Consider the following 144,179-nt stretch of genomic DNA (forward strand, 5'->3'; position numbering starts at 1 on the left):
GTGTTATTAGCAGCTACTGTACGGGTTCAGTATGTGTGACCGACATCCCATTGTTTAAAATCCTGACTGGGGTGAGGTAAGTATGCTATCTCCTAACCCTCCTTTCCCACAGCCTGACCCTAACCTCCCCTCTTAATGCCTTTCCCTTGCCTCCCCCAGTGGTGCCTAAACCTAAGCCCCCCTCCCTGAAGCCTAACCCTCCCCCCTTAGTGCTTAAAAGTAACTTCCTCCCGGTGGTGCCTAACCCCCCTCCCCGCAGCATAACCTTAAACTCCTCCCTCCCACGCAGCCTAACTCTAACCCCTCAGGTGGCATCTAAACCTACCCCCCCTCCACGGCCCTACCCCTAAACCGTTCTCTATACTTGCGGTTAGGATTCCGATGTTGATCTCCTAATCCTGTCGGGATCCCAACAGCTGGTATCTTAACCGCTTTCCCATTACACAGTGATAGCTCTGTTATAGTGGTCCTGACATTCAGTTCCCCAGCCATGAGATGTGACCACAGCACAGAAGCAGAGTTGTCATTGTTACTAATCATTTCATAATAATAATAATAATAATAATAATAATAATAGCAGCAGCATAGTGCAGCAGTGCTTTAATAAAAGTCAATAAAAATTTTGTTCTATGCATTTGCAATGCACTGAACTAGCACCCACCCCCAAACATCACTGCTACTGCCGCTGACAGTTCCCCCCCCTTCCCAGTCATCACAGCCGCCAATAGCAGACCCCTTCCCCCTCCCACACATGTGCCACTGGTAGGGGCCCCTGTGCATTGTTTTGCCTGGGGGCCTACTCTGCTCTTGGAGATCACCCGTGTAAGTACTACACTTCCCCCTCTTTCCTCTCCCTTCCTGTGGACATAAGTGTAAGGGAAACTACTACTGTGGGCATTATGTGTGGCACTTTTACTGTGGGTGTTATGTGAGGCACTACTGTGTGGCACTACTACTGTGGGAGTTATGTGTATAAAGGGCACTATTGTGTGTGGTAACGTGAATAAGGTACACTACTATGTGGTACAATATGAATCATGGCCACTACGTGCAGTGTAATGTGAATAAGATTGTGTTACTGTGTGGTGTAATTTGAATTGAACTATTGTGTGGTCACAACCCTTCCTGGTGAGGCCACACCCCTTTTTGTGATGCACGTCTATCCCTTTATTACGTATGGGAGGGCGCAAATTTATCATTTACAGGGGGAGGCCGAATACCCTAGCACTGGTCCTAGCATACTGCCATTTCTGCATAGACTAAGTCCAGCAACTATTCTGGAACTATAACTCCCACAATCCCCCCAGCCTGGTTGGGAGCATTCTGGAAGGATTTTTTTGGGGTCTGCTATTAAGCAGTGGAAAAAATCTTAATAGGTGACCCAAAAATATCCCAGAAAGAAGGAGTGTTCCTTTTAGAAAATATTAAATTTAAACTTGAACATAACTATTTTGATTCTGAGGAGGGAGTTCTATCTCCAAAAACAAGAAACATTGATGGGGATGAAGTTTGCCCCATCGTATGCAAACATTGTATGGAAAACTGGGAGGAGAAATTTGTGGTTGGTACATAGTCATTTAATGAAAACATAATTTTTTTTTACCCAAGATATCTACATGATCTCATCCGTATTTAAGATGGTGAGTCCACCAGCATAGAACAAATTACCGGGGATATACATTTGAACACCAATAATTTGAAATGTACTTTTAAATACCATTGTGAACATATTGGCTATTTAGATATCTTTTTAAAAGCAAATCCTATAAAAGATGTAAAAACAAGAACTTATTTTAAGAGATGAGCGGGTTCGGTTCCTCGGGATCCGAACCCCCCTGAACTTCACCTATTTTACATGGGTCCGAGGCAGCCTCGGATCCTCCCGCCTTGCTCGGTTAACCTGAACGCGGCCGAACTTCATCATCCCGCTGTTGGATTCTCGCAAGATTCGTATTCTATATAAGGAGCCGCGTGTCACCGCCATTTTCACTCGTGCTTTGGAGATTGAACGGAGAGGACGTGGCTGCGTTCTCTCCCTGAAAAGCTCCGTAATCTGTGCTCAGTGTGCTGCAAATAATCTGTGCTCAGTGTGCTGAAAATATCTACGTTCTCTGCCTGAAAACGCTCCATATCTGTGCTCAGTGTGCTTCAAATATCTAATCAGTGTGCTGCATTGTGGGGACTGGGGACCACCAGTATATAATAATTATAGTAGTACAGTACAGTAGGCCATTGCTGTATCTTGCAGCTCTGTGTCACTGCAAGTATCCATTCCATATCTGTGCTGCATTTTTGTGAGCAGTATATATAGTATTACAGTGCAGCATTTTGGTGACCCAACAGTATATAGTTGTGTACAGTAGGCCATTGCTGTATCTTGCAGCTCTGTGTCACTGCACGTATCCATTCCATATCTGTGCGGCATTTTTGTGAGCAGTATATATAGTATTACAGTGCAGAATTTTGGTGACCCAACAGTATATAGTTGTGTACAGTAGGCCATTGCTGTATCTTCAAGCTCTGTGTCACTGCACGTATCCATTCAATATCTGTGCGGCATTTTTGTGAGCAGTATATATAGTATTACAGTGCAGCATTTTGGTGACCAACAGTATATAGTTGTGTACAGTAGGCCATTTGCTGTATCTTGCAGCTCTGTGTCACTGTACGTATCCATTCCATATCTGTGCGGCATTTTTGTGAGCAGTATATATAGTATTACAGTGCAGCATTTTGGTGACCCAACAGTATATAGTTGTGTACAGTAGGCCATTGCTGTATCTTGCAGCTCTGTGTCACTGCATGTATCCATTCCATATCTGTGCGCCATTTTTGTGAGCAGTATATATAGTATTACAGTGCAGCATTTTGGTGACCCAACAGTATATAGTTGTGTACAGTAGGCCATTGCTGTATCTTGCAGCTCTGTGTCACTCACGTATCCATTCCATATCTGTGCGGCATTTTTGTGAGCAGTATATATAGTATTACAGTGCAGCATTTTGGTGACCCAACAGTATATAGTTGTGTACAGAAGGCCATTGCTGTATCTTGCAGCTCTGTGTCACTGCACGTATCCATTCCATATCTGTGCTGCATTTTTGTGAGCAGTATATATAGTATTACAGTGCAGCATTTTGGTGACCAACAGTATACATATATAGTACAGTATAGTAGGCCATTGCTATTGATATATTACTGGCATATAATTCCACACATTAAAAAATGGAGAACAAAAATGTGGAGGGTAAAATAGGGAAAGATCAAGATCCACTTCCACCTCGTGCTGAAGCTGCTGCCACTAGTCATGGCCGAGAAGATGAAATGCCATCAACGTCGTCTGCGAAGGCCGATGCCCAATGTCATAGTAGAGAGCATGTAAAATACAAAAAACAAAAGTTCAGTAAAATGACCCAAAAATCTAAATTAAAAGCATCTGAGGAGAAGCGTAAACTTGCCAATATGCCATTTACGACACGGAGTGGCAAGGAACAGCTGAGGCCCTGGCCTATGTTCATTGCTAGTGGTTCAGCTTCACATGAGGATGGAAGCACTCATCCTCCCGCTAGAAAAATGAAAAGACTTAGGCTGGCAAAAGCACAGCAAAGAACTGTACATTCTTCTAAATCACAAATCCACAAGGAGAGTCCAATTGTGTCCGTTGCGATGCCTAACCTTCCCAACACTGGACGGGAAGATGTGGCGCCTTCCACCATTTGCACGCCCCCTGTAAGTGCTGGAAGGAGCACCCACAGTCCAGTTCCTGATAGTAAAATTGAAGATGTCACTGTTGAAGTACACCAGGATGAGGATATGGGTGTTGCTGGCGCTGAGGAGGAAATTGACAAGGAGGATTCTGATGGTGAGGTGGTTTGTTTAAGTCAGGCACCCGGGGAGACACCTGTTGTCCGTGGGACGAATATGGCCATTGACATGCCTGGTCAAATTACAAAAATAATCACCTCTTCGGTGTGGGATTATTTTAACAGAAATGCGGACAACAGGTGTCAAGCCGTGTGTTGCCTTTGTCAAGCTGTAATAAGTAGGGGTAAGGACGTTAACCACCTAGGAACATCCTCCCTTATACGTCACATGGAGCGCATTCATCAGAAGTCGTTGACAAGTTCAAAAACTTTGGGTGACAGCGGAAGCAGTCCACTGACAACTAAATCCCTTCCTCTTGTAACCAAGCTCCTGCAAACCACACCACCAACCCCCGCAGTGTCAATTTCCTCATTAGTCAGGAAAACCAATAGTCCTGCAGGCCATGTCACTGGCAAGTCTGACGAGTCCTCTCCTGCCTGGGATTCCTCCGATGCATCCTTGAGTGTAACGCCTACTGCTGCTGGCGCTGCTGTTGCTGCTGCTGGGAGTCGATCGTCATCCCAGAGGGGAAGTCGGAAGACCACTTGTACTACTTCCAGTAAGCAATTGTCTGTCCAACAGTCCATTGCGAGGAAGATGAAATATCACAGCAGTCATCTTGCTGCAAAGCGGATAACTCAGGTCTTGGCAGCTGCGTTGGTGTTAAACGTGTGTCCGGTATCCACCGTTAATTCACAGGGAATTAGAGAATTGCTTGAGGTACTGTGTCCCCGGTACCAAATACCATCTAGGTTCTACGTCAGAAAAAGAGTCACCAGTGTCCTAAAAAATGCAGTTGTACCCAATGTCCACTTAACCATGGACATGTGGACAAGTGGAGCAGGGCAGACTCAGGACTATATGACTGTGACAGCCCACTGGGTAGATGTATTGCCTCCCGCAGCAAGAACAGCAGCGGCGGCACCAGTAGCAGCATTTCGCAAACGCCAACTCGTTCCTAGGCAGGCTACGCTTTGTATCACCGCTTTCCAGAAGAGGCACACAGCTGACAACCTCTTACGGAAACTGAGGAACATCATCGCAGAATGGCTTTCCCCAATTGGACTCTCCTTGGGATTTGTGACATCGGACAATGCCACCAATATTGTGCGTGCATTACATCTGGGCAAATTCCAGCACGTCCCATGTTTTGCACATACATTGAATTTGGTGGTACAGAATTTTTTAAAAAACGACAGGGGCGTGCAAGAGATACTGTCGGTGGCCCAAAGAATTGCGGGCCACTTTCGGCATTCAGCCACCGCATGCCGAAGACTGGAGCACCAGCAAACACTCCTGAACCTGCCCCGCTATCAGCTGAAGCAAGAGGTGGTAACGAGGTGGAATTCAACCCTCTATATGCTTCAGAGGATGGAAGAGCAGCAAAAGGCCATTCAAGCCTATAGCTCTACCTACAATATAAACAAAGGAGGGGGAATGCACCTGACTCAAGCGCAGTGGAGGATGATTTCAACGTTGTGCAAGGTTCTGCAACCCTTTGAACTTGCCACACGTGAAGTCAGTTCAGACACTGCCAGCCTGAGTCAGGTCATTCCCCTCATCAGGCTTTTGCAGAAGAAGCTGGAGAGATTGAAGGAGGAGCTAAAACGGAGCGATTCCGCAAGGCATGTGGGACTTGTGGATGGAGCCCTTAATTCGCTTAACCAGGATTCACGGGTGGTCAATCTGTTGAAATCAGAGCACTACATTTTGGCCACCGTGCTCGATCCTAGGTTTAAAGCCTACATTGTATCTCTCTTTCCGGCAGACACAAGTCTGCAGATGTTCAAAGACCTGCTGGTGAGACACTTGTCAAGTCAAGCGGAACGTGACCTGTCAACAGCTCCTCCTTCACATTCTCCCGCAACTGGGGCTGCGAGGAAAAGGCTAAGAATTCCGAGCCCACCCACTGGCAGTGATGCAGGGCAGTTTGGAGCGAGTGCTGACATCTGGTCCGGACTGAAGGACCTGCCAACGATTACTGACATGTCGTCTACTGTCACTGCATATGATTCTGTCACCATTGAAAGAATGGTGGAGGATTATATGAGTGACCGCATCCAAGTAGGCACGTCAGACAGTCCGTACGTATATTGGCAGGAAAAAGAGGCAATTTGGAGGCCCTTGCACAAACTGGCTTTATTTTACCTAAGTTGCCCACCCTCCAGTGTGTACTCTGAAAGAGTGTTTAGTGCAGCCGGTCACCTTGTCAGCAATCGGCGTACGAGGTTACTTCCAGAAAATGTGGAGAAGATGATGTTCATCAAAATGAATTATAATCAATTCCTTCGTGGAGACATTCACCATCAATTGCCTCAAGAAAGTACACAGGGACCTGAGATGGTGGATTCCAGTGGGGACAAATTAATAATCTGTGAGGAGGGGGATGTACACAGTGAAAGGGGTGAGGAATCGGACGATGAGGAGGAGGTGGACATCTTGCCTCTGTAGAGCCAGTTTGTGCAAGGAGAGATTGATTGCTTCTTTTTTGGTGGGGGCCCAAACCAACCAGTCATTTCAGCCACAGTCGTGTGGCAGACCCTGTCACTGAAATGATGGGTTTGTTAAAGTGTGCATGTCCTGTTTATACAACATAAGGGTTGGTGGGAGGGCCCAAGGACAATTCCATCTTGCACCTCTTTTTTCTTTAATTTTTCTTTGCATCATGTGATGTTTGGGGCCAATTTTTTTAAGTGCCATCCTGTCTGACTCTGCAGTGCCACTCCTAGATGGGTGAGGTGTTTGTGCCGGCCACTTGGGTTTCTTAACTTAGTCATCCAGCGACCTCTGTGCAAATTTTAGGACTAAAAATAATATTATGAGGTGTTCAGAATAGACTGGAAATGAGTGGAAATTATGGTTATTGAGGTTAATAATACTATGGGATCAAAATGACCCCCAAATTCTATGATTTAAGCTGTTTTTGAGGGGTTTTCAAAAACAAAACACCCAAATCCAAAACACACCCGAATCCGACATAAAATTTTCAGTGAGGTTTTGCCAAAACGCGTCCGAATTCAAAACACGGCTGCGGAACCGAATCCAAAACCAAAACACAAAACCCGAAAAATGTCCGGTGCACATCTCTACTTATTTTAAGGATACAGATGCCAACAGTTTTATCCCTTCTAACAGCTGCCATGTACCAGCATGGAAGAATATTGTTCCATATGCTCAATTCTTTAGGTTAAAGAAAAATTAAAGTGATGACAATATTTATTGGCATTAGTCTGGAAAGAGGTTATGACAATGCAATGATAGAAAATGAAAGATTACGGCCCTTATTATTGAACAGAGAGGAGTAATTAAAAGTAAAACAACATGAGCAAGAAAAGGACAATGAATATGAGAGACCTTTTAGTAAAAAATGTAATTCAGAAAATGGCATGATAGGGAAAATCCTGGAGCCTCATTGCTATCTGTTACTTAAAGACCCATTATTGAGACCTAATCTCCCCAAGAAACTAGTATAGTGTTCAAACGGGCAAATAACATGAAGAGTATATTAGCCCCTAGTAAATGAAAACCCCAAAAATAAGGTAATTCTGAAATTTGGACGAATAATGTAAAAATTTTGTTAAGTAGAAGGTCTGGTTGTTACCCATGTAATAAATGTATCTGTTGTAAGTACATGGAGAAAAAAGTTTCACTTGGGAAGATAATGCATACGACGAAAATTGTCACCTGCAACACTGATTCTTTATACATTTTATACATCTGAACATATGTTCTTATATTCTTTATAAAAAAGCATTATTTGGTATATTCAATTGTCTTTATATCATACTTCATCAGAGGGCACTATGATGAAATGCGTTAGTGCATTAGTGCGTGGCCTGGTGATGCATGTACCTTCCCAGACTCTTGCATCTCATACCTGGTTACCACGGCCCCAACATGCTGTGGTCTCTGGTAGCTGCCAGCAGCATGGGTTGTGGACCGGACGTCTAACCAGTAACAGTGATGACTTGCCGGTGGAGTATGTTAAACAAACTATGTGGTAATCAGCCCACACTGCCTATCACTAGGGGGTCATTCAGACCCGTTCGCACGCTGCCTTTTTTAGCAGCCGTGCGATCGGGTCTGAACAGCGCATGCACCGCAATGCGCAGGCGTGTCGGCCACCAGTGACGGAGATCGCCGGCCAGCGACAGAACTTACGAAGAAAGCAATCGCACCGGCGATCGCAAAAATATTGATAGGAAGAAGGAGTTCGTGGGTGGTAACTCACCATTTTCAGGGAGTGTCCGGAAAAACGCAGGCATGCCCAGCCGTTCAGGAGGAGGATTCCTGAAGTCAGCATCGGCCCGGATCGTTGCAGCGGCTGAGTAAGTCCTGAGCTGTGCAGAAACTGCACAAACTTTTGTTTGTGCAGCTCACTGCACAGCCGATCGCACCCCTGCACTGCGATTACCCCCTCTCCTGTAGGCGGCGATTACCTGGTCGCAGCAGTGCAAAAAAACGCCAGCGTGCGACTAGATCTGAATGACCCCCAAGGTACGATTTAGCTTAGTCATACAGCAACCTCGGTGCAACCTTTTGGCCTAAAAACAATATTGTGAGGTGTTCAGAATAGACTGGAAATGATTGGAAATTAAAGTTATTGAGTTTAATAATACCGTAGGATCAAAATTATTCCCAAATTCTGTGATTTTAGCCATTTTTATGTTTTTTTCAAAAATCATCCAGATCCAGAACCCGAAAGGGTGGTTTTGGCAAAACCAAGCCAAAACCAAAACACAAAAGTGGAATTAGAACCAAAACCAAAACACAAAACACGAAAAGTGCCAGCCACACATCTCTAGTTATTTCCAAAAAAGCGCCATCAAACATCATCATCAACACTAGTGTTAGCTCCTGTTACCTGATCCATCTACAGTGCACATGTTTGTACGGTTTAGGACATTTATCTACTGACATGATGATGACAGAGTCATGTGCTTGCTTCTACAAATAGGAAAGTTATAGGAAACAACTGTGGTTTTGTAGCGAATTTGAACGCCTTACATCGCATTCAGATGTGTATTCGACTGTGGTGTGTATCAATAATGGACGATCCAACGGGGTGTTTACACATAAAAAATAGGATGGTTATCACTGGTGCTATGCAGTAGACACTTAAATATGATAGTATTTTCTGTATAGTTAAGCACCAGTAATGTCCAGTGGTTTGTAATGAAAGGCAGACATGAATCTTAGTAATCTTACCCCCTTGACTGTATAAAGGAGAAAAGTACAGTATTAATATTGCTTTAAGTCCCGATCCCACATTACAGGTGGAATTGTTGTGGTATATGAGGGTTTCTGTACTTGTATTAGCTACAGTATATCAGAGGTTCACAAACTCCGCCATTACAGTCCAGGTTTTAAGGATATCCATGCTTGAGCAAAGGTGGTTAAATCAAATTGACCAAGGTACTAATTAAGTCACCTATGCTCAAGCATGGATATTCTTAGAATCTGGACTGCAATGATGGAGTTTGGGAACCTCTGAGCTATATTTTTGCATCCTGGCTATACTGAGGTATTTGAGGCTATAAGCAGGCATTTTATGGGACAGTTGTCTATCATGGGAATTGTATGTGCTTTACAGGGGAGTTTCTACAGAGGAGGGGGCCCATGTGCACCTCCGGGTGGGCCCCCTCCTCTGAACGGCGCTGTAGACTCCGGCAATGTGCGGGAGTCTATTGCGCAATGCGCATGCGCAGGTCTCCGGAAACATGGTGCCCGCCATGATCCGGAGACTAATTTGGCTACCCCGCATGCACGGTGGCCATTTTGGCGGCGATTTCCACCTCGGACGCTGCGCCCCACACTGGACTCCGGTTAGGTAAGTATTTAAATGGGTGCAATGTGTGCAGTGTGGGCCCCCCCTGGACCCAGGGGCCCATGTGCACCGCACACATTGCACCTATTATAGAAACGCCAATGGTGCATTATATCAAATCATGGGAATTGTATGTGATTTTGCATGCAGTGAGCGATTATCGTCAGACTGTGCATGCGCTGTGAATGCATGAAGGGTAAAATGCGATCGCACTGCGTATGCAGCCTAATGGTAAAGAGAACGCATTTTGATTGACAGGAAGTGACCGTCTGTGGGTGGCAACATGGGGTTTGTGGGGAGTGGTTGGGAAAACGTTGGCGTGTCATGGACATTTTTAGGGCGTGTATCTCATGTCATCTGCGAATGCTGCATTCAAAACATGGCGCCCCGGTGCGACTGCATTCTCACTGATTTGAATATGCTGGGACAGATTTGTGAAAATTGCTATCTCAGCCTCAACTGCGATCAATAGTGAATTAGGCCCAAAGTCACTTATAGTGAACCGGGCATGTGGCATTAGTATTGTTGAGACGGTAGCCGGTTAATTAGGTTGACAGTCAATAGATCGACCACTAATGGTCGACATGCATTAGGTCATGGACAATAGGTCAATATGGTAATTAGGCATGCGATGGGACATGGTACACTAATTGGGGTTTCATGTGCTGTGACGGTGAAAACGACCCCAAAAAAACAAAATATTGTGTTGACCTTTTTGTGTCGATCATTTGTCATCTCGACCTTTTCCAGTGTTGACATTTTGTCCCTTTCACAATTTTATGTTTCACCATTTTATGTTGACCGTTGCCATGTCAACCAATAGTGGTTGGCCTAATGACTGTTGACCTAATTAGGGTTGACCCTGTAATTCATACCCTTTTGTGACAATGAAGTTGGTATAAAAAAGCAGATTAGGTAGAACACTATGTGATGCAATGCATGGCGGAGCTCAGACTTTTGCTTTTTCCCCAGGTTAGCTTACGATTTGCATATCACTGCTGCATTCATTGCCATCCCCAGTGTGCGGGCACATGTGTATTGTATGGTTGTCAGACTAGAGGTGTGACTGAGACAAACATTCGGTACAAAACTGCATGGCGCGAAGTATGACTCGGCTTAGTCACATTATCTGAAGCATACATTAATTAATATCATTATTATCAATTAATAGCATAGATTAGAAAACAGGCTGCACTTGTTTTGCCTCTTACTGTCTTAAGGTTTATTCCAGACATTCTTGATGTAAAAACAAAAACAAAAAAAGTCAGCAGCTGAAGGACAAACACGGACATGTGAAATACATGCTTAAGGCCTGATTCCGAGTCGCATGCAAAAATGCCTACTGGCAGTCGCCCGTCTATGACTATATGCAAAAGCTGCTACAAACTCTTTCCCTTCTGTACAACCGCCCAGCTAAATGTGCAAGGACTGAGACACCAACTTTCAGCATCCGTATACACTATAAATATGATTGGTGCGTCCTTATACACCACCATCGCCCGCACAATCACAAATCTGTACCTACCACTGCACCAGCCCTATGGCAGGTGCGGTTTCTCCCTCTGACCATCGCCTCCTATGCTTGCGTCTGAGAATGCAGCCGCTCGCTTGCATTGACATGCCAGTGTCACTCCCATAACACGCCCACTGAACAGACTGTTTTTGCGTGCACTACTAGCCACCGCCCAGTCACCATCCAGGAGTGCCCTTCACTTTGCTGCAACATTCCTGACACTGTTGACCCGATCACAACAGCACCTTTGTGTGTAAAGCATGGGTCGTAGGGGTTTTCAGAACTTTTCAGTTGAAAATATTGCTCAACTACATAAACATAGTGTGTGACTCTCAACCAGGCCCTTGGGTGGTATACAGAGTCCCTGTATATTTCCAAAATCACTTGTTAATCATATTTATGCTGCTGAAATAATTTAGTTTATACAAATAATACAGCCAAATAAGGGTCTGTATGTCTATAACAACATCTGGATTGCATGGAATTATGGGGGTCATTCTGACCCGATCGCACGCTGCAGTTTATCGCAGCGGTGCGATCGGGTCAGATCTGCGCATGCGCCGGCGCCCGAAGGCCATTGGGCCGCTACGATCGCCTCTGCCTGATTGACAGCCAGAGGTGGTTGCTGGGTGGGGGGGAAGGAGGGGGGGGCTACAGCGGCTGCGTGACGTCACACGCAGCTGCTGCGGGCCGGGGAGCGACGAGTAGCTCCCGGCCAGCACGCTAAAGCTGCGCTGGTCGGGAGCTACTCTTGAAGTGCAAAGGCATCGCCGCTGTGTGATGCCCTAGCACTTCTGCGGTGAGGGGGGGCCAGCACTGACATGCGGGGCGGGATAGCCCTGTGCTGGTCGTCCCCTCGCATGTCAGTGTGAATGATCGTAGCTGTGCTAAATTTAGCACAGCTACGATCAACTCGGAATGACCCACTATATACGTGTTTCAGTTATTATCAAACTCCGACTTCCACGGTTCCCAGCCAGAAAGGGTTCTGAGAGCACCTGGCAGATGATCACATTTAGTGCAATAGCAGCTGAAATCCACAGGCTGACGACTCTTGACCTAGACACACTCTGAACTAAAACAATGAAACTCAGCAACATCTGCAGGTGTAGTGAACAAGGGCGGCGGGTGGCCCTAGTGAATTACATTTTTTTAAAAAGAGGGGAGAGTAAAACATAATAAAATATTGTACTAACAAGAAAGAACATTTTCCTTTACATTATTAGCAAAAGATTCTGGCTGCAGTTAAATAGCCTTATTGGTATAAATTATTAGTAGGTGGTCCATTCTCCCTTAACAGTGAGCTGATTTTGGAACATATAATATACTGTAGGTTAATTGCTGGAGGCTTGTTTTTACACTGATAGGGTCCAATCATGGCAGCCATTCTGCTGCAAGAACTACTTTTGTGTTAGCATTGGAAAAAAAAACACCACATGCTGCAAACTTGCAAAGACATTCAAACACATTGAGGAACAGAAGCAAGAAAAAGAAAATGATCACAATTAGAAATATGGTTTATAATAATATTCCCTGTCAGAAAAGCCTGGATGTGTCATTTCTGGACAGTCTTATGTATCTGTACATTTATAGGACTATGATTGGAAGACGGATTAACAACAGGATGGCAAGGGGCAGTCACCCAGGGGCTCCCTGCAAAGTTGACGACTTTATGGCTGCCCCGCAGGTCGACACAGTGGTGGATGATGTGGGCGGCGTGCCTTGGTATAGAGCGTGGGTCTGCAACCTGTGGCTCTCCAGCTGCTGTGGAACTACACATCCCAGCATGCCATGCCACAGTTTTGCTTTTAAGGAATGCTAAAACTAAGGCAGGGCATGCTGGGATGTGTAGTTTCACAGCAGCTGGAGAGCCGCAGGTTGCAGACCCATGGTATAGAGGATGGGGAGCGAGTGTGATTTGGCGCAAGAAGCTATTCAATGCTGAGATTACAGATTTAGCGCAAATCACGTCATCGGCCACCCGGCCTGCCCACTTTGCCCACTCTCCCATTTCGGCAGAATAGAAGAGTAGGCAAGCATGCCCAGGGCTGGTGCTGCCTTTAGGCAGTTGCCTATGAGTGCCGGCTACTGGAGCGCGCCGCTAAGTCCACCCAAAAAAAGAAAAAGGAGGATGTCTTTTTTAGTAGCGGCAAGCCTTAGGATGTCCCCCTGGCCCTACAAAGCGGTCACACCAGCAGGGGCAGATTTAAGGGTAAGGGCGCCCCTAGGCACGACTTTAATGCCCCCCCTTCTCCCCGCCCCAATTTTATTATTTTCATTGAAGCCTTCATTTGATGATAGACAATTTAATAGAATAATAAAAAAGCCACTATGACATTTTTTTTATTTTTAATTACTATATGTATACATATTTACTATGCAGGACAGCTTACAGGGGCAGTATGTGCATGTCCTATTCAGTTACACGCCATTCAAGATTGCATATGGTACAGTACAGCGGAAATATTTAGCTATTAGTGTTACATTTCGGGCTGACAGTACCAACACAAGCATCAGGCTGGCAGGATATGTGGGTGTGGGTTAATGAGTGCTGGCAATGTGTGTGTGGGGCAATGTAAAGCATAATTCACACTATGTGGCATACAATAAATGTATACATTTGGGGCTTGACTTTTTCGCATATTATGTATTGGGGACACAAATGTGTGGCATATAATGAATTGGAGGGTGCAGGGGTGGTGGGTTAAATGTTTCCTAGGGTGCCCAGAAACCTTGCACCGGCCCTGAGTATACCCCTGCATATGAATAGGCCCATCACACATAGCTACATCACCAGTGCAGGGGGCATTGGCATACTGTATGTGACCTGGGGTTTCTGTGTGACATAATGTGAACCGGGATGCTAATAATATTTACACATTATACTTTTTAATAACATTACCAAATATCATATTGACAATTTTATTGGGGCCCCCCCACAAGTTATTTGCCCTGAGGCCAAATAAACTTTTTATCCAACCCTGGTTGAAAGCAGTCAATCCTGCAGAGGCAAACTGACCTTAATATCAGTCACATAATCATACCCCATTACACAGACTCTTTAGTGGACCTGCTTAGGTTCATTGGTGCACTAGGGCTGTGTGGACCGAACCGGGTGACCAAGGCTGTTTCTAGACAATTTGGTTACCAATGCGAGCATTAAAAAAATGTACCCCCCCCCCCCCCCCCCAATGATATTCAAAACAGCCCTATCCACCAACATAAAAAAAATGTGCGCACGACTTGGGCCTCGATAAATGGGCGTGGCCTCACTAAAATAGGAGTGGCCTCACAGGAAAAGACTACCTTACACCCCAGTTTTTGACCCTGCAACAACAGACCTCGGCCATCACAGTTTGTGATATAGGGGCACTACAGTGTGGCATAAAGTGAAGTGTGGGCACTACAAAGTGGCATAATGTGAAGCAGGGGCTCTACAGTGTGACATAATGTAATGTGGGAGTCAGGGACATTACAATAGAGGAAACAGTTTGCTGTATTTCAATAGGTAAAATATCCTATACAGATTTTACTGAGAGCAGCACAGTACAGCAGCACTGTGAAATGGATAAGCAATAATTTCCTGTCATTCCAGACTATTTTCTGTGACTAGATACAAGAATGTTCCTTGAAAAATCTGCTTTTTAAACTATTGGCAAAGGGGTGTAATCCATAAAACAGATAATATGCATGACGTCCCAGACAGCACTGCTGTTCACCCCTATAAATTTGAGTATTCCATACTTCCTTGGTTCTTTGCCCTACTAATTAGTTCAAGAACGTTGAAGCCCAGCCATATTTATTATTATCAGTTTATTTTCCGAACAGCTGGAAAACATACTGAGTTAGGAAAAAGGGGAGGGACATGCACACAAAAAAATACATATTTGTGTACATGTTTGTTCGTATTCATTCATTAATTAACTTTCACAATACATACACAATATACAGTAGTGTAGTATAGTATATAAGATAAACGAATTTGGGATAACATCAAATGCTAATGATAAAAATACGCAGCACATCTAAATTGATACTGATGCTGCATTTTTTGAATAAAAGACAGATAAAATTGATTGCTTACAGGTTACAGCACTTCTATGCAATGTATTATATATGTCCTGTTATCTTCAGTGAGATATTAGATCACACAGTGATCACAACACTCTCATGGCATTTCCATTCAGCTTAAGAGTAGTTTAACATATGACTAGTTCAGCCAGAGAGAGACACGGGGCCCGTTTCAGAACTGATCGCTGCTCTGCGTTTTCGCACAGTGGGTTATTATTGAACTACTGCGCATGTGTATGCACTGTAATGCGCAGGCGTGTCGCCAAACAGCAACAGGATGATGCAAACATTTCGATCACATGGTCGTTCGCAAGGTGAGGAGCAGGAAGAGGACATTTGTGGGTGGTAACTGGTCGTTTCCTGGGAGGGTCTGGCCCCGATCAGCCTGATTCCTCCGCACAGGAGGAGTAAATATTGAGCTACGCACAGACTGCACAGGATGGGAAAAACATTCGATTGTGAGTGTGATGCGAATGGTTTTGCAGCTGTCCACTGACTGGGGGGAATTTTCGCACAGCGTACACATGCAATCGCACACTTGCACTGGGCAAATTTTCACCATCCCTGGGCGGCGACTATCTGACCGCAGGACAGTGTCATTTGTAGCACAGCGATCAGGTCTGAATCGAGCCCACTGCCGGAGTGAGTGCACTGTGCATTGTGGGGAAGATATATCAAAGCTTGGAGAGGGATACAGTGGAGAGAGATAAAGTACTAGCCAATCAGCTCCTAACTGTCATGTTACAGGCTATGGCCCAGATTTATCAAGCCTTGAAGAGTGATAAATAGCACGACGCTAAAGTGACAACCAAGGTGGGAGTTTTTCTTTAGAACTGGTGATGTTGCTCATAGCAACCAATCAGATTCTTCTTAACATTTATCTAACTGCTTCTAGAAGATTATAGAATCTGATTGGTTGCTATGGGCAACACCACCAGTTCTAAAAAAAACTCCCTCCTTAATTAAATTTACCCCACTAAGCCTGTGCAGGGCCTGGGATATACACAGCGCAGCCATGATGTGATTTATTCCACTGTGATGGAACTGAACGTCCAAATGGTACACCGCATGGTCAGAGTAGCAGAGCTAGAGCTGCTGGGAAAATGGTAATGTTTACATTGTGTTTGTCCTGATTTAAGATTCTCGGTGCATGGATCATTGAGACAAATCAAACGATCACATGATCATACTATAACACACTGTCTGCTTGACAGGCTACAATGTAACATATTTCCCCTATTCTTCCATAGAGTTTAATAAATCGCAGTGGCAATTTTTGTAGATTATTGGGTAAATTTACTAAACTCCCATGTTTCAGCCGAATCCAACTGAGATCAATTTAGGCTGACATCGGACGTTTTCATGTCTATTTTTCAGCAAACATACCCAGTAATTTACTAAGCTCCCGTGTTTCTATCATTCGTGTTTTCCAATATTGATGTCATTCGTAATCCAGAGCAGTGTTTTACCGGGGAGTTTTTTAAAACATATTTCCCCTATTCTATGGAAGAATAGGGGAGTTACATTGTAGCCTGTCAAGCAGATAATGTGTTATAGTATGATCATGTGATCAGTTAGTGATTGGCACCCTGCCGCAAGCTGGTTAGTCATACCTCCCAACATTGAGAGACAGGGAAGCGGGACTACCTGACCACAAGGGGTATGGCCTATAGAAAATTGGGTGTGGCTTTGTGGGAATGTCGCGATCAGAACCATCACTATGGGGGCATGGCCAGCACTCTGTAAGATGCTGACATGCTCCCAGCCCCTCTGTCTCCTTTGAATAGACTCCGTGGCATGTGCACAACATCTATTCACCGCTGCTCTGCTGGGAAGAGCAGCTAGTGACAGGAGCCTCCCAACTGCCCCTCCTCCGCAGGACACTGCGGCTTGTGGGTGGAACAGCGGGACAGTCCCAAAAAAACTAGACTGTCCCACGAAAATCAGGACAGTTGGGAGGTATGGGTTAGTCACTGTTCTTCCTGAATCAATTTAACAAAAAAATAAAAAAGTCTGCACTGGGTTGCTTGATTTGCCAGCGCGACCCCCCAACCCCCAAGCTGTTGGGCCCCATAGCAAGCGCACCTCTTGCGCCATCTATACTTACACCAGTGGCTGCAGGGTAATGTCACATTGCACTGTCACTGAGAAGGAGCTGGCATCTTGATGTCACCGCCTAAAAGGTTAACACCCGGGATTGGCATGCACCCCCCTTGTGATGCCCCTGGTTACACCTATATGCCTTTGTAACACACCCTTAGTACACTGCCTATGTGTGAGTGCCAACTGCCCCCTTCAGGCACATACAGAGTTTTACCTGAGTTGCGTATGACTAAAAACCACAAAATCTGCAGATGTACTGTATAACTCTGAATTAGTCCCAATATGTACTTACCTTACCGTATAATTAGTTTTGCATGCAAAATGTTCTGTCTAGAAGAGCACAACCCCGTAACACTTCTGTAGTTTCTTAAAATGGTATACTAGCGAGACAGAACCGTGATGTTTAGATGACATTATCATCTGGCTCTCCCAATGCAGATTATGGTGACTGATAGACTGCTTAGAAGGAACAGGAGACCATTTTCCTATTACTTTGCTTACATTCATAATTAAAGAAAAACACCGGATAATGGGATATTGTTTCCCAAGCAAGTTTAGATGCTCTGTTTAAATACAGATGTGGGAAGATGAGACAGGAAAACAAGTCTTTATTTTGTATATATTTGTTTTTTCCAGCAGATATCCCAGACTTACTTTGCTGTACTTTTCTGCTAATATAAACTGACCGTCCCAGGCACTCTAAATGTTTAAGTTATCTCAGCTTAAGGAGCAGTTTGCTTGATGAGATAGATAGGGGACTGTCAGCTGTTTATAAATTGAAGAGTGTAACGTAAAACATAAGTTGTTCATATATATACAAGACTCTTATTATGAAACCCCTACATTCACAGGTAAAGAAATACAGTAAATATTACTTGTAGCTTTTTACACAATGAACAAAGTCCTACTGACTTCAAGAACAATTTTCTCAATATGTTTGTGGTATTTTACCTCTAGCTTACATTCTTTATAATCAATAATTAGTTAGGCAGAGACTACAATGTGGCTATATGGTATGATTTAGAGATGGACGCAGAACACACAGCTGCTGCTTCTTTAACACAGGTGTACAGAAATATGCTATTGCTGCAGGAGAGGTCTGAAGGCAAAAGATGCCCACCGCTGGCATTGCTGATCTGAGTACTGTGTCCGAAGTTGCAGCAACAGATCACCATTGCGGCCATCAGTCACAGCATCGTTCATCTGAGTAACCCTACATTTACTGGGGGTCATTCCGACTGATTCGCAGCGCAGCGATCGGGTTGGAACTGCGCATGTGCCAGCGCCGCAGTGCGCCGGCGCATGCCAGACGTCCGAAGGCCGTCGTTACCTAGCGATCGCCTCTGCCTAATTAACAGGCAGAGGCGTTCGCTGAGCGGCACGGCGAGGTTAAGCCACTGTTTTCGAGGCACGGTCCGGCCAAGGCAGGCATGGTCGGACCGCGCAGGGGGCAGGCCACAGCAGCTGCGTGACGTCACACACAGCCGCTGTGACCCGGGGCAGCGACGAGTAACTCCCGGCCAGCCGCAGAAGCTGCGCTGGCCAGGAGTTACTCTTCAAGTACAAAAGCATCGCCGCTGTGTGATGCTTTTGTACTTATGCCGGGGGGAGGGCCGGACTGACATGCGGGGCGAACTAGCCCTGTGCTGGGCGTCCCCCCGTATGTCTGGGAAGATGATCATAGCTGTGCTAAATTTACCACAGCTACGATCAACTCGGAATGACCCCCACTGCCTCAACTCTGCTGTGTAAATCTGCGTTGGAAGACTCAGACACTGCACTCCGCACTACCACAAAATGGAGGCATCAGTTGCACATGCTCAGATCTCAGTCAGAGACGTATGTAAACCATTGGGTTTGGCTACATCTCAGAATTAGGCCCACGGTGTTGACCAGTGATCTCCATAGCAGTGCGCAGTGCCAAGTTGGTTTGTTTTATACATATCATTTGATGTAGCTATAAGTAACTTTTTCACGGTTTCTCCACTCTCCTGATGTAAAGTCCAGAGTTACTGTTTTGACAGTGATAAAGACAAATGAGACATGAAATTCTACAATCTTATCATGGGTCCCTTATTTGTGAAATGCCACACACCTATTACTAATAACAGCAGTGCTAAGACTTTACAGGTTAATGATTAATGTGATAAATAAGTATTCAGGGTATTTTTATTTTTATCAGACTTTGGGATGTAATTAGGAGTTTAATGTACATAAATGTAATTATTTTATTATTTCCCAAAATGATTAATTGCCTCTAGCTTCACCCCTGCCTAGCATGTGGTTGGTGCAAGTGGCAATACTAATGATGTGGTTGGTGTAAAAACAGTGGGCTTCTAGGCTTTCCGTTTGCAGAAGCTCAATCCTCACATTAACTTTATGGAATCTCGCATTATCTTAAATTAGTAAATCTGGCTTCCATGGCTACCTGCTAATACAGACACTTTGCATCCGGTATACTGTACTCAGCCCAAGACACCGCAAATAGTAAATGCTTGTTATAATAAACATTGCGAGTGCTGATATAAAATGAGTGGACAAATGGACACTTCAAGCATTTTTAGGTAAAATCATGTATGTACTACTAATCAATATGAAAACAAGCTCAAATGTCAAGTTCTAGATGTGAAAGTAAATAGTTTAACTGAACATGTAGTATATACAATTGATGAGTTGAGAAGCACTTAACAAGTGTACAGACATATGACGTCAAGTGAATTAAATTAAATTAGAGATGGAAAAAAACAAAAACTAAACAATAATTGAGATTGGGGAAAGGAAGGAAATAAGATAATTGTTTATCCTCTTTCGTGAGGATTATGGATGAGATGGTTTCAATAGTGATAGCGGGCGGGATGTATTAAAATACATCGCCGCCCCTCGCTGCGATCCTAATCGCATATGTACTAACATATGCGATTGACATCGCAATGCGATGACAGAGGCCCCCCGCGCTACCTGTTAGATATTGTGCGGGTGGGGTCCGTCACCTCCCAGCCCCGGGAGGTGACGTGTACAGGGAGTCCGCGGGCTCCTCCTCCTCCCCCCTGCAGCAGAAATGGCTGTGCTGCGGCGGAGAAGGAGCTGGGGGATCGTGCAGCGGCACCTAGACACAGGTAAGCAGGGGGTCGGCAGGTGCGGCGCTGGTCAGCGGGTGCAGAACTGGTTGGCGGGTGCGGTGCTCGGCAGCGGCAGTTGCGAAAGAAGCCCATAGGCTTCTATAGGGTATCGCCATAAAAAGATGGCAATACCCTTGGTGGTGAAAATGCGGTGGCTGGGACTTAGTACATATGAAAATGCGGTAAAACCACAGAAAACGGAGGTTTTACAGCATTTTCCCTTTAGTACATCCCGCCCTTGGTAAGAAAGCTATATCTATCTGTGGCATACTGGAATGTTAACAGATATTGGAAAGTTCCAAAAGCCATTTAATTCTTATCAGTGAGTGGGGGAGTTTTATGGCCCCAAAACCAGTTCTGGCAGACCCTGCCACATCTAGGGGGTTAGGACAGGAAGTGCAGGGGGATTTTAGCAAAAGGAACAAAGCACAGGACAGTGCAGTGTGAGCTGAGGACTGAGATGGAGGGCACAGGCTAGTGTCCAGGAGAAACGCAGTCTGGGGACTGTGGAACAAGCATCTATAACTCCACAGTCCCTGGCATTATGGAACAGCATGTAGGTGCTGCTAGGAAGAGCAAGAGATATCCAGATTTGCAGTGTGAGAGCAGCTACAGCATGAGCAATCAGTGGAAGAAATAAAGGGGATCCTCACCTTCAGGGGTACCCAAGAAGCAGGACGGGAGGTGTGAGTCTGCGGGAGAGGACAAGCTGGGTGAGTGATAGGAAATCACGTTTGGTGGAAGGCCCCCAGTAACGTGTCCATGAGAGATCCCGTTTAGATAGAGCCCCTAGAGAATGGGGGCGAGCACACTGAAATGAATCTCAGTTTGCGGAAGCCGCACTACTGATTCCCAGAGACTGCGCTGGTATGTACTGTACTGTAATGCTGTCACCTCACTGTTAATGCTGTTATTGCCAGTGAAGCAAATGAAAGGAGATGTAACCTGATGGAACCCATATGAATATTATGCTGGAGAAAAGAAAAAGAAGTTAAATGTTACTGTCGTGATTACCCTGTCTGAACTGTGAATAAACTGCTTGCTTATGTGATGAGAAGGCCTGGCGTGTCAATGCTTTTTAAAATCACTGATGGCCCGGCCGCTGCCCGGCTATCACATATCATGTTCTATCACATATCATGTTCCGGTGCTTAAGTTCTCACACTCCCACCTGCCTGGGCAAAGTCTAGAGTTTTATAGAGTGCTTGCTGTTTGTAGTCAGGACCATTTGCATAGTGCTGTTAACATGTTTAAAATTTTAACAGCAGCAAAAACTGAGTGATTGACAAAAATAAAGTTATATTTTCTGATTAGGAGTAGGACTAGTGTCTCATACAGTACCTCCAAATAGTCTAGGTTTGGCCTATTAAAAGGGTCTGGGCCTATTGGAAAATGGGCTGGGTTCAGTTAAGTGTTGGTGTGGTGGGTGGATCATGGAGCCTATTTTGTTCAGATTATTAATTGTGATGGCATGGTGTGGCTCTATTCTACAGAAATAGAAAATAAAGTAGTAATAATAATAATTTTACTTGTCTATCGCTTTTCTCCCATAGGACTCAAAGTCGCTTTACAGACATCAGAAACATGGTACATTGTACAAGTATTTGGTGATTACAGAAAATAGAACACCACACATGAATAATTAAAAACAACAGAAACTTAGATGGCATAATAAGCATATTGCAGGGTTGGTGCAGACATTTTGGGTAATAACTTCTACGGTCATGTACTCCACCCACAAAAGGTACCAGATGGGCGCACTATGGGGGTCATTCTGAGTTGTTCGCTCGTTGACAATTTTCGCAACGGATCGATTAAGGCAAAAATGCGCATGCGCATGGTACGCAGTGCGCATGTGCTAAGTAATTTAGCACAAAACTTAGTAGATTTACTCACGTCCGAACGAAGAATTTTCATCGTTGAAGTGATCGGAGTGTGATTGACAGGTAGTGGGTGTTTCTGGGCGGAAACTGACCGTTTTCTGGGAGTGTGCGGAAAAACGCAGGCGTGCCAGGATAAAACGCAGGAGTGGCTGGAGAAACGGGGGAGTGGCTGGCCGACCGCAAGGCGTGTTTGTGACGTCAAACCAGGAACGAAACGGGCTGAGCTGATCGCAGTGTAGGAGTAAGTCTCGAGCTACTCAGAAACTGCTAAGAATTATTTATTCGCAATTCTGCTACTCTTTCGTTGGAAATTCTGCTAAGCGAAGATACACTCCCAGAGGGCGGCGGCCTAGCGTGTGCAATGCTGCTAAAATCAGCTAGCGAGCGAACTACTCGGAATGAGGGCCTATGTAGGATTATCCTGAGTGGAATAGGACACACCTAGAAGAAATGACACAAATTGGGGTGGTTGCAGCGTCCTGACGCCAGGAGCAGGGTCCCACACACAACCGTCAGGCCCATGTATTTTTCATCCCACCCACAAGTGTATTAGGTGAGGCAGCCATGTTAGGCGCACTGCAAAGGTTACACTGTGGGACATAGGCCATATAAGGACCCATGACATATTTAGGAAAACTGACCTGTGTGTTTAAGTATTGTATACCCTGTATGAATACATCCTCCCAGTAGAGGTATAGCAAACAGGAATAAATACAGTGGGGTGCAAGTGTAGGGTGAAACAAAACAGTAGCTAGGGCAAGAGCTAATGGTAGGCAGAGTGATAGTGGTAGGTAGACAAAAGAAATGCAGTGAGCAAGGCATTGAATGATGTACAGTGATAAGAAGTGGTCAGTAAGTTCATCAAACTGATGCAGTCCAGACACGGATATAGCTTCCCCCTCTCCTCCTTGCTCACTTGGAGGAGTCTTAAGTTGGCATAGCTCGAAGGTATCCATGGGGGCTAGACCTGCAGAGACGGGCGATGCAAGGCCACTGGTACTGGGCAGCTACCTCAGCTAGCAGACAAGCTAGGTGTGTGGAAGCAGGGAGCTGTAGAGGGACATCTGTAGCAATGTAGTTAGCAAGAAGCAGTGTTGGCAGGCAGGCAGTCTAGGCAGTGGAGGTCAGGAGCCAAATGGGAGCATCTCCAGTAATGCAGCATGCAGCAGGATCGGTTGTGGCATGAAACACGGAGCCCTTGGAGCTATGGACAGCTGGGAAGGTGACCCACCCAGCCCGCAGGAGGATGTTACAAGCAGTTACCATGGCAAGAAAACCTGCCAAGATAGCGGGTCTGTCAGTGGTAACAGTCTGGCCCTGCTCGGATCACACAGGAGTTGCACACAAAGCAGGCAGCTGAACGTATGGGACAGCCAGAGGCGTAACTAGGGTTTTCGGAGCCCAGGGCAAGATGGAAAATGGCGTCTCCCCCCCCCAAAAAAAACACCACCAGAAGCGGGTCTGTCAGTGGTAACAGTCTGGCCCTGCTCGGATCACACAGGAGTTGCACACAAAGCAGGCAGCTGAACGTATGGGACAGCCAGAGGCGTAACTAGGGTTTTCGGAGCCCAGGGCAAGATGGAAAATGGCGTCTCCCCCCCAAAAAAAAACCCCACCAGAAGGGGTGTGGCTACGCAACAGAGGGGGTGTGGCCACTGAAAATGGCCCACAGTGTCAGTTACATTGCCCCACAGTGCAAGTTACATGCCCCACAGTGCCAGATACAATGCCCCACAGTGCCAGATACATGCCCCACAGTGCCAGATACATGCCCCACAGTGCCAGATACAATGCCCCACAGTGCCAGATACAATGCCCCACAGTGCCAGATACTGTACATGCCCCACAGTGCCAGATACATGCCCCACAGTGCCAGTTACAATGCCCCACAGTGCCGGATACATGCCCCACAGTGCCAGCTACATTGCCCCACAGTGCCAGTTACATTGTCCCACAGTGCCGGATACATGCCCCGCAGTGCCAGTTACATTGCCCCACAGTGCCAGTTACATTGCCCCACAGTGCCAGATACATGCCCCACAGTGCCAGTTACATGCCCCACAGTGCCAGATACATGCCCCACAGTGCCAGTTACAAGACTCTCCTCCCCCCCCCGTCAGTCACTCACCGCTGCGGCGCTTCCCTCAGCTATATGAGGGGAGAAGAGCGCAGCGCCTCTCCGGCCCCTCACCGCTCCAGGTCTCCAGCAGCGGCTATGTGGCGCTGGTTCTCTAGCCAATCAGAGCTCGCGGACCGGCAGCCAATCAGGAGCCGGTCCGCAAGCTCTGATTGGCTAATGCCGCCAGAGACCAGACACACGCAGCGCGGCTGGCAGCGCTGCTAGTGCTGGCAGCGGCGGTGAGGGGAGGGAGAGACGCTGCGCTCTCCTCCCCTCACATTTCGGCGTGATGGGGGTGAGTGGGGCATGATGCCCAGGCCGCCGGCGGCGCTCCCTCTCCTGGGCCTGCCAAGGTGCCCAGCGCACGTGCCCCACTCGCCCTACCCTAGTTACGCCTCTGTGGACAGCCACAAGTTACTGCGGCAGCTGGAGCCGGTTCCCGATTCAATGCCGGTGGAAACCTCTGACGACGTGGCAGACGGCCCAAAGATCCAGCCTGCCTCCCCAACCACGGAAGCAGGCTGTGACAAAGATCCATAACCAGCAGCTCCTGGAATGGCTAAGCAGGGTCCCCAGGAGCAGGTAAGGTACGGGGGGCACATGGAGAGCTGCCAGCAGGTAGAAGGTATCCAGACGTAGCCCGATGCAAGGCACTTGCAGTGCAATCATTGAGACGGGGATGGGAGCTCTGTAAAAAGTACTTGCCTTAAGACCGTCATCCAATCGCTGGTCATCTCCAGATTGGACTACTATAACCTCCCCCCAATCTGGCCACCCTGACAGCTACCTCTCTTCACCCAATCTGTCCTCCATGCTGCTGACCTGCTAATCTTCCTCTCCAAACACACTATGTCTGCCGCAACTCTTTTACAAGTGCTACATTGGCTCCCCTTTCGAACCCAATTCAAGCTTTTCACAGTCACAAAGCCCTCACCCATTCCTGTTCAATTTACTTCTCTGATCTTATCTTCCTTCACTCTCCTGCCAACCCCCTTTGCTCCACAAATAGATGCTGCCTCTCCTGCCATCTGATTACTTCCTCCCATTCCTGCCTCCAAGATTTTGCCTGTGCTGCTCCCTATCGCTGATATTCTCCCCCACTCCCTGAGACTCTCCTCCCCTCTACAAAACGTCAAATGGGTGCTCAAGACTCACTTCTTCATTAAATCTCACCCTAACACTCTGTTACATGCTCAGTATCTAACCCATCTGTGTCACCTCTGTCTGCCCCCCCACCACCACTATAGAATGTAAGCTCTTAAGAGCGGGGCTCTCTTTCCTCATGTGCTTTTGCTGCCCCTACTTATACTATCATTTACTCCAGTGGTTCTCAAACTCGGTATTCAGGACCCCACACAGTTCATGTTTTTCAGGTCACCTGCGGATTTTTAAAATGTGACAGTTTGTGATACACAATGCACCTGCCGGTTGACCTGGACATTAGTGCTCCTTGAAAGTTTGGGAGACACTGATCTACTCCATACTCCCTTTAATGGCACCTAGCCATTGGTTTTGCCATATTGATAATTATTTGAGGTCGATGGGCCTTATTCAGGTTTGTTAGCAAACAAAAAACAGCACACTAAATGGGCAAAACCATTTTGAACTGCAGGTGAGGCAGAAGTAACATGTGCAGAGAGATTTAGATTTGGGTGGGGTGTGTTCAAACTGAAATCTAAATTGCACTGTATAAATAAAGCAGCCAGTATTTACCCTGCTCAGACACAATATAACCATACTTGCCTACCTTTTAAGTCTCCGACGCAGCAGGCAACTGAGGGGGCAGGGCCGAACTGTGATGTCATTAGGCCCAGCCCCAAGAGGAGTAAATGGCCGCGATTCGCTGGTCCTCGAGTCAGATGGCTGCCAATATTGTATTAATTTTATCATTATCCTGCCTGCTTCACTAGGAATCTGGTGGGATGATGCAGGAGAGTCACCTACCATTTCGGGGCTGCGGGATCTACCCGAAAAATCGTGAGCCTCCTGCAGCTTCTGGGAGGGTAGGCAAGTATGCCTATAACCCACCAAATCTAAATCTCTCTGCACATGTTACACATACCGCACCTGGAGTGCAACATGGTTTTGCCCATTAGTATGCTTTTTTTGTCTGCTAACAAACCTGAATAACCCCCTATGACCACTGATGGTGCAATGTTTACAAACCGTGTACTTGTTTTGCACTTCATTTTAATATATCATTGTATTCTTGTGCGCTCATTTGTTTATGTACTTTTGTGAGGCACTGTTGGACACTTGTGGCCAGGGGTGGATTGGGATGGAAAACCAGCCCGGGAAATTCAAGGAAGCAGCCCTAATGGGGGTGGGGACTGCTGAGTGGGTGGGATCTGTAGAAGGGGGTGGGATCCCTCCTCATAAGGCCTGATTCTGAGTTGGACGAATTTGCAGCTTCCTTGCGACTTTTTCTGCAGTTGTATCTGCGTCTTTTTTGCTACACAGTCCTTCCCTGGTGTACTGCCATGCATACAAAATGTGCAAGGACTGAGATGCCCCCCATTGGTTGCATTACTGAAACTTTCACCAGCCCAATGCTAGGGGCAGATCATCTGTCTGTGTATGGCCCAAAATGTGATCAATTCAGCACCTCTATGCGCAACTACTTTTAGCAACGCGCCCATACTACATTACATCTGGGTCTGATTAGTCAATTCCCTGTAACCACCTAGGTACGCTTAACACAATTCTAATACACTTCTTGGTGTGTGCATCTGGGTCTTTACTGCAACTTTGTACGAACACCTATGGAACGCAGGTGAAAAACATTGCACAAGAAAAAAAATAAGAATTTACTCACCGGTAATTCTATTTCTCGTAGTCCGTAGTGGATGCTGGGTACTCCGTAAGGACCATGGGGTATAGACGGGCTCCGCAGGAGACTGGGCACTCTTAAAAGAAAGATTAGGTACTATATCTGGTGTGCACTGGCTCCTCCCTCTATGCCCCTCCTCCAGACCTCAGTTAGGGAAACTGTGCCCGGAAGAGCTGACATTACTAGGAAAGGATTTGGAATCCCGGGTAAGACTCATACCAGCCACACCAATCACACCGTACAACTCGTGATAACTATACCCAGTTAACAGTATGAACAATAACTGAGCCTCTCTCAACAGATGGCTCATACAATAACCCTTTAGTTAAGCAATAACTATTGTGACAAGAACACTGGGATAGTGTTTGAGGGCAGGTATATTTGTCCCAGGTTCTTGTCTTACATGTTTTAGAAAATGTTAACTTCTAGGAAAAATGCTTTTTGTTTTGTCTGAACCTTTTCAGTTTGCTGTAAAAGCTGGGTAAAGGCTCTGAGAGAGAGATAAGGCGAGTTCTAGACATTGGGCCCAGTTCGGGTCTTTGGCCTCACAGAGGGCTAATCAGGGTTTCAGCTGTGTAAGAGTGATATAGTGCTTCTAACCTGATTAGTATGGGCAGACTGCCTGAGAAGGCTGCAGGATCTGTGTGTGAGAGACATGCTTTCTGATGCAAGTGAGCTGTACAGTATGTACTGAAGAACTCTGTGTTTTGTTTAGTGACAGTTAGGAATATCTTATGTTTAGTTAGTGCCGGACAGGCAAGGTATTTTTATTTTGGGGTTTGTTTTATTTTCTGTTTCATTAAAACTGGCCGGGGTCAGTTGTACCAGAAACTGGACTTGTGTTGTTCCTCAGCTGCTGCATGCTGCCATATTCCCCAGGAAAAGGCGCCTTGCACCCCTACAGTGTTACAACTTGGTGGAGAATGCGAGCACACCGTTCTGCGCATAAGTGAAAGCAGCAGCTTGGTGAGGCCTGCAGAAAACGGTGGTTTATGCAGATACAGCCCAGCGTGAAGTTACTGAGACTCACCCCTGAAGGTTTGATATATGTCCTGGGTGAAAGCAGCTACAAAGCCGCCTGAAAAATCTGTCGACATGGAGGATCTGCTTAAAGCCTTGCTGCAAGCTACAGCGGCTCAGCAGGAGGCCAACCGACAGCAGCAGGTGGCAATGGAGGAAAATTGGAGACTACAGCAGGAGGCCAACAGACAGCAGCAGGTGGCAATGGAGGAAAATAAGAGACAACAGCAGGCAGTTGTTGATGAACTTTACAGGCAACAGCGTCAGGATAGAGAGGCCTTAGCAGAAGTGGTGCAGAGACTTGCAGCTCGGGTTGGAGATGTGGCCGTCAGTGCTCCAACCAGCTCTAGTTCTATATGGGCCAGTCACTTCCTGCAGAAAATGACAGAGGCTGATGATGTGGAGGCCTATCTGACCACGTTTGAAAGGACTGCCGAGCGTGAGAACTGGCCGAAAGCACAGTGGGCCAGTCTGCTGGCACCTTTCCTGTCAGGTGAGCCCCAAAAAGCTTACTTTGATTTAAGCCCTGCTGAGGCTCGGGACTATGATAAACTAAAGACTGAGATCCTGACCCGCCTGGGAGTCACGCTGTCAGTACGAGCACAACGGGTGCACCGTTGGCTGTACGCCATGGAGAAGCCTCCGCGCTCCCAGATGCACGACCTTATTCAGCTAACAAAAAAATGGCTACAGCCAGAGACATTAACTGGTCCCCAGATGGTGGAAAGAGTCGTCATGGACCGCTACTTGAGATCTTTGCCCATGGTCCTGCGCAAGTGGGTGAGCCATGGAAACCCGGGTACTGCTGACCAATTAGTGGACATGGTAGAGAGGTATTTGGCAGCAGAGGAACTACTGATGACCACCCAGCAACCCATAGATCCTCGACAGCGCCCTTCAGTAAAGACTGGTAAGACTGTTCCGTGGGAAAACGTTGCTGGGCGGTTAAGAGAACGCAAGGCTGGAGAGACTGTAAACACTGGCCCTGGAAACAGGCCAATGGGGCTAGAACGGTCTATGCTGCCCAAATGGGTTGATAATCGTGTGGTTAAATGTTTTAGGTGTGGTATGCCAGGTCATGTTATTGCCAATTGCCCAGTCACGCAAGAACCCATGCAATGTGATGCTGCCTTTGAATGTCGCAGAATGTCTTTCTTTGCTAGGTTAGCCTGTACTGTGGTACCTTCACCTGAGCTGGAAAAACAAATGTGCGATGTGTTCTTAGAGGGTAACCGGGTAGAGGCCTTGCTAGATTCAGGAAGTTTAGTTACCCTCGTGAAAGCTGGGTTAGTGAACCCCTTAAAGGTCCAGCAAATACCTATTGGGGTAACTTGCATACATGGGGATACCCAACATTATGCCACTGCTGAGGTGAATATAGAAACTTGTTGTGGGTCAGCAATGGTTAAAGTGGGACTGGTCCCTACCTTGGTGCATGAGGCCATAATAGGGAGGGATTTTCCTCATTTTTGGAAACTGTGGGAATCACGGTTATCAACAGATGTGAGAAGTAAAAACCCAGTTGATAATACCGGTGATTTTATGGATGTACGTGGGTCTTCGGAACTTTCTGTCCCTTTGCCTTTTGCTAGTTTGGCTGGGGAAGTGACAGATGGGGAGTCCAGTGAGGACCCTCTTGCCGGGAACAGAGACATAGTAGTTAGAACTGAAAGCGTGCCTGACCTGGAGGTAAAGAAGGATCTGTTTGCGTCTGAACAGTTAAAGGATCCTACCTTAATAAAGGCTAGAGAGAATGTTAAGATTGTTAATGGGGAACCTGTGGTACCAGGTGACAGGGTTACGTATCCCCACATGGCCATCTGTAATGAGCTCTTGTACCACATTGTCAAAAGGGGTGAGGATGTGGTGGAACAGCTGGTAGTTCCCCAGCCTTATCGGAGAACGGTACTAGATTTAGCTCATAGTCACGTTACCGCAGGACATTTAGGGGCAGAAAAAACCACTGAAAGAGTTTTACAAAGGTTCTTTTGGCCAGGGGTTTATAAAGAAGTGTCTGAATATTGTTCTTCCTGTCCTGAATGCCAGTATCATGCCCCTAGACCCCATTTCAGGAGCCCACTAGTTCCCATGCCTATTATAGAGGTCCCGTTTGACAGAATAGCCATGGATCTCGTGGGGCCCTTGTTAAAGTCTGCTCGGGGCCATCAGTATATCCTGGTAATTATGGACTATGCCACTCGATATCCTGAGGCTGTCCCTTTACGCACTATCACAACCAAGGCGATAGCTAGGGAGCTGGTGCAGGTATTTAGTAGAGTGGGAATACCAAAAGAAATTTTGACTGACCAAGGTACTCCATTTATGTCAAGGATCATGAAAGAATTGTGCAAGTTATTTAAGGTCACTCACCTCAGGACGTCCATCTACCATCCCCAAACTGACGGGTTGGTGGAAAGGTTTAATAAAACATTAAAAAGTATGTTAAAAAAGGTTGTTGAGAGAGATGGGAAAAACTGGGATTGTTTGTTGCCCTACTTGTTAATGGCCATCAGAGAAGTCCCTCAGTCCTCTACGGGGTTTTCTCCATTTGATTTGTTGTATGGTAGACACCCCAGAGGGCTGTTGGATATTGCCAAAGAGACGTGGGAAGGACAGCCCACTCCTTATAGAAGCGTTATTGAGCATGTAACACAAATGCAGGATAGGATTGCAGCCGTGGTACCTGTTGTCAGAGAGCACATGGAACAGGCCCAAAGTGCTCAACAGAGGGTCTATAACCGGAGTGCCAAGATACGGGAATTTGCTCCTGGAGATAGAGTTCTTGTTTTGGTACCCACTGTGGAAAGCAAATTCCTAGCTAAATGGCAGGGTCCATTTGAGATTAGGGAAAAAGTGAATGAGGTTAATTACAAAGTATACCAGCCGGGAAAGAGAAAACCCGAACAGATCTACCATGTTAACTTAATCAAACCCTGGAAAGATAGGTTGTCTCTGTCAGCGGAGCCTTGCCCTTCGGTGTCTTCACCCCGGTTGCTTCCCGCAGTGAAGGTGTCAGAGACATTATCAGCTGATCAGAACAATCAGGTTAAAGAATTTCTCATCCAAAATAGGGAGGTATTTTCAGAGCTGCCTGGCCGAACGACCATAATAAAACATGACATTGTCACAGAACCAGGGGTCAGGGTTCATTTAAAGCCATATAGGATTCCTGAAGCTCAGCGAGAAGCTATTTCTAAGGAAGATAAAACCATGTTAGAACTTGGAGTCATAGAGGAGTCTAACAGTGAGTGGTCCAGTCCCATAGTGCTCATCCCGAAGCCCGACGGTAGCATACGCTTCTGTAATGACTTTCGTAAGTTAAATGAGGTGTCCAAGTTTGACGCATACCCCATGCCCCGTGTGGATGAGCTTGTAGAAAGGCTGGGAACAGCCAGGTTTCTCACCACATTGGACCTGACCAAAGGTTACTGGCAAATACCTTTATCTGATAGCGCCAAAGAAAAAACAGCCTTTTCGGTTCCGGAGGGGCTGTACCAGTATAAGATGTTACCCTTTGGGTTGCATGGGGCTCCAGCAACCTTTCAACGGGCGATGGATAAAATTTTGAGGCCCCATAGAAAATATGCAGCTGCCTATTTGGATGATGTGGTAATTCACAGTACAGACTGGGGGTCCCATTTGGTTAAAGTACAAGCAGTACTGGACTCAATCAGAGAGGCAGGGTTAACTGCTAACCCAAAGAAGTGCTGCCTCGCAATGGAGGAGGTCAAATACTTGGGCTTCACCATAGGCAGAGGTCTGATTAGGCCCCAATTGAATAAAGTTGATGCTATTCAAAACTGGCCTCGTCCAGTGAATAAAAAACAGGTAAGGGCTTTTTTGGGAATTACTGGGTACTATAGACGGTTTATTCCTAATTTTGCGACCACAGCGGTGCCGTTGTCAGACCTTACCAAAGGGAAGCAGTCAAATGTGGTGAAATGGAACCCTGATGCAGAAAAGGCGTTCCAAGCGTTAAAAGTGGCTTTGTGTTCACAACCGATGTTGATAACACCAGATTTTTCAAAAGAATTTGTGGTACAGACAGATGCCTCAGAGGTAGGGATAGGTGCTGTGCTGTCCCAAACCAGAGATGGGGACGAACACCCTATCATTTATTTGAGTAGGAAACTCAATGAGCATGAAAAAAGGTATGCCATTGTGGAAAAGGAGGCTTTGGCCATTAAGTGGGCACTAGATACCTTGAGATATTACCTCTTGGGTAGACAATTCAGACTAGTGACAGACCATGCCCCTTTAAAATGGATGTATGTAAATAGAGGCAAGAATGCTCGTGTAACTAGATGGTTTATAGCGTTGCAGGACTTTAAGTTTACTGTCGAACATAGACCGGGAACACAATTGGCCAACGCAGATGCATTGTCTCGCATCTTCTGTTTGGGGGCTACAAGTGTTCCGGCCCCTAGGTCGAAACAGGGGAGGGGGATATGTGACAAGAACACTGGGATAGTGTTTGAGGGCAGGTATATTTGTCCCAGGTTCTTGTCTTACATGTTTTAGAAAATGTTAACTTCTAGGAAAAATGCTTTTTGTTTTGTCTGAACCTTTTCAGTTTGCTGTAAAAGCTGGGTAAAGGCTCTGAGAGAGAGATAAGGCGAGTTCTAGACATTGGGCCCAGTTCGGGTCTTTGGCCTCACAGAGGGCTAATCAGGGTTTCAGCTGTGTAAGAGTGATATAGTGCTTCTAACCTGATTAGTATGGGCAGACTGCCTGGGAAGGCTGCAGGATCTGTGTGTGAGAGACATGCTTTCTGATGCAAGTGAGCTGTACAGTATGTACTGAAGAACTCTGTGTTTTGTTTAGTGACAGTTAGGAATATCTTATGTTTAGTTAGTGCCGGACAGGCAAGGTATTTTTATTTTGGGGTTTGTTTTATTTTCTGTTTCATTAAAACTGGCCGGGGTCAGTTGTACCAGAAACTGGACTTGTGTTGTTCCTCAGCTGCTGCATGCTGCCATATTCCCCAGGAAAAGGCGCCTTGCACCCCTACAGTGTTACACTATATACATGTATTGCAGAGAGTCCGCACTTGGGACGGGCTCCCAGCATCCACTACGGACTACGAGAAATAGAATTACCAGTGAGTAAATTCTTATTTTCTCTGACGTCCTAGTGGATGCTGGGTACTCTGTAAGGACCATGGGGATTATACCAAAGCTCCCAAACGGGCGGGAGAGTGCGGATGACTCTGCAGCACCGAATGAGCAAACTCAAGGTCCTCCTCAGCCAGGGTATCAAACTTGTAGAATTTTGCAAAAGTGTTTGAACCCGACCAAGTAGCAGCTCGGCAAAGTTGTAAAGCCGAGACCCCTCGGGCAGCCGCCCAAGAAGAGCCCACCTTCCTCGTGGAATGGGCTTTTACTAATTTAGGATGCGGCAGTCCAGCCGCAGAATGTGCAAGCTGAATCGTGCTACAGATCCAGCGAGCAATAGTCTGCTTTGAAGCAGGAGCACCCAGCTTGTTGGGTGCATGCAGGATAAATAGCGAGTCAGTTTTTCTGACTCTAGCCGTCCTGGAAACATAAAGTTTCAGGGCCCGGACTACGTCCAGCAACTTGGAATCCTCCAAGTCCCTAGTAGCCGCAGGCACCACAATAGGTTGGTTCAAATGAAACGATGATACCACCTTAGGGAGAAATTGGGGACGAGTCCTCCATTCTGCCCTTTCCATATGGAAGATCAGATATGGGCTTTTACATGACAAAGCCGCCAATTCTGACACACGCCTAGTCCAAGCTAAGGCCAAAAGCATGACCACTTTCCACGTGAGATATTTTAGCTCCACGGTCTTAAGTGGCTCAAACCAGTGGGATTTTAGGAATCCAACACACGTTAAGATCCCAAGGTGCCACTGGAGGCACAAAAGGGGCTGAATATGCAGCACCCCTGTAACAACGTCCGAACTTCAGGCAGTGAAGCCAGTTCTTTTTGAGAGAAAAAGGGATAGGGCCAAAATCTTGGCCTTTATGGATCCTAATTTTAGGCCCATAGTCACTCCTGACTGTAGGAAGTGCAGGAATCGACCCCCCCCTGGAATTCCTCTGTAGGGCCTTCCCGGCCACACACCAAGCAACCTATTTTCGCCATATACAGTGAAAAAGTCTTGCTGTCACGTCTTTCCTAGCCTTTATCAGCGTAGGAATAACTGCATCCGGAATGCCCTTTTCCGCTAGGATCCGGCGTTCAACCGCCATGCCGTCCAACGCAGCCGCGGTAAGTCTTGGATCAGACAGGGTCCCTGTTGCAACATGTCCTGACTGAGAGGCAGAGGCCATGGGTCCTCTGAGAGCATTTCTTGCAGTTCCGGGTACCGAGTCCTTCTTGGCCAATCCGGAGCAAAGAATTTTGTTCACACTCCTCCGTTTATTACAATTCTCAGCCCTTGGGTCTGAGAGGAAGAGGAGGGAATATATAGACCCACTGGAACACCCACGGTGTTACTAGTGCGACCACAGCTATCGCCTGAGAGTCCCTTGACCCAGCGTAAAACCTTTTTTATCTTTTTATTGAGGTGGGATGCCATGTAGTCCACCTGAGGCAGTTTCCATCAATTTGCAAAACTGCGTGAAGACTTCCTGATGAAGTCACCACCTTCCCGGGTGGAGGTCGTGTCCACTCCCGGAATGAACACTGCTGACAGTGCGCTTACTTGATTCTCCGCCCAGCGAAGAATTCTGGTGGCTTCTACCCTCGCCACCCTGCTCCTTGTGCCGCCCTGGCGGTTTACATGAGCCCCTGCGGTCTGACTGGATCAGAACCGGTTGGTCGCGAAGCAGGAACTCCGCTTGACTTAGGGCGTTGTATATGGCCCTTAGTTCCAGGATATTGATGTGAAGGCAAGTATGTTGGCTTGACCACAAACCTTGGAATTTTCTTCCCTGTGTAACTGCCCCCCACCCTCGGAGGCTTGCATCCGTGGTCACCAGGACCCAGTCCTGAATGCCGAATCTGCGGCCCTCGAGAAGGTGAGCACTCCGCAGCCACCACAGGAGAGACACCCTGGCCCTGGGAGATAGGGTGATTAACCGATGCATCTGAAGATGTGATCCGGACCACTTGTCCAGTAAGTTCCATTGTCCTTGCATGGAACCAGCCGAAGGGGATGGCCTCGTATGATGCCATCATCCTTCCCAGGACTCGAGTGCAGTGATGCACTGACACCTGTTTTGGTTTTCAATGGATTCCTGACCAGTGTCATGAGCTCCTGAGCTCTCTCTATCGGGAGATAAACCCTCTTCTGGTCTGTGTCTAGGATCATGCCTAGGCGAGGCAGATGAGCTGTAGGAACCAACTGCAACTTCGGAATATATAGAATCCAGTCGTGTTGCCGTTTCACTTCCAGAGAAGGTGATACGCTGTCCAGCAACTGCTCTCTTGATCTCGCTTTTATGAGGAGATCATCCAAGTATGTGAGAATAGTGACACCTTGCTTCCGCAGGAGCACCATCATATCCGCCATTACCTTGGTGAAATTGATAATGACAATCCCGTACCGCAATTCTGAGGTACGCCTGATGAGGTGGATAAATGGGGACACGAAGGTATGCATCCCTTATGTCCCGATTCATTTTAGGCTTGCAATGACCGCTCTTAGCGATTCCATCTTGAACCTGAACCCTTTCAGGTATATGTTCAGGGATTTTAATACAATATGGGTCTAACCGAACCGTCTGGTTTCGGGATTATAACATGGTCGAATAATAACACCCTCTTGTTAAAGGAGGAGACCCTTGACCACCACCTGTTGAAGATACAATTTACGAATTGCAGTTAACACTGGCTCCCTCTCTTGGGGGGAAGCCCGCCGGGTCCTCGGTGAGGGGGCATCTTCTCACAGTCCAGCCTGTATCCCTGCGATACAATTTCTATTGCCCAGGGATCTAACAGGGAGTGAACCCACTTGTGGCTGAACTTACGAAGGCGTATCCCCACCGGGCCTAGCTCCGCCTGTGGAGCCCCAGCGACATGCGGTGGATTTTTGTAGAGGCCGGGGAGGACTTCTGTTCCTGGGGACTAGCTGTGTTGTACAGCTTCTTTCCTCTGCCCCCGGCTCTGACAAGAAAGGACGCACCTCAGACTTTCTTGTTTCTTTATTCGAAAAGCTGCATTTAATAATGTCGTACTTTCCTAGGCTGTGCAGGAATATAAGGCAAAATATCAGAATTACCAGCTATAGCTGTGGAGACCAGGCCCGAGAACCTTTCTCCACACAATCCTCAGCCTTCCATATGCCTCTTAAGTCGGCATCATCTGTCCAATGTATATTCTACAGGACACGTCAAGCAGAAATCGACATAGCTTTTGTCTCTAGGACCCAGTATACTCATGTCCCTTTGGGCATGCTTTATAATTATATATCTATCCCTTAAGACAGCATCTTAAAATATTTATATGCATACTAGGGTCTCAATCTCTGCTGATAAGGTACCTGTCCACGCTGCCACAGCGCTATAAACCCATGCCGACACAATAGCCGGTCTGGGTAGTATACTAGAATGTGCACACTATCTGCAGGATCCCTGAGAATAGCTAGTGCAAACAGGACACCCAAGGGGAAGATTCTCAACACATCCTGGCCCTAGTGGGGAAAGGATACAGCCTGAGAATTCTCTTGTGGGACGCTGCCGTCTCTTGTCTGGAGATTCCCGCTCTTTTTCCTCATGAGAGGAGGGAAATTTACCTCAGCATCTTCCCCTTAACATGTGTACTCTCGTGTCAGGGACAGATGAGTCATCAGTGATATGCAAATCATCTTTTATTCCAATAATCATATATTGAATATCTTTTAGCCCTCTTGGCTGTAACTTTGCATTATCGTAGTCGACAGTGGAGTTAAACTCCGTGTCGATACTTTGTTATTTTGGATAGTGAACATAGAGAGACTGAAGGACTCTGTGACATAGGGACAGACCAGGGTAGATTTCCTTTCTGTTCCCTAACCTTTTGTGCAATAATTTTAACTCAGCACTTACACATATCCAAACAGGTGTCGGCGTTGTCGATGGAGACACCCTCCCACACACATATCCGCTCTATCACCTCCTTAGAGGAGCCTTTTACCTCAGACATGTCGACACGCGCGTACCGACACACCACACACACAGGGGATGCTCTATTTGAAGACAGTTCCCCCACCAGGCCCTTTGGAGAGACAGAGAGAGAGTATGCCAGCACACACCACAGCACTATATAATACAGGGATGTACACTATACTGAGTGATTTTCCCCTATAGCAGCTTATATACACAGTTTTGCGCCTAAATTTATGTGCCCCCCTCTCTTTTTTACCCTTTGTGTACCAGGATACTGCAGGGGAGAGCCTGGGGAGCTTCCTTCCAGCTGAGCTGTGAAGAGAAAATGGCGCCGGTGTGCTGAGGAAGAAGGCCCGGCCCCCTCAGCGGCGGGCTTCTGTCCTTTTATGTACTTTAATGGCGGGGGTTAATGCACATATACAGTTTATTAGACTGTATTATGTGCTTTTCGCCAAGTAAGGTAATCTAATTGCTGCCCAGGGCGCCCCCCAGCGCCCTGCACCCATCAGTGACCGGAGTGTGTGGTGTGCTAAGGGAGCAATGGCGCACAGCTGCTGTGCTGTGCGCTACCTTAATGAAGACCGGAGTCTTCAGCCGCCGATTTTCAACTTCTCTTCGTTCTTCTGGCTCTGCAAGGGGAACGGCTGCGCGGCTCCGGGACCGGATGACCGAGGACTGGGCCTGTGTTCGATCCCTCTGGAGCTAATGGTGTCCAGTAGCCTTAGAAGCCCAAGCTAGCTGCAAGCAGGTAGGTTCGCTTCTCTCCCCTCAGTCCCACGTAGCAGTGAGTCTGTTGCCAGCAGATCTCACTGAAAATAAAAAACCTAACAAATACTTTCTTTTCTAGGAAGCTCAGGAGAGCCCCTAGGGTGCATCCAGCTCTGGCCGGGCACAGATACTAACTGAGGTGTGGAGGAGGGGCATAGAGGGAGGAGCCAGTGCACACCAGATATAGTACCTAATCTTTCTTTTAAGAGTGCCCAGTCTCCTGCGGAGCTCGTCTATACCCCATGGTCCTTACGGAGTACCCAGCATCCACTAGGACGTCAGAGAAAAATACATTGGCCCCCACAGGTAGAAACAGAAAGACGCAGACAGCCAGAAAGAAAGCAGGAGAGAGAGAGAGAGAGAGAGAGAGAGAGAGAGAGAGAAAGAGACACAGCATGAGCAGCAATTATTCAGACCCATGTGCACAGATATAAAGGTTTTGCACACTGGTCACTGTGAGAATGGAAGAGCTGGCTACAATTTGTGTCACACCACTGTCATTGCACCACATCCAGGGCAAGGGTGCCAAGAGGAGGGACCGTACAGGGCCTGCCAAAGAGGAACAGCCATGACCCCAACTCTCTGTTGTAATTAGCTGTCAACTAAATTATGGACAGCTGAAGCTTCTCAAACATATTAAAAAACTATCATGGGATCTAAGAATTTATAAAGATGGTTTTGCAGGCACATAGTATCACCGTCCCTTTGTCTTGTGTATGATGTGCTGTTTGGCAAAGCAAGTGTGACAAGTTGTCAGTCACAGTTTGCCTGTTTAGTTATAGACACCTTCTACATGACGATCTAAGGCAGAGCAGTGAAAGAAAACATGGTGTACTGGAATAAATGCACACTGCTGTTCAATGTTCCTCTCTCTTGGGAGCAGCCAATTTGCATATTGAAATTGTACCTTTGACGTCAACAGAAATATATGACATAGCATAAATTAAGATATACATAATTGTTTTTCTGGCAGTGGATTAATCCTGACACTCATTTACACAACCATTATGCCGTTTAATCGTTATATAATTTGCTTTTGTAACTGTATTAGCTGCAATCAGACTTGATATGATTATACTGGGGTGGGAAGCATACTGTAGCTCAGCTTGGCTTAGATGTAGAACAAACTTCCTGACTCCAAATATACTGTCTGTACACCACCTTCATTTACTAGAAGAAAAGGCTCCAGCAATTGAATAGTAATGTTCTAAGTCAGGGCTGGCCAAACCGGTCCTCGAGATCTACCAACAGTTCATGTTTTCCAGGCTTCCTGGAGATCTGTAGAATTGTCAGTTAGGAATGAATGCAGCACATCTTAATTAGTAATGACTACACCTGTGCACCAGCTAGGTGGTCTGGAAAATGTGAACTGTTGGTAGATCTCGAGGACTGGTTTGGCCAGCCCTATTCTAAGTACTCCCTCTTACCTGGCTTTTCCTGCCTCTGTAGTGGTGTAGTCTGTTTCACATGGCTACAGTGCCAAGTGTTAACCCCGCCCCTGCATGATGTCACACAGAGGGCGGGGCTTGCAGTACGAGGAAGTGCAGCTCTGCACAGTGCACACACAATGACACTGAGCAGCTGCACCAGCAGGCCTGCAGGGGACCGTTTACAAACGCTACCCGATCGGAGCTCTGCTCAGCTCTGATCGCGGCAGTCGGTGGCCTGATAGGGGGTTTGAGTCTGGCCACTGAGGTTGCAGGGGGGCGGGGGGTGGCGCCATATAGTAATACATGTTGCTGTTACTAACTGATGCATAAAATTAATATAAATAGTAAAATAAAACTCAAACAGGCAAACAGCAAATGAGGCAAATTGTTATTTCTCATGTACACGAGAGGTTTTATTACTAAGAAAATTCTGCTTGAAAGGTCATACCTTGTATCTAAGCAGTTTTTCATCAGCTGCTTAATTCCTTCGCTAGAGGAGAAGTTGCCCACAGAATCCAATCAGCATCTACCTGTCACTTTATAGAATGTACTTGATACTGTAAATGAGACCTCAAAGCAGATTAGTGGATAATGGGCATCTTCTCTACTAGTTCACTTCTCCACTATTTTCACTGCTTAATATATCATGATCAACCCCATAGACATGTAAAACTATAAGAGGTGCATTGTGCAAAAGTTTAAGCCTATATACACACTGGTGTCAAAACTATTTAATTATCTGTAAAATGATTGGTGAAGAGAAATGTCATCATACCTAAGGAGTAAACAAAAATAAATACTGTATCCACTGCGCTGCCAATAACAGCTGGTAAAGGGGCGTCAATCCCTAATAATGAAGCACTAGAAAAAGGAAGAAAACCAGCGCTGTTGTTTATCCTATAACCTTAATCAAAACACTTTATATATATATATATATATATATATATATATATATATATATATATTATAGCGGTGAGACCCGGCACTCAAGTTGTGTAGGAGAACTTAACTGGCTGCGGTGCCTCCCGTGGATCTTTTGCAGGATCCTATGTAGCAAGTATCGGAACAGCGGCACTCAGCAGACTGAAGAAATAGTTAAAACGTCTTTATTGCGGTCCTACGCCGTTTCGGGGACACTCCCAGTCTTCAGGGACAAACAGTATGTAAACACACAACACTTATACATGATATATATACCCTCCAAGAAGAGCAATCATTGTCAGTGATTGAACTCACCTGTCACGCTCACACTCCCGCCCCGCATCCCCCCTCGTTGTGCAGTAAGCGCCAGGCGCCAACGTCAGCCGGGGGCGCAAGATCAGGGGCCAATCACAGAGAAAGCTTCTCAGTAACTAAGTGATAAAGCTGAATATTTATCGTATATAATACCCTTTATGAGGTCTAAGAACACTGTACGCTATCTACGTATGAAGTACCGTAAGGGTACGCTCGTTGCGTAACAATCGCTTAGCCGTAGTCGAGACGCTCAAGCGTCACGTTCGCTCACGGCCAAGAGATCACAGGCAGGCACGCTATTGGCTGCTGACTAACGTAATGATTCGCTATAGCGTAGCGGACGCTCGGGACCACGAGGAGATCACTAGCGGCGCTGACGTTAACAATGTTAAACCTTTAAATCTAAACCATAAACAATGTAATATGCTGTAAAACCTTAGTGTATTGATAGAGTGTAAATGCAACACAGTATAACCTTATTACCTTTAAAGCTGTTCTAGCGTCACCGACGCTCTGAGAATACTTAACACTATAAGAAATACACAGATACCGTGCTCAGGGTCCAACGCCTAATATATATATTATGAATGATATACTTGCAAAAGAATTAATACAAATACAAATCATACACTACAATATATCATAGACTACCTAACCAGATAACTACACAGGAAATATAATACAATTACTATTTAAGAGAAAATAAGAGAGAAAGAGGAGAAGAGAGAGAGAGAGAGAGATTGGCTCACAATAACAAGAAGATCAATATGGTTGCGGAGAAAAACTTACGCACAAAGGAAACGATCGCATGCGCCTCTGGACATCCAGCTCCCGATTTTCAGCAATGATAACCGTTGAAGAGTGAGAGCTGGATGTGATCGGCCTGCCTATTTATGCCCCACACACAATGCAATTCAATGGTCCCTACAATCTCATTGTTCATTGGACACAGGAATTCGGCTTCGCATTATAACAAAAGGTCATAGGTTGATTCATACAGGTGGGCTGTGACTGCTTCCAACTGTTCAGGTGGGTGGGATACTGGGTTTCCCGCCGCATGACTAAATAAGAACAAATAATAGTAAATGGACATAAACTTCTTATGTCCATAACTATTCGCACGAGCGATTAATCCGCTCCAGACCAACACCGGAATATTGCTATTTAAATACTCTTCCGATGGGTACCAAACACCACTGTATGACCCCTGTTAGACCCTTTGTACAATACGAAGAGGGATCTCTCCGTTCAGGAACATGCTATGTTAACTAAACTTTCAGAATCTATCAAAGGGACCATGATCTACAAAATACATTATATAGTGAAAATATGTAACGATTGAGTCGCACGCTACGATCACATAAACTCTACCGTAAATACGCATACCGTGCGCCTGCGGGTGCCCGCGACTGTGAGTATGCGCACGTACGGGAGAGCGTACGCATGCGCAGCACGGACCTGTGTGAGGTGCAAATATGGTAGTGTGCATAGAGATATTTTTCTGACTTTGACAGTCCACCCTTTGGCAGTCAATAATAACTGCCACCTTCTAAAACATTTCAAAAAGAGAAAAATATATGTCAGGGGTTAATACATTTCCATGGTTGGGTAAGGGAGGAGAGAGGAGAAGGTGTGAAGAGGGTATGACCTAGTGAGATAGCAGAAGCATGTGTGTATGAGTCCATGTTTGGGGGGTCATGTATCATCGTGCCGTACGTGTGGTACATCAAGCTTCGAGGTATTGCGAAGTATACATTTGAATTCCTTCTTATCCCGTGGTACGGGTCTGTGGATGGGCTGTCAAACTTTACCGAGCTCTTTTCGGCTTTGGTTGTAACAAAATGGGGGAGCACATTTTAGTTGATGATACATGAATGGGGGAGATATGTGATTGCTGATATCTGTGCCTGTATTCCCTATCGACTATGTGTGTCATTACCTGAGGGTTGTAGAAATGAAGAAAAGACATAATTACGGTAAATGCGGTGGTATTCTATGTCAGGTAAATGTACATTCGTCGATTGAGGTCTTGTTTGGTGCCTGTTGAATGCAGTCTTCTTTGTGCTTTTGCCCATAAGGTGCGAGCAAAAGCTGTCAATGTCCATAGATTTACAAAAGTGTTGGGCTAGCGTAATTTTAAAATTTCTAGGGAAACTGGGGATCCATGGCATAGTTCATCAAAAATCTGTGTATCAGGTTGTCAAAACTTCTTCTTTAATCTCTCTGTTGTCTGTATATCGGCTCATCAAATTCCTCGTCCAAGTGGGTCTTTTTACCTTGGAGGAAACGGAAAAACAGGTGAAAGAAACGGACCGTAGAAATCGCATTTTCATCACATCATTGTTTCTACATTTGGGTCATAAATCAAATCCATTGGAATTACAGTTTCCTCACTCCTTAAACTCATTACCCTAGTACGACGATTGCACCTCATTAAAGCCTGACCGCATCTAAATATCAAACCAATCGTTATGATAACACCTAAGATACATAGGAGAAACTTCCCAACATCCATTATGACTCCTTGAGCCCAGTCTCCTAAACCAGAGAACCAATTTCGCGGGTTCAACCATGACACCCAACCAGTCAGCTCATTACCTACAGCAGCAAGAGTGAGATTGTGTCTCCTGCGACATTCCCACTTCAGTTGGAGAATATCGTCCATCTTTTGGTCTATGACCTCGACCGGGTCCTCGGTGCTATTCGTAATATATGTGCAACATTTCATGCCGTATTGTGTTGCCAGTGTGACACAATATCCGCCTGTCACTGCTGTGAGGTAATTAAGAACCATTCTATGCTGTACCAGTTCTGTTTTATAAGCTTGAAGTTCCCTTCCAGTATACCTAAACGTGTCATCATACATTTCAGTGATATTATCTAACAAATTGGCGAGCGCAGATATGTATTTATAATTCAACACTCCTCTAGCGGTGCGAGTGATATCTAACGCGATTAGAAACTGAATCCCGGTGGATTCATGGATCATGTCAGAGGCCGGATGCTCTGTTCTTTCTATCAGGTGCCGTTTAACTACGTGCTCGTAATGGGTGTGAGTATAAGGAGTTTGGGCAACACGGTGTATGTCTTTCATTTTGTCATGTGATACAGTCATTACTTCAGGCAGTACTTTTCCAATATAACACAATCCTTCAGAGTTTGGGGCAAGCCACTTATACGCCTTTCTCCCGCATATGAAATATGCATCATCGGGGAGAACATATGGGACGGAGTAGGACATAACCATATTACACACCTTCCATGTGATATCTCCTAACCCTAATTCTTCCATCTGCTTAGTACACGTATCAGGTTGTACGATATGTGCACAGTATCCTGGTGATACCTCTCCAACTCTCGTAATCCTATTTCCTAAGGTATACCTATACCGGAAAGATTTTCCTCTACTGGCTATGTGGCGTATAAGCTCTGTATCTGTAGGCATTCTATCTGCTCTATGCGAAAAGGTCCTGGTTTGATTACTCCATGACACTTCCCAATTTCCCGGCTTTCGGGGATTGGAGATGTTAAAACATAATAGGGACCTATCCACATGGTATTGGTGGAGCTTCAAACTAGGAGGGCTGGAGATATTAAACCTCCTGTCCACCGGTCTCCCACCACTTAACTCAAGTACCTCCCCTAACGTCAAAGGAAATGGTACTAGCCCTGATTTTCTATGACCTTGAGGCACTTGAGAGCACACCCAACAATCTGCCTTATTTAACACACTACCCACTAAGGAGTGATAGTCACTCAATGGATGCCGGTCCATGTGGATATCAAAACTGGACTGACATTTCTTGATGCACCCATCCTCTACTACACTGTCACAGAGTCTACAGATACAGTTCTCTTTTCAGCTAACAATCCTTCACAATGTTTACAAATAACATGACTGCTGGATCGTTTCCGGTACTCGCCTTTGCTTGGTGATTGGGTTGTTATTGGAAATTTACACCTCCGTCTTAGTCATTGGAACCTTTCTGGGTCCTTTCTCGACCTCACTGGTACTCTCACCGAAACAGACTGCTTGGGTCAACATCATGGTCAACAGGAAAAATCCATATCACAGTCTCTTGGGGCAAGTCCATCTTACAGGAGGAGAAAAGAAGAAATTTGTAATGGGGTACAGAAAATCAGTTTGAGGGGGAGAGAAACTTGTTACGATAATTAGTTCTCTCGTCTTGTTGTTCTTCTTGTTCTGCTGTCTTCTCAAAGGTGCTGTCTCTCAGTCTTCCAAACGAACATTCTGGTGATGCAATATTCCCTCCAAACCAGCGATCTTTCTGTAAGGAGCAAAAAAATCTTGCATTACCATTTGCCTAACTGAGGTGTGACATACCATCTTTAAAACATGAAAGCATGAGTGAGAAGAGAGAGAGAAAACAACAACAGCAAAAAAAAAAAACAAAAGAGAGAGAGAACAATTCATATATGTATATATATAACATAACACATCAATAAACAACAACAGGAAAAAAAACATTTTTCAAACAAACAGTTTTCAAACATTTTCAAACATTTTAAAACATTGTCAGATCATCAGGCTGTCATATCTACATGTCTAATGGTTTCCTTGCGCAGTCCCTCCCCCCCAGCACTTCCATATTCCATTGTCTGTATCTGGCCAGAATACATTGGTGCGGATAGGTCATGCTGGGGTTTGGTAGACTTCTGCAAAGACCAAGTATATATGCAATGTTTGAATCCTACCAATAATCGTCAGAGATGGGGATAGAGAGAGAGAAAGAGAAAAAAAAAACATTTTTCACAAATACATTTACAACGTTTCACCTGGTCATTCCTGTGTCTTCAGGGAATGACCTCCCAATTTATTAACCGTTACCTCAGGCTTACCATCAGTCGTATGATCACCTTTCTTGACTACATATCATGGGTGTGGCTCAAAATTCTTCCTATGTGATCCCTGATTGTAATTTGGTGTGTCATATTTATGCTCATTTTCATGTCTAGGGGGTCTGACTTTATGTGTGCTATTACAGTTGCTGGCATAATGCCCTTCTCTTTTACAAAGATAACAAACCCGGGGCTTCTTCCAAGTGTCAGTGACCTGAGGTTTTGGTTGATTTGATGCCTCCTCAAACGCTCGGATGCTCATCACCATCAACCGCTTTCCCTGTGCTTCCCTGCTTCCTTGGATATCATGGTTATGTTGTTGTCTAGGGGATTGATATGACTTTTGTATTTCTCTTGATCTACAATCTCTCGCAAAGTGTCCCTTTTTATGACAATTGTAACAGACTTCCACATTTAAATTTCTCGCAGGGGTTTGGGGCTTATGCTGGAGTGGTCTTGTGGTTAGGGTCTGTATACTTGCGGCCATTAATTTATCACTTTGTGACTCTCTGTATCTGGTGATATTTTGATCAATATCAATAGCGGCCTCTCTTAATGCGGCCACCGAGATATTTCTCCAGTTTGGGTTGGTGGTCTGTACCCTTGTACTCAATACCTCCTTTAAACCATTCATTAATACCTTAACCGCTATTTCTCTATGCTGTGCGCATGTTTTGATGTCTGTGATCCCAGTGTTCCTAGCCATTACTTGCAGTGCTCGATTGAAATAACTGGAGATACTTTCCCTTTCGTTTTGTCTTATGGAGAAGATTTCATTCCACTTGACAACGGCAGGGAAATATACTTCCAACTGTTGGTTTATCTGCTTAATACATTCCTGATTGTGTTCCTCCGTTTGAAGTACTTCTGTGTCTAATTGACAATCAGTAATAAATGTCGCAGAGTCAACACCGGAGGGCAAACATGCCCTCAGCACTGTCCGCCAATCTTTGTTGGTGGGTTCTGTTGAGTTTCCTAGTTCTTTAATGAACCTTTGACATGCGACTTTTTCCGTGGATCAGGAAATTCGGACATAGTTGACCTCAATTCGGTCCGGGACCAGGGACAGCGCATTGCACTGTCTTGGACGGGAATGGTTCCCTGATCGTCAGTCTTCCCATTGGGGACTGTGATCACCCTGACAGGACTAAATTCAATTACATCACCTTGTTTTGGTCTTACAATATGGGGTACATTTGTTTGTGCGTGATATAAAACATTGTACGTACCTGTGGACACGACCTCACCTGACCCTCCGTTAGGGGGTTTGATTATTGCCTTTACCGATTTGGTCGCGTCCACCTGGATGTCTTGTGTGATGGCTGCTGGAAGTGGTGCCGACATCGTGTTGAGTTCACTTTCTTGCTCGTATTCCTGAGGGAAGTTTGACATGGGGTGCAACTTGCACGGGTTAATAGTTGTACATTTAACAGCATTACAATTATCATTGTTATGTTTATTACACTTATTCTTATCATCTACACTACAGTTGCTAAGTGCGTTTTTATTGTTCAACATTGTGCCTTTCTCCGCAACCATAATCCTCTCCGTTGCCACATCTCTCCTCCCAAGATGAGAGTCAGATATGTCAGTTAGCTCTTTTTGCATTTCACTTTCCTGTTGCCATAACTTTAAACAATCATAATGTTTGATCCGTCTCTTTGCTGGTTCAATAAGACCTATCCTTCTCCTTAGATTTAGTAACACTTCTGGGCTAAAGCTACCTATTCTTGGGAATTTCTCCCCGTCCAGTACAGTCATTCTTTCCCATTCATCACATAAAACCTCTATGTGTGAACCGTATTTTTCACACATTACATACCTGGCCGACCCGATTGGTCGGTTTACTAAATCAACCCGAACCGAGGTTGATCGCCCCCTACCTGAACAACTGGCCCCCATAACTTGCAGGTGTTGCTTTTCTTCAGCGAACCCTTACAAAAACCAAGATGCCCAGGGCAGGCTGGCGGTGAAGTTTACCGAGTGCTCCACTCACTTCTCGCCCACGTTGGCCAGTAACACAATCACTGTATCCAGAGCTGTTGTACCCAACCTAGGGCCCCTGTGAACCTTTATTTACTGGGGCGCGTTCCCCAGCAAGTATCGGTTGTTGGATAGTTCCTGAGTGACCAGCGAACTTCCCTTAAAATAAAAAAAATTACACAAATCACGTTAGAATGTACAAATAGCGTTTATGACCTTCGTACACAAATAGTACCGGTCAGGTTTACTAATGCACACAATTACGTGCGGTACAATCGTTCAGCACATAAGCAACTAATCTTATGTACTGAGCGACCAACGGAATCGAAAATTACGGCTGCAAATTCCTTCAGCCAGAGCTTGTATGGCCTATATGGGTGTTGCACCAACCCTTTTAGGTGTTGTGCCTGTGGACTGTATAGCGGACTTCCTTGTCTGCTGTACCTGAACCTGCTGGTCTGCTATGACCTCCTGGTCTGTTACAGTATGACCTCCTGGTCTGCTACACTCTAATGCTCAAATTGTATGTTTTAACCAGGGATGCCTCCCTAGCCACCATGTACGTCACTTACACGCATGTACCTCACGAGAACTCGACTTTTCTTGTGGTTCAACCTCAAAAATTGTAAAAACAAACACTCACTCACCACATATACACTTTTGCTTCTATTTCTATTTCTGCGCAGAAATTTCTCTTTAGACCAGATGTGTTACAAATTAGGAGAAGGATCTTATTAATTTAAATTTTGAATGTTAAAATAGATTTGCGCGATTTATCGCCTTGCGTTATTTACCGCGTTGCGCTATTTATCGCGTTGAAAAAAAAATTAACACTTGTGATTTGAGTTACGTGGGCGTACCCGTACGCTCCGTTGCGTAATATACGCTGCGTGCGTCGGCCCTTGGGCTGCGTACGCAAGTCTCAGTCCTTTGTTAGAGACACGTGTACGCAAAGCAAAGATCCACCGTAACACAATTTATACGTTTATCAATGTAGATGATCCTTTATCATCTACCGCGCACCACACTGACTTCGCCTTGTCTCTCAGGCACAGCTGTGTTTGTCTATACTTTAACTATATTACCTTTTTACTCTTAAACTATGAAATAGCGTCAAATCTCTCTTAGCACGTTTATCAATTATACAATAGCAAACAGGAGAGTGATATATGAAAATACACGAATGAAAAGAAATGCAGATATGCGTGCGTGTGTGCGCAAGACAGAAATAAACAGTTTTAAAAGAGACTAGCGTGTTGTTCTTACCTCCGGTTCCCGGATTCCTTCAGCACCCTTTACTAAGAGAAGCAGACGCTTATCCAAACAGCACTACGAGGAATATGATCTCCCGCCCTTTGCTGCTGGATAATGTCTGCTGAAATTACCTAGTGCAGATATGTGAAGGACAGGACGAGCCCGCAATTGATAAAGCTGAATATTTATCGTATATAATACCCTTTATGAGGTCTAAGAACACTGTACGCTATCTACGTATGAAGTACCGTAAGGGTACGCTCGTTGCGTAACAATCGCTTAGCCGTAGTCGAGACGCTCAAGCGTCACGTTCGCTCACGGCCAAGAGATCACAGGCAGGCACGCTATTGGCTGCTGACTAACGTAATGATTCGCTATAGCGTAGCGGACGCTCGGGACCACGAGGAGATCACTAGCGGCGCTGACGTTAACAATGTTAAACCTTTAAATCTAAACCATAAACAATGTAATATGCTGTAAAACCTTAGTGTATTGATAGAGTGTAAATGCAACACAGTATAACCTTATTACCTTTAAAGCTGTTCTAGCGTCACCGACGCTCTGAGAATACTTAACACTATAAGAAATACACAGATACCGTGCTCAGGGTCCAACGCCTAATATATATATTATGAATGATATACTTGCAAAAGAATTAATACAAATACAAATCATACACTACAATATATCATAGACTACCTAACCAGATAACTACACAGGAAATATAATACAATTACTATTTAAGAGAAAATAAGAGAGAAAGAGGAGAAGAGAGAGAGAGAGAGAGAGATTGGCTCACAATAACAAGAAGATCAATATGGTTGCGGAGAAAAACTTACGCACAAAGGAAACGATCGCATGCGCCTCTGGACATCCAGCTCCCGATTTTCAGCAATGATAACCGTTGAAGAGTGAGAGCTGGATGTGATCGGCCTGCCTATTTATGCCCCACACACAATGCAATTCAATGGTCCCTACAATCTCATTGTTCATTGGACACAGGAATTCGGCTTCGCATTATAACAAAAGGTCATAGGTTGATTCATACAGGTGGGCTGTGACTGCTTCCAACTGTTCAGGTGGGTGGGATACTGGGTTTCCCGCCGCATGACTAAATAAGAACAAATAATAGTAAATGGACATAAACTTCTTATGTCCATAACTATTCGCACGAGCGATTAATCCGCTCCAGACCAACACCGGAATATTGCTATTTAAATACTCTTCCGATGGGTACCAAACACCACTGTATGACCCCTGTTAGACCCTTCGTACAATACGAAGAGGGATCTCTCCGTTCAGGAACATGCTATGTTAACTAAACTTTCAGAATCTATCAAAGGGACCATGATCTACAAAATACATTATATAGTGAAAATATGTAACGATTGAGTCGCACGCTACGATCACATAAACTCTACCGTAAATACGCATACCGTGCGCCTGCGGGTGCCCGCGACTGTGAGTATGCGCACGTACGGGAGAGCGTACGCATGCGCAGCACGGACCTGTGTGAGGTGCAAATATGGTAGTGTGCATAGAGATATTTTTCTGACTTTGACATAAGCAACGCCCGTCCAGCACCGCCTCCCTTGCCGCGTCACACCACGCTGTGCTGTCAACTCCGAGCTCCGACGTCAGGAGGTGGCACCAGAACAGGTGCCAATCACTGCAATGGTGCTTCTGTAACTAAGCAACATCTGTAAACAAACAAAGAGAAAAACTAAAAAAAGACAATCACATAAATTTACGCAACTCGTGTTATACAGAAACACCATCACCATAATCTAATCAAATTACCATAGGTACAATCATTGTGAATAATGCATGATAATAAGTACTAATTATATTCTTATATAAATGTAACACATTATAGGACAGCTATCACGACTAGATAAACACAAGTATATTATTCAATGCTGAAACCTATATATCTATGTATAACATGACCCTAAAGAATAGAGTCATAAAAAGCATTGAAGACCCAATGACTCGTTAAGGCCACGTGGTGATAATGTATTCAACATATAAATCCATCTACTCTCACGCTGTAAAGGATTTTATTGCGATCTCCCCCCCTGTGTGACAGGGGCACATGATCAATGATGATCGCTCTCATGCTTGCCACACTGTGTTTGGCATGAAGCCAATGTCGTGCTACCGGCTGTTCACTAGCCCCCTTCTCTAATGCCTGCTTAATAGCACTACGATGCAGAGCCATGCATTCACGGAATTGCCTCTGGGTCTTGCCCACATAGGCAAGACCACAGGGGCACTTCAACATATACACTACATGTGTAGTAGTACAGGTGACACGGTGTTGTATCTTGATGTTTTTGCCTGTATGGGGGTGACTGAAAGTGGGACCTGTTAAAAGTGTATTACACGTGGAGCAACCTAAGCAACGAAAGCATCCTGTTTTTGGACGCAAAAAATGGAACTGATGACTTTTAGTTAGAGGAAAGACATCTAATTTAACCACTGTATCCGCTATGCTTTTACCTTTGGTATAGCTCGGAAGTAGCTTTGTACCACATAGAGCTGGCAAAGATTTATCAGAGTTAACTAACGGCCATAATTGTTTAGCACGTTTAGTAATGGTTGTGGTGGCAGTGGCATATCTATTGACCCACGGTACTCTAGGGTCCTGTTTAATAGATTCGCTACTGTTAGGTATAGCTGGAGTTAATAAAGACTCACGGGTATGGTTCAATGCTTTGCTTTACTGGCCATAAATTCACATCTCGGGTAACCCCGTTCCTCAAATTTACCGATCATCTGATCTATAACATCTTCCAACTGCTGGGGCTCGGAGACAATTCTCCTTGCCCTCAGTAGCTGGGAGTATGGTAAACCCCTACGTACTGACATGGGATGAAAGCTCTGATGGTGTAAAACCGAATTTCTATCCGTCGGCTTAACATATAAATTAGTATGAAATGTTCCCTGGCTCAAAGATATTGCCACATCCAGAAAATGTATCTCCTGATAGGAAACTTGGTACGTGAATTTAACTACACTTATTGAATTATTGTGTCCATCCAATAATGCTAACAATGATTGCTGTGAACCCTGCCATAGAATTAAAAGGTCATTTATGTACCTCTTGTAGAGGTACACAGATTGCCTCACTGCTGAACTGAATAATTGATTCTCTATGGAGTACTGTTACGCACACCAGTGCTAACAGGAGTATACCGGTGTATGAACAGAGAGGGGTGCGAGGCAAAACGAACTCACAGACAGTATAACACAACATACACAGGAGGTGATGGAATAACTAATAAACACAAAATGAACGGGGAAGCCCAAAGGCTCAGGAATTGGGTGTCTCCCTAGTGTCAGGAATGCTCAGATGAAATAGAGCGGACAATGAAGCAAGATGTAGTGATTTAACATGTGGAGCACCCAAAATGATGTTGCTAAGAGCAACAGGAAAAACCCCAAAGGGTTACCAACGGGTGTGGGAATAAACTCCTTGGTCAGAGATAGAAATATAGACACAAGGAGAGTATCCACAATCCTAAACCCCACTTGCAGGGCACAGGTTCAGCTTACTGCCACTAAACTGACACCTGGACGCCCTGCACAGTGAGGGAGGATTAAGCAAGCAGGTCTGAGAGTACAGCCGCAAACCTGCTGGGTTCACAGAATAGCAAAAGAACCCCAGCAGGTTAAACAACTGACTCCAGTCTTACTGCTAGGTCCGGATTGGCAGAATGAAGTACCTAATCCCAAGGCCTATTCGCAGTAAGCAACAAGTGAATACAAAGTCACACAGTACTAGCTAACTCTCTGGAATTGACTAACAAACAAAGATTCAGCAGCATTTGCCTAGCCTGAGAGGATGGTTTATATAGCAGGTGCTGTCCACGCCCCACTCAGACCTCACAGACTGTGAGCACAAAACCAGCGCCGGATTCTCTGCCGTGCACAGAGCCTGTAACTACTACACAGTAAAAACCCGGACCGGAGTATCAGCTGCGCTCAGGTTACTTCGCTAACACTTGCCTCCCGGTTGCCATGGCGACGTGGCAGTACTGAACAGGAGATTCTAACAGTACCCCCCTCTGACAAGGGGTCAAAGAACCCCTACCACCGGGTTTATCGGGGAACTGCGAGAAGAAAGAGCGTATCAGTCTGGGGGCATGAAGATCACAACTGCGCACCCACGACCGCTCCTCCGGGCCATACCCCTTCCAGTGCACCAAAAATGACAGCCGACCCCGAACCATCTTGGAGTCAAGAACCCTTTCAACCACAAACTCCCTCTGACCCCGTATCAGAAGAGGAGAAGGTCTTCCACTGGAAGAAGGATTACTAACCGCCAGTTTTAAAAGGGAACAATGAAATGTTTTATTGATACCCAATGAACGGGGCAGATCTAACTGAAATGCCACCGGATTGATAACCCTGGTGATCTTATAAGGGCCGATGAACCGGGGGCCTAACTTATGAGATGGCTGTCTCAACTTCAAATTCTTGGTGGACAACCAGACAAAGTCTCCTAATTTAAAGCTGCAGGGTCTTCTCCGCTTATCAAAAACCCTTTTGGTCACTAATGACACAGACACAAGGGCTTTCTTAACTTTCCTCCAAATACCCCTAAGGGCCGAAACCACAGAGGAACCACCAGGCGTGGAATCCAGGGGGTCAAAAGAATTGGCCTTAGGATGATGCCCATACACACAAAGGAAGGGAGAGATCCCTGTAGCAGAGTGAGCCGCGTTGTTATAGGCAAACTCCGCCATGGACAGATGAGCAACCCAGTCAGTATGACACTTGGAGACATAACACCTGAGGAACTGCTCCAAGGACTGGTTCACCCTCTCAGTCTGCCCATTAGACTGTGGATGGTAGCCTGACGACAAGCTCACAGAAATCTGGAGATCAGAACAAAATGCCCTCCAGAATTTGGCCACAAACTGGGATCCACGGTCAGAGACCACATCAAGTGGCAACCCGTGGAGGCACACAACATGCTGCATAAATAACTCAGACAGGCGTCTGGCCGATGGCAACCCAACCAGTGGAACGAAATGCGCCATCTTCGAAAACCTGTCAACGACAACCCAAATGGCTGTCATCCCCGAGGATTTGGGCAAGTCCACCACAAAATCCATGGAAATGTGGGTCCATGGCTTAGATGGAATAGAGAGTGGATGTAATGGGCCGACAGGAACCCCTCTAGGAGTTTTATTTCGGGCACAAACGTCACATGCCCGAACCCACTGATCCACATCCCTAGCCACCGAGGGCCACCACACCGCCCTAGACAGCAACTCCCGAGTTCTGGCAATACCCGGATGCCCTGCCGACCTCTTGGCATGGAATTCCAGGAACACTCGCTGTCTTAACCTAGGAGGCACAAACAAGAGACCTACCGGAAGGTCTGGAGGAGCCTGCTCCTGTGCTCTAAGGCCTAATGACAAGAGGTCCTGGGTAATGCCCACTTTAATACATGATGGGGACACAATGGGAAATGGCTCCTCGGTGGTCTCTTGGACTGGAGCAAAACTCCGCGAGAGCGCATCAGCCTTGATGTTTTTTGACCCAGGGCGATATGTTATCAAAAAATTAAAGCGAGCAAAAAACAAAGCCCATCGTGCTTGCCTGGCATTGAGCCGCTTCGCTGACTCTAAATATGCCAGATTCTTATGGTCGGTGAGAATTGAGACCACAAACTTAGCCCCCTCAAGCCAGTGTCTCCACTCCCCGAGTGCATCCTTTATAGCCAACAATTCCCGGTTACCCACATCATAATTCATCTCGGCAGACGAAAATTCACGGGAAAAGTAAGCACAGGGATGAAGGCGATTATCAGACACCCCCATCTGAGAGAGCACTGCCCCAATACCTATCTCAGAGGCATCCACCTCTACCACAAAAGGACGCTCTGGATCTGGGTGTCGCAGCACCTTGGCCGAGACAAATGCCCTTTTGAGACGGGCAAAGGCCGCTTTGGCCTCACAAGACCAGTGAGCAACATCCGCCCCTTTCTTAGTGAGTGCCACCAAGGGGGCCACTATAGACGAAAATCCAGCGATGAACCGTCTATAAAAATTCGCAAAGCCCAGAAAACGCTGAAGCGCCTTCAAACTAGTGGGCTGCACCCAATCCAGGACTGCCTGTACCTTAGAACCCTCCATTTGGAAACCTTCTGAGGAGATAATATACCCTAGAAATGCGATTTGCTGGACTTCAAATTCGCACTTCTCCAGCTTCGCCCCAAGCTGGTGGTCTCTGAGTTTCTGGAGGACTAAGCGTACATGCTTCCGATGTTCCTCCAGGGAATGGGAGAAGATTAGGATGTCATCTAGATAAACAACTAAAAATCTATCCAAATATTCCCTGAGCACATCGTTCATGAATTCCTGGAAGACTGCCGGGGCATTAGAGAGCCCAAAAGGCATCACCAAATATTCATAATGCCCTGAGTGGGTATTAAAGGCAGTCTTCCATTCATCCCCCTCTCTTATTCGGATTAGATTGTAAGCACCGCGTAGGTCAATCTTAGAAAAAATGGTGGCAGTACGAAGCTGGTCAAACAAAACCGAAATGAGAGGCAGTGGGTACGAGTTTTTAATCGTGATACGGTTCAATTCCCTGAAGTCGATGCAGGGTCGCAACGAACCGTCCTTTTTACCCACGAAGAAGAATCCCGACCCAACTGGGGACTGTGAGGGTCTGATAAATCCCTTAGCCAAGTTCTCCTGAATGTACTCTGCCATAGCCTGAATCTCAGGACGTGACAGGGAGTACAACCTGCTCTTGGGAAGCTTAGCATCCGGCAACAAATCAATGGCACAGTCATAGGGGCGATGGGTAGGTAGTACCTCCGCAACTTTTTTGGAGAACACATCCGCAAAATCTGCATAACATCCTGGCAATCCTGGCAAACTTAGCTGCGAGAGCCTGACTGGAAGGCTCAAGCAACTCCTGAAACAATCACTACCCCAACTAAGAATCTCCCCAGAGACCCAGTTAAATTGAGGGTTATGGGCCCTTAACCAGGGTAACCCCAAAACCAATGGGGCAAAAGAACAGACAGTCACATAGAAAGACAATTTTTCAAAGTGTGTGGCTCCAATAAACAAAGGAATTTGGCTGGTGCAGGAGGTAATTTTACCCTGGGACAATGGTTCCCCGTTTAACCCACAGATCTCAATCTCTGATGCCAAAGGTACTGAGGGAACAGAGTGTTCCAGGGCGAATTGACGGTCCATGAAAACCCCATCGGCCCCACTGTCAACAAAGGCCTCAGTCTTGACAGTTTGACCGAGGATCTCCAAAGTCACCGGAATGAGAAAAGTCTTTTTGGGAAAATCTGACTTCTGGCCTGACAGGATATTTCCCATCACCCTCAGGCCCTGAAGTTTTCCGGCTTTTCTGGGCATGATACTACGACATGACCTTTATTCCCACAGTACAAACACAAACCCTGCTGTCTCCTCCGCGTCTTCTCACGCGAGGAGAGGAGGGTAGCCCCAATCTGCATAGGCTCCTCGGAATATTCCTCAGAGTCTGAGGTTCCCTTGGGAAAAAAGGAAACTGCAGTCTCCCTTTCAAGCCTACGCTCTCTCAGCCGTCTATCCACCCGGATGGATAACTGCATGAGCTGATCTAAGCTATCAGGCGAGGGATATTGTACCAGTTGGTCCTTTATCTGGTCAGAAAGGCCCCTTCGGTACTGGTTTCTCAGGGCTGGGTCATTCCACTGGGTATCATGAGCCAACCTCCGAAACTCCGTACTATAAACCTCAGCTGGCCGTCGCCCTTGCTTTAGGACCGTAATCTGAGCCTCGGCTGAAGCCATCTTGTCAGGGTCATCATACAAAATGCCCAGTGCCGTAAAAAAAACATCAACACTTTTAAGCGACGGACAGTCAGGCTGCAACCCATATGCCCAGACCTGTGGGTCTCCTTGTAGCAAGGAAATCACCATGCCCACCCGCTGAATCTCCGACCCAGAAGACTGGGGCCTAAGCCTGAAATATAGCTTACAGCTCTCCTTGAAACAAAAGAACTGCGAGCGATCTCCAGAAAAACGATCCGGGAGATTTACTTTCGGCTCCTTAACCCCTAAACTTGCCGCTGCTGCTGCGGGAGCTCTGCTAGCGGCCTGCGGGGTGTTCATTTTAATGGACATCTCATTAAATTGTCGAGTCAGGACCTGCACCTGATCGACCACCTGTTGCAAAGTATTTTGAGGGGTATGCTCCATATTCCCACAAAATTTCAACAGGAGTATGGCTGCTGAATATGTTACGCACACCAGTGCTAACAGGAGTATACCGGTGTATGAACAGAGAGGGATGCGAGGCAAAACGAACTCACAGACAGTATAACACAACATACACAGGAGGTGATGGAATAACTAATAAACACAAAATGAACGGGGAAGCCCAAAGGCTCAGGAATTGGGTGTCTCCCTAGTGTCAGGAATGCTCAGATGAAATAGAGCGGACAATGAAGCGAGATGTAGTGATTTAACATGTGGAGCACCCAAAATGATGTTGCTAAGAGCAACAAGAAAAACCCCAAAGGGTTACCAACGGGTGTGGGAATAAACTCCTTGGTCAGAGATAGAAATATAGACACAAGGAGAGTATCCACAATCCTAAACCCCACTTGCAGGGCACAGGTTCAGCTTACTGCCACTAAACTGACACCTGGACGCCCTGCACAGTGAGGGAGGATTAAGCAAGCAGGTCTGAGAGTACAGCCGCAAACCTGCTGGGTTCACAGAATAGCAAAAGAACCCCAGCAGGTTAAACAACTGACTCCAGTCTTACTGCTAGGTCCGGATTGGCAGAATGAAGTACCGAATCCCAAGGCCTATTCGCAGTAAGCAACAAGTAAATACAAAGTCACACAGTACTAGCTAACTCTCTGGAACTGACTAACAAACAAAGATTCAGCAGTATTTGCCTAGCCTGAGAGGATGGTTTATATAGCAGGTGCTGTCCACGCCCCACTCAGACCTCACAGACTGTGAGCACAAAACCAGCGCCGGATTCTCTGCCGTGCACAGAGCCTGTAACTACTACACAGTAAAAACCCGGACCGGAGTATCAGCTGCGCTCAGGTTACTTCGCTAACACTTGCCTCCCGGTTGCCATGGCGACGTGGCAGTACTGAACAGGAGATTCTAACAGTACCCCCCTCTGACAAGGGGTCAAAGAACCCCTACCACCGGGTTTATTGGGGAACTGCGAAAAGAAAGAGCGTATCAGTCTGGGGGCATGAAGATCACAACTGCGCACCCACGACCGCTCCTCCGGGCCATATCCCTTCCAGTGCACCAAAAATGACAGCTGACCCCGAACCATCTTGGAGTCAAGAACCCTTTCAACCACAAACTCCCTCTGACCCCGTATCAGAAGAGGAGAAGGTCTTCCACTGGAAGAAGGATTACTAACCGCCAGTTTTAAAAGGGAACAATGAAATGTTTTATTGATACCCAATGAACGGGGCAGATCTAACTGAAATGCCACCGGATTGATAACCCTGGTGATCTTATAAGGGCCGATGAACCGGGGGCCTAACTTATGAGATGGCTGTCTCAACTTCAAATTCTTGGTGGACAACCAGACAAAGTCTCCTAATTTAAAGCTGCAGGGTCTTCTCCGCTTATCAAAAACCCTTTTGGTCACTAATGACACAGACACAAGGGCTTTCTTAACTTTCCTCCAAATACCCCTAAGGGCCGAAACCACAGAGGAACCACCAGGCGTGGAATCCAGGGGGTCAAAAGAATTGGCCTTAGGATGATGCCCATACACACAAAGGAAGGGAGAGATCCCTGTAGCAGAGTGAGCCGCGTTGTTATAGGCAAACTCCGCCATGGACAGATGAGCAACACAGTCAGTATGACACTTGGAGACATAACACCTGAGGAACTGCTCCAAGGACTGGTTCACCCTCTCAGTCTGCCCATTAGACTGTGGATGGTAGCCTGACGACAAGCTCACAGAAATCTGGAGATCAGAACAAAATGCCCTCCAGAATTTGGCCACAAACTGGGATCCACGGTCAGAGACCACATCAAGTGGCAACCCGTGGAGGCACACAACATGCTGCATAAATAACTCAGACAGGCGTCTGGCCGATGGCAACCCAACCAGTGGAATGAAATGCGCCATCTTCGAAAACCTGTCAACGACAACCCAAATGGCTGTCATCCCCGAGGATTTGGGCAAGTCCACCACAAAATCCATGGAAATGTGGGTCCATGGCTTAGATGGAATAGAGAGTGGATGTAATGGGCCGACAGGAACCCCTCTAGGAGTTTTATTTCGGGCACAAACGTCACATGCCCGAACCCACTGATCCACATCCCTAGCCACCGAGGGCCACCACTCCGCCCTAGACAGCAACTCCCGAGTTCTGGCAATACCCGGATGCCCTGCCGACCTCTTGGCATGGAATTCCAGGAACACTCGCTGTCTTAACCTAGGAGGCACAAACAAGAGACCTACCGGAAGGTCTGGAGGAGCCTGCTCCTGTGCTCTAAGGCCTAATGACAAGAGGTCCTGGGTAATGCCCACTTTAATACATGATGGGGACACAATGGGAAATGGCTCCTCGGTGGTCTCTTGGACTGGAGCAAAACTCAGCGAGAGCGCATCAGCCTTGATGTTTTTTGACCCAGGGCGATATGTTATCAAAAAATTAAAGCGAGCAAAAAACAAAGCCCATCGTGCTTGCCTGGCATTGAGCCGCTTCGCTGACTCTAAATATGCCAGATTCTTATGGTCGGTGAGAATTGAGACCACAAACTTAGCCCCCTCAAGCCAGTGTCTCCACTCCCCGAGTGCATCCTTTATAGCCAACAATTCCCGGTTACCCACATCATAATTCATCTCGGCAGACGAAAATTCACGGGAAAAGTAAGCACAGGGATGAAGGCGATTATCAGACACCCCCATCTGAGAGAGCACTGCCCCAATACCTATCTCAGAGGCATCCACCTCTACCACAAAAGGACGCTCTGGATCTGGGTGTCGCAGCACCTTGGCCGAGACAAATGCCCTTTTGAGACGGGCAAAGGCCGCTTTGGCCTCACAAGACCAGTGAGCAACATCCGCCCCTTTCTTAGTGAGTGCCACCAAGGGGGCCACTATAGACGAAAATCCAGCGATGAACCGTCTATAAAAATTCGCAAAGCCCAGAAAACGCTGAAGCGCCTTCAAACTAGTGGGCTGCACCCAATCCAGGACTGCCTGTACCTTAGAACCCTCCATTTGGAAACCTTCTGAGGAGATAATATACCCTAGAAATGCGATTTGCTGGACTTCAAATTCGCACTTCTCCAGCTTCGCCCCAAGCTGGTGGTCTCTGAGTTTCTGGAGGACTAAGCGTACATGCTTCCGATGTTCCTCCAGGGAATGGGAGAAGATTAGGATGTCATCTAGATAAACAACTAAAAATCTATCCAAATATTCCCTGAGCACATCGTTCATGAATTCCTGGAAGACTGCCGGGGCATTAGAGAGCCCAAAAGGCATCACCAAATATTCATAATGCCCTGAGTGGGTATTAAAGGCAGTCTTCCATTCATCCCCCTCTCTTATTCGGATTAGATTGTAAGCACCGCGTAGGTCAATCTTAGAAAAAATGGTGGCAGTACGAAGCTGGTCAAACAAAACCGAAATGAGAGGCAGTGGGTACGAGTTTTTAATCGTGATACGGTTCAATTCCCTGAAGTCGATGCAGGGTCGCAACGAACCGTCCTTTTTACCCACGAAGAAGAATCCCGACCCAACTGGGGACTGTGAGGGTCTGATAAATCCCTTAGCCAAGTTCTCCTGAATGTACTCTGCCATAGCCTGAGTCTCAGGACGTGACAGGGAGTACAACCTGCTCTTGGGAAGCTTAGCATCCGGCAACAAATCAATGGCACAGTCATAGGGGCGATGGGTAGGTAGTACCTCCGCAACTTTTTTGGAGAACACATCCGCAAAATCTGCATAACATCCTGGCAATCCTGGCAAACTTAGCTGCGAGAGCCTGACTGGAAGGCTCAAGCAACTCCTGAAACAATCACTACCCCAACTAAGAATCTCCCCAGAGACCCAGTTAAATTGAGGGTTATGGGCCCTTAACCAGGGTAACCCCAAAACCAATGGGGCAAAAGAACAGACAGTCACATAGAAAGACAATTTTTCAAAGTGTGTGGCTCCAATAAACAAAGGAATTTGGCTGGTGCAGGAGGTAATTTTACCCTGGGACAATGGTTCCCCGTTTAACCCACAGATCTCAATCTCTGATGCCAAAGGTACTGAGGGAACAGAGTGTTCCAGGGCGAATTGACGGTCCATGAAAACCCCATCGGCCCCACTGTCAACAAAGGCCTCAGTCTTGACAGTTTGACCGAGGATCTCCAAAGTCACCGGAATGAGAAAAGTCTTTTTGGGAAAATCTGACTTCTGGCCTGACAGGATATTTCCCATCACCCTCAGGCCCTGAAGTTTTCCGGCTTTTCTGGGCATGATACTACGACATGACCTTTATTCCCACAGTACAAACACAAACCCTGCTGTCTCCTCCGCGTCTTCTCACGCGAGGAGAGGAGGGTAGCCCCAATCTGCATAGGCTCCTCGGAATATTCCTCAGAGTCTGAGGTTCCCTTGGGAAAAAAGGAAACTGCAGTCTCCCTTTCAAGCCTACGCTCTCTCAGCCGTCTATCCACCCGGATGGATAACTGCATGAGCTGATCTAAGCTATCAGGCGAGGGATATTGTACCAGTTGGTCCTTTATCTGGTCAGAAAGGCCCCTTCGGTACTGGTTTCTCAGGGCTGGGTCATTCCACTGGGTATCATGAGCCAACCTCCGAAACTCCGTACTATAAACCTCAGCTGGCCGTCGCCCTTGCTTTAGGACCGTAATCTGAGCCTCGGCTGAAGCCATCTTGTCAGGGTCATCATACAAAATGCCCAGTGCCGTAAAAAAAACATCAACACTTTTAAGCGACGGACAGTCAGGCTGCAACCCATATGCCCAGACCTGTGGGTCTCCTTGTAGCAAGGAAATCACCATGCCCACCCGCTGAATCTCCGACCCAGAAGACTGGGGCCTAAGCCTGAAATATAGCTTACAGCTCTCCTTGAAACAAAAGAACTGCGAGCGATCTCCAGAAAAACGATCCGGGAGATTTACTTTCGGCTCCTTAACCCCTAAACTTGCCGCTGCTGCTGCGGGAGCTCTGCTAGCGGCCTGCGGGGTGTTCATTTTAATGGACATCTCATTAAATTGTCGAGTCAGGACCTGCACCTGATCGACCACCTGTTGCAAAGTATTTTGAGGGGTATGCTCCATATTCCCACAAAATTTCAACAGGAGTATGGCTGCTGAATATGTTACGCACACCAGTGCTAACAGGAGTATACCGGTGTATGAACAGAGAGGGATGCGAGGCAAAACGAACTCACAGACAGTATAACACAACATACACAGGAGGTGATGGAATAACTAATAAACACAAAATGAACGGGGAAGCCCAAAGGCTCAGGAATTGGGTGTCTCCCTAGTGTCAGGAATGCTCAGATGAAATAGAGCGGACAATGAAGCGAGATGTAGTGATTTAACATGTGGAGCACCCAAAATGATGTTGCTAAGAGCAACAAGAAAAACCCCAAAGGGTTACCAACGGGTGTGGGAATAAACTCCTTGGTCAGAGATAGAAATATAGACACAAGGAGAGTATCCACAATCCTAAACCCCACTTGCAGGGCACAGGTTCAGCTTACTGCCACTAAACTGACACCTGGACGCCCTGCACAGTGAGGGAGGATTAAGCAAGCAGGTCTGAGAGTACAGCCGCAAACCTGCTGGGTTCACAGAATAGCAAAAGAACCCCAGCAGGTTAAACAACTGACTCCAGTCTTACTGCTAGGTCCGGATTGGCAGAATGAAGTACCGAATCCCAAGGCCTATTCGCAGTAAGCAACAAGTAAATACAAAGTCACACAGTACTAGCTAACTCTCTGGAACTGACTAACAAACAAAGATTCAGCAGTATTTGCCTAGCCTGAGAGGATGGTTTATATAGCAGGTGCTGTCCACGCCCCACTCAGACCTCACAGACTGTGAGCACAAAACCAGCGCCGGATTCTCTGCCGTGCACAGAGCCTGTAACTACTACACAGTAAAAACCCGGACCGGAGTATCAGCTGCGCTCAGGTTACTTCGCTAACACTTGCCTCCCGGTAGCCATGGCGACGTGGCAGTACTGAACAGGAGATTCTAACAGTACCCCCCTCTGACAAGGGGTCAAAGAACCCCTACCACCGGGTTTATTGGGGAACTGCGAAAAGAAAGAGCGTATCAGTCTGGGGGCATGAAGATCACAACTGCGCACCCACGACCGCTCCTCCGGGCCATACCCCTTCCAGTGCACCAAAAATGACAGCTGACCCCGAACCATCTTGGAGTCAAGAACCCTTTCAACCACAAACTCCCTCTGACCCCGTATCAGAAGAGGAGAAGGTCTTCCACTGGAAGAAGGATTACTAACCGCCAGTTTTAAAAGGGAACAATGAAATGTTTTATTGATACCCAATGAACGGGGCAGATCTAACTGAAATGCCACCGGATTGATAACCCTGGTGATCTTATAAGGGCCGATGAACCGGGGGCCTAACTTATGAGATGGCTGTCTCAACTTCAAATTCTTGGTGGACAACCAGACAAAGTCTCCTAATTTAAAGCTGCAGGGTCTTCTCCGCTTATCAAAAACCCTTTTGGTCACTAATGACACAGACACAAAGGCTTTCTTAACTTTCCTCCAAATACCCCTAAGGGCCGAAACCACAGAGGAACCACCAGGCGTGGAATCCAGGGGGTCAAAAGAATTGGCCTTAGGATGATGCCCATACACACAAAGGAAGGGAGAGATCCCTGTAGCAGAGTGAGCCGCGTTGTTATAGGCAAACTCCGCCATGGACAGATGAGCAACACAGTCAGTATGACACTTGGAGACATAACACCTGAGGAACTGCTCCAAGGACTGGTTCACCCTCTCAGTCTGCCCATTAGACTGTGGATGGTAGCCTGACGACAAGCTCACAGAAATCTGGAGATCAGAACAAAATGCCCTCCAGAATTTGGCCACAAACTGGGATCCACGGTCAGAGACCACATCAAGTGGCAACCCGTGGAGGCACACAACATGCTGCATAAATAACTCAGACAGGCGTCTGGCCGATGGCAACCCAACCAGTGGAACGAAATGCGCCATCTTCGAAAACCTGTCAACGACAACCCAAATGGCTGTCATCCCCGAGGATTTGGGCAAGTCCACCACAAAATCCATGGAAATGTGGGTCCATGGCTTAGATGGAATAGAGAGTGGATGTAATGGGCCGACAGGAACCCCTCTAGGAGTTTTATTTCGGGCACAAACGTCACATGCCCGAACCCACTGATCCACATCCCTAGCCACCGAGGGCCACCACACCGCCCTAGACAGCAACTCCCGAGTTCTGGCAATACCCGGATGCCCTGCCGACCTCTTGGCATGGAATTCCAGGAACACTCGCTGTCTTAACCTAGGAGGCACAAACAAGAGACCTACCGGAAGGTCTGGAGGAGCCTGCTCCTGTGCTCTAAGGCCTAATGACAAGAGGTCCTGGGTAATGCCCACTTTAATACATGATGGGGACACAATGGGAAATGGCTCCTCGGTGGTCTCTTGGACTGGAGCAAAACTCAGCGAGAGCGCATCAGCCTTGATGTTTTTTGACCCAGGGCGATATGTTATCAAAAAATTAAAGCGAGCAAAAAACAAAGCCCATCGTGCTTGCCTGGCATTGAGCCGCTTCGCTGACTCTAAATATGCCAGATTCTTATGGTCGGTGAGAATTGAGACCACAAACTTAGCCCCCTCAAGCCAGTGTCTCCACTCCCCGAGTGCATCCTTTATAGCCAACAATTCCCGGTTACCCACATCATAATTCATCTCGGCAGACGAAAATTCACGGGAAAAGTAAGCACAGGGATGAAGGCGATTATCAGACACCCCCATCTGAGAGAGCACTGCCCCAATACCTATCTCAGAGGCATCCACCTCTACCACAAAAGGACGCTCTGGATCTGGGTGTCGCAGCACCTTGGCCGAGACAAATGCCCTTTTGAGACGGGCAAAGGCCGCTTTGGCCTCACAAGACCAGTGAGCAACATCCGCCCCTTTCTTAGTGAGTGCCACCAAGGGGGCCACTATAGACGAAAATCCAGCGATGAACCGTCTATAAAAATTCGCAAAGCCCAGAAAACGCTGAAGCGCCTTCAAACTAGTGGGCTGCACCCAATCCAGGACTGCCTGTACCTTAGAACCCTCCATTTGGAAACCTTCTGAGGAGATAATATACCCTAGAAATGCGATTTGCTGGACTTCAAATTCGCACTTCTCCAGCTTCGCCCCAAGCTGGTGGTCTCTGAGTTTCAGGAGGACTAAGCGTACATGCTTCCGATGTTCCTCCAGGGAATGGGAGAAGATTAGGATGTCATCTAGATAAACAACTAAAAATCTATCCAAATATTCCCTGAGCACATCGTTCATGAATTCCTGGAAGACTGCCGGGGCATTAGAGAGCCCAAAAGGCATCACCAAATATTCATAATGCCCTGAGTGGGTATTAAAGGCAGTCTTCCATTCATCCCCCTCTCTTATTCGGATTAGATTGTAAGCACCGCGTAGGTCAATCTTAGAAAAAATGGTGGCAGTACGAAGCTGGTCAAACAAAACCGAAATGAGAGGCAGTGGGTACGAGTTTTTAATCGTGATACGGTTCAATTCCCTGAAGTCGATGCAGGGTCGCAACGAACCGTCCTTTTTACCCACGAAGAAGAATCCCGACCCAACTGGGGACTGTGAGGGTCTGATAAATCCCTTAGCCAAGTTCTCCTGAATGTACTCTGCCATAGCCTGAGTCTCAGGACGTGACAGGGAGTACAACCTGCTCTTGGGAAGCTTAGCATCCGGCAACAAATCAATGGCACAGTCATAGGGGCGATGGGTAGGTAGTACCTCCGCAACTTTTTTGGAGAACACATCCGCAAAATCTGCATAACATCCTGGCAATCCTGGCAAACTTAGCTGCGAGAGCCTGACTGGAAGGCTCAAGCAACTCCTGAAACAATCACTACCCCAACTAAGAATCTCCCCAGAGACCCAGTTAAATTGAGGGTTATGGGCCCTTAACCAGGGTAACCCCAAAACCAATGGGGCAAAAGAACAGACAGTCACATAGAAAGACAATTTTTCAAAGTGTGTGGCTCCAATAAACAAAGGAATTTGGCTGGTGCAGGAGGTAATTTTACCCTGGGACAATGGTTCCCCGTTTAACCCACAGATCTCAATCTCTGATGCCAAAGGTACTGAGGGAACAGAGTGTTCCAGGGCGAATTGACGGTCCATGAAAACCCCATCGGCCCCACTGTCAACAAAGGCCTCAGTCTTGACAGTTTGACCGAGGATCTCCAAAGTCACCGGAATGAGAAAAGTCTTTTTGGGAAAATCTGACTTCTGGCCTGACAGGATATTTCCCATCACCCTCAGGCCCTGAAGTTTTCCGGCTTTTCTGGGCATGATACTACGACATGACCTTTATTCCCACAGTACAAACACAAACCCTGCTGTCTCCTCCGCGTCTTCTCACGCGAGGAGAGGAGGGTAGCCCCAATCTGCATAGGCTCCTCGGAATATTCCTCAGAGTCTGAGGTTCCCTTGGGAAAAAAGGAAACTGCAGTCTCCCTTTCAAGCCTACGCTCTCTCAGCCGTCTATCCACCCGGATGGATAACTGCATGAGCTGATCTAAGCTATCAGGCGAGGGATATTGTACCAGTTGGTCCTTTATCTGGTCAGAAAGGCCCCTTCGGTACTGGTTTCTCAGGGCTGGGTCATTCCACTGGGTATCATGAGCCAACCTCCGAAACTCCGTACTATAAACCTCAGCTGGCCGTCGCCCTTGCTTTAGGACCGTAATCTGAGCCTCGGCTGAAGCCATCTTGTCAGGGTCATCATACAAAATGCCCAGTGCCGTAAAAAAAACATCAACACTTTTAAGCGACGGACAGTCAGGCTGCAACCCATATGCCCAGACCTGTGGGTCTCCTTGTAGCAAGGAAATCACCATGCCCACCCGCTGAATCTCCGACCCAGAAGACTGGGGCCTAAGCCTGAAATATAGCTTACAGCTCTCCTTGAAACAAAAGAACTGCGAGCGATCTCCAGAAAAACGATCCGGGAGATTTACTTTCGGCTCCTTAACCCCTAAACTTGCCGCTGCTGCTGCGGGAGCTCTGCTAGCGGCCTGCGGGGTGTTCATTTTAATGGACATCTCATTAAATTGTCGAGTCAGGACCTGCACCTGATCGACCACCTGTTGCAAAGTATTTTGAGGGGTATGCTCCATATTCCCACAAAATTTCAACAGGAGTATGGCTGCTGAATATGTTACGCACACCAGTGCTAACAGGAGTATACCGGTGTATGAACAGAGAGGGATGCGAGGCAAAACGAACTCACAGACAGTATAACACAACATACACAGGAGGTGATGGAATAACTAATAAACACAAAATGAACGGGGAAGCCCAAAGGCTCAGGAATTGGGTGTCTCCCTAGTGTCAGGAATGCTCAGATGAAATAGAGCGGACAATGAAGCGAGATGTAGTGATTTAACATGTGGAGCACCCAAAATGATGTTGCTAAGAGCAACAAGAAAAACCCCAAAGGGTTACCAACGGGTGTGGGAATAAACTCCTTGGTCAGAGATAGAAATATAGACACAAGGAGAGTATCCACAATCCTAAACCCCACTTGCAGGGCACAGGTTCAGCTTACTGCCACTAAACTGACACCTGGACGCCCTGCACAGTGAGGGAGGATTAAGCAAGCAGGTCTGAGAGTACAGCCGCAAACCTGCTGGGTTCACAGAATAGCAAAAGAACCCCAGCAGGTTAAACAACTGACTCCAGTCTTACTGCTAGGTCCGGATTGGCAGAATGAAGTACCGAATCCCAAGGCCTATTCGCAGTAAGCAACAAGTAAATACAAAGTCACACAGTACTAGCTAACTCTCTGGAACTGACTAACAAACAAAGATTCAGCAGTATTTGCCTAGCCTGAGAGGATGGTTTATATAGCAGGTGCTGTCCACGCCCCACTCAGACCTCACAGACTGTGAGCACAAAACCAGCGCCGGATTCTCTGCCGTGCACAGAGCCTGTAACTACTACACAGTAAAAACCCGGACCGGAGTATCAGCTGCGCTCAGGTTACTTCGCTAACACTTGCCTCCCGGTTGCCATGGCGACGTGGCAGTACTGAACAGGAGATTCTAACAGTACCCCCCTCTGACAAGGGGTCAAAGAACCCCTACCACCGGGTTTATTGGGGAACTGCGAAAAGAAAGAGCGTATCAGTCTGGGGGCATGAAGATCACAACTGCGCACCCACGACCGCTCCTCCGGGCCATACCCCTTCCAGTGCACCAAAAATGACAGCTGACCCCGAACCATCTTGGAGTCAAGAACCCTTTCAACCACAAACTCCCTCTGACCCCGTATCAGAAGAGGAGAAGGTCTTCCACTGGAAGAAGGATTACTAACCGCCAGTTTTAAAAGGGAACAATGAAATGTTTTATTGATACCCAATGAACGGGGCAGATCTAACTGAAATGCCACCGGATTGATAACCCTGGTGATCTTATAAGGGCCGATGAACCGGGGGCCTAACTTATGAGATGGCTGTCTCAACTTCAAATTCTTGGTGGACAACCAGACAAAGTCTCCTAATTTAAAGCTGCAGGGTCTTCTCCGCTTATCAAAAACCCTTTTGGTCACTAATGACACAGACACAAAGGCTTTCTTAACTTTCCTCCAAATACCCCTAAGGGCCGAAACCACAGAGGAACCACCAGGCGTGGAATCCAGGGGGTCAAAAGAATTGGCCTTAGGATGATGCCCATACACACAAAGGAAGGGAGAGATCCCTGTAGCAGAGTGAGCCGCGTTGTTATAGGCAAACTCCGCCATGGACAGATGAGCAACACAGTCAGTATGACACTTGGAGACATAACACCTGAGGAACTGCTCCAAGGACTGGTTCACCCTCTCAGTCTGCCCATTAGACTGTGGATGGTAGCCTGACGACAAGCTCACAGAAATCTGGAGATCAGAACAAAATGCCCTCCAGAATTTGGCCACAAACTGGGATCCACGGTCAGAGACCACATCAAGTGGCAACCCGTGGAGGCACACAACATGCTGCATAAATAACTCAGACAGGCGTCTGGCCGATGGCAACCCAACCAGTGGAACGAAATGCGCCATCTTCGAAAACCTGTCAACGACAACCCAAATGGCTGTCATCCCCGAGGATTTGGGCAAGTCCACCACAAAATCCATGGAAATGTGGGTCCATGGCTTAGATGGAATAGAGAGTGGATGTAATGGGCCGACAGGAACCCCTCTAGGAGTTTTATTTCGGGCACAAACGTCACATGCCCGAACCCACTGATCCACATCCCTAGCCACCGAGGGCCACCACACCGCCCTAGACAGCAACTCCCGAGTTCTGGCAATACCCGGATGCCCTGCCGACCTCTTGGCATGGAATTCCAGGAACACTCGCTGTCTTAACCTAGGAGGCACAAACAAGAGACCTACCGGAAGGTCTGGAGGAGCCTGCTCCTGTGCTCTAAGGCCTAATGACAAGAGGTCCTGGGTAATGCCCACTTTAATACATGATGGGGACACAATGGGAAATGGCTCCTCGGTGGTCTCTTGGACTGGAGCAAAACTCCGCGAGAGCGCATCAGCCTTGATGTTTTTTGACCCAGGGCGATATCTTATCAAAAAATTAAAGCGAGCAAAAAACAAAGCCCATCGTGCTTGCCTGGCATTGAGCCGCTTCGCTGACTCTAAATATGCCAGATTCTTATGGTCGGTGAGAATTGAGACCACAAACTTAGCCCCCTCAAGCCAGTGTCTCCACTCCCCGAGTGCATCCTTTATAGCCAACAATTCCCGGTTACCCACATCATAATTCATCTCGGCAGACGAAAATTCACGGGAAAAGTAAGCACAGGGATGAAGGCGATTATCAGACACCCCCATCTGAGAGAGCACTGCCCCAATACCTATCTCAGAGGCATCCACCTCTACCACAAAAGGACGCTCTGGATCTGGGTGTCGCAGCACCTTGGCCGAGACAAATGCCCTTTTGAGACGGGCAAAGGCCGCTTTGGCCTCACAAGACCAGTGAGCAACATCCGCCCCTTTCTTAGTGAGTGCCACCAAGGGGGCCACTATAGACGAAAATCCAGCGATGAACCGTCTATAAAAATTCGCAAAGCCCAGAAAACGCTGAAGCGCCTTCAAACTAGTGGGCTGCACCCAATCCAGGACTGCCTGTACCTTAGAACCCTCCATTTGGAAACCTTCTGAGGAGATAATATACCCTAGAAATGCGATTTGCTGGACTTCAAATTCGCACTTCTCCAGCTTCGCCCCAAGCTGGTGGTCTCTGAGTTTCTGGAGGACTAAGCGTACATGCTTCCGATGTTCCTCCAGGGAATGGGAGAAGATTAGGATGTCATCTAGATAAACAACTAAAAATCTATCCAAATATTCCCTGAGCACATCGTTCATGAATTCCTGGAAGACTGCCGGGGCATTAGAGAGCCCAAAAGGCATCACCAAATATTCATAATGCCCTGAGTGGGTATTAAAGGCAGTCTTCCATTCATCCCCCTCTCTTATTCGGATTAGATTGTAAGCACCGCGTAGGTCAATCTTAGAAAAAATGGTGGCAGTACGAAGCTGGTCAAACAAAACCGAAATGAGAGGCAGTGGGTACGAGTTTTTAATCGTGATACGGTTCAATTCCCTGAAGTCGATGCAGGGTCGCAACGAACCGTCCTTTTTACCCACGAAGAAGAATCCCGACCCAACTGGGGACTGTGAGGGTCTGATAAATCCCTTAGCCAAGTTCTCCTGAATGTACTCTGCCATAGCCTGAGTCTCAGGACGTGACAGGGAGTACAACCTGCTCTTGGGAAGCTTAGCATCCGGCAACAAATCAATGGCACAGTCATAGGGGCGATGGGTAGGTAGTACCTCCGCAACTTTTTTGGAGAACACATCCGCAAAATCTGCATAACATCCTGGCAATCCTGGCAAACTTAGCTGCGAGAGCCTGACTGGAAGGCTCAAGCAACTCCTGAAACAATCACTACCCCAACTAAGAATCTCCCCAGAGACCCAGTTAAATTGAGGGTTATGGGCCCTTAACCAGGGTAACCCCAAAACCAATGGGGCAAAAGAACAGACAGTCACATAGAAAGACAATTTTTCAAAGTGTGTGGCTCCAATAAACAAAGGAATTTGGCTGGTGCAGGAGGTAATTTTACCCTGGGACAATGGTTCCCCGTTTAACCCACAGATCTCAATCTCTGATGCCAAAGGTACTGAGGGAACAGAGTGTTCCAGGGCGAATTGACGGTCCATGAAAACCCCATCGGCCCCACTGTCAACAAAGGCCTCAGTCTTGACAGTTTGACCGAGGATCTCCAAAGTCACCGGAATGAGAAAAGTCTTTTTGGGAAAATCTGACTTCTGGCCTGACAGGATATTTCCCATCACCCTCAGGCCCTGAAGTTTTCCGGCTTTTCTGGGCATGATACTACGACATGACCTTTATTCCCACAGTACAAACACAAACCCTGCTGTCTCCTCCGCGTCTTCTCACGCGAGGAGAGGAGGGTAGCCCCAATCTGCATAGGCTCCTCGGAATATTCCTCAGAGTCTGAGGTTCCCTTGGGAAAAAAGGAAACTGCAGTCTCCCTTTCAAGCCTACGCTCTCTCAGCCGTCTATCCACCCGGATGGATAACTGCATGAGCTGATCTAAGCTATCAGGCGAGGGATATTGTACCAGTTGGTCCTTTATCTGGTCAGAAAGGCCCCTTCGGTACTGGTTTCTCAGGGCTGGGTCATTCCACTGGGTATCATGAGCCAACCTCCGAAACTCCGTACTATAAACCTCAGCTGGCCGTCGCCCTTGCTTTAGGACCGTAATCTGAGCCTCGGCTGAAGCCATCTTGTCAGGGTCATCATACAAAATGCCCAGTGCCGTAAAAAAAACATCAACACTTTTAAGCGACGGACAGTCAGGCTGCAACCCATATGCCCAGACCTGTGGGTCTCCTTGTAGCAAGGAAATCACCATGCCCACCCGCTGAATCTCCGACCCAGAAGACTGGGGCCTAAGCCTGAAATATAGCTTACAGCTCTCCTTGAAACAAAAGAACTGCGAGCGATCTCCAGAAAAACGATCCGGGAGATTTACTTTCGGCTCCTTAACCCCTAAACTTGCCGCTGCTGCTGCGGGAGCTCCGCTAGCGGCCTGCGGGGTGTTCATTTTAATGGACATCTCATTAAATTGTCGAGTCAGGACCTGCACCTGATCGACCACCTGTTGCAAAGTATTTTGAGGGGTATGCTCCATATTCCCACAAAATTTCAACAGGAGTATGGCTGCTGAATATGTTACGCACACCAGTGCTAACAGGAGTATACCGGTGTATGAACAGAGAGGGATGCGAGGCAAAACGAACTCACAGACAGTATAACACAACATACACAGGAGGTGATGGAATAACTAATAAACACAAAATGAACGGGGAAGCCCAAAGGCTCAGGAATTGGGTGTCTCCCTAGTGTCAGGAATGCTCAGATGAAATAGAGCGGACAATGAAGCGAGATGTAGTGATTTAACATGTGGAGCACCCAAAATGATGTTGCTAAGAGCAACAAGAAAAACCCCAAAGGGTTACCAACGGGTGTGGGAATAAACTCCTTGGTCAGAGATAGAAATATAGACACAAGGAGAGTATCCACAATCCTAAACCCCACTTGCAGGGCACAGGTTCAGCTTACTGCCACTAAACTGACACCTGGACGCCCTGCACAGTGAGGGAGGATTAAGCAAGCAGGTCTGAGAGTACAGCCGCAAACCTGCTGGGTTCACAGAATAGCAAAAGAACCCCAGCAGGTTAAACAACTGACTCCAGTCTTACTGCTAGGTCCGGATTGGCAGAATGAAGTACCGAATCCCAAGGCCTATTCGCAGTAAGCAACAAGTAAATACAAAGTCACACAGTACTAGCTAACTCTCTGGAACTGACTAACAAACAAAGATTCAGCAGTATTTGCCTAGCCTGAGAGGATGGTTTATATAGCAGGTGCTGTCCACACCCCACTCAGACCTCACAGACTGTGAGCACAAAACCAGCGCCGGATTCTCTGCCGTGCACAGAGCCTGTAACTACTACACAGTAAAAACCCGGACCGGAGTATCAGCTGCGCTCAGGTTACTTCGCTAACACTTGCCTCCCGGTTGCCATGGCGACGTGGCAGTACTGAACAGGAGATTCTAACAGTACCCCCCTCTGACAAGGGGTCAAAGAACCCCTACCACCGGGTTTATTGGGGAACTGCGAAAAGAAAGAGCGTATCAGTCTGGGGGCATGAAGATCACAACTGCGCACCCACGACCGCTCCTCCGGGCCATACCCCTTCCAGTGCACCAAAAATGACAGCTGACCCCGAACCATCTTGGAGTCAAGAACCCTTTCAACCACAAACTCCCTCTGACCCCGTATCAGAAGAGGAGAAGGTCTTCCACTGGAAGAAGGATTACTAACCGCCAGTTTTAAAAGGGAACAATGAAATGTTTTATTGATACCCAATGAACGGGGCAGATCTAACTGAAATGCCACCGGATTGATAACCCTGGTGATCTTATAAGGGCCGATGAACCGGGGGCCTAACTTATGAGATGGCTGTCTCAACTTCAAATTCTTGGTGGACAACCAGACAAAGTCTCCTAATTTAAAGCTGCAGGGTCTTCTCCGCTTATCAAAAACCCTTTTGGTCACTAATGACACAGACACAAGGGCTTTCTTAACTTTCCTCCAAATACCCCTAAGGGCCGAAACCACAGAGGAACCACCAGGCGTGGAATCCAGGGGGTCAAAAGAATTGGCCTTAGGATGATGCCCATACACACAAAGGAAGGGAGAGATCCCTGTAGCAGAGTGAGCCGCGTTGTTATAGGCAAACTCCGCCATGGACAGATGAGCAACACAGTCAGTATGACACTTGGAGACATAACACCTGAGGAACTGCTCCAAGGACTGGTTCACCCTCTCAGTCTGCCCATTAGACTGTGGATGGTAGCCTGACGACAAGCTCACAGAAATCTGGAGATCAGAACAAAATGCCCTCCAGAATTTGGCCACAAACTGGGATCCACGGTCAGAGACCACATCAAGTGGCAACCCGTGGAGGCACACAACATGCTGCATAAATAACTCAGACAGGCGTCTGGCCGATGGCAACCCAACCAGTGGAACGAAATGCGCCATCTTCGAAAACCTGTCAACGACAACCCAAATGGCTGTCATCCCCGAGGATTTGGGCAAGTCCACCACAAAATCCATGGAAATGTGGGTCCATGGCTTAGATGGAATAGAGAGTGGATGTAATGGGCCGACAGGAACCCCTCTAGGAGTTTTATTTCGGGCACAAACGTCACATGCCCGAACCCACTGATCCACATCCCTAGCCACCGAGGGCCACCACTCCGCCCTAGACAGCAACTCCCGAGTTCTGGCAATACCCGGATGCCCTGCCGACCTCTTGGCATGGAATTCCAGGAACACTCGCTGTCTTAACCTAGGAGGCACAAACAAGAGACCTACCGGAAGGTCTGGAGGAGCCTGCTCCTGTGCTCTAAGGCCTAATGACAAGAGGTCCTGGGTAATGCCCACTTTAATACATGATGGGGACACAATGGGAAATGGCTCCTCGGTGGTCTCTTGGACTGGAGCAAAACTCCGCGAGAGCGCATCAGCCTTGATGTTTTTTGACCCAGGGCGATATGTTATCAAAAAATTAAAGCGAGCAAAAAACAAAGCCCATCGTGCTTGCCTGGCATTGAGCCGCTTCGCTGACTCTAAATATGCCAGATTCTTATGGTCGGTGAGAATTGAGACCACAAACTTAGCCCCCTCAAGCCAGTGTCTCCACTCCCCGAGTGCATCCTTTATAGCCAACAATTCCCGGTTACCCACATCATAATTCATCTCGGCAGACGAAAATTCACGGGAAAAGTAAGCACAGGGATGAAGGCGATTATCAGACACCCCCATCTGAGAGAGCACTGCCCCAATACCTATCTCAGAGGCATCCACCTCTACCACAAAAGGACGCTCTGGATCTGGGTGTCGCAGCACCTTGGCCGAGACAAATGCCCTTTTGAGACGGGCAAAGGCCGCTTTGGCCTCACAAGACCAGTGAGCAACATCCGCCCCTTTCTTAGTGAGTGCCACCAAGGGGGCCACTATAGACGAAAATCCAGCGATGAACCGTCTATAAAAATTCGCAAAGCCCAGAAAACGCTGAAGCGCCTTCAAACTAGTGGGCTGCACCCAATCCAGGACTGCCTGTACCTTAGAACCCTCCATTTGGAAACCTTCTGAGGAGATAATATACCCTAGAAATGCGATTTGCTGGACTTCAAATTCGCACTTCTCCAGCTTCGCCCCAAGCTGGTGGTCTCTGAGTTTCTGGAGGACTAAGCGTACATGCTTCCGATGTTCCTCCAGGGAATGGGAGAAGATTAGGATGTCATCTAGATAAACAACTAAACATCTATCCAAATATTCCCTGAGCACATCGTTCATGAATTCCTGGAAGACTGCCGGGGCATTAGAGAGCCCAAAAGGCATCACCAAATATTCATAATGCCCTGAGTGGGTATTAAAGGCAGTCTTCCATTCATCCCCCTCTCTTATTCGGATTAGATTGTAAGCACCGCGTAGGTCAATCTTAGAAAAAATGGTGGCAGTACGAAGCTGGTCAAACAAAACCGAAATGAGAGGCAGTGGGTACGAGTTTTTAATCGTGATACGGTTCAATTCCCTGAAGTCGATGCAGGGTCGCAACGAACCGTCCTTTTTACCCACGAAGAAGAATCCCGACCCAACTGGGGACTGTGAGGGTCTGATAAATCCCTTAGCCAAGTTCTCCTGAATGTACTCTGCCATAGCCTGAGTCTCAGGACGTGACAGGGAGTACAACCTGCTCTTGGGAAGCTTAGCATCCGGCAACAAATCAATGGCACAGTCATAGGGGCGATGGGTAGGTAGTACCTCCGCAACTTTTTTGGAGAACACATCCGCAAAATCTGCATAACATCCTGGCAATCCTGGCAAACTTAGCTGCGAGAGCCTGACTGGAAGGCTCAAGCAACTCCTGAAACAATCACTACCCCAACTAAGAATCTCCCCAGAGACCCAGTTAAATTGAGGGTTATGGGCCCTTAACCAGGGTAACCCCAAAACCAATGGGGCAAAAGAACAGACAGTCACATAGAAAGACAATTTTTCAAAGTGTGTGGCTCCAATAAACAAAGGAATTTGGCTGGTGCAGGAGGTAATTTTACCCTGGGACAATGGTTCCCCGTTTAACCCACAGATCTCAATCTCTGATGCCAAAGGTACTGAGGGAACAGAGTGTTCCAGGGCGAATTGACGGTCCATGAAAACCCCATCGGCCCCACTGTCAACAAAGGCCTCAGTCTTGACAGTTTGACCGAGGATCTCCAAAGTCACCGGAATGAGAAAAGTCTTTTTGGGAAAATCTGACTTCTGGCCTGACAGGATATTTCCCATCACCCTCAGGCCCTGAAGTTTTCCGGCTTTTCTGGGCATGATACTACGACATGACCTTTATTCCCACAGTACAAACACAAACCCTGCTGTCTCCTCCGCGTCTTCTCACGCGAGGAGAGGAGGGTAGCCCCAATCTGCATAGGCTCCTCGGAATATTCCTCAGAGTCTGAGGTTCCCTTGGGAAAAAAGGAAACTGCAGTCTCCCTTTCAAGCCTACGCTCTCTCAGCCGTCTATCCACCCGGATGGATAACTGCATGAGCTGATCTAAGCTATCAGGCGAGGGATATTGTACCAGTTGGTCCTTTATCTGGTCAGAAAGGCCCCTTCGGTACTGGTTTCTCAGGGCTGGGTCATTCCACTGGGTATCATGAGCCAACCTCCGAAACTCCGTACTATAAACCTCAGCTGGCCGTCGCCCTTGCTTTAGGACCGTAATCTGAGCCTCGGCTGAAGCCATCTTGTCAGGGTCATCATACAAAATGCCCAGTGCCGTAAAAAAAACATCAACACTTTTAAGCGACGGACAGTCAGGCTGCAACCCATATGCCCAGACCTGTGGGTCTCCTTGTAGCAAGGAAATCACCATGCCCACCCGCTGAATCTCCGACCCAGAAGACTGGGGCCTAAGCCTGAAATATAGCTTACAGCTCTCCTTGAAACAAAAGAACTGCGAGCGATCTCCAGAAAAACGATCCGGGAGATTTACTTTCGGCTCCTTAACCCCTAAACTTGCCGCTGCTGCTGCGGGAGCTCCGCTAGCGGCCTGCGGGGTGTTCATTTTAATGGACATCTCATTAAATTGTCGAGTCAGGACCTGCACCTGATCGACCACCTGTTGCAAAGTATTTTGAGGGGTATGCTCCATATTCCCACAAAATTTCAAAAGGAGTATGGCTGCTGAATATGTTACGCACACCAGTGCTAACAGGAGTATACCGGTGTATGAACAGAGAGGGATGCGAGGCAAAACGAACTCACAGACAGTGTAACACAACATACACAGGAGGTGATGGAATAACTAATAAACACAAAATGAACGGGGAAGCCCAAAGGCTCAGGAATTGGGTGTCTCCCTAGTGTCAGGAATGCTCAGATGGAATAGAGCGGACAATGAAGCGAGATGTAGTGATTTAACATGTGAAGCACCCAAAATGATGTTGCTAAGAGCAACAGGAAAAACCCCAAAGGGTTACCAACGGGTGTGGGAATAAACTCCTTGGTCAGAGATAGAAATATAGACACAAGGAGAGTATCCACAATCCTAACCCCCACTTGCAGGGCACAGGTTCAGCTTACTGCCACTAAACTGACACCTGGACGCCCTGCACAGTGAGGGAGGATTAAGCAAGCAGGTCTGAGAGTACAGCCGCAAACCTGCTAGGTTCACAGAATAGCAAAAGAACCCCAGCAGGTTAAACAACTGACTCCAGTCTTACTGCTAGGTCCGGATTGGCAGAATGAAGTACTGAATCCCAAGGCCTATTCGCAGTAAGCAACAAGTAAATACAAAGTCACACAGTACTAGCTAACTCTCTGGAACTGACTAACAAACAAAGATTCAGCAGCATTTGCCTAGCCTGAGAGGATGGTTTATATAGCAGGTGCTGTCCACGCCCCACTCAGACCTCACAGACTGTGAGCACAAAACCAGCGCCGGATTCCCTGCCGTGCACAGAGCCTGTAACCACTACACAGTAAAAACCCGGACCGGAGTATTAGCTGCGCTCAGGTTACTTTGCTAACACTTGCCTCCCGGTTGCCATGGCGACGTGGCAGTACAGAACAGGAGATCCTAACAAGTACATAAGGGCATTGGCGTATGATGGGGCCACTGGAGACCCCATCGCACAGCCAGCGCATTGCAGATAAATGCGTCCATTAAAAGAAAAATAATTACGGGTCAACACTAATGTCAATAACTGTACAAATAAATCTACTGTTGGACCAAAATACAATGGGTTACCAGTAATCAAATGCCGCACAGCCTCCACACCTGCCACATGAGGGATGCAGGTGTAGAGACTGGCGACATCCGCACTGCATAGGGTCAAGCTTTCTGGTGGAGCCACCAAATGTTGTAATTGTACTAGTAGTGCTGTAGTGTCTTTTAAATATGACGGCACCGTTTGAATGCATGGATTCAAAAATGAATCTAAAAATATGGCTACAGGGTGATAGAGAGAATGTCGGGCAGATACTTTAGGTCGGCCAGGTGGACAGGTCAGGGATTTATGTACCTTCGGTACAGTGTAAAAAAGAGGCACTTTTGGGTGATCTACTGTCATTGCTTGTACCTGCTCCCTAGATAAACTACCATCCTCGCTTGCCTGCAGTAGGATGTCATCTAATTCTCTCTTATACTGCACTGTTGGATCAAAAGTCAACTGCCTATATGTCTCTCCATCCGAGAGCTGACTGTTACTCTCTGCCACATAATCTGTTAAATCTTGTATAACCACTGCGCCGCCCTTGTCGGCGCTCCGTATTACCAAATCAGTCCTCTGTGACAAGTCCCTTAAGGCCGTCCTCTCTTGATAACTAAGATTTGGATAAGCTGGAACTGATGCTGCCTGTTCGTATACTTGTTCCATCATTCTAGAGAAAGTCTGAATAGAGGGATTGTTCGTGTTCGGGTCAAACTTAGAGCGTGGTGCCACTTTTTTGAGTTTATCCGGAACAGATGTAGTTTTATTCCCTTCTATGTTGACCCCAAAATGCTCTCTCAAGCGTAAAGATCTATTAAGCTTATAGTTTTCCACATGTGATGAAAACGAATTTGGTTTGACTGTTGGCACAAATGATAGGCCTCTGGATAAGACCTTTAGTTCCAAATCCGTAAGAGGAGCTGTAGATAAGTTTATAACCAAATCAGTTAGCGGCGCGGCGGTTGTCGCATGTTGTATCCTCTTGTTCTGCCCCACCCGCCTCGTCCGCGGACGGATTGATGTCCTGAACGAGTAACCACCCCTAAAGGGTGCGACTAGTAGGAGGAGGTCGTGGGGGTACTGACTTGTTCTCCTTCACTGACAGATGTGCTAGATCCAGAGTAATCAAGGTGCTGCTGTCGCTGTCGGTATCTTCGATGTTGTAAAGGTCGCTCATAATTAGAGCTGGTGTTGTTAAGCCAAGCATACACCCTCCTCTGTTGATAATCTTGTTGTACTTTATATAGTTTTTCTTTCTTATACTTGATTAAATCTGTCCTATACTGCTCCATCTGAATTTGAATTTTATCAAGCCAATTCGTGTTTTTATCCTGTGCCAGTGTAGCTTTATGGGCACTTTCAAACTCTGCTAGTTGTTCCTTCACCTGTGTCAGTTTTCTAGTAGATTCCTCCACCACCAGCAACAACAAGTCCATGGAACAATTGGCAATGCACATAAACTTGCTTAATCGGGCGCTAATACAATGTTATGTATATTTAATATGTACCAATTTAGTCTAGTTTGAATTTTATTTATAAAGCAGCTTCTATGTGGCAACTGGATGCCTTTTACACTAGAAACATAGATTAAGTTTCAATGGAAACATAAGGAGCGCTGGTGATAAATTGATAAAATTATTTTTTATTTATTTAATAAATGATAATTACCACATTATAAACAATCTACCTAGTAGCTACAAGGTAACATAAAACCACAATACAATGATTGAATATGTAATATACATATTTTCAGCTAATTAGCTCTTATTAAAAAATAAAAATCAACGTTGATTGGATACAAAAGTATTTAAATATCCATCTACCCCTCTACTGGACACTTACACCTCCTGATGAAACCGCCGTTTGTTTGGGGCAGAGAAACGCGTTGAGGGCTGCGGGCACTGCTTGTCCACCGAAGGAGTCCTCATCTATCCTCCAATACTTTGGCTAATCCTGAGATTTCTCCCCTTCTGACGTTTGGTGAGACGATACATCTAGACGCTCCACCGCTGTGCTTGAGAAGCCCTGTCAGCGGACCGACTGTTGAGAACCTGTTACACCTCCTCTTGAAACACTAAGGAGAGATACACATCCAGCAGCTCACAGTCCGTACCGCAAAACTGCCATCGACGGGAATCAGCGGTGATCAGCCAATATGGGTGAGATCAGTGTCTCGTAAATCAAGGATACTTACAATAATTACAAAGTACCAACTCACAACAACACTGTTGGACGGTCTCTTCTATCTTTACATCTAATTATACCAAATTGGAGGACTTCCTGATCAAATTTGGACTGCAGTACTGAAGACGGGGGGTGTCCCCGAAACGGCGTAGGACCGCAATAAAGACGTTTTAACTATTTCTTCAGTCTGCTGAGTGCCGCTGTTCCAATACTTGCTGTATATATATATATATATATATATATATATATATATATTGTGAGGATAAGTGAGCTTGCTATGGTGAGTGCTGAACTTTCTGTTTGTATGTATTTGGGTTGGTGGCCATGGGCTGCATGCACCCCACCCTATGAGTGGTGAGTGCAGATACTGCACCCCGCTTCTGGGGTGGTGAGTGCTGTGGTTTTTTATATATTTTTTATATATACATATTCGTTTGTATATTGTGGGGTTAGCCTTTGGTTAACTCTGATTAACCATGGTCACAGGCCTTTTCATGCACCCCTGTGTAATCTCATTTGTTCTAAACCTGTGTCAGCTCCTCCTTAGTAATTTATCAGCCAGTGTCAGGTGACTAGTGTACCTTTAAAAGCCATAAGATGCATGGCAGATACACATTAAACCTAGTGGGCATGTGTGCAGTATATTATGTGTGATACAGTTGCCAGGTTTTAGTTTTTGAGACTTTGTGATAGTGTAGGACCTGCATGAAGGTGGGGTACCTTGGCGAGCGGTATGCAGGCTTCCGTGCATTGGCCAATTCACTAACTAAACTCCCATCATTATTTATTGATGTTGTGAGGATAAGTGAGCTTGCTATGGTGAGTGCTGAACTTTCTGCCTGTATGTATTTGGGTTAGTGGCCATGGGCTGCATGCACCCCACCCCAGTGGTGAGTGCAGATACTGCACCCCGCTTCTGGGGTGGTGAGTGCTGTGATTTTTTATATATATTTTATATATATATTTATTTGTATATATATATATATATATATATATATATAAATTAGGATATTTTATATTATATTAATAGTGAACAGACAGATAGGTAAAAGATTCACAAATTTTATTAAAACTATAAAATGGGTGAGAAAGTGCTCCAATACACCGTCTCACTATTGTTGTCACCACTAATGGTAATGTAGCATGGAAATAGGATAAGTGTTATTTCCCAGAACTTCTCAATCAGTTAATTTATACAGGATGTTACCCAGTCAGGATAGTCTGTCTTGGCAGTCCCTTGGCAGAAGTGCTATGATACTGTGCAACAGGGTTTCCGCATATAAATCCAATGGGTATCCATAAACTGAAATGGAGTGTGGTGGGATCTGGGCAGAGCAACACCAAGTTTCCTCAGAAGCATGAGGAGAAACGTGTCAAGCTTACCTGTCACCGTCTCCAGTCGCCACCTATTGGATCTACATGGACTTACTGCTAAATTGAGGATCTATCCCAGCACAGTCCAATTCAGTTTATGGATACCCATTGGATTTAGATGCGGAAACCCTGTTGCACGGCATCATAGCACTTCTGCCAAGGGACTGCCAAGACAGACTATCCTGACTGGATAACATCCTGTATAAATTAACTGATTGAGAGGTCCTGGGAAATAACGCTTGTCCTGTTTCCATGCTACATTACCATTAGTGGTGACAACAATAGTGAGACGGTGTATTGGAGCACTTTCTCACCCATTTTATAGTTTTAATAAAATTTGTGAATATTTTACCTATCCGTCTATTCACTATTAATATAATATAAAATATCCTAATTTATATGTATATATATATATATATATATATATGTACTGCTCAAAAAAATAAAGGAAACACTAAAATAACACATCCTAGATCTGAATGAATGAAATATTCTTATTAAATACTTTGTTCTTTACATAGTTGAATGTGCTGACAAAAATATCACACAAAAATGATCAATGGAAATCACATTTATTTACCCATGGAGGTCTGGATTTGGAGTCACACTCAAAATTAAAGTGGAAAAACACACTACAGGCTGATCCAACTTTGATGTAATGCCCTTAAAACAAGTCAAAATGAGGCTCGGTAGTGTGTGTGGCCTCCACGTGCCTGTATGACCTCCCTACAATGCCTGGGCATGCTCCTGATGAGGTGGCGGATGGTCTCCTGAGGGATCTCTTCCCAGACCTGAACTAAAGCATCCGCCAACTCCTGGACAGTCTGTGGTGCAACGTGGTGTTGGTGGATGGAGCGAGACACGATGTCCCAGATGTGCTCAATTGGATTCAGGTCTGGGGAATGGGCGGGTCAGTCCATAGCATCAATGCCTTTGTCTTGCAGGAACTGCTGACACACTCCAGCCACATGAGGTCTAGCATTATTTTGCATTAGGAGGAACCCAGGGCCAACCGCAGCAGCATATGGTCTCACAAGAGGTCTGAGGATATCATCTCGGTACCTAATGGCAGTCAGGCTACCTCTGGCGAGCACATGGAGGGCTGTGCGGCCCCCAAAGAAATGTCACCCCACACCATTACTGACCTACTGCCAAACCGGTCATGCTGGAGGATGTTGCAGGCAGCAGAACGTTCTCCTTGGCGTCTCCAGACTCTGTCACGTCTGTCACATGTGCTCAGTGAGAACCTGCTTTCATCTGTGAAGAGCACAGGGCGCCAGTGGCGAATTTGCCAATCTTGGTGTTCTCTGGCAAATGCCAAACGTCCATTATTACCAGGATATACTGATGGCCCCGAGAGGACTTTAACAAGGGCCCCACGAGATCCATGGCTATTCTGTCAAACGGGACCTCTATAATAGGCATGGGAACTAGTGGGCTCCTGAAATGGGGTCTAGGGGCATGATACTGGCATTCAGGACAGGAAGAACAATATTCAGACACTTCTTTTTAAACCCCTGCCAAAAGAACCTTTGTAAAACTCTTTCAGTGTTTTTTTCTGCCCCTAAATGTCCTGCTGTAACGTGACTATGAGCTAAATCTAGTACCGTTCTCCGATAAGGCTGGGGAACTACCAGCTGTTCCACCACATCCTCACCCCTTTTGACAATGTGGTACAAGAGCTCATTACAGATGGCCATGTGGGGATACGTAACCCTGTCACTTGGTACCACAGGTTCCCCATTAACAATCTTAACATTCTCTCTAGTTATTATTAAGGTAGGATCCTTTAACTGTTCAGATGCAAACAGATCCTTCTTTACCTCCAGGTCAGGCACGTTTTCAGTTCTAACTACTAAGTCTCTGTTCTCAGCAAGAGGGTCTTCACTGGACTCCCCATCTGTCACTTCCCCAGCCAAGCTAGCAAAAGGGAAAGGGTCAGAAAGTTCAGAAGACACACGTACATCCATAAAATCACCGTGATTATCAACTGGCTCTTTACGTCTCACATCTGTTGATAAACGTGATTCCCACAGTTTCCAAAAATGAGGAAAATCCCTCCCTATTATAGCCTCATGCACCAAGGTGGGGACCAGTCCTACTTTAACAATTGCTGATCCGCAACAAGTTTCTATATTCACTTCAGCAGTGACATAATGCTGGGTATCCCCATGTATGCAAGTTACCCCAATAGGTATTTGCTGGATCTTAAAGGGGTTCACTAACCCAGCTTTCACGAGGGTAACTAAATTTCCTGAATCTAGCAAGGCCTCTACCCAGTTTCCCTCTAAGAACACGTCCCACATTTGTTTTTCCAGCTCAGGTGAAGGTACCACAGTACAGGCTAACCTAGCAAAGAAAGACATTCTGCGACATTCAAAGGCAGCATCACATTGCATGGGTTCTTGCGTGACTGGGCAATTGGCAATAACATGACCTGGCATACCACACCTAAAACATTTAACCACACGATTATCAACCCGTTTGGGCAGCATAGACCTTTCTAGCCCAATTGGCCTGTCTACAGGGCCAGTGTTTACAGTCTCTCCAGCCTTGCGTTCTCTTATCCGCCCAGCAATGTTTTCCCACGGAACAATCTTACCAGTCTTTACGGAAGGGCGCTGTCGAGGATCTATGGGTTGCTGGGTGGTCATCAGTAGTTCCTCTGCCGCCAAGTACCTCTCTACCATGTCCACTAATTGGTCAGCTGTATCCGGGTTTCCATGGCTCACCCACTTGCACAGGACCACGGTCAAAGATCTCAAATAGCGGTCCATGACAACTCTTTCAACAATCTGGGGACGAGTTAATGTCTCTGGCTGTAACCATTTTTTTGTTAGCTGAATAAGGTCGTGCATCTGGGAGCGAGGAGGCTTCTCCATGGCGTACACCCAACGGTGCACCCGTTGTGCTTGTACTGACAGTGTGACTCCCAGGCGGGTCGGGATCTCAGCCTTTAGTTTATCATAGTGCCGAGCCTCAGCAGGGCTTAAATCAAAGTACGCTTTTTGGGGTTCACCTGACAGAAAAGGTGCCAGCAGACTGGCCTACTGTGCTTTTGGCCAGTTCTCACGCTCGGCAGTCCTTTCAAACGTGGTCAGGTAGGCCTCCACATCATCAGCCTCTGTCATTTTCTGCAGGAAGGGACTGGCCCGTATAGAACTAGAGCTGGTCGGAGCACTGACGGCCATATCTCCAATCCGGGCTGCAAGGCTCTACACCACTTTTGCTAAAGCCTCTCTATCCTGACGAGGTTGCCTCCAATTTTCCTCCATTGCCACCTGCTGCTGTCTGATGGCCTCCTGCTGAGCCGCTGTAGCTTGCAGCAAGTCTTTGAGCAGTTCCTCCATGTCAACAGATTTTTCAGGCGGCTTTGTAGCTGCTTTCACCCAGGACATATATCAAACACTCAGGGGTGAGTCTCAGCAACTTCACACTGGGCTGTATCTGCATAAACCACCGTTTTCTGCAGGCCTCATAAAGCTGCTGCTTTCACGTATGCGCAGAACGGCATGCTCGCATTCACCCCCAAGTTGTAACGCTGTAAGGGAACAAGGTGTCGTTTCCTGGGGTAAATGGCACCTTGCAGCAGCTGAGGAATCATACCAGTCCAGTTTATGGTGCAACTGGCCATGACCAGTTTTATTAAACAGAAAATAAAACAAACACCAAAAGAAAATACCTTGCCTGTCCGGCACTAACTAAACACAAGACATTCCTAACTGTCTCTAAACAAAAACACAGAGTCTTCCAGTCAATACTGTTTAGCTCACTTGTATAAGGAAGCGTATCTCTCTCACAGAGATCCTGCAGTCTTCCCAGGTAGTCTGCCCACACTAATCAGGCTAGCAGCCCTATAACCCACTTACACAGCTGAAAGCCTGATTAGCCCTCTGTGAGGCCAAAGACCCGAACTGGGCCCAATGTCTGGAACTTGCCCTCTCTCTCTTTCAAGGTCCTTATCCCGCTTTTCCAATAAACTGAAAAGGTTCTGACAAAACAAAAACATTTTCTTAGAAGTTTTCATTTTTCTAATACATGTAAGACAAGAACCTGGGACAAACATACCTGCCCTCAAACACTATTCCAGTGTTCTTGTCACAATATATATATATATATATATATATATATAGCAATAGTAGTATGGGCGGCACTCATGCAGACTCCACAGTGTGTGAAAGATAATTTACTTTATTAGGGCCAACATGTTTCTGGGACCTAACCCCGTCCTCAAGGGACTTGTCTGGCCCTGAGGACGGGGTTAGGTCCCCGAAACATGTTGGCCCTAATAAAGTAAATTATCTTTCACACGCTGTGGAGTCTGCATGAGTGCCGCCCATACTACTATTGCTATCTACTTGGGACTTTTGTATCTCCCACTGGGAAGGCACCTCAGCTGTTGCTATTATTCAGAGTGGAGTGCCGGGCTGTTCCTGTTTGCTCTATATATATATATATATATATATATATACAAACAAATCTAGAAAACCACAGCACTCGCCACCCCAGAAGCGGGGTGCAATATCTGCACTCAGCACTCATAGGATGGGGTGCATGCAGCCCATGGCCACCAACCCAAATATATACAAACAGAAAGTTCAGCACTCACCATAGCAAGCTCACTTATCCTCACAACATCAATGAATAAATGATGGGGGTTTAGTTAGTGAATTGGCCAATGTACGGAAGCCTGCATACCGCTCGCCAAGGTACCCCACCTTCATGCAGGTCCTACACTATCACAAAGTCTCAAAAATTAAAACCTGGCAACTGTATCACACATAATATACTGCACACATGCCCACTAGGTTTAATGTGTATCTGCCATGCATCTTATGGCTTTTAACGGTACACTAGTCACCTGACATTGGCTGATAAATTACTAAGGAGCAGCTGACACAGGTTTAGAACAAGTGAGATTACACAGGGGTGCATGAAAAGGCCTGTGACCACGGTTAATAAGAGTTAACCAAAGATTAACGCCGTAATATACAAACAAATCTAGAAAACCACAGCACTCGCCACCCCAGAAGCGGGGTGCAATATCTGCACTCAGCACTCATAGGGTGGGGTGCATGCAGCCCATGGCCACCAACCCAAATATATACAAACAGAAAGTTCAGCACTCACCATAGCAAGCTCACTTATCTTCACAACATCAATAAATAAATGATGGTGGTTTAGTTAGTGAATTGGCCAATGCACGGAAGCCTGCATACCGCTCGCCAAGGTACCCCACCTTCATGCAGGTCCTACACTATCACAAAGTCTCAAAAATTAAAACCTGGCAACTGTATCACACATAATATACTGCACACATGCCCACTAGGTTTAATGTGTATCTGCCATGCATCTTATGGCTTTTAAAGGTACACTAGTCACCTGACACTGGCTGATAAATTACTAAGGAGCAGCTGACACAGGTTTAGAACAAGAGAGATTACACAGGGGTGCATGAAAAGGCCTGTGACCACGGTTAATAAGAGTTAACCAAAGATTAACCCCGAAATATACAAACAAATCTAGAAAAGCACAGCACTCGCCACCCCAGAAGCGGGGTGCAATATCTGCACTCACCACTCATAGGGTGGGGTGCATGCAGCCCATGGCCACCAACCCAAATATATAGGAACAGAAAGTTCAGCACTCACCATAGCAAGCTCACTTATCCTCACAACATCAATAAATAAATGATGGGGGTTTAGTTAGTGAATTGGCCAATGCACGGAAGCCTGCATACCGCTCGCCAAGGTACCCCACCTTCATGCAGGTCCTACACTATCACAAAATCTCAAAAATTAAAACCTGGCAACTGTATCACACATAATATACTGCACACATCCCCACTAGGTTTAATGTGTATCTGCCATGCATCTTATGGCCAATTCACTAACTAAACCCCCATCATTTATTTATATACATATATAGTTTATTTTTTTAAGTGTTTTGATTAAGGTTATGGGATGAACAACACCGCTGTTTTTTTCCCCTTTTTCTTGTGCATCATACCTAAGGAGACTGATAGGTACATATTTTCATTTTAATGAACATGTTTCTTGCGCTGTGCTGCAGTGCGCTTTTGTCATTTGTTTTTACATTTCAAGCCATCAACACTTTTGAAAAGTCTCAGTGGGAGACTGTAACCAGAGATGTGGTCAACAAGTGTGTACATATGTGTTTGTATACATGCTTGTGGAGGGGTGCAGTAAGTAGACATTTTAGTGGGAGAAAGTGAGGGAAGAGCGTATACAGCACTGACCAAGTTTTAAAAATTCTGCCGTTCCCATGATCCTCTGAGTCCCTGTGTACACGACATCACAAATACCAGGAAGCACATGAGTATGTGGTACCTCCGTAAAACCTGTGGAACTACAGGTGCCAGCATGCCTCTGCAGCCAGAAAGGCTGAGACATGCTGCACACAGCCCTTACTACAGAAACTGTAGGAACATCAGGGGTTAATGCAGCACAGGAACAATACATGGTTGCCAGCCGCAGATCTCCTTGCCCTCACGTGATTGGATGTCAAAAGAGCGGGAATCCCAGGCATGGAATGTTGCCCTGGGAAGCCAAAGAGGTTAAATATGCCTTGCATCTGGTGGGAGATGACGGTGTGCACTGTACAGTATGGATGGACATCGGAAGCCAACCATCAAATGATGGCTGGACTTCCACCATCAAACCTTTCAATTGGTAACTAACCATCGCATCAAAAGAATTTGATGGAAATATCTATTCATATGATATGCGCATGCGCAATACCCCTTCAGCGAGGCAGGCTCGGGGCGTGGCCCGCAACAGTTAATGATGCGCTTATATGGAGTGGTGCATGCGCAATACATACTCCTGCAGTGTAGCTGGAGCGGGCGGAGTTGGGAGAGTGTCTGTCACCAGGTGGGAGGGGCCGGAGGTGGGGCAGCTCGCTGCAGGCTGTCACACGAGTAACACACACTGAATGATCACAATGATCATAGCACTGAATGATCTATCGAAACAAGTCACTCACGGTTGCCAGAGTTGGACTGGACCACAACAACACTCACAGGCATGTGTGACAAGTTAGGAGTAGTAGGAGTCAGGAGGACAGAGTCTTCCGACCCGACTCCCAGCACAGGGTGCTTACTAGTTGGATAACAGTTCACAACTATGATAGCCAGGGCCGGATTAACAAAGGGGCTGATGGAGCTGCAGCTCCAGGCCCACACTCCAAATAGGCCCACCGCATCTGCAGAGCTCCGTGCTGCTGTAGATAGGAAACAAATGTTTCCTTCTACTGCAGCCTGCCTGCAGTGTCCTAGGCCCCGCCCCCTTCCAGCATCAACATCTTTCCCCATCGCTGCGGCGCCCGTGGATCAAATGCCGGCCTCCTGCATGGAGCGTTGCAGTGAAAGTCTTTCCTAGCCCTTCATGTGCCGCATACGGACGGGGACTGCTTCCTCCTTCGCGCCACGTGTGACATCACAAAGGTACCGCCGCGCCACTACTGTGCAGTGTGCGCACAGCCACAGACTTCACATTCATATCACAGCACAGCAGTGATGTACGTTTGCTGCTCCGTGAAGGCGGCCCGGCGTCTGATAACCCTCTGTAATGCAATGACTGAGGTGAGCTGTCCGGGCTGCTGTCTGCCTGGCTGCTGCTCCTGCTCTAGCCTCTTAATAATATGATACAGTATGCTGAGGACAAGTTGAGGAGCTGTTTAATAAAGCTACAGTATATATTTTTATATTATATATATATATATATATATATATATATATATACATATATATATATATATATAAAATAAAAAAAATTCTAGTCAAAATATAATATTAATTATAATTATATAAACAAAACATGTATATAAAATAAATATATGTATAGTGTCTGTATTATAGTATGCAAAGCATATTATACATACATGTACAGGTATATATATGCAGAGATGTGTGTGTGTGTGTGTGTGTATATATATGTGTGTGTGTGTATATATATATATATATATATATATGTGTGTGTGTGTATATATATATATATATATATATATGTGTGTGTGTATATATATATATATATATATATATGTGTGTGTGTGTATATATGTGTGTATTGCAGTGTGGCGGTGTATATATATGTGTGCGTGTCGAAGTGGGGCGGTGTGAATATATGTGTGTCAAAGTGTGGCGGTGTTTATATTTCTATACGTGTGTTCAGTGCTCAAAGTGGGCCGGTATACACCGGTATGGCTTACTGGCACTGCAAGCACTGACATTGAAGACCCCTGCCGCATCTTTTCAAATTTGGCGCTATTCACGTGCCAACTGGAGCTCTCGAACCGGCAGCTAATGAGGAGCGGCCGCTCCTGATTGGCTGCCTGTCCGCAGCAGATTAGAAATAGTGGCAGTCTTAGGAGCCGCACCTAAGGCCGCCGACCACAGCCTCCTCTGCACCGCAGACGCCCACAGCTGCCTTCTCTGCACCGCTGCAGCCCAGGGCCTCCTCATCCACCTCACCACTCACCACAGTCTCCTCCACACCGCTGCAGATGCCCCCAGCCTCCTCCGCGCCACAGACACCCACAGCCGCCTCCTCCACCACCCACAGCCTCCTCATCCTCTGCACCGTCGACCACAGCTTCCTCCGCACCACTGCTGCTCATTAGGTAATCTCTTACCCTGCTGTCTTTCTCTCTCCCTAGTCCCTACTGTATGTCCTTGCTCTCTCTGTCCCTGCTGTCACTCTCCCTGTCCCTGCTGTCACTTTCCTTGTCCCTATGTCCCTGCTGTCACTTTTCCTGTCACTCTCCCTGTCCCTGCTGCCACTCTCCCTATCCTTATGTCCCTGCTGTCACTTTCTCTGTCCCTATGTCAATCTCCCTGTCCCTGTTGTCACTTTCCATATCACTCTCCCTGTCCCTGCTGTCACTCTCCCTGTCCCTGCTGTCACTTTCCCTGTCTCTATGTCCCTGCTGTCACTCTCCCTGTACCTGAATTTTGTCTCATTCAGTGTGGCATAATGTGAATTTTGTCTCATTCAGTGTGAATTGTGGCTCATACTGTGTGGCATAATGTGACCTGTGGCTCATACTATGGCATAATGTGAATTTTGTCTCATTCAGTGTGAATTTCGGCTTATACTGTGTGGCTTAATGTGAATTTCTGCTCATACAGTGTCCTATAATGTGAATTTCGGCTCATACCACGTGCTATAATGTGAATTTCGGCTCATACCGTGTGCTATAATGTGAATTTCCTCTCATACTGTGTGATATAATGTGAATTTCGTCTCATACCGTGTGGTATATTGGGAATTTCATCTCATACCGTGTGATATAATGTGAATTTCGTCTCATACCGTGTGGTATATTGTGAATTTCGTCTCATACCGTGTGATATAATGTGAATTTCGTCTCATACCATGTGGTATAATGTGAATTTCGGCTCATACCGTGCGCTATAATGTGAATTTCGGCTCATACTGTGTGCTATAATGTGAATTTTGGCTCATACTGTGTGGTATAGTGTGAATTTCAGCTCATACCGTGTGGTATAATGTGAATTTCGGCTCATACCGTGTGGTATAATGTGAATTTCGGCTCATACTGTGTGCTATAATGTGAATTTCAGCTCATACTGTGTGCTATAATGTGAATTTCAGCTCATACTGTGTGCTATAATGTGAATTTCGGCTCATACTGTGTCACCTTAATGTGAAAGTTGCACCAGTACTAGATAGTATAAGGGGTCCTACTATTGTGGTGCATAATGTGTATAAGGGGTATATGGTGTGGTAAACTACACTTAAGGACACGCCCCCTTTTGAGTGGCCTCACCCCGGCGCACAAAGTTACAGCCTTCACTTTTACATATCCTCACTTCAAAATTTCCACTTTGACTACTTCATGTGTTTAAATGGGGCGGGGTGTGTGTGTGTGTGTGTGTGTGTGTGTGTGTGTGTGTGTGTGTGTAAAGAACTGTACCGCCACTTTGATATCTGATTTGAAATATAAAATAAAAAATAATATTGGGTCCCTCAGGATGCATTCTGGACAGTCAGCAGCGCTGTCCTATCAGTCGTGCACCAGAGGAAGTGGAGGAGACCAACAAGAGTGTGCTTTCCAGGCTCCCACCCTCCTCTTATCTTCTTCACTGCACAGGATATTTGATTCTATGGAGCCTGCTGTGTGGCTTGGGGCTGTCAGGCAGGGTTTGATATACTGAGGGAAAGCCACGGTGCTCTATTTTTGAGAGCAAAAGAATACACATTAGGGCGCAGGAGGACTGACAGCCACTATCTGTCCAGCTGCAGAGTGCAGCATCAGCCTCTTGCCCTCTCATCTGCCCCACGGCTCACCTCCACCTCTGTATTCAGGATGCAGGGCCCTGGATGGGAGTCTGCCAGTGTCAGCAGGCCCCTGAGAGGGTAGCAGGGAGTAGGAGGACTGTGTTGAGCAAGGCATGGAAAGAGGGAGAGGTGCAGGGCTGAGTAATTGAAGAACAGAGTTAGTAATACAGAGTTAAGCACACCCTAAGAGTGAGGGAAGAAGGGAGTGAGTAGTTTAGGGGGAGAGAGGGTAGCAGGGTACTAATCACATTCTTTGTTTACGGCTCATTTGTGGTGTGAATGCTCCGTGAGACCTAGGGGAGGGAGATTGAGGGGGTTGAAGGTAGGTGGGTAGCTATGCAATTCATGATGCTAGCCACACCCCACAGCACTGGTCACACCCCCATATCAGTAGCCCCACCCCCTGCGGCGACACACAATAGGCCCATCATAGACTTCAGCTCCAAGCCCATGAGGACCTTGATCTGGCACTGATGATAGCCTCCTGAGCTGTGTAGGTAGCTAGCTGGCTGCTGCAGCAGGAGTAAGACGGCTGCACTCTGATTGGTTCTCACTATCTCAGAGAGCCAATCAGAGCTAGTTTTGCGACCTGTTGCCTAGCAGCAACCTAGGGGTTTATTTACTAAAGTCCAGATTTTGTCCGCGTTGTTTTTTTTTTTTTAAAGTGGCAACATGGGAATTTGCTAAGCACAAATCTCGGCAGTGTTGGGGCTATTCGTAATGGTTTTCACGGCAGAGGGCAGAAATACGAATGAATAGACCATTGTTCAAACGCGGCTGTTTGTTCATACAACACGGTAATTTACTATTCATTCGTATTTTGATGTTTGTCCGTAAATGGTCAATTGCGGTCGTATTTTTTTGCGACTTGTAAAAAAAAACAGCAAAAAAATAGACCTGCTTTTTCCTGGCGTGTGTACATGTGTGTCAACTTCTACATCAATTACACCTGAATTAGGATGCCTATAAAAGTGCCCTAGGCACATTTGAAACATCCCTCACTCAGAAATGGCTGGTTTACTATGGTGCAGTGATGTTTTGTGTGCTGTGGGATTCCTGAGACTGCGAGATACCAGGGCCAGGAAACTAAACATGGTCAGCAGGTTGTACAGGTGCCGTGGAGGCTGCGCAGGGGGCGTTTAAACTTAAACGCATTGGCCGATGACAAGGTAATACAGATGTTCCGCCTAAATCGAGCAAACATTTTCCATCTGTATGACCTTGTCAAACTCGACCTAGACCCTGAGACAGCACGCTCTCAGGCCTGCACAAACTCCTGGCTGTGTTGCACTTTACGGGTACTGGTAGCTTTCAGGCTGTGTCTGGCGATGTCATTCAACTCCCCCACCTCACTCACCTCCCCCACCTCTGAGTCAGACATAGTTTGGACCAACAATTAACACTGAAAAATGAAAAGACAAACAACACACTCCTCCACTACACAATACACAACACACACACACACACACACACACACACACACACACACACACACACACACACACACACACACACACACACTGACAAGAGACTAAAAAAAAATAAGACAAGGACAAAAATGAAGACAAACCAAAAAACAGCAAGACTACAAGAATGACAAGACTACTTTCAAACACAATACAACACTCAGAACTCGCCCAAAAAACTCCAAAACCTCCAAACTACTCACCAACTCAACAGCACAACCTCTCTCCTCACCACTAAATAAACCCACGAGGTGCGGACGGTTTGGGGCGTATTTATATGGTTGTGCACAGACACTCCTACATCAGAAACCCAACCAATAACAGACGAAGGCCAAAATCGAAACTAAAATTGGAAATGCGGCCGTAGTTGGGAAAAACCCTGCTGCATTTAAAATAGTTCATATCAGGGGAAAAAAACACAATCTCCATCCGGAAAAGTGATTTGCGGGCGGAAACTGCAAAAAAAAAAAAAAAAAAAAACACGAACAACATCGCCATCAGAAAATACTAAAACAGATAACTCGATACCATAGTAAATTAGCGTAGATGAATTGAAAAAGTCACAGAAAAATATGTCCGATAACATTCGGAAAAAAAACTCCCTACAAATCAGCACAAACACGAATATTAGTAAATAAACCCCCTAGAGAGGGGAGGGATAAGAGCGGTCACATCTGAGGCAGACAGAGAGGCACAGATGAACCCAAGATGCCCCTGATGCCGACCCACAGCAGCCAGGAAGGAGCCAGGGACAGTGCATGCAGTTCACAGAAATGAAAGAAACAGTAAACCATCGGAATCCCATCAAATCATTACCATTCGATGGTGAAAAACATTGGAATGCCACCATCAAATAGTAAAACCACTAACATAAAAAGAAAAACATTGATGGTTGGCAAACATCGACCATCGATGTCCAACCCTATTGTGCAGTGTCAGCTTGGAGTGTTCAAGTACACCTTTACGTTGTGGGCAACTGCAACATACTGCGGAGATGCAGCCAAGCAGATCCAGGCAAAGGGGGTTGTAATCATGGAACAGGAGAAGTGTGCAATTCTTTACATAAGGACAAATTTACCATTGTGGTCAAATCCCTCCTGGAGGAAATAATCCTGCCAGCAATAAGGTAATCCTACTCAGAGGCAGAACTCTGGGAGGCAACGGAGTCATCTGCCACCGGGCTCCTGCTCTGAAGGGGGGCACCTCTCCTCCCATTCTGTGACACCATTGAATTAAGTTAATTGATAGCTGCCGCTATCTTTTCACTATATGAAGTGACTTCTCTGACAATTACACATAACTCTGACAATTACACATAACTTTATATAGTTACAATTTTCATGCTTCCTGTACAGGAGCAAATAGCTCCACCAGTACAGTGTCTGCTGTCAGTATAACAGGTCATGGGGTTCTAATCCTGGGTATGACTAGAGATGTGCACCGGAAATTTTTTCGGGTTTTGTGTTTTGGTTTTGGGTTCGGTTCCGTGGCCGTGTTTTGGGTTCGAACGCGTTTTGGCAAAACCTCACCAAATTTTTTTTGTCGGATTCGGGTGTTTTTTTCAAAAAACCCTAAAAAACAGCTTAAATCATAGAATTTGGGGGTCATTTTGATCCCAAAGTATTATTAACCTCAATAACCATAATTTCCACTCATTTTCAGTCTATTCTGAACACCTCACACCTCACAATATTATTTTTAGTCCTAAAATTTGCACCGAGGTCGCTGGATGACTAAGCTCAGCGACCCAAGTGGCCGACACAAACACCTGGCCCATCTAGGAGTGGCACTGCAGTGTCACGCAGGATGGCCCTTCCAAAAAACACTTCCCAAACAGCACATGACGCAAAGAAAAAAAGAGGCGCAATGAGGTAGCTGTGTGACTAAGCTCAGCGACCCTAGTGGCCGACACAAACACCTGGCCCATCTAGGAGTGGCACTGCAGTGTCACGCAGGATGGCCCTTCCAAAAAACACTCCCCAAACAGCACATGACGCAAAGAAAAAAAGAGGCGCAATGAGGTAGCTGTGTGAGTAAGCTAAGCGACCCTAGTGGCCGACACAAACACCTGGCCCATCTAGGAGTGGCACTGCAGTGTCACGCAGGATGGCCCTTCCAAAAAACACTCCCCAAACAGCACATGACGCAAAGAAAAATGAAAGAAAAAAGAGGTGCAAGATGGAATTGTCCTTGGGCCCTCCCACCCACCCTTATGTTGTATAAACAGGACATGCACACTTTAACCAACCCATCATTTCAGTGACAGGGTCTGCCACACGACTGTGACTGAAATGACGGGTTGGTTTGGACCCCCACCAAAAAAGAAGCAATTAATCTCTCCTTGCACAAACTGGCTCTACAGAGGCAACCTCATCATCATCCTCCGATTCATCACCGTGTACATCCCCCTCCTCACAGATTATCAATTCATCCCCACTGGAATCCACCATCACAGCTCCCTGTGTACTTTGTGGAGGCAATTGCTGCTGGTGAATGTCTCCACGGAGGAATTGATTATAATTCATTTTAATGAACATCATCTTCTCCACATTTTCTGGAAGTAACCTCGTACGCCGATTGCTGACAAGGTGAGCGGCGGCACTAAACACTCTTTCGGAGTACACACTTGTGGGAGGGCAACTTAGGTAGAATAAAGCCAGTTTGTGCAAGGGCCTCCAAATTGCCTCTCTTTCCTGCCAGTATACGTACGGACTGTCTGACGTGCCTACTTGGATGCGGTCACTCATATAATCCTCCACCATTCTTTCAATGGGGAGAGAATCATATGCAGTGACAGTAGACGACATGTCCGTAATCGTTGTCAGGTCCTTCAGTCCGGACCAGATGTCAGCATCAGCAGTCGCTCCAGACTGCCCTGCATCACCGCCAGCGGGTGGGCTCGGAATTCTGAGCCTTTTCCTCGCACCCCCAGTTGCGGGAGAATGTGAAGGAGGAGATGTTGACAGGTCGCGTTCCGCTTGACTTGACAATTTTCTCACCAGCAGTTCTTTGAACCCCTGCAGACTTGTGTCTGCCGAAAAAACCTACAACGTAGGTTTTAAATCTAGGATCGAGCACGGTGGCCAAAATGTAGTGCTCTGATTTCAACAGATTGACCACCCGTGAATCCTTGTTAAGCGAATTAAGGGCTCCATCCACAAGTCCCACATGCCTAGCGGAATCGCTCAGTGTTAGCTCCTCCTTCAATGTCTCCAGCTTCTTCTGCAAAAGCCTGATGAGGGGAATGACCTGACTCAGGCTGGCAGTGTCTGAACTGACTTCACGTGTGGCAAGTTCAAAAGGTTGCAGAACCTTGCACAACGTTGAAATAATTCTCCACTGCGCTTGAGACAGGTGCATTCCACCTCCTATATCGTGGTCAGTTGTATAGGCTTGAATGGCCTTTTGCTGCTCCTCCAACCTCTGAAGCATATAGAGGGTTGAATTCCACCTCGTTACCACTTCTTGCTTCAGATGATGGCAGGGCAGGTTCAGGCATTTTTGGTGTTGCTCCAGTCTTCTGTACGTGGTGCCTGTACGCCGAAAGTGTCCCGCAATTCTTCTGGCCACCGACAGCATCTCTTGCACGCCCCTCTCGTTTTTTAAATAATTCTGCACCACCAAATTCAAGGTATGTGCAAAACATGGGACGTGCTGGAATTTGCCCATATTTAATGCACACACAATATTGCTGGCGTTGTCCGATGCCACAAATCCACAGGAGAGTCCAATTGGGGTAAGCCATTCTGCGATGATCTTCCTCAGTTGCCGTAAGAGGTTTTTAGCTGTGTGCGTATTCTGGAAAGCGGTGATACAAAGCGTAGCCTGCCTAGGAAAGAGTTGGCGTTTGCGAGATGCTGCTACTGGTGCCGCCGCTGCTGTTCTTGCGGCGGGAGTCAATACATCTACCCAGTGGGCTGTCACAGTCATATAGTCCTGAGTCTGCCCTGCTCCACTTGTCCACATGTCCGTGGTTAAGTGGACATTGGGTACAACTGCATTTTTTAGGACACTGGTGAGTCTTTTTCTGAGGTCTGTGTACATTTTCGGTATCGCCTGCCTAGAGAAATGGAACCTAGATGGTATTTGGTACCGGGGACACAGTACCTCAAACAAGTCTATAGTTGGCTCTGCAGTAATGATGGATACCGGAACCACGTTTCTCACCGCCCAGGATGCCAAGGCCTCAGTTATCCGCTTTGCAGCAGGATGACTGCTGTGATATTTCATCTTCCTCGCAAAGGACTGTTGGACAGTCAATTGCTTGGTGGAAGTAGTAAAAGTGGTCTTACGACTTCCCCTCTGGGATGACCATCGACTCCCAGCAGCAACAACAGCAGCGCCAGCAGCAGTAGGCGTTACACGCAAGGATGCATCGGAGGAATTCCAGGCAGGAGAGGACTCGTCAGAATTGCCAGTGACATGGCCTGCAGGACTATTGGCATTCCTGGGGAAGGAGGAAATTGACACTGAGGGAGTTGGTGGGGTGGTTTGCGTGAGCTTGGTTACAAGAGGAAGGGATTTACTGGTCAGTGGACTGCTTCCGCTGTCGCCCAAAGTTTTTGAACTTGTCACTGACTTATGATGAATGCGCTGCAGGTGACGTATAAGGGAGGATGATCCGAGGTGGTTAACGTCCTTACCCCTACTTATTACAGCTTGACAAAGGCAACACACGGCTTGACAAATGTTGTCCGCATTTCTGTTGAAATACTTCCACACCGAAGAGCTGATTTTTTTGGTATTTTCACCAGGCATGTCAATGGCCATATTCCTCCCACGGACAACAGGTGTCTCCCCGGGTGCCTGACTTAAACAAACCACCTCACCATCAGAATCCTCCTTGTCAATTTCCTCCCCAGCGCCAGCAACACCCATATCCTCCTCATCCTGGTGTACTTCAACACTGACATCTTCAATCTGACTATCAGGAACTGGACTGCGGGTGCTCCTTCCAGCACTTGCAGGGGGCGTGCAAATGGTGGAAGGCGCATGCTCTTCACGTCCAGTGTTGGGAAGGTCAGGCATCGCAACCGACACAATTGGACTCTCCTTGTGGATTTGTGATTTCGAAGAACGCACAGTTCTTTGCTGTGCTTTTGCCAGCTTAAGTCTTTTCATTTTTCTAGCGAGAGGCTGAGTGCTTCCATCCTCATGTGAAGCTGAACCACTAGCCATGAACATAGGCCAGGGCCTCAGCCGTTCCTTGCCACTCCGTGTGGTAAATGGCATATTGGCAAGTTTACGCTTCTCCGACGACGATTTTATTTTAGATTTTTGAGTCCTTTTTTTACTGATATTTTGTGTTTTGGATTTTACATGCTCTGTACTATGACATTGGGCATCGGCCTTGGCAGACGACGTTGATGGAATTTCATCGTCTCGGCCATGACTAGTGGCAGCAGCTTCAGCACGAGGTGGAAGTGGATCTTGATCTTTCCCTATTTTTGGAACCTCAACATTTTTGTTCTCCATATTTTAATAGGCACAACTAAAAGGCACCTCAGGTAAACAATGGAGATGGATGGATACTAGTATACTTATGGATGACGAGTGACTGACGACACAGAGGTAGCTACAGCCGTGGACTACCGTACTGCGTCTGCTAGTATAGAGATGATAATGATATAAAAAATATATATATCACTACTGCAGGTATATATAATATAATGACGGACCTGCTGGACACTGTCAGCAGACTCCTAAACTACTAGTATGAAGAAGATAGAAAAAAAACCCCCACCACAGGTAGGTATACAATTATGGACGAGCACTGACGACACAGAGGTAGCTACAGCCGTGGACTACCGTACTGCGTCTGCTAGTATAGAGATGATAATGATATAAAAAATATATATATATCACTACTGCAGGTATATATAATATAATGACGGACCTGCTGGACACTGTCAGCAGACTCCTAAACTACTAGTATGAAGAAGATAGAAAAAAAAACCCCACCACAGGTAGGTATACAATTATGGACGAGCACTGACGACACAGAGGTAGCTACAGCCGTGGACTACCGTACTGCGTCTGCTAGTATAGAGATGATAATGATATAAAAAAAATATATATATCACTACTGCAGGTATATATAATATAATGACGGACCTGCTGGACACTGTCAGTAGACTCCTAAACTACTAGTATGAAGAAGATAGAAAAAAAACCCCCACCACAGGTAGGTATACAATTATGGACGAGCACTGACGACACAGAGGTAGCTACAGCCGTGGACTACCGTACTGCGTCTGCTAGTATAGAGATGATAATGATATAAAAAATATATATATATCACTACTGCAGGTATATATAATATAATGACGGACCTACTGGACACTGTCAGCAGACTCCTAAACTACTAGTATGAAGAAGATAGAAAAAAAACCCCCACCACAGGTAGGTATACAATTATGGACGAGCACTGACGACACAGAGGTAGCTACAGCCGTGGACTACCGTACTGCGTCTGCTAGTATAGAGATGATAATGATATAAAAAATATATATATATCACTACTGCAGGTATATATAATATAATGACGAACCTGCTGGACACTGTCAGCAGACTCCTAAACTACTAGTATGAAGAAGATAGAAAAAAAAACCCCACCACAGGTAGGTATACAATTATGGACGAGCACTGACGACATAGAGGTAGCCACAGCCGTGGACTACCGTACTGCGTCTGCTAATATAGAGATGATAAAGATGATAGAGATGAACAAAAAAAATATAACACTACTGCAGGTAAATATTTATATAATATAATGAATGACGGACCTGCTGGACACTGTCAGCAGAATGCGTTTATAGAATAAAAAAAAAACACCACAGGAGTGTTTAACTTTTTCAGGCAGACAATATACTGGTGGTCACTGGTCAGTCACACTGGCAGCAAAAGTGTGCACTGTACTCCTGCTATAACTGCACCCCAGTCTCCCCCACAATTCAGCTGTGTGAGCAGTGAGCACTCAGCACAGTCAGATATACATAGATATATCATGCAGCACACTGAGGCTGAGCACAGATATGGTATGGAGCGTTTTTTTTCAGGCAGAGAACGGATTAAAAAAAAACTAGCAAAACTCTGCACTGACTGTACTCCTCCTAACAGCTCTCCCCAATCCTCCCCACAATAAGCTAAGCAGCAATCAGATCAACTAACTACTAACAGTAACTATAAACGGAGAGGACGCCAGCCACGTCCTCTCCCTATCAATCTCAATGCACGTGTGAAAATGGCGGCGACGCGCGGCTCCTTATATAGAATCCGAGTCTCGCGATAGAATTCCAGCCTCGCGAGAATCCGACAGCGGGATGATGACGTTCGGGCGCGCTCGGGTTAACCGAGCAAGGCGGGAGGATCCGAGTCTGCCTCGGACCCGTGTAAAAAGGCTGAAGTTCGGGGGGGTTCGGATTCAGAGGAACCGAACCCGCTCATCTCTAGGTATGACTGCTAAGAAATGTGTGATTTAAAATAAAAGACAATGAAATGTATATTTACAGTATATACATGTTTATTTTTCATGCACAAATACATACATACATATATCTATCTAAATATAAGGGGGGGGGGCAACTGGGACGAACTTACACCACTGATCGTACTGTAACTAACAAGTATTACAGCTAAGCTTGTATTGCCAACAGGGATGTAAGTAGACTTTTGTGGGCCCCATTGCAAAATTCTGAAAGGGCCCCCCACCCACCCACCTCCCCCGCTCCGCTCCACTCCACTCCAGTGTGTCCAGCACTCTCATCTTCAGTTATTCCAACCACTGGGGTGTTCTTCAGGGATCTCCAAGGGGTGTTCCACATACAGTTTAAGCTGAACTCTACTTCTGTAGAAAGAAGGCATTCTCCGGATTTTTTAAGTATTCACATTTTATTTATTATATAGTTTCTTTTACACAACATGCCTATGGCGATATGATGGCATGTTGTTTAAAATAAACGTAAGAAAAAAAAAAGTTAAATACATCAGAAATCTGGAGCGTGCCTTATTTCTAATGAAGTAGAGTGCAACATATATATATAGAGATAAATAGATAGATATATTACAATATATAAATCATATATATATATATATATATAGAGAGAGAGAGAGAGAGACAGAGAGAGAGAGAGGACTAGGAGGAGGGAACAGCAAACCCCACTCCACACAACAGAACAACAGAAGCGGCGGCCGACACCCCCCTGCAGCACGCAAAGACAACAGCCCTCTGCGCTGGTACTCAGCAGACAAATGCTTGCTCGCGGGGGCCCCACCAAGAGAGGGGAGAATGGACCCGTCCAACAATTAGCTGCTGCGGTGCTGTCAGCCCTGCTGGGATGTCCTGCTTCCACAGACGTCTCAGCAGAACAGTCAGTATAGCATCAGCCAACGTGACCTGCATTCTGCAACAGCGTGACTGGTTGCATTGGAGCGGCGAGCCCTACAGGTATCCCGGGCCTCATAGCAGCCACATTCCCGCACCTATGGTACTGTAGTTATGCCACTAACTGCCACAATACCTGTTCTAGTATCTCCATCAGGCCCTGTCCGGTTTTCACCCTTCAGTGTAAGACTGGGACATGAGGGTCCACCAGGGGAACGCATCGCAGTGGTAGGGGTCCATGCATTAGGGGTGCGGTCATCCACCAAAGGGGTGTGGCCAGCCACACAGACGTTTGACTAACCAATCTTTATGGAGTTTCTGTAGAAGTGAAGCGAACCAAGCGCACATGTTTATTGGTCATACTGCTCCACCAGGTTAACAATGTATAATTCCAGTGCACAGTCTGGAACCTTACTTCTAGAGGATGCAGTGGGGCACTCCGGCAGTGAGGCCCACCAGGAATTTCCCCTGTGCCCCTGTGGGCAGTCTGACCCTGTCACCCTCTGGGATTCCAGCTGCACTATACAGTATGTCACATGCATCCGCATCTCCAAAAACATTGGATCAGTGCAGCCATTGGCGTTTCTATCATGGGTTGCTCTGCAACAATGCTGCCAGCTGATTTACTGTAGTATTATTGTGAAACCAAAATCAGCTTTGCTGCCACTTTTGGGAGCCTAATCGTAAATAAGCCCCATAGTTAACTAAGCGCTATGTAAAAATGTATTAGACTAAACAGTTACAATTTCTGTTTAAATGTTAGTGAATGTTCTGTCTCCTAGATATTGGTGAGTAAAGTAAATGGTTTGCCCCTGAAATGCCAACATGAGAAAACCTCATGTGAATGTATTTACCATTCTCCATTATTATTTAATGAAATAGAGTGGTCACGTACATTTATTTCCCCATTAGGTTTATCTACCGTCCCACTGCTCCTTCTACAGTACATCCAAGCTTCAATTTCAGGTCTTCAATTACACCCCTGCCTCTTGGCTCAAGTTGTTGCTAATGACTTTTTTAGTACAAACATTTTTCCAAAAATGATACAATGTGCTGTTGGCTCATTTTAATATATATAGCAGATTTTTCCAGATTTTGGATGAATGCGAGATCCAAAACTTTGATAGCTGATGGAAGGTAAAAATGCCCTGGTTTGAGAGGTGTAGGAAATTATTATTATTGTTTTTGTTATTAATAATAAGGGTAAACAGTGAGGGTGGGATGTACTAAATAACACAGCGCCGCCATTCGTCACGATGCTAAGCGCATATGTACTTACATATGCACTTAGCATTGCGAAGGACAGCGTCTCCTTGACTTCCTGGATTCGGCCCCGTGTAATTCTTTGCATGTGCAGAATGATGGGGCCGGTCGCCGGGCATGGTGGGAGGGATTCGATCGGATCCCACACACAGCACTGCAGAGAGAAGCCCATAGGGTATTAGTACATTAGGAAAATGCGGAAAACGGGGGTTTACTGCATTTTCCATTTAGTACATCCCGCCATGAGTGAGATGATGAACATAGCAAGAAGGCAATAAAAGGAAGGAAATGGCTAAAGCACATTCAGTATAGGAAGACAATTTGTAGGCTTAGTTATGACACTGCACTATACTGATTTCCCATGAATTAGAGAAATGAATGAGAAATGAGGCATACAGTATGTGTAGAGTTGATGTATTGTGCAGCAAAAATGATGATGTCAAATGTGCCTTTCAAATTTTTTACAATTTTTCTGCTTGCAAAGCTGCTCTGCAAGGGTAGCATATACTGTATATGCCCCAACTTTTTTCTCAAGAGAGAAAAGTTGTACAGTACTGTATATGCAGCACACAGGCCACCTAATATTAATGTTATAAGCTGCGAATGCAGCTTGCATTCTGTTTATGTTCTTATGTTGTGAGTCTGTTGTGTTTCTGTTAGCATCCCAGGTTTTCTCATGTACTTGTTTGGGGCACTGTTGCGGGCCACCTTTGGCGGGTCTGAGAAACTGTAGCCTGTCTCCTGTATGTGTGGCCTGTGCAGTCTCACCTGTCAGATAAGGCTTCTTTAAAGAGTTTCCATGTGTTCAGGCTCAGCTGCCTTATAATTAGCAGTTTGCCTCTGTGTGTCTAGCTGTCCAGCTGCAATGTATCTCCTCTTCAGGAGGATTGTTTCTCTGGCTGTTCTGATTGGGAGTGTCTCCCTTTATTACCCAGTTTGCCCTTTACCCGACGCCAGATATAGGTTCTTATTCCTGTTTGTACCCGGTGTCGGTCCGATGGTGGTATCTTGAACCTGTGCAGTTAGTGCTATTACATTACTTGTGATACTCAGTCCTGCCAGAATCTTGAGTTCATTACCTTTCTTTGCTCTTCCAAGTTCCTTAAGAGACTCACAGTTAAGTTATTCATTGCTTGTACTTAGTTGCTTATACCACCCTATGAATTGTTGCATTCACATACAGTTTATACTAAGTTGCTAATACCACCCTGTGCATTGTTGCATTCACATGCAGTCTGTGTTTAGTTGCTAATACCATCTTGTGCATTGTTGCATTCATATACGGTTTTAACACCATCCTGTGCATTGTTGCACTCACATACATTCTGCCAGTAATATCAGTTTGTGTATCGGGCACTTTATTTAGGTTGCGTCCTGTGAGCGTCTCTCTGCACTGTACCTTACTCTTTCCCCAGCCTCCAATAGTTGCCTTGTCCATCCGTAAGTGCTGGGGGCATCGAGTACGGGGTGGTCGTATTTCACCGTGGAAAGGCGGCTGCTAAAAGTGAAGCCTAGCATTGCAAGAGTCTAAAGGACTCCTGGGCAAGTGTAATCATATGAGCGCCACCTGGTGCCACCTGGTAGCCCTTGTACAGTGTTGTCCTCGTAACACATACCCAGACTTCTGCATCACTTACTTCAGGTATCCTGCATGGATCATAACAATTATTTTTTCTCTATCGTCCTAAGTGGATGCTGGGGTTCCTGAAAGGACCATGGGGAATAGCGGCTCCGCAGGAGACAGGGCACAAAAAAGTAAAGCTTTACTAGGTCAGGTGGTGTGCACTGGCTCCTCCCCCTATGACCCTCCTCCAGACTCCAGTTAGATTTTGTGCCCGAACGAGAAGGGTGCAATCTAGGTGGCTCTCCTAAAGAGCTGCTTAGAGAAAGTTTAGTTTAGGTTTTTTTCTTTACAGTGAGTCCTGCTGGCAACAGGATCACTGCAACGTGGGACTTAGGGGGAAAGTAGTAAACTCACCTGCATGCAGAGTGGATTTGCTGCTTGGCTACTGGACACCATTAGCTCCAGAGGGATCGAACACAGGCCCAGCCGTGGAGTCCGGTCCCGGAGCCGCGCCGCCGACCCCCTTGCAGATGCTGAAGCGTGAAGAGGTCCGGAAACCGGCGGCTGAAGACTCCTCAGTCTTCATAAGGTAGCGCACAGCACTGCAGCTGTGCGCCATTTTCCTCTCAGCACACTTCACTGGGCAGTCACTGAGGGTGCAGAGCGCTGGGGGGGGGCGCTCTGAGAGGCAAATATAAACCTTATACAAGGCTAAAAATACCTCACATATAGCCCATAGGGGCTATATGGAGATATTTAACCCCTGCCTGACTGGAAAAATAGCGGGAGAAGAACCCGCCGAAAAAGGGGCGGGGCCTATCTCCTCAGCACACGGCGCCATTTTCTGTCACAGCTCCGCTGGTCAGAACGGCTCCCAGGTCTCTCCCCTGCACTGCACTACAGAAACAGGGTAAAACAGAGAGGGGGGGCACATTAATGGCTATATATATATATATATTAAAGCAGCTATAAGGGAGCACTTAATATAAGGATATCCCTTGTATATATAGCGCTTTGTGGTGTGTGCTGGCAGACTCTCCCTCTGTCTCCCCAAAAGGGCTAGTGGGTCCTGTCTTCATTAGAGCATTCCCTGTGAGTTTGCGGTGTGTGTCGGTACGTGGTGTCGACATGTATGAGGACGATATTGGTGTGGAGGCGGAGCAATTGCCAAATATGCAGATGTCACCCCCCAGGGGGTCGACACCAGAATGGATGCCTTTATTTGTGGAATTACGTGATGGTTTATCTTCCCTTAAACAGTCAGTTGAGGACATGAGGCGGCCGGACAATCAATTAATGCCTGTACAGGCGCCTCAAACACCGTCAGGGGCTGTAAAACGCCCTTTGCCTCAGTCGGTCGACACAGACCCAGACACGGGCACTGATTCCAGTGACGACGGTAGAAATTCAAACGTATTTTCCAGTAGGGCCACACGTTATATGAGTTTGGCAATGAAGGAGACGTTACATTTAGCTGATACTACAGATACCGTAAAACAGGGTATTATGTATGGTGTGAAAAAACTACAAACAGTTTTTCCTGAATCAGAAGAATTAAATGACGTGTGTGATGAAGCGTGGGTTGCTCCTGATAAAAAGTTGATAATTTCAAAAAAGTTATTGGCATTATACCCTTTCCCGCCAGAGGTTAGGGCGCGCTGGGAAACACCCCCTAAGGTGGACAAGGCGCTCACACGCTTATCCAAACAAGTGGCGTTACCCTCTCCTGAGACGGCCGCACTTAAGGATCCATCAGATAGAAAGATGGAAGTTATTCAAAAGAATATATACACACATGCAGGTGTTATACTACGACCAGCTATAGCAACTGCCTGGATGTGCAGTGCTGGAGTAGTTTGGTCAGAATCCCTGATTGAAAATATTGATACCCTAGATAGGGACAATGTTTTACTGTCGTTAGAACAAATAAAGGATGCATTTATCTATATGCGTGATGCACAGAGGGATATTTGCACACTGGCATCTCGGATGAGTGCTATGTCCATTTCAGCCAGAAGAGCCTTATGGACACGACAGTGGACAGGCGATGCGGATTCAAAACGTCACATGGAGGTTTTGCCGTATAAAGGGGAGGAGTTATTTGGAGTTGGTCTATCAGACTTGGTGGCCACGGCTACTGCCGGGAAATCCACTTTTTTACCTCAAGTCACTCCCCAATAGAGAAAGGCACCGACCTTTCAACCGCAGCCTTTTCGCTCCTACAAAAATAAGAGAGCAAAGGGCTTGTCGTACCTGCCACGAGGCAGAGGAAGAGGGAAGAGACACCAACAGGCAGCTCCTTCCCAGGAACAGAAGCCCTCCCCGGCTCCTGCAAAAACCTCAGCATGACGCTGGGGCCTCTCAAGCGGACTCGGGGACAGTGGGGGGCCGTCTCAAAAATTACAGCGCGCAGTGGGCTCACTCGCAGGTAGACCCCTGGATCCTGCAGATAATATCTCAGGGGTACAGGTTGGAATTAGAGACGGATCCTCCTCATCGTTTCCTGAAGTCTGCCTTACCAACCGTCTCTTCCGAAAGGGAGAGGGTGTTGGAAGCCATTCACAAGCTGTACGCTCAGCAGGTGATAGTCAAAGTACCCCTATTACAACAAGGAAAGGGGTATTATTCCACTCTATTTGTGGTACCGAAGCCGGATGGCTCGGTAAGGCCTATTCTAAATCTGAAGTCCTTGAACCTCTACATAAAAAAGTTCAAGTTCAAGATGGAGTCACTCAGAGCAGTGATAGCGAACCTGGAAGAAGGGGACTTTATGGTATCCTTGGACATCAAGGATGCGTATCTACACGTTCCGATTTACCCCGCACACCAGGGGTACCTCAGGTTCATTGTTCAAAACTGTCACTATCAGTTTCAGACGCTGCCGTTCGGATTGTCCACGGCGCCTCGGGTCTTTACCAAGGTAATGGCCGAGATGATGATTCTTCTTCGAAGAAAAGGCGTATTAGTTATCCCATACTTGGACGATCTCCTAATAAGGGCAAGGTCCAGAGAACAGCTGGAGACAGCTTTAGCACTATCTCAAGAGGTGCTAAGACAACACGGGTGGATTCTGAATATTCCAAAATCCCATTTAATCCCGACAACTCGTCTGCTGTTCCTAGGAATGATTCTGGACACGGTTCAGAAAAAGGTTTTCCTTCCAGAGGAAAAAGCCAAGGAGTTATCCGATCTGGTCAGGAACCTCCTAAAACCAGGAAAAGTGTCAGTACATCAATGCACAAGAGTCCTGGGAAAAATGGTGGCTTCTTACGAAGCAATTCCATTCGGCAGATTCCATGCAAGAATATTCCAAAGGGATCTGTTGGACAAATGGTCAGGGTCGCATCTGCAGATGCACCTGCGAATAACCCTGTCACCAAAGACAAGGGTGTCACTTCTGTGGTGGTTGCAGAAGGCTCACCTATTAGAAGGCCGCAGATTCGGCATTCAGGATTGGATCCTGGTGACCACGGACGCCAGCCTGAGAGGCTGGGGAGCAGTCACACAAGGAAGAAACTTCCAGGGAGTATGGACGAGTCTGGAAAAGTCTCTTCACATAAACATTCTGGAACTAAGAGCAATCTACAATGCTCTAAGCCAGGCGGAACTTCTCCTGCAAGGAAAGCCGGTGTTGATTCAGTCGGACAACATCACGGCGGTCGCCCATGTAAACAGGCAGGGCGGCACAAGAAGCAGGAGTGCAATGGCAGAAGCTGCCAAGATTCTTCGCTGGGCGGAGAATCACGTGATAGCACTGTCAGCAGTGTTCATCCCGGGCGTGGACAACTGGGAAGCAGACTTCCTCAGCAGACACGATCTTCATCCGGGAGAGTGGGGTCTACATCCAGAAGTCTTCAACATGTTAATAGACCGTTGGGAAAGACCAATTGTAGACATGATGGCGTCTCGCCTCAACAAGAAACTGGACAAATATTGCGCCAGGTCAAGAGATCCACAGGCAATAGCTGTGGACGCACTGGTAACTCCTTGGGTGTACCAGTCAGTGTATGTGTTTCCTCCTCTGCCGCTCATACCAAAGGTATTGAAGATCATACGGCAAAGAAGAGTAAGAACAATACTAGTGGTTCCGGATTGGCCGAGAAGGACTTGGTATCCGGAACTTCAAGAGATGCTCACGGACGAACCGTGGCCTCTACCTCTGAGAAGGGACCTGCTACAGCAGGGTCCCTGTCTTTTTCAAGACTTACCGCGGCTGCGTTTGACGGCATGGCGGTTGAACGCCAGATCCTAAAAGGGAAAGGCATTCCAGAAGAAGTCATTCCTACCTTGATTAAGGCACGGAAGGAAGTCACCGTGAAACATTATCACCGCATTTGGCGAAAATATGTAGCGTGGTGCGAGGATCGGAGGGTTCCGACGGAGGAATTCCAACTGGGTCGTTTCCTACATTTCCTGCAATCAGGATTATCTATGGGTCTCAAATTGGGATCCATTAAGGTTCAAATTTCGGCCCTGTCAATATTCTTCCAAAAAGAATTGGCCTCTGTCCCTGAGGTCCAGACTTTTGTCAAGGGAGTACTGCATATACAGCCTCCTGTGGTGCCTCCGGTGGCACCGTGGGATCTAAATGTAGTTTTAGATTTCCTCAAATCCCATTGGTTTGAACCATTGAAAAAGGTGGATTTGAAATATCTCACATTGAAAGTGACTATGTTACTAGCCCTGGCCTCTGCCAGGAGAGTATCTGAATTGGCGGCTTTATCTTATAAAAGTCCTTATCTAATCTTCCATTCGGATAGGGCAGAACTGCGGACTCGTCCGCATTTTCTCCCTAAAGTGGTATCAGCATTTCATCTGAACCAACCTATTGTGGTGCCTGCGGCCACTAGCGACTTGGAGGACTCCAAGTTGTTGGACGTTGTCAGAGCCTTAAAAATATACATTGCAAGGACGGCTGGAGTCAGAAAATCTGACTCGCTGTTTATATTGTATGCACCCAACAAGTTGGGCGCACCTGCTTCTAAGCAGTCGATTGCTCGTTGGATTTGTAACACAATTCAACTTGCACATTCTGTGGCAGGCCTGCCACAGCCTAAAACTGTAAAAGCCCACTCCACAAGGAAGGTGGGCTCATCTTGGGCGGCTGCCCGAGGGGTCTCGGCATTACAACTCTGCCGAGCAGCTACGTGGTCGGGGGAGAACACGTTTGTAAAATTTTACAAATTTGATACCCTGGCAAAGGAGGACCTGGAGTTCTCTCATTCGGTGCTGCAGAGTCATCCGCACTCTCCCGCCCGTTTGGGAGCTTTGGTATAATCCCCATGGTCCTTTCAGGAACCCCAGCATCCACTTAGGACGATAGAGAAAATAAGAATTTACTTACCGATAATTCTATTTCTCGGAGTCCGTAGTGGATGCTGGGCGCCCATCCCAAGTGCGGATTATCTGCAATACTTGTACATAGTTATTGTTAACTAATTCGGGTTATTGTTAAGGAGCCATCTTTAAGAGGCCCTTTCTGTTGTCATACTGTTAACTGGGTTTAGATCACAAGTTGTACGGTGTGATTGGTGTGGCTGGTATGAGTCTTACCCGGGATTCAAAATGCCTCCCTTATTGTGTATGCTCGTCCGGGCACAGTACCTAACTGGAGTCTGGAGGAGGGTCATAGGGGGAGGAGCCAGTGCACACCACCTGACCTAGTAAAGCTTTACTTTTTTGTGCCCTGTCTCCTGCGGAGCCGCTATTCCCCATGGTCCTTTCAGGAACCCCAGCATCCACTACGGACTCCGAGAAATAGAATTATCGGTAAGTAAATTCTTATTATATGAATGGAAGAGCTATGGAATGGAAAAAACAAACACTTTTAATGTATACAATAATAGACTGTAATGCGTACAGTACCCCGACAAACAATGCAATATCAAATACTCATAAAAATAAATATATCACAAATAAATGCAAAAAAAGAATAAATATATATATTTATATAATTAATACAATATGATATGACTTAACTGTATGCAGGGCCGGACTGGGACTAAAAACAGGCCCTGGCATTTTTGAAGCACACAGGCCCACCTCGAAGTCAGCATCTGGCACCTGACATAGACTTCTCCCCTGACTCCTCCTGACTCCTACTTTGTAGTCTATGGTCTTACAAATATAATTACTATTATAACAACATACAAGTGTACATAATTCTCTATTAAAATACACACAACAAAACTCATCCAGCAGGGGATCACAGATGTGCCATAGTCAGACATTTGGTATTTGGTTGGTACTGTTAGGTAAAGCTGGCACGTCATTGGTGTAGGTCACACTCAAAGAAAAGGGAAGGCATTTTCCCAAATTACCAAGCCCTATCTTAGCAGATGTAGAGGATTATATAGTGCTCACTGTAGGAATTATTCAGGACAGGAGGGCTGGTCACAGAGGAGGACACGTCTGTGCACCCCAAAGCAGAGCTGTAACTAAACATTTTGGTGCCCTGTGTACAAGAGCATTGGTGTCCGTGTCTACACCTGAAGTATAATAGTGCACGGGTGTGGTCTGACTGGGTAGAAGTGTGACCACACAATAGTACCCTAATTCAAATTATGCCAGACAGTGCTTCCCCTTAGTCACAATACAAAGCACAGTACTGCCCCTTATTCACGTTACATCACACAGTAATACATCTTGCACCTTAGTATGCCCTACACAAGGAGGACACATCTGTGCATACCAAAGCAGAGCTGTAACTAAACATTTTGGTACCCTGTGTACATAAAGAGCATTGGTGTCCCTGACCATACCTTAAGTACAGATGGTGCGCACCGAATAATAGGGTGTGGTCTCAATGCGTAGGGACGTGACCACACAATAGTACCCCAATTCATATTATGCCAGACAGTAGTGCCCCTTAATCACATTACATAGCACAGTACTGCCCCGTATTCACGTTACATTATTACACAGTAATACCCCTTACACCTTAATATGTCCACACAGTAATGCCCCTTAGACCTTAGTATGTCCCACACAGTAATGCCCCTAGTCTAATATCATGCCCCACACAGTAATACCCTTTGTACCTTAGTATGCCCCACACAGTAATGCCCTTAACACCATATTATGCCCCACACAGTAATGCCCCCTACAAGTTAGTAAGTCCTACACAGTAATGCACCTAACACAAAAAAATGCCTCACACAGTAATTCCCTTTGCAACTTAGTATGCCCCACACAGTAATGCCCTTAACACCATATTATGCCCCACACAGTAATGCCCCTTACACAATATTATGCCCCACACTCCCTCTTCATCAGGGGCAGGATTAAGCACACCAGAGGAGGATAGTATTAGGAGGCGGGAGAGGAGTTTAGGAGGGAAGTTAGGGATCAGCTACGGGAGTGGAGGCTATAGTTAGGGGGGTGGTTATGATTAGGCTGTGGGAGTGAAGGCTAGAGTTAGGGAGGAGGTTAGGCTAAGGCTGCAGAAGTGGAGGCTAGGGTTAGGGAGGAGGTAAGGGTAAGGCTGCTGGAATAGAGGCCAGGGTTAGGGAGGAGGTTAGGATAAGGCTGCAGGTGCAGAGGCCAGGTTAGGTTAGGAAAAGGCTACGGAAGTGGAAGCTATGGTTAGGGGTGAGGTTATGATATGGCAGTGGGAGTGGAGGCCAGGGTTAGGGAGGAGGTTAGGGTAAAGCTGCAGGAATAGAGGCCAGGTTTGGTTAAGGCTGCAGCTGTAGAAGCCAGGTTAGGTTAGGGTAAGGCTACGGAAGTGGAAGCTATGGTTAGGGGTGAGGTTATAATATAGCCGCAGGAGTGGAGGCCAGGGTTAGGGAGGAGGTTAGAGTAAGGTGGCAGGAGTAGAGGCCAGGGTTAGGGAGGAGTTTAGGGTAAGGCTGCAAGAGTAGAGGCCAGGGTTAGGGTAAGGCTACAGGTGTAGAGGCCAGGTTAGGTTACGGTAAAGCTACAGAAGTGGAAGCTATGGTTAGGGGTGAGGTTATGATATGGCTGCGAGAGTGGAGGCCAAGGGTTAGGGAGGAGGTTAGGGTAAGGCTGCAGGAGTAGAGGCCAGGTTAGGTTAGGGTAAGACTGCAGGTGTAGAGGTCAGGTTAGGTAAGGGTAAGGCTGCAGGTGTAAAGGCCAGGGTTAGGGGGAGGTTAGGGTAAGACTGCAGGAGTAGAGGCCATGTTAGGGAGGCAGTTAGGGTAAGGCTGCAGGAGCAGAGGCCAGGTTAGGTTAGGGTAAGGCTGCAGGAGTAGAGACCAGGGTTAGGGAGGTGGTTAGGGTAATGATGCAAGAGACCAGGTTAGGGAGGCAGTTAGGGTAAGACTGCAGGAGCAGAGGCCAGGTTAGGTTAGGGTAAGGCTGCAGGAGTAGAGACCAGAGTTAGGGAGGTGGTTAGGGTAAGACTGCAGGAGTCGAGGTCAGGTTAGGTTAGGGTAAGGCTGCAGGAGTGGAGACCAGGGTTAGGGAGGAAGTTAGGGTAAGTATGCAGGAGGCCAGGTTAGGGAGGCAGTTAGGGTAAGGCTGCAGGAGTCGAGGCCAGGTTAGGGTAAGGCTGCAGGAGTGGAGACCAGTGTTAGGGAGGAGGTTAGGGTAAGTATGCAGGAGGCCAGGTTAGGGAGGCAGTTAGGGTAAGGCTGCAGGAGCAGAGGCCAGGTTAGGTTAGGGTAAGGCTGCAGGAGTAGAGACCAGAGTTAGGGAGGTGGTTAGGGTAAGGCTGCAAGACAGTGGCGTGCGGTGAGGTCAGTGGCTGGTGAGGCACTAAAGCCATAATGTCCGTCGAATCCTGCCGATAACCCCTACCGCCGCCGAGCCAATGCCCGCTACTGCCTCTGAGCCAATGCCCGCTGCCACCGCCAATGGCTTACAAACTCGGCCACCATCAACTGACCCAGCCCTCCGCCACTAATTTGTATCTCAGTCTGATGCCTGCCTGCTCATCATACTTGTGATATATTGTACATTTTTATAGAAAATAAAAATAAAAATTAGTGTTTGGGACTGGGAAGGGAGTGGGAGGAGGACATGAATGCAATATTGTTGTCCAGGGCTTCCATTAACTTAATGGAAAAGGGTCTGAATGGGTTAAAAAACATAAAAAAAAATGTGTGATGTCCCCCCTCCTAAGTATAACCAGCCTCGGGCCCTTTGAGCCGGTCCTGGTTGTTTAAATACTGGGGAAAAAATTGGACAGGGGTTCCCCGTATTTAGACAACCAGCACCTGGCTCTTAGTCCGGTCCTGGTTCCAAAAATACTGGGGACAAAAGATGTAGGGGTCGCCCATATTTTTAAAACCAGCACCGGGCTCCACTAGCCAGGGAGATAATGCCACAGCCGGGAGACACTTTTATATTGGTCCCTGCGGCCGTGGCATTACCCCCCAACTAGTCACCCCTAGCTGCGGTTCCCTGGAGGAGTGGGGACCCCTTAAATCAAGGTGTCCCCCCTTCAGGCACCCAAGGGCCAGGGGTGAAGCCCGAGGCTGTCCCCAGCACCCCTGAGTGGTGGGTGCTGGGCTGATAGCCATAAGTGTGGAGAACCTCAAGTGCCAGCATGCAGGGAAATAACGGGCCCGCTGGTACCTGTAGTTCTACAACAACAAAAAATATCCAAATAAAAACACAACACACACACCGTGAAAGTAAAATTTTATTAAAACACACTCACCCATACTTACCTACATCCCATGCCGGTCACGTCCACTTGTCCATGTAGAATCCAAAAGGGGTACCTGTAAAAATTAGAGAGATTACTTACCTACATCCCACGCCGATCACGTCCAATAGGGGTACCTGTTGTCCAAGTCGAAAAATATTGCAGTACACACATCACGTACAAACTACACACAGATGGCCTCCGTGCGGTCCTGCGTATTAGCACGTGGTATGAGTATTTACAGTAGTGTTTGTAGTCGCATGGAAAAGCCATAAAAACACATTACATATTTAATCCAAATAGTGCACAAGGTACACATAGTCTCCCTGCATCACACCAGCAAGTTACAACAGTTTAAATGGTATCAGAACAAAGGGATTCACCTTTACAGGATAGGAGGGGACAGAACAAGGTTATAAGGTGGTGTTTGGTATCCAGCTGTAGGGAATTTTAAGGGCAATATTCCGGTGTTGGTTTGCAGAAGATCGCACGCTCCTGCGAATAGTTATGCGCAGGAGCAGAATATAAATATAAACTGTATTTACTGTACATTTGTTATGCGGCGGGAACCCAGAGGAGACCACCTACAAGTGCATCTGGAACAGACATCGCCCACCTATTCAAACCAACCTATGACCTCTCCTGTACTGTAAATGACCATCCCTGTGTCCAATGGACAAAGAGATTACAGTATCCATTGTGTTAGGTTTTGGAAGATTGTATAAAAGAGCCAGCTGCATGCCTGGTCACACACAGACTCTGAAGGTCATCTACCTAGATGACTGAGGACCAGACTGGGAAGCGCAGGCGAAACCAAACAAGTATGTACCATTGACTGTAGCCATTATTCTATTGTATTGTATTGTTTATGTTGTTACCCCCTGCAAGTAAAGAGCCATTGGTGGGTTAGACCCCAATCTAGTTTTGATTTACAATTGGTGTCGTGTTCAATTTCCTTGCTAAGGTTATAAGTGTATTACAATCACATGTGTAGCTGCTAAGGGCTCACGGAGTATCTTTGGGTGTGTATGCACTGAGTGTACTTTGTACAGCCAGCGCGGTGTTTGTACGCAAAGTACGTACACGGTACGGGGCTCTGTACGCTAATGGTGTAATAAGTACGTAGGTTGAGGATTGAGTATAGCGGCCGCAGCAGCTCCATTTAAAGTGTATTGAATGTCTTTTTAAAGTGTAGCTTTTAGTCCTGTAAGTAAACCAGCATTTACAATTGGGGGCATCGTCCAGTTTTCACATGCTCACAGCCTAACAGGTCATAGAAGACTTAATCTATCAGCAAAGGGCAGAAAGTTATCCTACGCAACCTTTTCCTGGTCGATGGATGTGCTGAAAACCCTATTTGTGTGCTGTTAGATTGCGTCTGCTCTGTCTGGTCTGTAGAGGTGCTGATAGAACCTGTAAAACAGGAAAAAAGCTATTTAAAAATCTGTGAATTTTTCTTGGGGCGCCAAAAGCGTACACAAAGGGCACCGATACTTTGCATACCCTCTCACATTGTTGCAGCAAGATTCAGATTGCTAGATTCATTTAGATCTGTGTGAAATCGGATACATTTGTTGCTATATAGTTAAAACTGAAATAACAGTGTTTAAGGAAGTAAATATAAAGCACAACACGCAGGTCTGGCCCTGTCGTTAAAGGTTATACAGTACAAGCGGTTGTGCTTGTGAGCGATTATAGTTAGTATTGCTCACATTTATAGAGTTGTGTGATTTGTTTTATTGCGGATGCACGGTTTTGTACACGTGTCTCGGACAAAGTACAGGACTGCGCACGCAGCGTAAAAGACACGCACGGTCGCGTGTTTACGCAAAGTGCAGAAGACTGTGGATGATAAGTACAAATTACACGATAGTTTGTTCAGTTAAAAGGTGGGACAGTAGCCATGCTACAATAGCACATAACTATCCGGTTTCAAAAGCAGATTAGTATAAAACTTTTGTTTAAACTGTATTGCCTCTGGGGGTAAAGCTGCCGATCAGAACGAGTGAAAAATTTTCTGTACAGAAAAACAAGGTGTATTTGAGTGCGTGAAAGCGGAGTGAGTGGAGCTGAACCCGGGAACTAGGTGGTCTAGGTGATATTCTGGAGTGGTAACACTGGGTTAGTAGAGGACCGGTGGCGTAGGGTTCGCTACCTTGCGTGATTAGAACTAGGTGGTCTAGGTAACCTGAAGTGGTCTAGGTGTCCCATACAACTAGGTGATCTCTAGGTGTTTCAGGTGGTCTACAGCAATCCTAGGGCATATAGATAACTAGTATCTATAGGCTGTGCGATTGCATTGCATGTCCGTTTGTTCTACACAGCACAGCGTGATACTATTGTGTCATATGCGCTGTGGAAAAGCATACGCAGACGTGATCGTATAGACAAAGGGGTTTTTCTTTGATAACGTCGGGAAATGTCCCTGGTGGGCTTCCACTGGAAAGGGTGAAGGATAGTTATCTAATTTCCCTATTTTTCACCCTACAAAAAATTCCAGTAGAAAGATACCGAAAAGGAATTTTTCGCTGCCTCTCTCAGGAAAATATTCTAACAGAACCTCCACCGAAAGAAATTACGGTGCTGTTAGGTCTGATAGGAGCCCTAAGTTGGGTGCATCGCCTTCGCTGTCGACAGTGTATGGTAGTACCAGCCAACGTGGGCGGGAGTGGGTGAAAGCGCTCTAAGAACTTTCACCGTCTACTTACATTGAGTATTTTGGTGTTTGTGGGAATTTTTTTTAGTTATTAAAAAGACCCACAAATATGGGAGACAGTTGCTCAAGTGAGAGACGTTTGTGCAGGGTTCAGGCTGAAGAAGAAAGAGCAAAAGGGTCAGCAAGGTTTATCATGTGTGAAAAATATGGTTCACACGCGGAAGTTTATTGTGATGAATGGGTACGTATGACTGACAACGATAGGGTACCATTCCCTAGGGTGGGCAGCTTTGAACCAGAGGTACTGCAGAATGTAAGCAGTAAAATATGTCTGCTTAAATCCAGAAAACAAAGGATTAGACATAACGATTGTTTAAAATTATGGCAACAAGAGGGGGAGATGCAAAGGGAACAAACTTGCAAAGCAGGTTCCAAACCTAGCAGGAATGAGTACACAAACACACCATTATCGACACAGGTTGAGAGGGAAGAGATAGCTACAGTCAATGGTATATCTATGAATGATAGTATAATGCAAGAGAAATGTATTAACCCTAATTTTTGCAAGATGTATCCTGTTTTGAAGTCTTTTCAAGGTTATAGGTCACAGGAAGATGAAGGACCCAGTCAAATCGCAGCTCTCATTCAGGCAGTCACCTTGCAAGAAACTCAGGTGGGGCCTATCCATCCAGTTAGCGCAGTAACAGTATTCCCCACTGAAAGAACTGGTGAGGTCACAGCTACCGGTAAGTGTGAGATGGGTCATTGCACAGAGACAACAACACCTTACAGCAAACCAAGTAGGAACGGAATGGTAGGATTACATCCTGTCTTGGAAATAGTAACTCCCAATGGGGGAACCGATATTCAGGGAGTAATCCTCACCAGGAATAATGCAATGTATTGCCCGTGGTCCAGAGCTGAGCTGCGGTCAATCATTTCAGAATTCCCGGATCCCCGGAAGCATCTAGCCAGATGTCAAAAGTTTATCAGAGATCTGGGTAATGCTCATGAACCAGCTGACAAAGATTGGCGGATATTTTTGAAAGCGTGCCTACCCCCTAATATTGACACCCAAAAATGTATCACTGATTGTAGGTTAGAGTCGGATAGTCCTATGACTGACGGAAACAATCAGGAGAATGTGGAACAAATTAACAGGCAACCAGTGTTGTATTTCCCCACTACTGTTAAGTGGAGAAAATTTTTCTCCATAAATCAGAGGGAAAATGAAATGGCATCTGAATATTTTCATCGGGCTCTGCAAATAATGGATAGATACGTTGGGATATCAGATACAGGGAACGATGCAAATTACAGGGAGGTGGCTGCCTCTGTGCTAATGGACGGACTCAATAAGACAGTAAGGGACAGGGTACAAACATCTTTGCCTAATTGGAGAGGGGCCACAGTAGCTTGTCTTAGAGAGTGCGCAATTGAACACCACAAGAATATTGCTAGGCGCAGAAAACAACAGGAGGAGAAGCTGATGACAATAAGTCTACAGGCTCTTGCAGCAAAGCCTCATCAGCCAAAACCCCAGACCCCTGGTGGTACATCACGTACAAGAATATGTTACATTTGTAGAAATAAAGGGCATTTTGCCAGAGACTGTAGGAGTAGTAGAACACATAATCAATATAGACCCCTAGAAAGAGAAAACAAGCCACATTATTAAACACATAGACGGGATCAAGGTACATATAGTAAGGAATCACGAGCCATATAGAAAACACAGATTCAGTTAATGGGAAGAACGGAATAAATGCAACTTTACCCTTTTGACAAAACTTGCTGGGGTTAAGATGAGGCCTCTAAACTTTTGCTTCTTTCTCTAGCAGAAATGGCCCCTGATTAACTTAACAGGAGTTTTGTTAGAGATGGTATACATATAGCGTGCTCCCGCCCAGGAAGCACAAAGTATGTTGGATACCCACAAAGACTAATGTTGCATTTCACGGTTCTAGATTCATGTCAATCACAGGTAGAGGAAATTATCTCACAGATACCGGGTTCCCTACGAGCTTAGGATGGACAGGACACTGCATTGATGGCTGGGATAGTCCCAGTAGAGATATGACACATAGTTTTGTAAGGGTATAGACCTAGTAGAGAATCACTTCCCCATAGTGCCCAATCCAGCTGTCAAATTTTATAAAATCCTCTTTGCCTCTACAACGTATCTGTTACTAACCTCTATGTGATTTTTCTTCAACGTTTCCCCTCATCTCTTACGTTCACCGACAGGAGGGTACAATACATTAACCCGATTACAGTTCAAACGTCACATGCCTACTCGGTCCTTCAGTTGGAAAAGTATCGTCAGGGTATTGTGCTCATATCATCCAACCCGATACTTGTACTGAGCAGATGGGAGAACTAGGGATTGGTTTCTTTACTTGGAAAATTTGTAATATGGTGATGTTATATTTTGTCCCCTATGTTCTCCCAGATGATGCCTATTTTATATGTGGGAGGAAAGCGTACAAGTGGCTTGCCCCAAGCTCAGAGGGATTGTGTTATATTGGGAGAGTACTGCCGGAGGTCATGACCATAACCCATGATAAAATGAAAGACGTTCACCGCAGTGCTCAGGCTCCTTATATTCATACTAACTATGAACACACCATCAAGAGACACCTCATAGATAGGGCAGAGCACGCAGCCTCTGATTTGATCCACGAATCCACCGGGATTCAGTTCCTTTTCGCATTAGACATCACCCGTACAGCCAGAGGAACTATAAATTATAAGTATATCCATGCGCTAGCGAACTTGATATATAATATCACTGAGATGTATGATGACACCTTCAGGTGATGAGTCTAAGGAGCGAGGGTGCTGTTACAGCAGCAGATTTAATTTATGATCCATCCATAGAGACAGCGTTATGATAAGGATTGCAAATGAATTTCATGGCCTGTTTCTTTCACCCGTTTTTCTTTGTCTCCCCCTCTGCCCAGATACATCCAACCGGAAAAGACGTCAGCCCTACCCAAAATGTTTATGTGAATGTATTTTCTCTATCGTCCTAAGTGGATGCTGGGGTTCCTGAAAGGACCATGGGGAATAGCGGCTCCGCAGGAGACAGGGCACAAAAAAGTAAAGCTTTACTAGGTCAGGTGGTGTGCACTGGCTCCTCCCCCTATGACCCTCCTCCAGACTCCAGTTAGATTTTGTGCCCGAACGAGAAGGGTGCAATCTAGGTGGCTCTCCTAAAGAGCTGCTTAGAGAAAGTTTAGTTTAGGTTTTTTTCTTTACAGTGAGTCCTGCTGGCAACAGGATCACTGCAACGTGGGACTTAGGGGGAAAGTAGTAAACTCACCTGCATGCAGAGTGGATTTGCTGCTTGGCTACTGGACACCATTAGCTCCAGAGGGATCGAACACAGGCCCAGCCGTGGAGTCCGGTCCCGGAGCCGCGCCGCCGACCCCCTTGCAGATGCTGAAGCGTGAAGAGGTCCGGAAACCGGCGGCTGAAGACTCCTCAGTCTTCATAAGGTAGCGCACAGCACTGCAGCTGTGCGCCATTTTCCTCTCAGCACACTTCACTGGGCAGTCACTGAGGGTGCAGAGCGCTGGGGGGGGGCGCTCTGAGAGGCAAATATAAACCTTATACAAGGCTAAAAATACCTCACATATAGCCCATAGGGGCTATATGGAGATATTTAACCCCTGCCTGACTGGAAAAATAGCGGGAGAAGAACCCGCCGAAAAAGGGGCGGGGCCTATCTCCTCAGCACACGGCGCCATTTTCTGTCACAGCTCCGCTGGTCAGAACGGCTCCCAGGTCTCTCCCCTGCACTGCACTACAGAAACAGGGTAAAACAGAGAGGGGGGGCACATTAATGGCTATATATATATATATTAAAGCAGCTATAAGGGAGCACTTAATATAAGGATATCCCTTGTATATATAGCGCTTTGTGGTGTGTGCTGGCAGACTCTCCCTCTGTCTCCCCAAAAGGGCTAGTGGGTCCTGTCTTCATTAGAGCATTCCCTGTGAGTTTGCGGTGTGTGTCGGTACGTGGTGTCGACATGTATGAGGACGATATTGGTGTGGAGGCGGAGCAATTGCCAAATATGCAGATGTCACCCCCCAGGGGGTCGACACCAGAATGGATGCCTTTATTTGTGGAATTACGTGATGGTTTATCTTCCCTTAAACAGTCAGTTGAGGACATGAGGCGGCCGGACAATCAATTAATGCCTGTCCAGGCGCCTCAAACACCGTCAGGGGCTGTAAAACGCCCTTTGCCTCAGTCGGTCGACACAGACCCAGACACGGGCACTGATTCCAGTGACGACGGTAGAAATTCAAACGTATTTTCCAGTAGGGCCACACGTTATATGATTTTGGCAATGAAGGAGACGTTACATTTAGCTGATACTACAGATACCGTAAAACAGGGTATTATGTATGGTGTGAAAAAACTACAAACAGTTTTTCCTGAATCAGAAGAATTAAATGACGTGTGTGATGAAGCGTGGGTTGCTCCTGATAAAAAGTTGATAATTTCAAAAAAGTTATTGGCATTATACCCTTTCCCGCCAGAGGTTAGGGCGCGCTGGGAAACACCCCCTAAGGTGGACAAGGCGCTCACACGCTTATCCAAACAAGTGGCGTTACCCTCTCCTGAGACGGCCGCACTTAAGGATCCATCAGATAGAAAGATGGAAGTTATTCAAAAGAATATATACACACATGCAGGTGTTATACTACGACCAGCTATAGCAACTGCCTGGATGTGCAGTGCCGGAGTAGTTTGGTCAGAATCCCTGATTGAAAATATTGATACCCTAGATAGGGACAATGTTTTACTGTCGTTAGAACAAATAAAGGATGCATTTATCTATATGCGTGATGCACAGAGGGATATTTGCACACTGGCATCTCGGGTGAGTGCTATGTCCATTTCAGCCAGAAGAGCCTTATGGACACGACAGTGGACAGGCGATGCGGATTCAAAACGTCACATGGAGGTTTTGCCGTATAAAGGGGAGGAGTTATTTGGAGTTGGTCTATCAGACTTGGTGGCCACGGCTACTGCCGGGAAATCCACTTTTTTACCTCAAGTCACTCCCCAACAGAGAAAGGCACCGACTTTTCAACCGCAGCCTTTTCGCTCCTACAAAAATAAGAGAGCAAAGGGCTTGTCGTACCTGCCACGAGGCAGAGGAAGAGGGAAGAGACACCAACAGGCAGCTCCTTCCCAGGAACAGAAGCCCTCCCCGGCTCCTGCAAAAACCTCAGCATGACGCTGGGGCCTCTCAAGCGGACTCGGGGACAGTGGGGGGCCGTCTCAAAAATTACAGCGCGCAGTGGGCTCACTCGCAGGTAGACCCCTGGATCCTGCAGATAATATCTCAGGGGTACAGGTTGGAATTAGAGACGGATCCTCCTCATCGTTTCCTGAAGTCTGCCTTACCAACCGTCTCTTCCGAAAGGGAGAGGGTGTTGGAAGCCATTCACAAGCTGTACGCTCAGCAGGTGATAGTCAAAGTACCCCTATTACAACAAGGAAAGGGGTATTATTCCACTCTATTTGTGGTACCGAAGCCGGATGGCTCGGTAAGGCCTATTCTAAATCTGAAGTCCTTGAACCTCTACATAAAAAAGTTCAAGTTCAAGATGGAGTCACTCAGAGCAGTGATAGCGAACCTGGAAGAAGGGGACTTTATGGTATCCTTGGACATCAAGGATGCGTATCTACACGTTCCGATTTACCCCGCACACCAGGGGTACCTCAGGTTCATTGTTCAAAACTGTCACTATCAGTTTCAGACGCTGCCGTTCGGATTGTCCACGGCGCCTCGGGTCTTTACCAAGGTAATGGCCGAGATGATGATTCTTCTTCGAAGAAAAGGCGTATTAGTTATCCCATACTTGGACGATCTCCTAATAAGGGCAAGGTCCAGAGAACAGCTGGAGACAGCTTTAGCACTATCTCAAGAGGTGCTAAGACAACACGGGTGGATTCTGAATATTCCAAAATCCCATTTAATCCCGACAACTCGTCTGCTGTTCCTAGGAATGATTCTGGACACGGTTCAGAAAAAGGTTTTCCTTCCAGAGGAAAAAGCCAAGGAGTTATCCGATCTGGTCAGGAACCTCCTAAAACCAGGAAAAGTGTCAGTACATCAATGCACAAGAGTCCTGGGAAAAATGGTGGCTTCTTACGAAGCAATTCCATTCGGCAGATTCCATGCAAGAATATTCCAAAGGGATCTGTTGGACAAATGGTCAGGGTCGCATCTGCAGATGCACCTGCGAATAACCCTGTCACCAAAGACAAGGGTGTCACTTCTGTGGTGGTTGCAGAAGGCTCACCTATTAGAAGGCCGCAGATTCGGCATTCAGGATTGGATCCTGGTGACCACGGACGCCAGCCTGAGAGGCTGGGGAGCAGTCACACAAGGAAGAAACTTCCAGGGAGTATGGACGAGTCTGGAAAAGTCTCTTCACATAAACATTCTGGAACTAAGAGCAATCTACAATGCTCTAAGCCAGGCGGAACTTCTCCTGCAAGGAAAGCCGGTGTTGATTCAGTCGGACAACATCACGGCGGTCGCCCATGTAAACAGGCAGGGCGGCACAAGAAGCAGGAGTGCAATGGCAGAAGCTGCCAAGATTCTTCGCTGGGCGGAGAATCACGTGATAGCACTGTCAGCAGTGTTCATCCCGGGCGTGGACAACTGGGAAGCAGACTTCCTCAGCAGACACGATCTTCATCCGGGAGAGTGGGGTCTACATCCAGAAGTCTTCAACATGTTAATAGACCGTTGGGAAAGACCAATTGTAGACATGATGGCGTCTCGCCTCAACAAGAAACTGGACAAATATTGCGCCAGGTCAAGAGATCCACAGGCAATAGCTGTGGACGCACTGGTAACTCCTTGGGTGTACCAGTCAGTGTATGTGTTTCCTCCTCTGCCGCTCATACCAAAGGTATTGAAGATCATACGGCAAAGAAGAGTAAGAACATTACTAGTGGTTCCGGATTGGCCGAGAAGGACTTGGTATCCGGAACTTCAAGAGATGCTCACGGACGAACCGTGGCCTCTACCTCTGAGAAGGGACCTGCTACAGCAGGGTCCCTGTCTTTTTCAAGACTTACCGCGGCTGCGTTTGACGGCATGGCGGTTGAACGCCAGATCCTAAAAGGGAAAGGCATTCCAGAAGAAGTCATTCCTACCTTGATTAAGGCACGGAAGGAAGTCACCGTGAAACATTATCACCGCATTTGGCGAAAATATGTAGCGTGGTGCGAGGATCGGAGGGTTCCGACGGAGGAATTCCAACTGGGTCGTTTCCTACATTTCCTGCAATCAGGATTATCTATGGGTCTCAAATTGGGATCCATTAAGGTTCAAATTTCGGCCCTGTCAATATTCTTCCAAAAAGAATTGGCCTCTGTCCCTGAGGTCCAGACTTTTGTCAAGGGAGTACTGCATATACAGCCTCCTGTGGTGCCTCCGGTGGCACCGTGGGATCTAAATGTAGTTTTAGATTTCCTCAAATCCCATTGGTTTGAACCATTGAAAAAGGTGGATTTGAAATATCTCACATTGAAAGTGACTATGTTACTAGCCCTGGCCTCTGCCAGGAGAGTATCTGAATTGGCGGCTTTATCTTATAAAAGTCCTTATCTAATCTTCCATTCGGATAGGGCAGAACTGCGGACTCGTCCGCATTTTCTCCCTAAAGTGGTATCAGCATTTCATCTGAACCAACCTATTGTGGTGCCTGCGGCCACTAGCGACTTGGAGGACTCCAAGTTGTTGGACGTTGTCAGAGCCTTAAAAATATACATTGCAAGGACGGCTGGAGTCAGAAAATCTGACTCGCTGTTTATATTGTATGCACCCAACAAGTTGGGCGCACCTGCTTCTAAGCAGTCGATTGCTCGTTGGATTTGTAACACAATTCAACTTGCACATTCTGTGGCAGGCCTGCCACAGCCTAAAACTGTAAAAGCCCACTCCACAAGGAAGGTGGGCTCATCTTGGGCGGCTGCCCGAGGGGTCTCGGCATTACAACTCTGCCGAGCAGCTACGTGGTCGGGGGAGAACACGTTTGTAAAATTTTACAAATTTGATACCCTGGCAAAGGAGGACCTGGAGTTCTCTCATTCGGTGCTGCAGAGTCATCCGCACTCTCCCGCCCGTTTGGGAGCTTTGGTATAATCCCCATGGTCCTTTCAGGAACCCCAGCATCCACTTAGGACGATAGAGAAAATAAGAATTTACTTACCGATAATTCTATTTCTCGGAGTCCGTAGTGGATGCTGGGCGCCCATCCCAAGTGCGGATTATCTGCAATACTTGTACATAGTTATTGTTAACTAATTCGGGTTATTGTTAAGGAGCCATCTTTAAGAGGCCCTTTCTGTTGTCATACTGTTAACTGGGTTTAGATCACAAGTTGTACGGTGTGATTGGTGTGGCTGGTATGAGTCTTACCCGGGATTCAAAATGCCTCCCTTATTGTGTATGCTCGTCCGGGCACAGTACCTAACTGGAGTCTGGAGGAGGGTCATAGGGGGAGGAGCCAGTGCACACCACCTGACCTAGTAAAGCTTTACTTTTTTGTGCCCTGTCTCCTGCGGAGCCGCTATTCCCCATGGTCCTTTCAGGAACCCCAGCATCCACTACGGACTCCGAGAAATAGAATTATCGGTAAGTAAATTCTTATTTTTATATATGTGTCTTACCTTCATCTCTGCAACCTCCAGTTAATGGCACACATAGTCGACCGGTGATACCCACATATACTAGCACTCACGTATGTTCCCCCTCCATGTATCATCAACTAAATGTGCACCCCATTTGTTGAAACAAGAAGCCGAAAAGAGCTCGGTAGTGTTTGTTGGCCCATTTACAGACCCTTAGTACGGGATGAGAAGGATTTAATGTATACTTCGCAATACCTCAAAGCTTATTTAGAACATATACGGCATGATGATACATGCCGCTCAGACATGGATTCATACATACATGCTTTTTACTATCCCACTAGGTCATACATTTCCCACCTACAACTCTCTCCCGATCATCCAAGCTTCTGTATATAATGTATAGATATTTTTCTGTTTATTGATTAGGTAGTGGCAGTTATTGGTGACTGCCAAAGGGTGGACTGTCGAAGTCGGAAAATATTGCAGTACACACATCACGTACAAACTACACACAGATGGCCTCCGTGCGCGTACTTTTTCTGCCGTGCGTGCGCATATTTGCAATTTGCGTGTGGTCGCTCCAGCGGTGGTATGAGTATTTACGGTAGTGTTTGTGGTCGCATGGAAAAGCCATAAAAACACATTACATATTTAATCCAAATAGTGCACAATGTACACATAGTCTCCCTGCATCACACCAGCAAGTTACAACAGTTTAAATTGTATCAGAACAAAGGGATTCACCTTTACAGGATAGGAGGGGACAGAACAAGGTTATAAGGTGGTGTTTGGTATCCAGTTGTAGGGTATTTTAAAGGGCAATATTCCGGTGTTGGTTTGCAGAAGATCGCACGCTCCTGCGAATAGTTATGTGCAGAAGCAGAATATAAATATAAACTGTATTCACTGTACATTTGTTATGCGTCGGGAACCCAGAGGAGACCACCTACAAGTGCATCTGGAACAGACATCGCCCACCTATTCAAACCAACCTATGACCTCTCCTGTACTGTAAATGACCATCCCTGTGTCCAATGGACAAAGAGATTACAGTATCCATTGTGTTAGGTTTTGGAAGATTGTATAAAAGAGCCAGCTGCATGCCTGGTCACACACAGACTCTGAAGGTCATCTACTTAGATGACTGAGGACCAGACTGGGAAGCACAGGTGAAACCAAACAAGTATGTACCATTGACTGTAGCCATTATTCTATTGTATTGTATTGTATTGTTTATGTTGTTACCCCCTGCAAGTAAAGAATCGTTGGTGGGTTAGACCCCAACCTAGTTTTGATTTACAATTGGTGTCGTGTTCCATTTCCTTGCTAAGGTTATAATAAGAATTTACTCACCGGTAATTCTATTTCTCGTAGTCCGTAGTGGATGCTGGGTACTCCGTAAGGACCATGGGGAATAGATGGGCTCCGTAGGAGACTGGGCACTCTAAAAGAAAGATTAGGTACTATCTGGTGTGCACTGGCTCCTCCCTCTATGCCCCTCCTCCAGACTCAGTTAGGGAAACTGTGCCCGGAAGAGCTGACACTACAAGGAAAGGATTTGGAATCCCGGGTCAGACTCATACCAGCCACACCAATCACACCATACAACTTGTGATAACTATACCCAGTTAACAGTATGAACAACAAATGAGCCTCACTGAACAGATGGCTCATAACAATAACCCTTTAGTTAAGCAATAACTATATACAAGAATTGCAGACAATCCGCACTTGGGACGGGCTCCCAGCATCCACTACGGACTACGAGAAATAGAATTGCCGGTGAGTAAATTCTTATTTTCTCTGACGTCCTAGTGGATGCTGGGTACTCCGTAAGGACCATGGGGATTATACCAAAGCTCCCAAACGGGCGGGAGAGTGCGGATGACTCTGCAGCACCGAATGAGCAAACTCAAGGTCCTCCTCAGCCAGGGTATCAAACTTGTAGAATTTTGCAAACGTGTTTGACCCCGACCAGGTAGCAGCTCGGCAAAGTTGTAATGCCGAGACCCCTTGGGCAGCCGCCCAAGAAGAGCCTCCTTCCTCGTGGAATGGGCTTTTACTGATTTAGGATGCGGCAGTCCAGCCGCAGAATGTGCAAGGTGAATCGTGCTACAGATCCAGCGAGCAATAGTCTGCTTAGAAGCAGGAGCACCCAGCTTGTCGGGTGCATGCAGGATAAACATTGAGTCAGTATTTCTGACTCTAGCCGTCCTGGAAACATAGATTTTCAGGGCCCGGACTACATCCAGCAACTTGGAGGCCTCCAAGTCCCGAGTAGCCGCAGGCACCACAATAGGTTGGTTCAATGAAACGCTGATACCACCTTAGGGAGAAATTGGGGACGAATCCTCAATTCTGCCCTGTCCCTATGGAAGATCAGATAAGGGCTTTCACATGACAAAGCAACCAATTCTGACACACGCCTAGCCGAAACCAAGGCCAAATATATATATGACCACTTTCCACGTGAGATACTTTAACTCCACGTTCTGAAGTGGCTCAAAACAATGTGATTTTAGGAAATCCAACACTACGTTGAGATCCCAAGGTGCCACTGAAGGCACAAAAAGGGGCTGAATATACAGCACTCCCTTAACAACGTCTGAACTTCAGGCAGCATCTCTCCTAGCCTTTAACAGCGTAGGAATCACTTCATCTGGAACGCCCTTTTCCGTTAGGATCCGGCGTTCAACCGCCAAGCCTTCAAACGCAGCCGCGGTAAGTCTTAGAACAGACAGGGCCCCTGCAGTAACATGTCCTGTCTGAGAGACAGAGGCCATGGGTCCTCATTACTTGTAGTTCTGGGTACCAAGTTCTTCTTGGCCAATCCGGAACTACTAGTATAGTTCTTACTCCTCTATTACTTACTATCCTCAGTACCTTGGGTATGAGAGGAAGAGGAGGGAACACATAAACCGACTGGTACACCCACGGTGTCACTAGTGCGTCCACAGCTATCGCCTGAGGGTCTCTTGACCTGGCGCAATACTTTTTTAGCTTTTTGTTGAGGCGGGACGCCATCATGTCCACCTGTGGTCGTTCCCAACGGTTCACAATCTGCGTGAAGACTTCCGGATGAAGTCCCCACTCTCCCGGGTGGAGGTCGTGCCTGCTGAGGAAGTCTGCTTCCTAGTTTTCCACACCTGGAATGAACACTGCTGACAGTGTTAGCACGTGATACTCCGCCCATCGGAGAATCCTTGTGGCTTCTGCCAACGCCATCCTGCTTCTTGTGCCGCCTTGTCGGTTTACATGGGCGACAGCCGTGATGTTGTCTGACTGAATCAGCACCGGCTGGTTTTGAAGCAGGGGTTCTGCTTTCGTTACGACATTGTAAATGGCCCTTAGGTCCAGAATATTTATGTGTAGGGAAGTCTCCTGACTCGACCATTGTCCTTGGAAGTTTCTTCCCTGAGTGACTGCTCCCCAACCTCGGAGGCTTGCATCCGTGGTCACCAGGACCCAGTCCTGAATGCCAAATCTGCGGCCCTCGAGAAGATGAGCACTCTGCAGCCACTACAGCAGGGACACCCTGGCCCTCAGGGACAGGGTGATCAGCCGATGCATCTGAAGATGCGATCCTCACTTGTCTAACAGGTCCCACTGAAAATCCCTTGCATGGAACCTGCTGAAGGGAATTGCTTCGAAAGAAGCTACCATCTTTTCCAGGATTCGCGTGCAATGATGCACCGACACCTGTTTTTGTTACAGGAGGTCTCTGACCAGAGATGACAACTCCTTGGCCTTCTCCTCCGGGAGAAACACCTTCTACTGTTCTGTGTCCAGAAACATGCCCAATATCAGCAGACGCGACGTATGAACCAGCTGCGACTTTGGGATATTCAGAATCCAGCCGTGCTGTTGTAGCACTTCCTGAGATAGTGCTACTCCGATCAACGACTGCTCCTTGGACCACACCTTTATAAGGAGATCATCCAAGTACGGGATAATTATAACTCCCTTCTATCGAAGGAGTATCATCATTTTGGCCATTACCTTGGAACACACCCTCGGTGCCGTGGACAGACCGAACGGCAACGTCTGGAATTGGTAATGGCAGTTCTGTACCACAACCTTGAGGTACTCCTGGTGAGGTGGGTAAATGGGGACATATAGGTAAGCATCCATAATGTCCAGTGATACCATGTAATCCCCCTCTTCCAGGCTTGCAATAACCGCCCTGAGCGATTCCATTTTGAACTTGAACTTCCTTATATAAGTGTTCAAGGATTTAAATTTTAGAATGGGTCTCACCGAACTGTCTGGTTTCGGTACCACAAACATTGTGGAATAGTAACCCCGTCCCTGTTGAAGGAGGGGAACTTTGATTATCACCTGCTGGAGGTACAGCTTGTGAATTGCCGCCAGTACTACCTCCCTGTCCTGGGGAGTAGCAGGCAAGGCTGATTTGAGGTAACGGCGAGGGGGAGACGCCTCGAATTCCAGCTTGTATCCCTGAGATACCATTTGTAGAACCCAGAGATCCACCTGTGAGCGAACCCACTGGTCGCTGAAGTTCCGGAGACGCGCCCCCACCGCACCTGGCTCCGTCTGTGGAGCCCCAGCGTCATGCGGTGGACTTAGTAGAAGCAGGGGAGGATTTTTGTTCCTGGGAACTGGCTGTCTGGTGCAGCTTTTTCCCTCTCCCCCCTGCCTCTGGGCAGAAAGGAAGCACCTTTGATCCGCTTGCTTTTCTGAGGCCGAAAGGACTGTACCTGATAGTACGGTGCTTTCTTAGTTTGTGAGGGAGCCTGAGGTAAAAATGTCGATTTCCCAGCTGTTGCTGTGGATACGAGGTCCGAGAGACCATCCCCAAACAAATCCTCACCCTTATAAGGCAAAACCTCCATGTGCCTTTTAGAATCAGCATCACCTGTCCACTGCCGGGTGCATAATACCCTCCTGGCAGAAATGGACATTGCATTAATTCTAGATGCCAGCCGGCAAATATCCCTCTGTGCATCCCTCATATATAAGACGACGTCTTTAATATGCTCTATGGTTAGCAAAATAGTATCCCTGTCGAGGGTATCAATATTATCTGACAGGGTATCAGACCACGCTGCAGCAGCACTACACATCCATGCTGAAGCAATTGCAGGTCTCAGTATAGTACCTGAGTGTGTATATACAGACTTCAGGATAGCCTCCTGCTTTCTATCAGCAGGCTCCTTCAAGGCGGCCGTATCCTGAGACGGCAGTGCCACCTTTTTTGACAAGCGTGTGAACGCCTTATCCACCCTAGGAGATATCTCCCAAAGTGACCTATCCTCTGGCGGGAAAGAGTACGCCATCAGTAACTTTTTAGAAATTACCAGTTTCTTATCGGGGGAACCCCACGCTTCTTCACACACTTCATTCAACTCATCTGATGGGGGAAAAAACACTGGCTGCTTTTTCTCCCCAAACATAATACCCTTTTTAGTGGTACCTGGGTTAATGTCAGAAATGTGTAACATATTTTTCATTGCCGTAATCATGCAACGGATGCCCCTTGTGGATTGTGTATATGTCTCATCCTCGTCGACACTGGAGTCAGACTCCGTGTCGACATCTGTATCTGCCATCTGAGGTAGCGGGCGTTTGTGAGCCCCTGATGGTCTTTGAGACGCCTGGGCAGGCACGGACTGAGAAGCCGGCTGTCCCACGGCTGTTACGTCATCCATCCTTTATGTAAGGAGTTGACACTGTCGGTTAATACCGTCCACATATCCATCCACTCTGGTGTCGACCCCGCAGGGGGTGACATCACATTTATCGGCACCTGCTCCGCCTCCACATAAGCCTCCTCATCAAACATGTCGACACAGCCGTACCGACACACCGCACACACACAGGGAATGCTCTGACTGAGGACAGGACCCCACAAAGTCCTTTGGGGAGACAGAGAGAGAGTATGCCAGCACCCACCACAGCGCTATATAATTAGGGATTTACACTATTACAGAAAGCGATTTTTCCCTATAGCTGCTTAACATGTATAGTTTGCGCCTAAATTTAGTGCCCCCCCTCTCTTTTTAACCCTTTGAGCCTTGAAACTGCAGGGGAGAGCCTGGGGAGCTGTCTTCCAGCGGAACTGTGAAGAGAAAATGGCGCCAGTGTGCTGAGGGAGATAGCCCCGCCCCCTTCTAGGCGGGCTTATCCCGCTCTTTTATTAATATTATGGCAGGGGATTTTTACACATATATAGTTTATTAGACTATATTATGTGTTTTTTTGCCATGTTAGGGTACTCTAATTGCAGCCCAGGGCGCCCCCCCCCCCCCCCAGCGCCCTGCACCCATCAGTGACCGGAGTATGTGGTGTGCATAGGGAGCAATGGCGCACAGCTGCAGTGCTGTGCGCTACCTTAATGAAGACCGGAGTCTTCAGCCGCCGATTTTCTCCTCGGAATCTTCCGTCTTCTGGCTCTGCAAGGGGGACGGCGGCGCGGCTCCGGGACCGGACGACCGAGGCTGGGCCTGTGTTCGATCCCTCTGGAGCTAATGGTGTCCAGTAGCCTACAAGCCCAAGCTAGCTGCAAGCAGGTAGGTTCGCTTCTCTCCCCTAAGTCCCTCGTAGCAGTGAGTCTGTTGCCAGCAGATCTCACTGAAAATAAAAAACCTAATAAATACTTTCTTTACCAGGAGCTCAGGAGAGCCCCTAGTGTGCAACCAGCTCGAGCCGGGCACAGATTCTAACTGAGGTCTGGAGGAGGGGCATAGAGGGAGGAGCCAGTGCACACCAGATAGTACCTAATCTTTCTTTTAGAGTGCCCAGTCTCCTGCGGAGCCCGTCTATTCCCCTTGGTCCTTACGGAGTACCCAGCATCCACTAGGACGTCAGAGAAAAGTGTATTACAATCACATGTGTAGCTGCTAAGGGCTCATGGAGTATCTTTGGGTGTGTACGCACTGAGTGTACTTTGTACAGCCAGCGCGGCGTATGTATGCAAAGTACGTACACGGTACGGAGCTCTGTACGCTAATGGTGTAATAAGTACGTAGGTTGAGGATTGAGTATAGCGGCCGCAGCAGCTCCATTTAAAGTGTATTGAATGTCTTTTTAAAGTGTAGCTTTTAGTCCTGTAAGTAAACCAGCGTTTACACTGTACAAATGAGAGAGATTACTTACCTACATCCCTCGCCGATGACGTCCAACCTGCAAAAATTAAAATTATGCTTTATACAGTGGGGGTGGGGGGGGGGAGAGAAGAGAGGGAGGGAGGGAGGGAGAAAGAGAGAGAGAGAGAGAGAGAGAGAGAGAGGAAAGAGAGAGAGAGAGGGAGGGAGGGAGGAAGGGAGATAAAACCCACAAAAAAACCCACAAAAAAACCCACACACTAACCTGCCTATTATGCTGCAGCTGCTGCCGCAGGCCGAACGGGAGGGGAGAGAGCTGCTGGCTGGGACGGGAGGGGAGAGTGCTGCTGGCTGCGACGGGAGGTCGGAGGAGGAAGGACAGGGGAGAGCCGAACTCACTCCTGCTTCAGCCCCGCCGCCACTTCCGCTTCCAGCGCCGCTTGTGGGTGATTGGACAGCGGATCCGGCACTGGATCCGCTGTCCAATCACAGGTGCCTCGCTGACATGGGGGTGGTGTCCCTGTCAGCGAGGCACTTGTTTCAGTGCCGCATTCCCCGTAATTTTTCAATGGGCTTTTACAGCCCAGTGCTTGGCCCCGCCCCCCGCTCTGTCACGTTATCATTATCTATGGGAGGCACTGCTATCAGTGCCTCCCAAACTCATTTAAATAGCTAAAATTATTAAACTTAAATACAGAAGATACTTATGACACAGAATATGTGTCATAACTATCTTCTTTGTATTATTTTAATAATTTATCACAGGGGAGACATTGCCTCCCCTGACTGTACGTCCCTGCTGCAAGAGCAGAGGCCAGGTTAGGTTAGGGTAAGGCTGCAGGAGTAGAGACCAGAGTTAGGGAGGTGGTTAGGGAAAGGCTGCAGGAGTCGAGGCCAGGTTAGGTTAGGGTAAGGCTGCAGAAGTGGAGACCAGGGTTAGGGAGGAGGTTACGGTAGGGATGCAGAAGCAGAGGCCAGGGTTCAGGAGGATGTTAGGGTAGGGCTGCGGCAGTGCAGGTGCTTACTACTGTATGTCTCTTCAGCAGCCTGTAGCGGACGCCGGAGGCTTGGTGGATCCATGGAGGGAGACGCAGTTCCTGCAGTCAGGGATGCCCCACCCACGACACCTTGGCGGTCAGCAGTCTCAGCCAGCACTTCCTGGTATCGCGCGCTGTTTGCAATGCCCCCTTTACTTGGTCCTCTAGTGTCGACACAATTGTCTCCTGTCCTGCAGCGGCCATTTTGGGTGGGACAGTTTTAATTAATAGTATCTGCTGCAGACGGCCAGACCGGCCCATCTGGCATTTGCCAGAAGTGCCAGGTGGCCAGTCCGTCCCTGACTGTATGTGATCATGTGCAGGATGTATCACGCAAGTAAATGCAGTAAAACCTCTGAAAACTGCTGACAGCAACACATTTTAATGTTTGGTTGATGATGTGCAAACTGAGATTTACAACAATAAGAGAAGGAAGACATACGTATGACCACTGTACCTGAGGTATGGGTACGGGATCCCGGCGGTCGGAATCCCGGTAGTCAAAATACAGAGGCCGGAATTCCGACCATCAAAATGCCAGCAGGGGGGTGAGCGGACAGAAGCCCTGTACGGGCTGTGGCGGCAGAGCCGGATTACCGTGTAAAGTAGCAGACTGCGGCTCAGGCTACAGGACAGTAGCAGCATTTGGATCAGCATGCAGGAGACAGAGAGGAGTGAGCTCTCTTGAGTCCTGTCTCCTTTGTCACAGCAACCTGCCAGCAAAAAGTAAGGCTGGCTGTATTATTGTCTGGGTAGTGTGTGTTTATATATATATGTATATATGTTTGTGTAAATATATATATGTATGTGTGTGTGTGTGTGTGCATATATGTGTATATGTAAATATATACTGTGTATGCATGTGTGTATATATATATATATATACACACACACACACACACACACACACACACACACACACATATGTGTGTGTGTACATACATATATATATATATATATATAGATATATACACACATGCATACATACATAGACGTGTATATATATATATATATATATATATGGGATCGGTATGAAATACCTCCAATCAAAATCCCGACGTTCCAAATCCCGACACCAATTGACCGATGGTCAAAATCCCGACAAGGACAAAATCCCGACATTAAAAATACCGACAAGGTCAAAATACCGACATGTAAAATGCCGACAGGTCAAAATACCGACATGCTTTTTTTGTGTGTGTGTATGTCGACATAAGTCAACATGGACACCATATAAAGTGTACCGCGTCCCCTCGCATGGCTCGCTGCGCTCGCCATGCTTCAGGCACAGTGCCTCGCTGCGCTCAGCACACTATTATATTCCCCCTCCAGGTCCACTGGGATGGTGAAGTATGAATAAGTCGGTTTCAATGAAAAAAATCATGAAAAACTCATGTCGGTATTTTGACCTGTCGGCATTTTACATGTCGGTATTTTGACCTTGTCGGTATTTTAAATGTCGGTATTTTGTCCATGTCGGGATTTTGACCTTGTCAGGATTTTGACCATCGGTCAATTGGTGTCGGGATTTTGAACGTCGGGATTTTGATTGGAGGTAAACTGACTGCATCCCATATATATATATACACATCTACATTGATAAACACACACACACACACACACACACACACACACACACACACACACACACACACACACACATATAAAATTTATCTGCCCACCTCTTTATTAGGGGACCCATTGTCTGAAGGGCCCCGGGCCCCCCATAGCCTTAATCCGGATCTGTATGGCAGCGCTGCCGGCATTCTGGCATTGGGATTTTGACCATTGGGAATCCGACTGCCGGGATTCCAACTACATCCCGTACCTGACCAGCTGATCAGCTAGCACTTGATTGTCTTAGGGATGATGATAGTGTTGTGATTTTGCCAAATGGTTAAAAATGGACAGACTCTAATACAAAATGTTAAAGATTATGACACTATGATTAAGTTTCAATTGTCAGATACAGTAACCTATAAGGAGGTGTAATGAGATAAAGAAGAAGAAATGATAAAAAAGATGGTTGTCATAATTAAATAGGAATTGAAGATGTTAGTTGAATAAGATTAGTAGTGAGTTCTTGGTGAAGGACTATCCAATCTGCCCAGTAATTGATACCCAAGGTGCACAAATCCATGGATGTGTCTCATGGAACAGAATTGCATGTAGATCTATACTGCAGTTTTTGGCACAGTTTTTGGACCATATTTTTACAACCAGGTGTCCTGGAAAGACATCCTTATATTAAGAACACTGGAGATTTCCTGAAGGGCTTAAATATGTCAGTGATATCCCTAATGAGTCACTACTGATCTCCATGGATGTGGATTTGCTGTATACTATTTCACCACATAGAAATGGCATATAGACTGTTAGGGAGGTATTCAGTGGATGTTAACATGTGGGTCCATCAAGTGATGAATTATAATAATACATGGATGAATTCTATATACAGCTTATGGGAACCACCATGGGCTCAATAACAGTACCTACATATGCTTATCATGGCTGACTTTGAGGATAAACATATAGTGACTATGAAAGGTGCTCGCATCCTGTACTATCAAAGGCTTATCAATGATATCTTTATATACAGTACTGGGAATGATCTAAGGTACAGTAGAATTTAAAACTATATTGCAAATTGGGAATAGTCTTGAGTCACCTACGCAGTTCACCTCAGAGCACTAAACAAAGACACTGACAATTCTTTATGTAGCAGTGCTAAAATAGGTACAGGATTTGGTGTAACTCTGTACCAGAAACCCACGGAAAGAAAAACTCTGTTTTATGTGTCTAGTCATCATCTAAGACAATTTAAGAAATCTTATACATTTTGCATTTTTTTTTATTAATTCATTTAACACTAATCAGTGAAATATTGAATAACAGATTTGATACCTGCTCAGATATAGTGATAAAAACACTTAAAAGATACTGGCAGATACTTTTCAAATAGAAATCCCTAAGGGGGAATTCAATTAGGTGTGGTAAATTTTTTATTGAATCACCCAGAAAAAATAGTGGTAAAAAAAATTGCAATAAACTTCCATTTTTACTGCGTGATTTTTTTTTTTTTTTTAGGGCTAATTGTATTCCTCAGTGCTAATAGTGATATGATTGTTGAATTTGGGCTGGACTTGATAGAGGAATGGAAATAGTATGCATTCCATACATGGCCAGTGCTAGTGTGTACGGCGCCCCCTTGCAAACTATTAATTTGTGCTCTCCCATACTTAACACAAAGGGATGCCCAAAATGGGTGTGGTTTCACAAGGAACACAATAGTACTCCTATTTCAAATTATGCCACACAGTAGCACAATCTTATTCACATTACACCGCACGTACTACTGCTGCTTATACACATAATGCCCCAATAGTAACGGTGCTTATGCATAATGCCCCCAGTAGTAGCGGCACTTATGCATAAGGCCCCCAGTAGTAGCGGCGCTTATGCATAATGCCCACAATAGTACCACTTATACACGTAATGGCTATAAGGGCTAATTGTATTCCTCAGTGCTAATAGTGATATGATTGTTGAATTTGGGCTGGACTTGATAGAGGAATGAAAATAGTATGCATTCCATACATGGCCAGTGCTAGTGTGTACGGCGCCCCCTTGCAAACTATTAATTTGTGCTCTCCCATACTTAACACAAAGGGATGCCCAAAATGGGTGTGGTTTCACAAGGAACACAATAGTACTCCTATTTCAAATTATGCCACACAGTAGCACAATCTTATTCACATTACACCGCACGTACTACTGCTGCTTATACACATAATGCCCCAATAGTAACGGTGCTTATGCATAATGCCCCCAGTAGTAGCGGCACTTGTGCATAAGGCCCCCAGTAGTAGCGGCGCTTATGCAAAATGCCCACAATAGTACCACTTATACACGTAATGGCTAAACACACACACATATACATACATACACACACACATATACACACATACAAACACACACACACACACACACACACACACACACATACATACATACATACATATACACTCACTCTTACTCACAGTCTTTCCATCCACTACTTACCTATCACAGTAGTCTGGCTGGCAGGATCTGTAGCAGCCTGGGCCCATGCAGCTCTGCCCCCTTCATTCCATATAGCTCCGCCCCTCCATCCCATGTAGCCCCACCCCCTTTTTGCCCTGGACAGACAGTAGACACTGAAGATGATGCTGTCAGGGGGGTGAGGGGAGCTTCAAGCTGCTGGCGCCACTGCCTGTCATACAGTGTGACAGGCACAGCAGCTGGCAACAGCAGCAGCAGGGCGGAAAGGGCAGCGCAGCAGCAGTGATGCAGAGCAGGGAGAGCGCCTCTCCTGCCAGGAACCTACCTGCTCTGCATCCCTTTACTGAGCAGGTAGCGCAAGGCCTGATTCCATATACTGTACAGTATGTTATTCTGGTTAATATTTATACTTTATCCTCTGATGAGATTACAGTATATGATTATTTTAAAATTAGTATATCCATATATAATTGCTATCAACTTGGTCTGTGCATTAGGATAGGTGACATATATATATATATATATATATAAAGATGCAGCGCCACTTGTGGGATTACTACTCCAAATAAATTAAAATGACACTCCCAACTATCATGGGCATCAGCTGTCCCTTAAATATACAGTAGTGGTGGACTACTGAATAGAAACGTATGGTAGTACAGTGTAAGGGTTCAAGCGACCAATGGTGTCCCAAACTATAGTGCACTAGCTATTAAGAAAAGTGTTCGTATAGGATAAAAATAACAATAAAATTTTATATTAGCACAATATCTAAGAAATAAAGTAAAATAGACTACTAAAAATATAAATCGAACTAAAAGAGGGATCAGTCCTCAACTAAAATTGCAGGTATAAAAAATATATTCAAGTTTAAAAATTAGGAGAAGCTTAACTCAGTTAGTAGGAGGTCACAGAGGGAGAGCGCAACGCGTTTAGTCCATTTGACTTCTTCAATTGAGGACTGATCCCTCTTTTAGTTTGATTTATATTTTTAGTAGTCTATTGTTATTTTTATCCTATACGTACAAATTTCTTAATAGTGCACTATAGTTTGGAACACCATTGGTCGCTTGAACCCTTACACTGTACAAATATATATATATTATATATATATATGCCGATCACTGCTTATCGGTCAGTACGGCAGGACACCCCCTCCAGCAGCTGCAGACAATAGCAGCCGCTGGGGAAGTGTAAATTAACACCCCCAAGACCCGCTGTGTACCTTGATGCTGTCCCAGCTTTCAAAATGAAAGCTGTGATGGTCGCGATGTTTCCGATGGTCACAATGTTCCCAATCGATGTTCCGATGTTTAAAAAATATATATTTAAAAAAATATATATATTTTTTCTTTTTCTAACTAAAAGCATTTTTGGATAGGGTTAAATTCATGTTCTTCACCTAATTCACTCATAAAAAAAGGACAATTTCTGACAATTTCTTCAGAAGGGGAGAAGTCCCCGAAACGTCACCACAATAAAGCACACCCCACGGGGTATTTATGCATACTTACAGCTAAGTACAAGTCTCTGAGTGCTGCCTGTTGTATTGGACATTCATGATAACAGGGATTGTACCCCAGAGGAGAGCACCGGAGCCGGCCATTACATGACTGGAGTGCCGGAATTTATATATATATATATATATATATATATATAAAAGCATACTGTAAATCATACTCTGCACTTACCTATCTACACTCCACACTGTATATCATTTGACGTCAGGTAATGTTTTTTCCAAAATATTGCAATAAATTATTAAGCCAGCCAACTCTGTCAAAATCTTCTCTATTCTTACTTCAATAATGCATGAGAGCAGCTATAACTACATACAGATATTTAAAGTAGGATTTTAATACCTACCGGTAAATCCTTTTCTCGTAGTCCATAAGGGATATTGGGGGAAACTACTACGATGGGGTATAGACGGGGTCCAAAGGAGCCAGTGCACTTTAAATTTTCTTCACTGGGTGTGCTGGCTCCTCCCCTCTATGCCCCCTCCCACAGGCAGTTATAGGTAAAAAACGTGCCCGAAGGAGAAAGGACATACAGTATATGAGAGAAGGAACATGATAACAAAGGGTGGTGAGATTTAGACTCCAGCACACCACAACATATAACAACCAGCAACGGCTGGTAACAACAACAGCAACAGCTGAACAAGTAACTACAGAACAAGAACCTGCAGAAAAGTCCACACAGTGAGGCGGGCGCCCAATATCCCTTATGGACTACGGAAAAAAAAGGATTTACCGGCAGGTAATAAAATCCTATTTTCTCTAGCATCCATAAGGGATATTGGGGGAAACTAGTACGATGGGGACGTCCCAAAGCTTCCAGAATGTGTGGGAATGTGCAGAGACTACTGTAGCACCACCTGCCCAAACTGGGTATCCTCTTTGGCCAGGGTATTAAACTTGTAGAACTTCACAAAAGTGTTCTTCCCTGACCAGGTAGCAGCTCGGCATAGTTGCAAGGCCGAGACTCCATGGGCAGCCGTCCAGGAAGAGCCCACTGATCTAGTAGAGTGGGCTTTCAGAGACTTAGGAACAGGTAAGGCTGCCGACACATAGGCCTGTTGGATAGTAAGCCTAATCCAACGAGCAATGGACTGCTTTGAAGCAGGGCATCCCTTTTTCTGCGCATCATAAAGCACGAACAAGGAATCAGTTTTTCTGACCCGAGCCGTGCGCTTGACATAAATCTTCAAGGCACGCACAGCATCCAATGCCTCCGGAGGAGCAGAAGTGTCAGAACTGGACGGAATTACAATAGGTTGATTCAGGTGAAACGCGGAGACACCCTTCATCAGGAACTGCTGTCTAGTCCGGAGCTCCACTATGTCCTCGTAAAAGACCAAGTATTTACATGATAAGGCCCCCAATTCCGAGACATGTCGAGCAGAAGCCAGGGCCAGTAACATCACCGTCTTCCACGTGAGGTACTTGTCTTCTACCGTCATAATAGGTTCAAACCAGGAGGACTGTAGAAATTTCAACACTACATCCAAATCCCAGGGCGCCGTAGGCAGCACAAAGGGAGGTTGTATGTGGAGTACCTCTTGCAAGAAGGTCTGAACTTCCGGCAACACTGACAATTTCTTCTGAAAGAAAATTGAGAATCTGAAATCTGGACATTAATGGAACCCAGACGTAAGCCCTTATCCACACCAGCCGCGCAGGAAACGTAGGAAACATCCCAAGTGAAACTCTGCAGTCGGATATGTGCGTTCCTCGCACCAAGAGACATATCTTCTCCAGATATGATGATAGTGTTTTGATGTCACAGTTTTCCTGGCCTGAACCATGGTTGCAATAACCTTCTTGGAAAGGCCCTTTGTGAGCTAGGATGTTCCACTCAACCTCCATGCCATCAAATGAAGTCGCCGTAAGTCCGGGTAGACGAATTGTCCTTGTTGAAGATCTCTTCTGAGTGGTAGAGGCCAAGGGTCCTCGACGGACATGCCCAGAAGATCTGCGTACCACTCCCTCCGAGGTCAATCCGGGGCAATCAGAATTGCCTGGACACCCTGATTCCTGATTTGCTTTAACACCCTTGGGAGCAATGGGTTTGGAGGAAACAGGTATACCAGCCGGTATGGCCAAGGCAACGCCAGTGAGTCCACTGCCCTCGCCTGAGAGTCCCTGGTCCATGAGCAATACCAGGGAAGTTTCTTGTTGAGACGATAAGCCATCATGTCTATTTGTGGGCAACCCCACCGGTCGATGATCTGCTGGAACACCAGATAGTGAAGCCCCCACTCCCCCGGGTGGAGATTGTGACGACTCAGGAAGTCCACCTCCCAGTTGTCCACCTCCGGAATGATTGCTGACATGGCTCTTGCATTTCTTTCCACCCAGAGGAGTATCTTTGACACCTTTTGCATGCAGGCTCTGCTTTTTGTCCCTCCTTGTCGATTGATATATGCCACCACCATGGTGTTTTCCGACTGTACCTGGATCGCGTGATCCCAGAGTAGAGGAGACGCCTGAAGCAGAGCATTGTAGATTGCCCGAAGTTCCAGAATGTTGATTGGAAGGAGGCTTTCGTGGGATGACCACCTGCCCTGGAACTGCGCCCCTTGGGTGACAGCTCCCCATCCTCGCAGACTCTCATCCGTCGTAAGGAGGTTCCAATTCTGAATTCCGAAACTCCTGCCCTCCAGGAGATTGGAGGACTGAAGCCACCACAGGAGGGAAATCCTGACCTGAGGTGACAGCCGAATCATCCGGTGCATCTGGAGATGTGATCCGGACCACTTGCTCGGGAGATCCAATTGCAATGTTCTGGCTTTGAACCTCCCATATTGGATCGCCTCATATGAGGTGACCATCTTCCCCAACAATCTGATGCAAAGATGGATGGATACTTGAGCAGGCCGGAGCACCATGCGGACCATCTCCTGAAGTGTTTTTGCCTTGTCCTCTGGTAGAAACACCTTCTGTGCCACAGTATCCAGCAACATTCCCAGGAACAGGAGCCTCTGAGTTGGCTCCAGGTGGGACTTCTGTAAGTTGAGGAATCACCCGTGGTTGGACAGAAGACGGATGGTGCGGTTGATATGGAGCAACAAAAGTTCCCTGGATCTTGCCTTTATCAGAAGATCATCTAGATAAGGTACCACATTGATCCCTTGGATCCAGAGTTGAAGCATCATCTCTGCCATCACCTTTGTGAATACCCTCGGGGCTGTTGACAGTCCGAAAGGTAGTGCCTGGAAGTGATCGTCCAGCTTGGCAAACTGCAGGTCCGCCTGACGTGGAGGCCAAATCAGAATATGGAGATAGGCATCCTTGATATCCAAGGAGACCAATAATTCCTGGTCTTCCAGGCCCGCATTTACTGCACGCAGATATTCCATCTTGAACTTGAACACCTTTAAATAAGGATTTAAAAATTTCAGATTCAGGATGGGTCTGACCGAACCATCTAGCTTCGCCACCACAAACAGATTTGAGTAAAACCCCTTGCCACGTTGCTGTAGAGGTACCGGAACAATGACGTGGAACTGGACCAATTTTCGGATAGCTTGTTGTAATGTAACTTGCATATCCTCCAAAGCTGGTAAGCTTGATTTGAAATATTGTTGGGGGGGAGTACTATCGAACTCCAGCTTGTAGCCCTGAGAAACAAGCTCCCTGACCCAGGCATCCTGGCAGGATGCGACGCGGTTGACCTCCCACCTCGAGATCCCCTCGAGGTGGGTTGGCACCGTCATGCTGAGGCTTTAGTGGAAGCAGAACTGGTGGTGGGGGGGGGGAAATGTGGATTTCCCGGCAGTAACCTTGGAAATCCAAGCATCCAGCTGAACCCCAAAAAGCTATTCCCCCAGAAAAGGGGAGGGACTCCACATTGCGTTTGGATTCTGCGTCCACAATCCACTGACGCAACCACAAGGCCCTGTGCGCTGACACCGCCATGGCTGACGTCTGAGCATTGATGTTCTCCATCTCCTGGAGGAAATCACAGAGGACACGGGTAGTGTCCTGAATATGCTTCAGGAGGGTAACCATGGTAACTAAGGGTATATCCCCCGAGAGGCCCCCCTGAATTTGCATGGCTCAAGACTGAATCGCATGGGTCATCCAGCAACCCGCAATGACCGGTCTTTGAGAAAGGTAAATAGATTTTAGGGTAGTCTCTATCTTCCTATCCCCAGGATCCTTCATGGTAAAGGAGCCTGGGGCAGGCAGCACCACCTTTTTAGACAGGCGAGAGACGGAGACATCCACCCCAGGGGGTTCCTCCCCAACATTTCTACCTTAAGGAGCAAATGGGAAAGTGCACAAAAACTTTTTGGACAGTTGGAATTTTTTGTCTGGATTCTTCCAGGCCTGTTTGAATAAGTCATTAACTCTGGAGATTCAGGGGAAGTGACTTTGGGCTTGTTTTGAACAAAGAAAAATGACTGTAGTGAAGAAGTGTCC

Source organism: Pseudophryne corroboree, chromosome 9 (genome assembly GCF_028390025.1).
Source record: "Pseudophryne corroboree isolate aPseCor3 chromosome 9, aPseCor3.hap2, whole genome shotgun sequence".
Lineage (NCBI taxonomy): Eukaryota > Metazoa > Chordata > Amphibia > Anura > Myobatrachidae > Pseudophryne > Pseudophryne corroboree.